Source organism: Molothrus aeneus, chromosome 31, assembly GCF_037042795.1.
Source record: "Molothrus aeneus isolate 106 chromosome 31, BPBGC_Maene_1.0, whole genome shotgun sequence".
NCBI lineage: Eukaryota > Metazoa > Chordata > Aves > Passeriformes > Icteridae > Molothrus > Molothrus aeneus.
In genome coordinates this window covers 2,980,531-3,102,426 of record NC_089676.1, presented here as the reverse complement: position 1 = coordinate 3,102,426, position 121,896 = coordinate 2,980,531, and the positions used below count along the sequence as shown (strand labels likewise).

Here is a 121,896-nt window from a genome sequence, read left to right as displayed (position 1 = left end):
CCAAAAAACCCCCAATCCCAAAAAATCCTTGTTAAAGCCACAAAAATTCCAACTTTCTTCCTTCTCTTCCCGCGGGCTCGAATCCGAAGGATCGGAAGAGGGGGGGAAATTCCGGGGTCTCCCCCCCTTTTTGTGTTTGTTTTTCCTGACGGTTCCGGCACTTGGATTTGGGATCGGCGGCGGGAATTCCGGGAAAGGCCTCCTCGTGTAATTCCTGAGTTCGTCCTTGCGCCCTCTCCGGGGTTTTTTTTGTTTTGTTTTGTTTTTTTTGTGGGTTTTTTTTTGGGATAATCCAGGGGTTTTCCACCCCAAATTCTTTGAGCTCCACATTCCAAGGCTTTGGGAGCCGCTCCCGGGGCTCTTCCTCCGGCGGGGAATTTTCCGCCCCCGGCCCGGAATTCCCGGCGCTTGTGCTCCGAGAGCGAATCCTTGGGAATTCCCGGGGGCTCCTCCTGCTGGGAGCACGATCCAGAGCCCGGGGGGAACGGCGGGATTCGGGATTCCCCCCCAAAATCCGGGAAGGATCCACGGAATCCGAGCGCTCCCAGAAACGAAATTCCCAGAAAAAGTCCAAACGTGGTTTGCTTGTTGTTTTTTTTGTTTGTTTTTTTGTTTTGTTTTGTTTTTTCCTTAAGGCATGAGTCAAACGGGGAGAAAGGGGGAGGGTCCAAAAATCTGGGAATGGCGCCGGGAATTCCGGCGTTCCCGGGACTCACCACAATCATTCCAGCGCTCCTTCCAAGCATTCCCAAAAATTCCACCCACACGGATTCCGCAGCGGGGGAAACAAAAAACACCTCCCGCTCCGGGCACACGAAAACGAGAAAAAAAAAAAACCAAACCCCAACATTTTTAATGCGTTAGGATTAAAGGCATCCGGTTAATTTTGTGTTATTCCCGTTCCCGTTCCCTGAAAAAGTTTGGAGAGTTTTGCTCATGGCTTCTGCGAGAGAGAGAGAGAGAGAGAGAGAGAGAGAGAGAAAAAAAGGCGGGGAAAGGGGAATTTTCCCCGGAAATCCGCCGGGAACGACGCGGCCTCCATCCCGATTTTCCGAGTTTTCCTGAATCCTCTTCCCCCCGCCCCAACCCCGCTCCGTGGACAGTGCAAAATTCCCGATGCAAAATTCCCAAGCTCCTCCTTTTCCCAAAAAAAAAAAAAAAAAATCAAACCGAAAACCAAAAAAAAAACCAACAAAAACCCAAAAAATGAACCAAACCAGCTCCTGGATGGCCGGGGAAACCTCGCATCCGTAAAAAAACCCAAAAAATCCCCCCCTGGATGTGGAGATTCCCGGTGTCCCAAAAAGCCCCGAGCCTGGAATTCCTCCGTGCCAGTCCTGGAGCTCGAGCCGGCTTTTCCCGGGAAAAGCGAGCGGGAATTCCGGGAATTCCGGCTGCGTCTTCGCCTGCAAGTCAACAACAGAAACAACACAAAGGCCGAAGCTGCCCGCCCCCCTCCCTTCTCCCACCCCCGAAATCCCCAAAAACCCCGGCCCTACCCCGCGCCCCCCTCCCCGCCCCCGTCCCGAACTGCTCTGCAACCTTGCTACATAAATACACGGATTTCTCCTCCGGGTGTTTTCCAAGGTTTTGTTTTGTTCTTTTTGTTGTTGTTTGTTTGTTCCAGCCGGGATTAGGTGTCGGAGGCGGCGGCCACGGCTTTGGGCAGGTGCCAGATCCCGTTGGGCCGGGGCTCCTCGGGCATTTCCTGCCGGGAATCTCCGTTCCAGCGCCGCTTCAGCCGCAGCTTGGGGGGCATCAGGGCGTCCTCCCTCCTCTCCTGCCCCGCGGCATCGCCGGGGCAATCCCGGGCTGCTTTCTCCACATTCTCCTCTCCGGAGCCGCCGGGCTGAGCGGGCACCGGGACCCACGCCGGAGCCGCCGGGCGGGCAAAAACCGCGGCCTTCTCCTCCTCTTCCTCCTCCTCCTCCTCTTCCTCCCGCTTCTCCGGCTTCTCCTCCTCGTCCTCCTCCTCCTCCTTGTCGGGCGGCGGCTCCACCTTGACGCGGGGCGGGTCGGGGTTGCTGTTGGCGGTGCCGCCCTCGGGGCTCTCCAGCCGCTCGCGGTTCTTGCGGCCGGCGGGCGGCGGCTGCAGCTTGATGGGGAACTGCGGCTGCTCCTCCAGCGGCACCGGGCACTGCAGCGGCGGCACCACCAGCGGGTAGCGGGGGAAAGTCCGCGGGCTCAGGTGGTAGTTGAACACGGAGCAGGCCTGCGAGTGCAGGTAGTGCTTCATCTCCTCGGGGTTGAAGGAGAAGCAGCTGCTGCCGGCGGCGGCGAAGGGGCTGAGCCCTGGCGAAGGGCTGTAGGAGAAGAGCGTGGGGGTCAGCGACAGCGCCGGCGAGATGGGCACGTTGAGCACGCCGGGGCGGCCCGGCAGCGGCGACACGGCGAAGGGGCTGTGAGGGTGCTCGGGGAACATGCCGGGCCGGGAGAAGAGCGGCAGCACCACCTCGGGCTTGCGCTTGGGCCCCGCTGTGGCCGCGGCAGCGTGTGGCGGGGCCAGCAGGTCCCGGCGCCAGTCCGGGGCGCTCTCCTCCAGCTCGGCGGGCTCCGCTTTGCGGTCGGGGTCCGCCAGCGCCGGCTCGGCGTGAGGCGGCAGCAGCGAGGCCGCGGCGAAGCGGCCCGGGCCCTCCTCGGTGGGAGAGTGCGGCTCCAGAGGGGGGAAATGGAAACGGGAGGAGGCCGTGGGCACGGGCGGGGCGCTCTGCGGAACCACGCCTGCAAAATGGGGAGAAATAAAAAGAGTTAGGGGGCTTGGGGAGTGGGAGGTGGAGGGGAGGTGCCGGGGCGTGAGGTGGTTGGACTCTGTGGGGAGAGGTTGGAAATGTGTGGGAGTATTGGAAATGTCCACCCGAATGGCCGGTCTGAGGAGGGGTGGTGTCTAGCCGTGGAAATGTCTGAAATATCCACGGAAATGTCTGAAATATCCATGGTAATATTTCATCTGAGAGGGGATCTCAGCAGTGCATGGAAATGTCTGAAATACCCAGGGAAATGTCTCAAATATCCAGGGAAATCTCTTCTCTGAGGGGGGATCGCATCAATCCATGGAAATGTCTGAAATATCCATGGAGAAAACTCAAATATCCATGGAAATAGCTCATCTGAGAAGGGATCTCATCAATGCATGGAAATGTCTGAAATATCCACAGAAATGTCTTGAAATATCAACGGAAATGTCTGAAATATCCATGGGAAAAACTCAATCATTGAAATCTCTTCTCTGAGGGGGGATCTCATCAATGCATGGAAATGTCTGAAATATCCACCGTGGAAATATCTCAAATACCTACGGAAAAAGCTCAAATACCTATGGAAATGTCGCATCTGAGAGGGGATCTCAGCAATCCATGGAAATGTCTTCCAGTATCCATAAAAATATCTCAAAAAATCCATGGAAATATCTTCAATGTCCATGGAAACCTCTTCTCTGAGGGGGAATTTCATCAATCCATGCAAACGTTTCAAATACCCATGGAAATATGTCCAATATCAATGGAAATACTCCCAATATCCATAGAAATATCTCAGATATCCATAAAAACCTCTCCTCTGAGGAGTGATCTCATCAATCCATGAAGTATCTCAAAGATCCACAAAAATACCTCAAATTCCCACCCAAACCTTCAAACTCCCACCCAAATCTCTCCTATTTCCACCTCCTTTTCCCACCAAAAATCTCCATGAGGGAGGGGACAATCCTGGAAAAAAACCCCCAAATTCCAGGTTTGCTATCCCAATCCCCGCCCCGCTGGGAATGAAAAGGGCTGGGATTAACTGAGAGCATTCCAAATTCTCCCAAATTCTTTTTTTTCCAAGCGCCCTAGGGACAGGAGGGAGCAGCGAGAGGGAGCTGGGAACTGCCCGGACTCGTTTGCTCCCAGTTAATTACGGAATTACAGCTCCAGACATATCTTCCCACCCCCGTTCCTTGGCTTGGAAAAGACATTCCCTCCTCCCAAAAGAAAAAAAATAAAAAAAAGAAAATAAAACAAACCCCAGCAGGGCCCACACAGGTGAAGGAGACACCAACACCTGGAGGAATTTCTCCCTTTGTTTTTTTGGGTTTTTTTTTGGCCTTCCCGGAGCCTTGGAAAAACAAAACCTCGGAGATTCCCTCAGGGAGGGGAGGCAGCCCCGGAGACGGCGCCGGACGAAAAATCCCTTTTTCCCCACACAGAACTTGCTTTTATCCCTGTTTTCCCTGCTTTTTCCACGCTGGATTGGTGTTCCAGGAAGCTGGATCAGGATCCTCCAAATCAGGACTTTTTTGTGGAGAAAAGTTTGGAATTTTTGGGAACAATGACTTGCAGACAGTTTTCTTAATCTTTATGGATTCAATAATCACCAATTTCCCTCCTTCTCCTGCTCTTTTTCCTGATGGATTGGTGCTCCAGGCTTTCCCCTGGAGCAGCTCATGCTAGGCCCAGCTCCGCTAAATTGAGATTTTTTTGTGGAGAAAAGTTTGGAATTTCTGGGAATAACAACTTCCAGAGGGGTTTTCTGTCTTTATGGATTAAATAATCATCAATTTCCCCACTCTTCCTGCTCTTTTTTCTGATTTTTTTTCCTGTTTTTTTCCCTGCTGGATCAGCCTTCCAGGCTTTGCCCTGCAGCAGCCTGTGCTAGGCCCGGCTGCTCTAAATTGAGATTTTGTGAGGAGAAAAGTTTGGAATTTCTGTGAATATTAACTTTCAGGGGGTTTTTCTATCTTTATGGATTAAATAATCACCAATTTCCCCACTTTTTCTGCTTTTTTCCTGTTTTTTTCCCTGCTGGATCGGCCTTCCAGGCTTTGCCCTGCACCGCAGTGTGCCAGGCCGGGCTCCTCTAAACTGAGATTTTGTGAGGAGAAAAGTTTGGAGTTTCTGGGAATATTGACTTCCAGAGGGATTTCCTGGTTTTGTGGATTCATTTTCCCAGCGTGCCTGATCGGGACAATCCCCCAGCTATAGGAATTTGGCTCTTAGGGGTTTAATTCCATCAAAAATCCCCTGGAAAGACTTTTCCCAAGAAACTGCTGCTGACTCTGGGATAAACCTGGCAAAACTGCTTTAGGGCAAAAAAGGGACATTTATGCTCTGTTCCCAAACTCTTCCTCATTGTCCTCTCTGCTCCAGGGAAAAATGTTTGATTTTTAGTCAAAATCCACGGAATTCCTGGTTTCCTTCAGGACTGCTGCCATCCCTATGGAATTCCTCCCCACTCTGGGGCAGGATTGGGTTGAAAAAGAGCAATTTTTGGTTGAAAAGGAGCAAGAAAAGGGGGAGAGAAGGCAGAAAAAGCCGTGGATTTGTCCAAGGCCCCATAAACTCACCTGAGCCACTCCGGGATTGCATCCCAAGGTTGATCCTCTTATCCCACAAATCCCAACAATCCCCGGGGAAAGATAAACCCTGAGCCCACATCCCCCACAGCAGCCGGGATTTGCTCCCAGGTTTTGGGTTTTTTTATCCAGGCTGGCTGTGGAAAAAAACAAATTCCAAATTCCATTTTTTGGGGGGTTTCTCCCCCTCGTTCCCACTTGGAATTCCTGAATTCCCAAGTTCCCGGGGCTCACCGTTGGGCCGGATGTTGATGAAGGGATAATTGGGCATCACCAGCTTGTTAAAGTTGAATTTGTAGGTGAATCTTTTGCCCTTGGTCTTGTGCAGGATCCTCTTGTTGTAGTAATATCTGGGAATAAATAAAAAAAAAAAAAGGAAAAACACTGATTGAAGCACTCAAAAATCCAGAATTCCTTCCTAATTCCTGAGGGATTCCTTCATAATTTCCTGTTTGTTTAAACCAAAATACGGAATTTTGGAATGGTTGGGGCTGGAATGGAGCTTAAAGATCCTTAAAAATCCAGAATTCCTGAGGGATTCCTTCCTAATTTCCTGTTTAAACCAGAATATGGAATTCTGGGATGGTTTGGGTTGGAAAGAGCTCAAACACCCTTAAAAATCCAGGGCCAGGGGCAGCTCCCACCTTCCCAGGTTGCTCCAACTGGAACTGGGCACTCCCAGGGATGGGAAATCCACGGAATTACCCAGACCAGGGGAGGGTTTATCCCTGAAATCCAACTGAATGGAATCCAGGAACGTTTTTGGGGTGAAAAAAGGACCTTAAACACCACACCAGTCCCACCACCCCAAACCCTGGGGGATGAGAAAACACCAGCATGACATCCTGCTGGAAAAACCCCAAAATTCCATGAAAAGAAAAAGAGAAAAAAACCCAAATTCTGCTGTTCTGAGAGCCCAGCTGAGCTCGTCACAGTTCATGTGGGGCTTGCACCTGCGGCGCCCCCAGAGCTGGGCCAAGCCCAGAGATGAGCGACGAGCCCAAAAACCCCCGGAATTCCAAATTCTGAAGGAGAAATCCCCAAATTTCACCCGAGTGCCCAGCTGAGCTTGTCATAGTTCATGTGGGGTTTGCATTTCTGGTGCCCCCAGAGCTGCGCCACCAAAACTGAAACCCAATCCCAGCACCACGACATCCCACTCAAAAACCTCAAAGTTCCATGGGGTTAAAGCCATGAAAATCCCCAAATTCTGTTCTGAGAGCCCGGCTGGGCTTGTCATAATTCATGTGGGGCTTGCACTTGTGGCACCCCCAAAACCCAGAGCTGTGCCAACCCCACCACCCCAAACCCTGACACAGCCAACACTGCCATCACATCCCACTTAAAAATCCCAAGATTTCATGGGGAAAAAAAAGGGAAAACCCCAAATTTCACCGACCTGAGAGCCCAGCTGAGCTTGTAGCTCATCTGGGGCGCTCCCAGAGCCGCGCCACCAAAACCCAGAGCTGGGCCAACCCCACCACCCCAAACCTGGAGAGATGAGCCCGAAAATGCCCGAAATTCCGAATTTTATTGGGAAATTCCGCCAGCCTGAGAGCCCGGCTGGGCTCGGCGTGGTTCATGTGGGGCTTGCACTCGTGGCGCCCCCAGAGCCGCGCCAACCCCACCACCCCAAACCCTCACATCCCACTTAAAAATCCCAAGATTTCATGGGGAAAAAAAAAGGGAAAGCGCCCAAATTGCACCGACCTGAGCGCCCGGCTGAGCTTGTCGTAGTTCATCTGCGGCTTGCACTTGCGGCGCCCCCAGAGCCGCGCCACCTCGTCGGGGTCCTTGATGACGAACTCGCCGTACTCGCCCTGCTGCCAGGCGATGACGTGCCGGAACTCCTCCTTCTGCAGCAGCTCCAGGATGAAGTGCCACAGCTGGATCTGCCGCGAGCCCGGGCTGGACTCCGTCTTGTACGCCCACTCGGGGAAGTGGTAGCCTTTGGGGGGGAAAATGGGGGAAAAAGGGGAAGTGTTAATTAGGGAATGATGGGAGATCAGTGGGGTTTGGGCAGGAGGTGGGGTTCTGTTCAATGGTTTGGGCAGGAGCTGGGGTTCTGTTCCGTGGTTTGGGCAGGAGGTGGGATTCTGTTCCATGGTTTGTGTGGGATCCAGGCCTCGCATCCTTCTGACTCCTTCCAGCCCCGTTTCCTTGGAAAATCCACCCAAAACACCCCAAAAAACCCCAGAGAAAGCCCCGCTCCGAGGCAGCCCCGGGTGGAATTTGGGGGCTCCTCCTCCTGCAGCAGCTCCAGGATGAAGGTGCCACAGCTGGATCTGTGCCACAGCTGGATCTGAGGGGAACCAGGCCTGGACTCCGTCTTGTACGCCCACTCGGGGAAGTGGTAGCGTTTGGAGGGGGGAAAATGGGGAAAAAATGGGAATAAACGGGAAAAAAATGGGAAGTGTTAATTAGGGAATGATGGGAGATCAGTGGGGTTTGGGCAGGAGGTTCTGTTCAGTGTTTTGTGTGGGAGCAGGGAGATCCAGGTTTCCCATCCTTCTGACTCATTCCAGCCCCATTTCCTTGGAAAATCCACCCAAAAACATCAAAAACCCACCAAAAATTGGGAAAACTTGGCTGGAATCCAATCCAATTAATTACTGGTGCCTGGAATTCCCTTCAGTATTCCATGTGGGAGCAGGGAGATCCAGGTTTCCCATCCTTCTGACTCATTCCAGCCCCATTTCCTTGGAAAATCCACCCAAAACCATCAAAACCCCCCCACTAAAAACCACCAAAACCGGGTAAAATTTGGTTGGAATTCCATTAATCACTGGTGCCTGGAATTCCCTCCAGTATTCCATGAGGGAGCAAGGGAGATCCAGATTCCCATCCAGCTGCTCATTTCTGACTCCTTCCAGCCCCATTTTCCTTGAAAAATGCACCCCAAAATCACCACAATCCTACCAAAAAACCGCTAAAAACCACCCAAAATGGGTAAAACTCAGCTGGGATCCGTGAATTCCTGCTGCCTGGAATCCTGTCCAGGATTCCACGTGGGAGCAGGGAGATCCAGGTTTCCCACCCTTCTGACTCATTTCAGCCCCGTTTCCTTGGAAAATCCACCCAAAACCCACAAAAACCCCACTAAAAAACCCCACTAAAAACCTGTGAAAAGCCACCAAAAACCTGGAAACCTCGGGTGGAATTCAGTGTTCTGTGTGGGAGCAGGGAATTCCAGATTCCCACCCAGCTGCTCACTTCTGACTCCTCTCAGCTCCTTTGCTTTGGAAAATCCACCCAAACGACCCAAAAAAAACCCACTCAAAACCCCCCAAATTGTGAAATAAATTTTGGAATTCCACTCAATATTCCATTCAAAATCCCAGGGATGGAATTCAGGCAGAAAAAAAAAAAATCCTAATTTGGAGTGGGGTTTGTTCTTTTTGGAAAAATCTGATTTGGGGTGGGGTTTATTTTGGAAAAAACTGATTTTGGGTGGTGACTTTTTTGGGGGGGAAAAAATCTGATTTGGGGTGGGATTTATTTTGGGGAAAATCTGATTTGGGGTGGGATTTATTTTGAGAAAAATCTGATCTGGGGTGGTGATTTTTTGTTTTTTAATCTGATTTGGGGTGGGGTTTATTTTGGGGAAAATCTGATTTGAGGTGGGATTTATTTTGGGGAGAATCTGATCTGGGGTGATTTTTTTTGTTTTGTTTTTTAATCTGATTTGGGGTGGGGTTTATTTTGGGGAAAATCTGTTTTTGATTTTTTTTTTTTTTTGGGAAAAATCCCCTTTTTTCCCAGTGCCGCCCACATTCCTGCCAGGACACAAATCCCAGGAGGGAATAATCCCAAATCCACCCCAAACCCATCCCCGGGGAGGGAGGAATAATTTGAATTTTCAAGGCAGCACCTCCACCCTCGTTTCTTTCCCAGCAGGGAATGGTGGGAGAGGCGGGATGAGCATTCCCAGGAAATATTTTTATCCTGGAAAAGCAGCAAAAATGGCATTTTTATCCCGGGAAAGCAGCAGGAAATGGGATTTTTATCCTGGGAAAGCAGCAGGAATTGGGATTTTTATCCTGGGAAAGCAGCAAAAAAAAAAAGGAATTTTATCCTGGAAAAGCAGCAAAAAATGGGATTTTATCCTGGGAAAGAAGCAGATAATGGGACTTTTATCCCAGGAAAGCAGCAGGAATGGGGTTTTTATCCTGGGAAAGCAGCTGAAAATGGGATTGATGGGATTTTCATCCTGGGAAAACAGCAGGAATTGGGGTTTATGGGATTTTTATCCCGGGAAAGCAGCAGGAATTGGGGTTTATGGGATTTTCATCCCAGAAAAGCAGCAGGAATTGGGGTTTATGGGATTTTTATCCCGGGAAAGCAGCAGGAATTGGGGTTTATGGGATTTTTATCCCAGGAAAGCAGCAGGAATTGGGGTTTATGGGATTTTTATCCCGGGAAAGCAGCAGGAATTGGGGTTTATGGGATTTTTATCCCGGGAAAGCAGCAGGAATTGGGGTTTATGGGATTTTTATCCCGGGAAAGCAGCAGGAATTGGGGTTTATGGGATTTTTATCCCGGGAAAGCAGCAGGAATTGGGGTTTATGGGATTTTCATCCCAGAAAAGCAGCAGGAATGGGGCTGGGAGCTCCTCACCCCCTCCTCCCTCGGGCTTGTCCACGATGCTGCAGCCGGCCTTCATCCTCTTCCTCCTGGGGACAGAGGGGTCAGCAGGCCCTGCCCGGGAAACGGGGGAAATAATGGGGAAAAATGGGAAATAATGGGGAGAAAATGGGGGAAATAATGGGGGGGAAATGGGGAGAAAATGGGGGAAATAATGGGGGGAAAATGGGGAGAAAATGGGGGAAATAATGGGGGGAAAATGGGGAAATAATGGGGGGAAAATGGGGGTCAAAAAGGGAGAAAATGGGGGTCAAAAAGGGAGAAAATGGGGGTCAAAAAGGGGGCAGAATAAAGGGGGGGAAAGGGAGGAAGAAATGTGAGAAAAGGAAATAAATAGGGACAAAAAGGGGGAATAAGGGGGGGAAATAAAGGGGGGAAATAAAGGGGGGAAATAAAGGGGGGAAATAAAGGGGGGGAAAGGCAAGCAAAGGGGGAAATGAAGAGAAAGGTGAAAAAAGGGGGGAAAAGAGGAGCAAAAAGGGAAATTTCCCTGGCCGGAGTTGCAGGAAGGAGACAAAACAAACCCTGCTCAGTTCCCAGACGGGCTCGGCTGCCAAAATCCACAGCTGGGAGCTGGCCCAGATGTGCCAGGGCAGGAGGGGAGGGAAAAACCGGGGAAAATGGGAGAAAATGGAGAAAAAGGGGAGGAGGAAATGGGAAAAAGGGAAATCATGGGGGGAAAATGGGAAAAAATAGAGAAAAAGGGGAGGAGGAAGGGAAAAAAAAGGGAAAAAATGGGAATAATAGTGAAAAAAATAGGGAAAAGGGGGAGGGGGAAATAGGGGAAAAAAAGGGAAAAAAAGGGAAAAATAGAGAAAAGGGGGAGGGGGAAATAGGGGGAAAAAAAAGGGAAAAAAAGGGAAAAATAGAGAAAAAAATAGGGAAAAGGGGGAGGGGGAAATAGGGGAAAAAGGGGAAAGAAAAAGGGGAAAAAATAGGGGAAAAAAGAGAGAAAAAGGGGAGGGGAAAACGGGAGAAAAGAGAGAAATAAGGGGGGAATGGGAAAAAAGGGAAAGAGAAGGGGAAAAAATAGAGAAAGGGGAGGGAGAAACGGGGAAAAAAGGGAAGAATGGAAAAAAGAGGAAAAAAACGGGGGAAAGAAGTGGAGCAAAAGGGGGAATTTCCCTGCCTGGGCTCGCGGGCCGGGATTTCACAGCGGAGCCCCGGGGCAGCTCCGGGCAGGCCCCGAGAGCCCCGGGAGCCACCGGAGCCCCCGGGACCCCCGGCCCGGCCCCGCTGCCCCGAAGGCCCCAAATGGCCGCCGGGAGGGGCCGAGCGGCGCCGGGGCCGCGGCTCCCCCGCTCCGCTCCCGCCGCCCCGAGCCTGTCCCGGCCTGCCCGGCCCGCCCCGGCCCCGGGCGGTGCCGCTCCCCGCAGACACCCCCGGAGCCGCGGCCGGGGCCTCCCACGCTCCGCGCCCGGCGCTGCCGCACGGGGGGGGGGGGGGGGGGGGGGGGGGGGGGGGGTCCCGGTCCGCGTTCCCGTTCCCCGGTTCCCCGGTTCCCGTTCCCCTGTACCGGAGCGGGGGGGGGTCGCTCGGTGTTTGCTCGCCCCCGCTCCCCGCGCGGTTCTGGGTAACCCCCGCCCCCCTCCCGGGCTCCGCCTTTTCGGCCGCTCCGCGTTCAGCCCCCAGCCCCCGCTCCCCTCCCCCGGTTACCGGGACCCCCCCCCCCCGCCGTTACCGGGGCTGCGCTCCAGCCCCGCCGCCCCCGGAGAGCGCCGCGGAGCCCCCGTGCCGCCCTCCCCGGCAGCTCCGCGGGGGCTCTCCCTCATCCCGGCCCGCTCCCCCCTCTCCGGTAATTCCGCCCCCCCCCCCCCCCCCCGGTACCCCCCCGGTTCCCCCGGGACGCACCTGCGGGGGCGGCGCGGGCCGGGAGGAGCGAGGCGGGTTCCGGGAGAAGGAGAAGGAGGAGGAGGAGGAGGAGGACGGGAAGGGAGGGGGGAAACGGGGAAGGAGGCGGGCGGGGACCGGGGCGGGGGGGGCGGATCGTTCCCGGTAGTGCGGGGCGGGGGGGGGCGGGGGAGAGGAGGCGGCTCGGCCCTGGCTGCTCGTCCCGCTGTTGCTGCGGTCGGTGGCGCCGCCGCTTCTTCTTCTTCTTTTCCTTTTTCTTGTCGTTGTTCTCCTCCTTCCTCTCCTTCTCCTCCTCCCGGTGCCTCCCCCGCGCCGCCGCCGCCGCCGCCGCCGGAACCGGAACCGCCGCCGCCGCCCACGCGCTTCCGGGCAGCGCGCGCGCCCACGCGCTTCCGCTTCCGGTCCCGGGATATGGGGGGGGGGCAGAGAGACGCGGGAGCGCGCGCGCGGGAAACGCCCCCTGCCCTCAGAAACACGGGCCGGGAAAAACTGGGAAAAACGGGAAAAAAGGGGCAAAACCCGCGATAAATGGAGATAAACGGGGGAAAACAGGGATAAACAGGGCCAGAACGGGGCAAAACCCGCGATAAATGGAGATAAACGGGGCAAAAACCGGGAGAAACGGGGGAAAACAGAGATAAACGGGGCCAGAACGGGGCAAAACCCGCGATAAATGGAGATAAACGGGGGAAAACAGGGCCAGAACGGGGCAAAACCCGCGATAAATGGAGCCAGACAAATAAAAATGGAGAAAAACCCGGTATGAACGGAGCCAAACAGCCCCAAACCAGCCCAAAAACCAGAGCCAAAGCAGAGCCAAAGCCAGGACCAAAACAGGCCCAAATACCCCAAAACCAGCCCAAAACACCCCAAAAGCAGTCCCAGAACCAGCCCCAAAAACCCCCAAACCATCCCCAAAATAGAACCAAACCAGAGGCAAAACCAGGCCCCAGATAGACCAAAACCCACCCCAAAACCGGCCCCAAATTCCCAAACATCCCAAAACCAGTCCCAGAACCAGTCCCAAAATCTCCAAAATCATCCCCAAAATAGAACCAAGCCCAGGGCCAAAAGAAGGCCCCTAATACCCCAAAACCAGCCCCAAATGCCCCAAAACCACGCCCCAAAACCAGTCCCAGAACCAGCCCCAAAACACCCCAAAAAAACCTCAAAAAACGCCAAAATAAAACCAAACCCAGGGCCAAAACCAGGCCCCAAATACCCCAAAATCAGAACCAGCCCCAAATACCCCTCAACCAGCCCCAAAACCAGCCCCAAAACCCCCCAAACCACCCCAAAAACCCCCCAAACCACCCCAAAAAACCCCAAACACCCCAAAAAACCCCAAACACCCCAAAAAACGCAGCCCAAACGTCACCAACATTTATTTGCTGATATTTACACGGTGGGTGTGGGGGGTGTGGGGCGCTGTCCCCTCCCGGGTTTTGGGGTCCCCCGGGTGTCCCCATTGTCCCCTCCCGGGTTTTGGGGTCCCCCGGGTGTCCCCATTGTCCCCTCCCGGGTTTTGGGGTCCCCAAGGTGTCCCCAGTGTCCCCAGGCTCGGTGACAGCCGCGCGTGGGGGGCGAAAATTTGAAAATTCCCGAATTTTCCCCCAGTTCCGGAAAATCCCAAAACAGGCAGGGACCCTCCAGAGACCCCAAAAACCCCCGGGGACCCCCAAAAAACCCCCCGGGACCCCCCAGGGACCCACCCGGGCTTGGAGCCCCCTCCCCAAAACAGCCCCAGGCAGGGAAGTGGGGACAAACCCGAGGGTTTTGGGGTCAGAAACAGGGAAATCTGTCCAGTTGTGGGGCCAGGGGGATCCTCCCACCCCAAAACATGCGGGGACCCCTCATGGACCCCCAAAACCCCCAGGGACCCCCCAAATTCTGGTTCTGCTGCCCCTGATCGGGATCTGCCTCCCCAGAACAGTCTCAGGCAGGGAATTGGGGACAGACCCGAGGGTTTTGGGGTCAGAAACGGGGAAATCTGTCCAGTTGTGGGGTCAAGGGGATCCTCCCACCCCAAAACATGCGGGGACCCCAAAAGCCCCCAGGGACCCACCCAGGCTTGGAGCCCCCTCCCCAAAACAGCCCCAGGCAGGGAACTGGGGACAAACCCGAGGGTTTTGGGGTCAGAAATGGGGAAATCCGTCCCTTTGTGGGGTCAAGGGGATCCTCCCACCCCAAAACATGCGGGGACCCCAAAAGCCCCCGGGGACCCCCCAAAAGCCCCTCTGGGACCTCCACCTTGGGTCCCCCTCCCCAGCACAGCCCCAGGCAGGGAATTGGGGTCAGCCCCGAGGGTTTTGGGGTCAGAAACGGGGAAATCCGTCCGGCTGAGGGGTTCTTTGGGGTCGGGGTTTGGCACACGACGCTCACAGCCCTTCCAGGGGTCCCGGCGCTGCGGGGCCCTGCGGGGACACCCCGGGGCTTGTGGGGTCCCCAAAAGGGAGGAGACCCCGGGATGGGCCCCGGGTTTGGGGGCAGCGCCCTCCCCAGCCCTTTAATGCCCTTTTTGGGGCCGTTCCCCACCCTTTAATGCCCTCTTTGGGATCATCCCCAACCCTTCAATGCCCTTTTTGGGGCCATGCCCCAACCCTTTAATGCCCTTTTTGGGGCCATTCCCAACCCTTTAACCCCACTCTTTTGGGGCCATTCCCCAACCCTTCAATGCCCTTGCTGGGGTTCCCCAAATGTCCCTTTTTGGGGCCATTCCCCTCCCCAGCCCTTTAATGCCTTTTTTGGGGCCATTCCCAACCCTTCAATGCCCTTTTTAGGGTCCCCCCAATGTCCCTCTTTGGGATCATCCCCAACCCTTCAATGCCCTTTTTGGGGCCGTTCCCCACCCTTCAATGCCCTTTTTGGGATCATCCCCAACCCTTCAATGCCCTTTTTGGGGCTGTTCCCCCTCCCCAACCCTTTATCCCTCCCTCTTCCGGGGTCCCCAATGTCCCTTTCTGGGACACCCCAACCCTTCAATGCCCTTTTTAGGGTCCCCCATGTCCCTTTTTGGGATCATCCCCAACCCTTCAATGCCCTTTTTAGGGTCCCCCATGTCCCTTTTTGGGCTCAGCCTCCCCAAAGCCCCTTTCCCCTTTCCCCTTTCCCCCGGCAGTTTGGGGCTGGGGGTGTCCCCGGGGTGCCGTTCTTGGGGTGTTGGTGGTTTCGGGGTGTTTGGGGTCGCTCACCTGGCCCTATGTCACCTCCTCGGCCGTGTCCTCGGGCCCTTTCTGCTCGCCGCCCCCCGGGGGCGATTTCGGGGCCTCGGGCTGGGATTTTTGGGGTTCGCTGGGTTCCTGCGGGGCCTCGGGGGGGCTGGGGCCCTGCGGGGCGACATTGGGGGGCCCCTGAGGTTTCTGGGGTCCCCCCGCGGTTTTTGGGGTCCCCGCTGTTTTTGGGGTCCCCGTGGTTTTGGGGATTCCCGAGGGTTTGGGATTTTTATGGGTTTGGGATTCTCCTGGTTTGGGGATTCCCAAGGGTTTGGGATTTCTATGGGTTTGGGATTCCTGAGGGTTTGGGATTTTTATGGGTTTGGGATTCCCGAGGGTTTGGGATTTTTATGGTTTTTGGGACTCCCACGGTTTTGGGGTTTCACTCCTGGTTTTTTAGGATTCCTGCAGTTTTTTGGGATCCCTGTGTTTCTTTGGGAACTCTCCCTGTTTTTGGGACCCTCCCCATTTTTGGGGACACACTGGGTTTTTGGGGCTCCCGCTGGTTTTGGGATTTCCTGTGGTTTTTTTTTCGGATTTCCCACAGCTTTTTCGGATTCCCGTGGTTTTTAGGGATCTCCCCGTTTTTGGGGACCCCTCTTGGTTTTTGGGGACTCTGGTGGCTTTTGGGATTCCTGTGGTTTTTTAGGATCTCCCACAGTTTTTTGGGATCCCTCCCCGGTTTTGGGATCCCTCCCGGTTTTTTGGGTCCCCTCCCGGTTTTTTGGGTCTCCTCTCGGGTTTTGGGGTCCCCTCCCGTTTTTTTGGGGTCCCTCCCGGGTTTTTGGGATCCCTCCCGGGTTTTTGGGGTCCCTCCCGGGTTTTTGGGATCCCTCCCGTTTTTTTGGGTCCCCTCCCGTTTTTTTTGGGATCCCTCCCGTTTTTTTGGGGTCCCTCCCGGGTTTTGGGGTCCCCTCCCGTTTTTTTTGGGATCCCTCCCGGTTTTTGGGGTCCCTCCCGGGTTTTGGGGTCCCGACCTGGTCGTTGCCCTCGGGGGGGCTCCTGCAGACGATGTCGCTGAACTGCGGCTCCCCGGGGCTCTCCTCGGGCGGCGCCGTGGGCGTGGCGGCTGCGGGAAAATGGGGAAAAATGGGGAAATGGGGAAAAATGGGGGAAAACCACGGGGGAACGGGGAAAGAAACCGGGGAAAGGGGAACAATGGGGGAAATGGGAAAACAAGACAACAAGAAAATGGGGAAATGGGAAAACGAGAAAAATGGGAAAACCAGGCAAGCAGGGAATTGGGGAATTGGGAATTTGGGCAGTTGGGAATTGGGGAATTGGGAATTTGGGGATTGGGAATTGGGGAATTGGGAATTTGGGGAATTGGGAATTTGGGCAGTTGGGAATTGGGGAATTGGGAATTTGGGGATTGGGAATTGGGGAATTGGGAATTTGGGGATTTGGGATTTGGGCAGTTGGGATTTGGGGCAGTTGGGATTTGGGGTTTGGGGCAGTTGGGATTTGGGCAGTTGGGATTTGGGATTCGGGGCAGTTGGGATTTGGGATTCGGGGCAGTTGGGATTCGGGGCAGTTGGGATTCGGGCAGTTGGGATTCGGGCAGTTGGGATTTGGGGCAGTTGGGATTTGGGCAGTTGGGATTTGGGGCAGTTGGGATTTGGGGGATTTGGGATTCGGGGCAGTTGGGATTTGGGATTCGGGGCAGTTGGGATTCGGGGCAGTTGGGATTCGGGCAGTTGGGATTCGGGCAGTTGGGATTTGGGGCAGTTGGGATTTGGGCAGTTGGGATTTGGGGCAGTTGGGATTTGGGGGATTTGGGATTCGGGGCAGTTGGGATTCGGGGTTTTCGCCCACCTGCCTCGGCCGCCTTCTCGCTGTTGACCCTCCAGCACCAGAAGGCGCCGCCCAGGCTCACGGCCACCAGGATGAGAGACAGAACCACATAGCCCGAGGTGGAGAAGGCTGAGGGACCCCCTGGGCATGGGGACAGCCAGCGGGACACCCAATGTGACACCCAGGGTGACACCCAGTGTGGGACACCCAGTGTGTGACACCCAGTGTGGGACACCCAATGTGACACCCAATGTGACACCCAGGGTGACACCCAGTGTGGGACACCCAGTGTGGGACACCCAGTGTGGGACACCCAGTGTGGGACATCCCAACTGTGGCACCCAGTGTGTGACACCCCATCCCTGTCCCTGTCCCCATCCCTGTCCCTGTCCCTGTCCCCGTGTCCCCATCCCTGTCCCTATCCCCATGTCCCTGTCCCCGTGTCCCTGTCCCTGTCCCCTCACCTCCGCCCTGGCACAGGCTCTGCAGATCGAACAGGGCCTGTCCCTGTGTCCCCATCCCTGTCCACCTGTCCCTGTGTCCCTGTCCCTGTCCCTGTGTCCCTGTCCCTGTCCCCCTGTCCCTGTCCCCGTGTCCCCATCCCTGTCCCTATCCCCATGTCCCTGTCCCCGTGTCCCTGTCCCCATCCCTGTCCCTGTCCCTGTGTCCCCATCCCTGTCCCTGTCCCTGTCCCTGTCCCCGTGTCCCTGTCCCCATCCCTGTCCCCGTCCCCTCACCTCCGCCCTGGCACAGGCTCTGCAGGTCGAACAGGGCCTGTCCCTGTGTCCCCATCCCTGTCCACCTGTCCCTGTCCCTATCCCCATGTCCCTGTCCCTGTCCCTGTCCCCATGTCCCTGTCCCTGTCCCTGTGTCCCCATGTCCCTGTCCCCATGTCCCCGTGTCCCTGTCCCTGTCCCTGTCCCTGTCCCTGTCCCCTCACCTCCGCCCTGGCACAGGCTCTGCAGGTCGAACAGGGCGACCTTGTGGTCGGCGGGGTTGCTGACGGTGCAGGCGTAGGTGGCGTTGGTGGCGGCGGGCGGCAGCGCCAGCCTCAGCGTGGTGCCGTCGGGGGACAGCTGGTGGCGCCCGGGCCCCAGCTGGCCCCAGGTGAGGCTGTCGCGCCGCCAGGTGACATTGACGGCGCCGCGCCCGCTGCCCTGGCACTGCAGCGTCAGGTTGCACCACTCCAGGGTGCTGGCCAGGAGCTGGCTGCGCGTCCGGGGGCTGGGCACGGCCTCTGCGAGGGGGCACGGGCATGGCACCGGAAACACCGGAAAATACCCCAAAAAATCCACCCAAAAAACCCCAAAAATCTCCCAAAAAATCCCCAAAAAACCCCCAAAAATCCCCCCCAAAAACCCCCCCAAAAACCCCCCAAAAATCCCCCCCAAAATCCCCCTGAGGCACGGCCTCTGCGAGGGGGCACGGGCATGGCACCGGAAACACCGGAAAATACCCCAAAAAATCCACCCAAAAAACCCCAAAAATCTCCCCCAAAAAAACCCCCAAAAAACCCCCAAAAAACCCCCAAAAAACCCCAAAAAATCCACCCAAAAAATACCCCAAAAATCTCCCCAAAAAACCCCCAAAAATCCCCCCCAAATCCCCCTGAGGCACGGCCTCTGCGAGGGGGCACGGGCATGGCACCAGAAACACCAGAAAAACCCCAAAAATCCACCCCAAAAAACCCAAAAATCTCCCCAAAAAAAACCCCAAAAAATCCCCAAAAAAACCCCAAAAATCCCCCCCAAAAAACCCCCCAAAAAGCCCCCAAAATCCCCCTGAGGCACGGCCTCTGCGAGGGGGCACGGGCATGGCACCGACAAATACCAGAAAAACCCCAAAAAATCCACCCAAAAACCCCCAAAAATCTCCCCCAAAAAAAACCCAAAAATCCCCCCCCCAAAAAAACCCCAAAAATCCCCACAAAAAAAAAAAACCCCAAATCCCCCAAACGCCCCAAGGCACCGACCCCGCCTGGGATGGACGGGGGGAGGCCTGGGCATCCCCCAGCGCTGCCTGAAACCCCAATCCTGCTCCGTGCCTCAGTTTCCCCGCCCAAACCCCACCTTAACTGAGTGAATAATTAAATTTACTAATTAATCAACCAATTAACCGTTCCCCCTCGCCGCAGACGGACAGATTGAGGGTCTGACCATCCATCAGTGTCCCCTAAAACCCCATTGCTGCTCCGTGCCTCAGTTTCCCCACCAACGACCCACCTTAACCGAGTGAATAATTGAATGAATTATTATAAATTATAAATGAATTCTATTATCAATTGATAATTAATGAAAGGATGAATGAATGAACCATTCCCCCCTCGCCGTGGAGGTTGAAGGCCTGGTCTTCCCCCAGCGCCGCCTGAAACCCCATTCCTGCTCCGTGCCTCAGTTTCCCCGCCAATGACCCATCCTAACTGAGTGAATAATTAAATGAATTATTCAATTAACAATTAACGAAAGGATGAATGAATGAACCATTCCTCCCTCGCCGTGCATGGACAGGTTGAAGGCCTGGTCTTCCCCCAGCGCCGCCTGAAGCCCCAGTCGTGCTCCGTGCCTCAGTTTCCCCGCCCGAGCCCCACCCTGACGCACGGAACCATTCCCATTGAGTAGCGGGTTAATGAGCGGGCGCTGCCCTCACCGTAGACGGACAGGTTGAAGGTCTGGTCATCCACCAGGGCCGGCTGCAGTTTGATGCGGGCCCCGAAGACGCCGCTGTCGCCGCTCTGCAGCGCCCGCAGCCGCAGCGCGGTGCCGTTCACCAGCTCCAGGCGCCGCCCGAAGCGGTCGCGCGGGTCCGGGCGCTCCAGGCCCGCCGGGCCCACCTCGGCCACCTGGATGGTGGCGCCGGTGCCGCCCGAGAAGCTCCACTCGATCTCCTTCACCGTCTGGTTGGGCAGCAGCGACGGCGACAGCAGCACGGAGCCGCCCAGGACGCCGTTCACCTGGCGGGGAGGGGCCCGCGACTGCCCGAAGAGCAGCTCTGCGACACAGAAACGGCACCGAGAGGGGCTTTGGGGACAGCTGGGGACAGCTGGGGACATTTAGGGACATTTAGAGACATCTGGGGGCACCTAGGGAACTCCCTGTTGGAGGGGACAGCAGCACAGAGCCAGCCAGGACAGCGATCACCTGCCCGGGACTGCCCGAAGAGCAGCTCTGCGACACAGAAACGGCACCGAGAGGGGCTTTGGGGACAGCTGGGGACAGCTGGGGACAGCTGGGGACATTTAGAGACATCTGGGGGCACCTAGGGAACTCCCTGTTGGAGGGGACAGCAGCACAGAGCCAGCCAGGACAGCGATCACTGCCCGGGACTGCCCGAAGAGCAGCTCTGCGACACAGAAACGGCACCTGAGAGGGGCTTTGGGGACAGCTGGGGACAGCTGGGGACAGCTGGGGACATTTAGGGACATTTAGAGACATCTGGGGGCACCTAGGGACCTCCTTGTTGGGGGGACAGCAGCACGGACCCAGCCAGGACAGTGTTCACCTGCCTGGGACTGCCCAAAGAGCAGCTCTGCGACACAGAAACGGCACCTGAGAGGGTTTGGGGACAGCTGGGGACATTTAGGGACATTTAGGGACATTTAGGGACATCTGGGGGCACCTAGGGACCTCCTTGTTGGGGTGGCAGCAGCACGGAGCCAGCCAGGACAGCGATCACCTGCCCGGGACTGCCCAAAGAGCAGCTCTGCGACACAAACGGCACCACAGCGGGTTTGGGGACACTTGGGGACATTTGGGGACAGCTGGGGACATTTGGGGACGTTTGGGGACGGTGACAGCAGCCCAGAGCCGCCCAGTGCCCCGTTCACAAGCCCAGGATTGGCTGAAGAGCAGCTCTGGGACAGAAAAATGGCACCAGAGAGGGTCTGGGGACAGCTGGGGACAGCTGGGGACGCTTTTAGGATTTTTGAAGAGCATTTTGAGGATGTTTGGGGATGTTTTAGGGACACCTGGGGACATTTTGGGGACATTTTTAGGATGTTTGGGGACATTTGGGGCCATTTGAGGCCATTTTGGGGTCATTTGGGGACATTTGGGGACGTTTTTAGGATGTTTGGTGAAGTTTTGAGGACATTTGGGGACACTTGGGGACATTTGGGGCCATTTGGGGAGGAAGAGGAGGAAGAGGAGGAAGAGGAGGAAGAGGAGGAAGAGGAGGAAGAGGGGGGTCCTGGCAGCGGCCTTGGCTGGGTTTGGAGCCATTGGTGTCACCAAAAAAAAGAGGGAAAAGCAGAAATTTTGGGGGAAAAGCAGCCAAAAAGGTGAATCAATCCCAGGAGAGGAATTTCCTTCAAAAAGAGAAGGAAAAAAAGGAAATTTTGGGGTAAAAGCAGCTGAAAAGGGGAATTATTGCAGGTCTGGAGCGGTGTGCGAGCGGGTGCTGCTGAAAAAAGAGGGAAAAGCAGAAATTTTGGGGGAAAATCAGCGAAAAAGGTGAATGAACAAACGGGGGGGCTCTGAGCCTCCAAAAAAAGAGAGGGAAAGGCAGAGGTTTTGGGGGAAAAATCGGCCAAAAAGGTCAAAAGCTAAAAACTACAGGTTCAGATGCGGCCCCATCTGAACCCGGGGCTCTCACCAGAACAACGCTCCAGGAGAGACTGGGTGGAATTCCCAGCCAGAATTTCCAAAACCTCATTTTCTGCCTCAAAACGCGCCTCCTGCAAGAGTCCTGCAGAAAAGCGAGAGGGGTTTCTCTTTTTGGGCGGAATTTCTGCGAAATTGGGGCTTTTGGGGGCAGAATTTCTGCAAAATTGGGGGTTTTTTTGTAGAATTTCTGCAAAATTGGGGTTTTTTTTTGTAGAATTTCTGCAAAATTGGGTTTTTTTGGGGGGAGAGTAGAATTTCCACAAAAAAATGGAGTTTATTGGGGGTAGAATTCCTGCAAAATTGCGGGTTTTGGGTAGAATTTCTGCAAAATTGGGATTTCTTGGGGTAGAATTTCTGCAAAACCGGGATTTTTTGGGGGGGCAGAATTTCTGCAGAATTGGGGCTTTTTTGGGAGTACAATTTCCACAAAAATGGAGTTTATTTGGGGCAGAATTCCTGTAAATTTGGGTTTTTTTGGGGCAGAATTTCTGCCCAGTTCCAGCTCGCAGGAGCCGCTGGGCAGCCCCAGGCAGGGACAAAACCCCAGAATTTTGGGGTTGGCGATTCCCCCTGACCCCAGCCCCAGGGGAGGTTCTGAGATTCCAGTCGGGATTTTTTGGGGGTTTTTTTTCCCTTTTTTTTTTGGCATTTCCCTGGAAAAATCCCGCCCGGGGCCGGCAGCGCCCCCGCGCCCCCGGCACCGGGAATGTCCCGGGATTTCGGGAATCATCCCGGGATTTCGGGAATCATCCCGGGAGTTCGGGAACTTCGGGAATCATCCCGGGAATTTCGGCTCCACCCGCTGGGGACGGGCCGGGTCCCTCCCGCCTTGGGGACATTCCCGGTGTCCCCTCCCTGTCCCTGTCCCCATTAAACCGGGGTTAAACCCGGGTGGCTGCAAGGCCCGTTTGGCCCGGGGTTGATTCCTGCTTTTCCCGGGTTTAATTCCTGCTTTTCCCGGGGTTGATTCCCGCTTTTCCCCAGGTTTAATTCCCGCTTTTCCCGGGTTTCGTTCCTGCTTTTCCCGGGTTTAATTCCCGCTTTTCCCGGGTTTCGTTCCTGCTTTTCCCGGGTTTAATTCCCGCTTTTCCCGGGTTTAATTCCTGCTTTTCCCAGGAAATTTAATTCCTGCTTTTCCTGAGTTTCATTCCTGCTCATCCCAGGTTTAATTCCCGCTTTTCCAGGATTTGATTCCTGCTCATCCCGGGATTGATTCCTGCTTTTCCCGAGTTTCATTCCCACTTTTCCCGGGTTCGATCCCTGCTCATCCCGGGTTCCATTCCCGCTTTTCCAACCCGGCTTTAAAGCCGAGGGAATTTTCCAGCGCTCGGTGAAGTTTTTTGGGGGGTGAAGCCCCCCCAGAGCCCGGGGGAGGACGCTGAGGGCAAGGAGGGGCCGGGGAGGGGCTTCCCAAAATCCCCCCGGGATTCCAAAATCCCCCCGGGATTCCAAAATCCCCTCCCGAATTCCAAAATCCTCTCCGGGATTCCAAAATCCCCTCCCGAATTCCAAAATCCCCCCGGGATTCCAAAATCCCCTCCCGAATTCCAAAATCCTCTCCGGGATTCCAAAATCCCCCTCCGAATTCCAAAATCCCCCCGGGATTCCAAAATCCCCTCCCGAATTCCAAAATCCTCTCCCGAATTCCAAAATCCTCTCCGGGATTCCAAAATCCCCCCGGGATTCCAAAATCCCCTCCCGAATTCCAAAATCCTCTCCCGAATTCCAAAATCCTCTCCGGGATTCCAAAATCCCCCCGGGATTCCAAAATCCCCTCCCGAATTCCAAATCCCCCCGGGATTCCAGGACCCTCTCCCGATAATTTCCAGGACCCTCTCCCGGTTATTTCCAGGACCCTCTCCCGGTTATTTCCAGGATCCTCTCCCGATAATTTCCAGGACCCTCTCCCGGTTATTTCCAGGACCCTCTCCCGGTTATTTCCAGGACCCTCTCCCGATTATTCCCAAACCCTCTCCCGGTTATTCCCAGGACCCTCTCCCGATAATTTCCAGGATCCTCTCCCGATAATTCCCAGGACCCTCTCCCGGTTATTCCCAGGATCCTCTCCCGGTTATTCCCAAACCCTCTCCCGGTTATTCCCAAACCCTCTCCCGGTTATTCCCAAACCCTCTCCCGGTTATTTCCAGGACCCTCTCCCGGTTATTCCCAAACCCTCTCCCGGTTATTCCCAGGACCCTCTCCCCCTCCGAGCGGTCTCCATCCCCGTCCCCGTTTCCCGCCGGGGTTTGCAGCCCCCCGGGGCTCCCCGAGCTTTTCCCGGGGTTTTTCCCGGTTTTCCCTCCCGGGAGGGCCCGGTTTGGATGCTCGGCCCCTCCCGCGCCAAGCGCCGCCCCGGCTCTGCCTGTTTATCCCAGATTTCGGGTTTTTTTGGGAGCACGCGGCTCTCCCGCAGCGCGGAGAGGAGGGAGAGGGAGGAGCGGGATCCATCCCTGCTCCCGATCCACCCCAAACCTCCGAAATCCCCCGAAATTCCCCCAAAACCCAACTCCAGCCTCGCGTTTAACCCCGCGTCTCTTCCCAGCGCTCCGGATCCCGGGATTTCGGGCTTTTCCCACCTTTCCCGGGCCGGTTTTTTGGGGCATCACCTGGCGGCACCGTCCCCGCCGGGCCAATTAATCACGGAGGCAAATGAGCCCCGTAATTAGAGCTGCCCGTGCGGCCGGGATGCTCCCGGAGGGGATTTACGGGAATTCTGGAATCTTTGGGAATTCCGGGGGGATCCCTCGCTCCCGGCTTTACATAAGGACCCGAGGAGGGGGGGAAAAAAAAAAAATAATTAAAAAAAAATAAAAATCGCAGCCCCCCCCCCCCCCCAAATCCAAATAAAAACCCCAAAAATTCCGCGTGGGGAGGGGGGGGGGGGGAGAGCCCGGGGGTGTCCGGCCCCGCTGGATGCGAAATTCCAGAGCTTTCCATGGACCGGGGAGGGGCGGGGGGTCCTGGCCGAGCCCCCCCGGGGGTCCCGCGGCTCCGGGGCCGCCCCCAACTCACCTGGGCCGAGCCCCAGCAGCGCCAGCAGCAGCGAGGGCAGCCGCGCTTTGCCCCGCGGCCACTCCCGCTCCATCCCTGTGGATCTGGGGTTTTGTTTTCCCGGGAATCGGCTCGGCTCGGCTCGGAGCGGGATCAGCGGCCGGAGCGGCTCCGAGGAGCGGGGGGAGGAGGAGGAGGAGGAGGAGGGGGAGGAAGGAGGAGCGACCACCCCGGCGCCGCAGCCCGAGGGGCGCGGGGCATCGCGGGGCTCAGGGAGACGGGATCGCCATGGGGGAAAACAGCGGGAATGGGGGAAAACAGCGGGAATGGGGAAAATCCGGGAATGGGGGAAAATCCGGGACTGGGGGGGGGAACGGGAATGGAGGGAGTGCGGGAACGGGGGAAATACACCGGGAATGGGGGGGGAAATCACCGGGAATGGGGGGAAAACAAACACCGAGAATGGGGGAAAATCCGGGATTGGGGGGGAAAAACGGGAATGGGGGAAAACCGGGAATGGAGGAAAAACGGGGATGGGGGGGAAAGAGGAATGGGGGAAAATGCGGGAATGGGGAAAACAAATCCGGGAATAGGGGAAAAATGCGGGAACGGGGGGGAAAAAAGGGGAATGGGGGAAAAACGGGAATAGAGGGAGTGCGGGAATGGGGGAAAAATGCGAGAAGGGGGGGAAAAAACACCGGGACTGGGGAGGGGAAAACGGGAATGGGGGAAAACACGGGAATGGGGGGGAAAATCCGGGAATGGGGAGAAATGGAAGCGGGAACGGGGAGAAATGAAAGCGGGAGTGGGGGAGCGCTGCGGGAGCGGGGCTGCGGAGCGGGCGGAGCGCGCAGAATGGCGGGGGCTGCGCTGACCCCCGACCCTGCGGCGGCCGCAGAGCCCGGATCAGGGCCCGGATTAGCGGCGGGCACGGCCCGGGAGGGGCAAAAGCACCGGGAAAGGGGGGAGTCCCCGCAGGGCCGGGGGCGCCCCCGAAATCCCAGAGCCGCTCCCCGAAATTCCAGGGGCGCTCCCCGAAATGCCAGAGGCGCTCCCCGAAATCCCAGAGCCGCTCCCCGAAATTCCAGGGGCGCTCCCCGAAATTCCAGGGGCGCTCCCCGATATTCCAGAGGCGCTCCCCGCAATTCCAGAGGCGCCCCCCGAAATCCCAGAGCCGCTCCCCGCAATTCCAGGGGCGCTCCCCGAAATTCCGGGAGCTCCCCTCGCGATTCCAGAGGCGCTCCCCGATATTCCAGGGGCGCTCCCCGCAATTCCAGAGGCTCTCCCGGCCCCTCCGCGGGTCCTGGAGGGGTTTGGGGTTTTGGGGATTTGGGGTTTGGGGTTTTGGGGATTGGGGTTTGGGGGTTTGGGGTTTTGGGGATTGGGAGTTTGGGGATTTGGGGACTTGGGGTTTGGGGGTTTGGGGTTTGGGGATTTGGGGTTTGGGGATTTGGGGGTTTTGGTGTTTAGGGGATTTGGAGGTTTGGGGTTTGGGGGTTGGAGTTTGGGGGTTGAGGTTTAGAGTTTGGGGGTTTGGGTTTGGGAGTTTGGGGATTTGAGGTTTGGGGGTTCGGGGATTTGGGGTTTGGGGGATTTGGGAATTGGGGGTTGGAGTTTGGGGGTTTGGGGTTTGGCGGTATTGGGCAATTCGGGCTTTGGGGGTTTGGGGATTTGGGGTTTGGGGTTTGGGGAAGGCGATGCCGGAATTTCTCCTTCCCTTCCCTTCCCTCCCTCCCTCCGGCTGATCCCGGTTTTCCAGCCGGGAATTCCAGCGGCAAAAGCTCTGCCAGCCGGGAATTTGGGAATCCAATTTATTGGGGATGGAATTCCCGGTGGGAAAATGGGGAACGTGGGGAGAGGGGACCCGCGGCGGGGTCGGCACCCAAGGGGTTAATCCCAGCTTTTGTTTTTCCAGGATTTTTTTTTTTGAGGAATTCCCCAAACGGACAAGGGAGCAGCCAGGTATCCCAAAAAAATCGAATTTTGGGGGCGCTCGGCGGTTTTTGGGTGCCCCAAATCCCTCCAGGATTCCCCTTTTCCGCCTCTCATCCCAAAAAAACTGGAAGAACGGAACGGAGGGTCCTGGCCTGGGCTAATTAACGGCAATTAAGGGTTAATGAAGGGCTGGAGGGGCGATAAAACCTCTGGAATTCCGCTGGAATCCCTGGGGCAGAGAGGGAAGAGCTTGGAGCAAAGCCCAGCCCGGGAAATTCGGGATGCGGAGAATTCCTGGAAGGAAAATTGAAATTATTCCAAAGCAATTCAGGGATCACAAAGTGAAACAGGACAGGAAACTGGAATGGGGATTTTCTTTTTGGTTTTATTGGGATCAGAGCCAGGAAAACCAAGGGAAAAAAAAAAGGAAGAAAAGCCATTTCCAGGGCCAGGAATATCCTGTATTTTTAGGGAAACCTGGAATAATTTGGCTTGGATAGAGCTGACATGTCCCAATTCCATTGGCAGGGACACTCACATTATCCCACGGCGCTCCAAGCTGGAATTTTGAGGAATTTAAAGGAATTATTTAAAGGAATTTAAAGGAATTCCTGCTTTTTTTTCCAGCCCCATTTCCTTGGATCATCCTGGCGGGCGATCCTTTTATGTGGAAATTAAGGAATTGTAAGAAATTTTCAGGGATTTTCAGGAATTTTCAGGAATTTTAAAGGACTTTCAGGAATTTTCAAGATTTTCAGGAATTTAAAGGATTTTCAGGAATTTTCAAGATTTTCCAGGAATTTTCATGATTTTCAGGAATTTTAAGGCATTTTAAGGAATTTTCAGGGTTTTTTCCCCACATTGATCCCAAAACCCGGAGTTTTCTGGGATGTGGCTGTGGGGAAGGCCTCGATCCACTGGGATCCATCCCAAACCCTGGGAAGGGAGAAATAAATCCAGGGTTTGGGGACCCCAAATCCAGGGATGAAGAACCCCAAATTCAGGAATGGGGAGCCCAAGTTTAGGGATGTGGACCCAAATTCAGGGATGGGGAACCCCGAATCCAGGGAATGAGGGATCCCAAAATCAGGGATGTGGACCCAAATTTAGAGTTTTGCAGCCCAAACCCAGGGGAAGGGGGCAGACACCGCCAAACCCCACAGAACTGAGGGGGGCCCTCAAAACCCCCTTTGGGACCCCTCCAGGCCTGGGGCTGCTCCCCGAGGATCCAGGCGGGGACAAATGGAAGATTTTGGGGATTTGGGGGGTTTTTCCCCTCATGGGGTCCCCAAATCCCCTCAGGACCCCAAAAATCCCCTCAGGACCCCCAAATCCCCTCACGGCACAGCGATGACGTAATGGGGAGACCACGCCCACAACAGTATGGCGGGACGGAAAATCTCGCGAGAGCTCGCGGTGTCCCGAGGTCATAAATAGCCCCGCCTGAGGGACACGACCCCCAGAGCCCGCCCAGACGGGGGCGGGCACGGAGGGGGGGTGGGGTGCTGCGCTGCGGATGCGGCCGGGCCCCGTCATGGCGGGGTTGTGAGGGGAGAGTGGACAAACCGCGGGAATTCGCGTCGGGAATTCCTCCTTGGAATGGCTCCCCAGCCTTGGAATGGCACCGCAGCCGTGCAGTGACAGCGGTGTCCCCCTGTCCCGCTGTCCCTTGGCTGAGGGGCCTGTAAGAGCCGTGAGGGGAAACTGAGGCACGATGGCTCCCGCGTTTCCAAAATTTTTATATTTTTCCACATAAAGTCTGGGAAATACCTCCCGATTCCTTCTTTTCTTCTTCCAACTGCTCGCGGTTAAAGGAGAATTCCAATAAAATTAATTTATTTGACTGTTTTGTCACCAGGCCGGCAAAGGAAAGGGCTGGAAGGTGAAATTCCAGCGGGATGGGGGAAAAAAAAGGGAATTTTCCTTCTAAAAGCCAAATTCCGGATTCCGTGAGGGAATCCTGATTTAATTATTGGATTAAAATCGCTTTTTGTATAAAGGGAAGGATGAGGCGAGGGATTTGTGGTGAAAATTCCCGTGGAATAAATGGGGATAAAGCCAGGAATGAATCAGATAAATCCCTGGAATAAATTCGTCTGGAAGTTTTGTTCTTTTGGAATTGTGGTTGCCACGCAAATCCCTCCAGGGACTTGGGATTCCGGGAATTGTCGGAATTACGGATGGAAAAGGAAAATATTCCTCCCTCCCCCCACCCATTCCTCAATTTTCCCAGAAAAACTATTAAGGAATGACAAAAATCCCCCTTTTTTTTATGTAAAATCCCTCAAAAAATAAAAGAAAAACTCAGAGCCGCCTTAATTTTTTTAACCATTTATATTTATATATATATATATAAAAAAATTAAATATATATAATATATCGTGTTTAAGACTAAAAATATAGTACAGAATATTTAAAAAAAAAAAGGAAAATGCAATGTAAAAAAAAAAAAAATGGGAACGGGGAGAGATCTCGGAATTTCGGGGGGGGGAAGAAAGGAAACGGGGGAGGGTTTCTAAACCAACCTGTGCTAAAAAAAAAAAGGGGGAAATTCCATGTTCCAGCCCCAAAGTGGGGCTGGAATTTTAAAGCTTCCCGGTGGCCGGGGCGGGCTCCCCCTCTTCCCGTGGGATATTGCTCTGGAGTTTGGGGTGCAGCACCTGGAGCGGGAATTCCCTCCCCCTCTGGCGTTTTGGGGTGAATTCAGGCACCTTTGGGATCCCCGGGGGGTTCGGGCCCGTCCTGACGGGACCTTTTTGGGTGGTTTCGGGAATTTCGGGAGGGGGAAACGAGAGGGGAGGGTCCCGCGGCTCGTACCGGGATTGGGAACAGGCGATTTGGGGCATTTGGGGGATTTTGGGAAGTTCCCGACCCCGGGGAGGGCCCTTGAGGGGTGGGGAGGGGTCTCGTACCTAATCCCGGGGTTTTTTTTTGGGAATCAATCGGGAATTCCCTCCAAAATTCATCCCACAAATCCCCCCATCTCAAATTGGGGTCCCTTTGGGAATTGGGGCTGGGAATTCCCTCCAAAACTCATCCCCAAAATCCCAAATTCCAAACTGGGGCTGGGAATTCTCTCCAAAACTCATCCCCAAAATACCCAGTCTCAAATTGGGGTCCCTTTGGGAATTTGGGAGCTGGGGCTGGTAATTCTCTCCAAAACTCATCCCCAAAATCCCCAATCCCAAATTTGGGCTGGGAATCCTGTGGAAATTCCCTCCAAAACTCATCCCACCAAAATCCCCAGTTCCAAATTGGGGCTGGGAATTAACCAGGAATTCCCTCCAAAATTCACTCCCCAAATTCCCCCATCCCAAGTTGGGGTTCCTTTAGGGAATTTGGGAATTGGGGCTGGGGATTCCCTCCCAAACTCATCCCCAAAATCCCAAATTCCACATTGGGGCTGGGAATTCCCTCCCAAACTCATCCCCCCAAATGCCCAGTCCCAAACCGGGGTCCCCAGAGCCCCCCAGGCCCCGGCCGAGCTCCCGATCCCGAAGTTTTGGCCGGTCCCGGCTCCCCGGATTCCCGGGAATGCGACTCCCACTGGGTTTACATTCACAGGAGGGACGGGGATGGGGATCCAGGGGGATCCCGTGGGAACCGTGTGCGTATGGAAACCCCAAACTGCCCCCGCTGCCGCTGCTCCGGGGGGATTTGGGATGGGGGAGAACGGGGGCAGCCGGCCCCGAGGGAGGGGCGGCCCCGAAATCAAGGCACAGGGAATGGGAATGGCTTGGGATGGGGCTTTTTGTGGGATTTGTGTGTCCCTCTGGATTCAGGGAACATGCTGATCCCAGTGGGAATGGCTTGGGATGGGGTTTTTGTGGGATTTGTGTGTCCCCCTGGATTTGGGACACATGGATCCCAATGGAAATGGTTTGGGACGGGGCTGTTTTGGGATTTTTGTGTCCCCTCTGGATTTAGGGACACGTGGATCCCAACTGGAATGGGAATGGTTCAGTATGGGGCTGTTTTGGGATTTGTGTGTCCCCCTGGATTTGGGAACATGCGGATCCCAATGGGAACGGGAATGGTTTGGAGAATGGGAATGGTTTGGGATGGGAATGATTTGGATGGGTTTTTTTTTTGGGATTTGTGTGTCCCTCTGGATTTGGGGACACACAGAACTCCCCTGCTGATCCTGGTGGGATGGGGGAATGGAATGGTTTGGGACAGGGTTTTTTGGGATTTGTGTGTCCCCCCTGGATTTGGGAACACGCGGATCCCAATGGGAATGGTCGGGATGGGGCTGGTTTTGGGATTTACACATTCCCCTGGATTTAGGGACACATGGATCCCAATGGGAATGGTCGGGACGGGGCTGTCTGTGGGATTTACACATCCCCCTGGATTTAGGGACACACGGATCCCAATGGGAATGATTGGGACGGGGCTGTCTGTGGGATTTACACATCCCCCTGGATTTAGGGACACACAGAGCTGCTCCCTGGGGAAGCTCCGGGACCAACCACGGGGCTCAAACCCCGGTGGGCGGTGACACAGAGGGGACAACGCGGCCGCAACCCCTCCCCTCCACCCGCCGGGGGGGCTGGGAAGTACCGGCAAAACCAACGGAATGAACGGAAGCTCCAAGAACCCGCGGGGACGGTCGGGATCGGGCAAAGCCCTGAATATCAGGGAGCCCTGCCCACCCTAGACGTGCGTCTGCATGCGCTGCTGGAAGCGCTGCCCGTAGTCCGAGTGCTGCGAGGTGTACGAGAACCGCGCGGCACCGCCACCAAACTTGCCCACGGCCTCGTAGGGCTCGTAGGCGCCGCCGAAGCCCAGCCGGTAGGGCGGGAAGGCCGTGCTGGGGCCGGGGAAGCCTACGCCCACGCCCACGCCCACGCCCACGCCCACGCCCGCATAGTTCTCGTAGGACAGCTGGCTGCTCGTGTCGCCCGCCGCCGTCACCGCCGTGCCCGGGGGTGCCCCCGCCGCCTCCGCGGGGAACTCGGGAGCGCCCCGCGGGTAGGAGCTGAGCTGGGCGTAGCCGCTGGAGTGGGACAGGCGCGAGGGCGGCCGCGGCTCGAAGCGGGGCCCGCCGGGGCCGGGCGCGCGGTAATCGCCGTAGAGCACCGAGCGCGAGGCCGGGCGCTCCTCGTGGGCGCGCACGTTGTAGTAGCCGTTGGTGGGGTCCTGAGGGGGGGAAAGATAACGGGGGGAATGCAGCGGGTTTGGGAATGCTGGAGGGGCGGGAAGGGCAGGGTTGGGGTTGGGAGGGGCGTGGGAGCAGACCTTGAGCTCGTACTCCTCGCGGGTGTCGATGGTGTCGCAGCGCAGGTCCTGCTTCAAGTCCACGTCCTCCTTGAACGACTGGAAAACCCACGGGAATAATTGTGGGATTATGGGATTATGGAATGACGGAATTGTGGAATTGTGGAATTGTGGAATTACGGAAGGGGATGGGCGGGGAGGAACCTTGAGACCCCTCCCATGGTGGGAAGGGGCAGCTCCCGATAGCCCAGGGGGATCCGAGGAGGAGCTGGGCACTTCCAGGGGTGGGGAATCCATGGAATCCATGGAATCAGGGATGGGGAATCCATGGGATCCATAGGATCACGGATGGGGAATCCATGGGATCATGGATGGGTCCAGGACTGATCCCCAAAATCCCATTGAACCGTCCCAGGGAATGCTGGAATTCTTTGGGATGGAAAAGACCCCAAAGATCATGAACGCCTTGGGACCTTCCACCATCCCAGGTGGCTCCAACCCGGCCTTGGGCTGGGGACCCTCCAAGGGCTGGGGACTCCGCCAGCCCTCCCGGCCATCCCGGGTGACAATCCCTGCCCAGAGCCCGTCCTGGCCGGTGTCCCCGTGGTGTCCCTCACCGAGTAGATGGCCTTCATGACGCGGGTGGCCGTGGACACGCTGGCCGTGTCCTCCTCCCGGTCCGCGTGCAGCGTCAGCGGCTCCCGGTTCACCGTCTCCACCTTGATGTCCAGCTTGCGCAGGGTGACGTCCTTGCGGCCTGATGGGTGACCACAGGGTGACCATGGGGTGACCATGGGGTGACCACAAAGTGAGCACTGAGTGACCCCCATAGAGACACCCTGAGTGACCCCTAAGTGACCACAAAGTGACCACTGAGTGACCATGGAGTAGCCCCCATAGAGAGACCCAGAGTGAGCACAGAGTGAGCACAGAGTGACCACGGAGTGACCACGGAGTGACCCCTCATAGAGACACCCAGAGTGACCCCAGAATGACCATGGAGTGACCCCTCATAGAGACACCCAGAGTGACCCCAGAATGACCCCAGAGTGACCCTGAGTGACCCCTGACCCCACTCACTTCCTTTGCGGCGCCGGTAGAGGAAGCAGGCCAGGGCCAGCAGGCAGCTGATGAGGAGGACGCTGGCCCCGATGGTGGCCCCGGCGATGATGCCCACGGGCAGCACCTCTGTGGGGACACCAGGGGACCGTTGGGGACCGTTGGGGACAAGGACAGCGCCACAGCCACGGCTCTCATCCCAACATCCCCAATAACTCGTCTCGGAGGGGGACTGTGGGGTCACCAAGCCCAGAGCTGCAGGGGTTACTTGGAGAGCCCAACCCCATCCGAGGCCTGGCCCCTTTTCCTGGAGGAATTCCCCCAAATTTCCAGCTTGAGGCCACCCAGAGCTGTCCCCAAGCTCCCTGCAGGTGTCACCTTTACCCAGCCCAGAGTTGTCCCAGCCTGACCCAGCTCAAGGCCGTTCTCTGTCACCCAGATTGTCCCCAAGCCCCCTGCCATTGTCACCTTTCTCCTGGAGCTGGATGATGGCCATGCCCAGCTCAAGGCCACCCCAAACTGTCCCCAGGCTGTCCCCTGGTGTCACCTTTCTCCTCAAGCTGGATGATGGCCATGCCAGTCCCGAAGCTGACCCAGCTCAAGGCCACCCAAAGCTGTCCCCAGGTCCCTGCCATTGTCACCTTTCTCCTGGAGCTGGATGATGGCCGTGCCTGGCCTAACTGGAGGCCATTCCCTGTCACCCAGAGCTGTCCCCAGGCTGTCCCCTGGTGTCACCTTTCTCCTGGAGCTGGATGATGGCCGTGCCGGGCCCGAAGCTGTTCCAGCCCAACCCAACTGGAGGCCATTCCCTGTCACCCCGAGCTGTCCCCAGGCTGTCCCCTGGTGTCACCTTTCTCCTCGAGCTGGATGATGGCCGTGCCCAGCTCAAGGCCACCCCAAGCTGTCCCCAGGCTGTCCCCCGGTGTCACCTTTCTCCTCGAGCTGGATGATGGCCGTGCCGGGCCCGAAGCTGTTCCAGGCCGTGCAGTTGTAGCGCGTCTGGAAGTCGGCGTCCATGACGTTGTTGATGGTCAGCGTGGACAGGACCCCGCTGCCCGTGTTGCTCCTCTCCACCGTGTAGCGCTCCAGCGTCCCCGCTTCCAGAATGTTCTCCTTCCACGCCCAGGCCTGCGGGGAGGGGCCACGTGGACAGAAATGATTGGGTACTCAGATTTTCTCTGTTTTATATTGGGGTTTGTGAATTGTCCTGACATCAATATGGTTATCATGATTTATTTTATATTATTTTATATTACTCATTTGTTTTCTGTATAAATATATATTTATATATTAAAAATATATATTTATATATAATTATATAAACACATATTTGTATATTTTATTATATATCTATATTATTATTATTCTGCTTGTGCATATTTATATATTTTTATTATAACCATATATATTAATATATATTACTTATAATCTTTTCATTGTAAAATAATCTATTTTATACTTATAAATTGTTTTATAAATATAGATATTTATTAATATTATATTATATTTTATACTTATTTATTATATAAAATATATTTATCTATATTTATTTATATTTGTTTGTTATAAATATAAAACCAAAATTTTACATTTTATAGTTATTTATTTAATATTGAATTTGATATTTATAAATTGCATTTAATTATAAACACATATTAACAAATATTAATTGTAAATACATATTAACACATATTAAATGTAATGTATCTTTATAAAATAATTTGTTTTATATGTATAAATAAGTTTATAAATTTCTTAAATATTTATTTACATATTTATTTTATGTTATATTATTTATATATATATATATATAATGTTTTATATTATTTATTTTGTATTTGCAGGTTATACTTAATATATAAATATAACCCTGTGATGTACTTAATTGTAAATATATATTGATATGCATTTATATATTAATACATATTAATATTATATAATATATATAATATATATAACATATATTATAAATATATATTATAAATATCTATTATATATATTATATAGTATTATATATTATATATTATATATATTATTATATTATATTATATTATATTATATTATATTATATTATATTATATTATATTATATTATATTATATATATTATATGAATAATATATATTATATATTATATTAATATAATATATATTAATATCTATAAATAGAAATATATTTAATAGATATTAATATATATAAAATACATGTTAATTCCAATGTGTATGCAATGATAAAATTTAATATTAAATTAGTGAATGACATTAATAACACTAAATAATTAAATATTAACAATTATAAAATTATCAAATAAACGAGTACACCAAATTCGCTACAGAAATGAGGTAATATTTGGAACGAGGCGGTTCCGTTGCCGGGGTCTGGCTGTGGCAGCACTCACGATGCGGTCGGGGGGCGGCGTGCTGCCGATGAAGCACTCGACCTTGCCGCGGTCCCCGCGCACGGCGAACTGCACGGGCTCGCTGGAGATGATCGGGGGGCCTGCGGGAAACAATGGGGATTTGGGGTGGTCTGGGGGGGATAATGGGGGTTTGGGGTGGTCTGGGGGGAATAATGGGGATTTGGGGTGGTCTGGGGGGAATAATGGGGATTTGGGGTGGTCTGGGGGGGGATAATGGGGATTTGGGGTGGTCTGGGGGGAATAATGGGGATTTGGGGTGGTCTGGGAGAATAATGGGGATTTGGGGTGGTCTGGGGGGGGATAATGGGGTTTGGGGTGGTCTGGGGGGGGAAACGGGGATTTGGGGTGTTCCGAGGGGGGGAAACGGGGATTTGGGGTGGTCTGGGGGGAATAATGGGGTTTGGGGTGGTCTGGGGGGGGATAATGGGGATTTGGGGTGGTCTGGGGGGGGAAACGGGGATTTGGGGTGGTCTGGGGGGAATAATGGGGTTTGGGGTGGTCTGGGGGGGAATAATGGGGGTTTGGGGTGGTCTGAGGGGGGAAACGGGGACTTGGGGTGGTCTGAGGGGGAAAATTAGGAATTTGGGATGGTCTGGGGCGGAAATTGGGGATATGGGGTGTTCCGAGGGGGGAATGGGGAATTTGGGGTATTTAGAGGGGGGAATGGGAATTTGGGGTTCTCAAGGGGAGAAATTGGGGGAATTTGGGGTGGTCTGGGAGGGAAATGGGGATTTGGGGTGTTTAGAGGGGGGAAATTGGGACTTTGGTGTCGCACAGGGGGATCCAGGCATTGGAAATTCCCAGAGCTGTGTCCAGGCCAGATCAGGAATGAGGGATTTGGGATAAAATTCCCTGTTTTGGCTGGAACTGGGGGAACAGCTCAGGATCAGGGGTTTAAATGGGATAAAATTCCGTGTTTTATCTGGAACTGGGGAAACCTCCCACAGGAAATTCCAGGTTGAAATTCCTGGAATTCCTGACCCCCATTCCCACCTCCCCATGTGTTGGAAATCTCCTTTCAGGATTTATTCCCTTCCCATCATCCCCCTCTGCCACTTCCCTTAATTTTTTCAGTTCCAAACCCAACCAAAAAAACCCCAAATCCCATTTCCCCCCCCGCATCCGAGCCGCCCCGACCTGCAGAATTTAAAATTCACCAAAACCAAGCAAAACGGAGAATTTTTGGGACGCCCGGATCCGCTCCGCTCCCAGGGAGCCCCGGGAGGTTTTGGGGGGGTTTTTGGGGTTTTTGGGGGGGCTGACCGTTGACGAAGAGCGTGACCTCCCTCTCCCCCACGCCGATGCGGGGCACGATGGCCTTGCAGACGTACTGGCCGGCGTCCGCCTGCGTCACCGCCTTGAGGTACAGCTGGTTGCTGTTGCTCAGCACCTGTGGGGACAGTGGGGACACTGGGGACAGCCGGGGGGCACAAGGGACGTCCCCCAAGGCTCGGCAGCCTGGCCAGGAATCATTCCTGAGGGAATCCCGGCCCCAGACCCCGTTCCTGGGGGGGTTTGGGGTGTGGAGAGGGCAGGAGGAATGGTGGGGGTGCTCAGGGGATGTGTTGGACCCCACTTCCAGCCCCAATCCCAAACCCAATCCCAACCCCAATGCCAATCCTAAACCCAACCCCAAACTCCAAACCCAACCCCAAACCCAAACCCAACCCCAAACCCAACCCCAATCCCAAACCCAACCCCAAACTCCAAACCCAACCCCAACCCCAACCCCAATCCCAACTCCAAACCCAACCCCAAACTCCAAACCCAACCCCAAACCCAATCCCAAACCCAACCCCAACCCCAAACCCAACCCCAATCCCAAACCCAATCCCAAACCCAACCCCAACCCCAAACCCAACCCCAATCCCAAACCCAATCCCAAACCCAACCCCAAACTCCAAACCCAACCCCAAACCCAACCCCAACCCCAATCCCAAACCCAACCCCAAACTCCAAACCCAACCCCAACCCCAACCCCAATCCCAACCCCAACCCCAAACTCCAAACCCAACCCCAATCCCAAACCCAACCCCAAACTCCAAACCCAATCCCAAACCCAACCCCAAACTCCAATCCCAACCCCATTCCCGAATTCCAAACCCAAACCCAACCCCAACCCCAACCCCAAACCCAACCCCAACTCCAAACCCAAACTCCAAACCCAACCCCAAACCCAATCCCAAACCCAAACCCAAACCCAAACCCAAACCCAAACCCAATCCAAATCCCAATCCCAGTTCCCATTTCCAGGGAGTTTTGGGGACACAAAGCCACAATGGGGACGTTCAGGGGTTCTGTTTGACCCCAATTCCAACCTCAATCCCAAACCCAATCCCAATCCCAATCCCAGTTTCCATTTTTTGGGGGATTTTTTTAGGGATTTTTTTGGGGGATTTTTTTGGGATTTTTTTTGGGGATTTCAGAACACATGGAGCCCCCCCCCGACCCCGACGGTGCGGAGAACATTCCGGAACCCCCCTTGAATGGGCTCCTACCATGTTGGATTCCTTCTTGGTCCAGGTGAGGGTCAGGGGGGGGTTCCCCGACCACACGCAGGTCAGGGTGACATCGGAGCCGATGTCGGTCACCGTGGGCTTGGGGTCCACCACGATCCGGGGCGCGACTGGGGGCAGATGGGGAAAGAAACAGGAGGGCAGCGTGGGGAGGGGCTTTGGGGCCGGGTTTGGGGTTTTGGGGCTGTTCTGGGGCGGTTTTGGGGCTGTTCTGGGGCTGGTTTGGGGCGGTTTTGGGGCAGTTTTGGGGCTGTTCTAGGGCCATTTTGGGGCAGTTTTGGGGCAGTTTTGGGGTGGTTTTGGGGCTGTTCTAGGGCCATTTTGGGGCAGTTTCGGGGCTGTTCTAGGGCCATTTTGGGGCAGTTTTGGGGCGGTTTTGGGGCTGTTCTGGGGCAGTTTTGGGGCAGTTTTGGGGTAGTTTCGGGGCAGTTTCGGGACAGTTTTGGGGCGGTTTCGGGGCGGTTTCGGGGCGGTTTTGGGGTCACTCACAGTGCACGTCCACCAGGGTGCTGACGTTGGTGCTGCCGATGTCGTTGTGCACCTCGCAGGACACGGGCTCCGTGAAGAAGGTGTAATCCACCTGCGTGTCGTACCTGTTCTCCTTGGCCTCCTCGATGATCACCCCGCCCTTGGCCCACCTGGGGACAGCGGGGACACCGTGGGACCCCCGCCCCAAATCCCCGTCCTCATCCGAAATCCCAGTCCTCATCCTAATTCCCAATCCCAAACCTAAATCCTAATTCCCATTCTAAATCTCAATCCCCATCCCAAATCCCTGTCCCCATCCCGAATCCTAATTCCCATCCTAAATCCTAATTCCCAATCCCCATCCCCAATCCCCATCCTAATTCCCAATCCCCCATCCCCAATCCCAATCACCATTTCCAAAGGGTTTTGGGGAGGGGACTCAGAGCCAGGGTGGGGATGTTTGACCCCAATCCCAATTTCCAATCCCGGGGTTTTGGGGAGGGGAGGGGACACAGAGCCAGGGTTGGGGACACTCAGTGACCCCATCTGACGCCCCCAGCCCAGTCCCGCGGTTTTGGGGCTCACCTGTAGCCCTTGATCTCGGGGTTGGCCGTGGCCATGCAGGTGAACACGACCCTCTCGCCCTCCTGCACCGTCTGGGGCTGGATGGACAAGGTCACCGTCGGGGGGTCTGCGGGGACAGGGACAGCTCAGGAGGACACACCGAGGGACCCCAAAGCTCTGGGGTGAGGCAGCCCCGTCCCTGTCCTTGTGGGGACCCTAAATCCCACCCCTGTCCTTGTGGGGACCCTCAATCCCCCCCCTGTCCTTGTGGGGACCCTAAATCCCACCCCTGTCCTTGTGGGGACCCTAAATCCCACCCCATCCTTGTGGGGACCCTCAGCTCTGTCCCCATCCTAGTGGGGACCCTAAATCCCACCCCATCCTTGTGGGGACCCTAAATCCCCCCCCTGTCCTTGTGGGGACCCTAAATCCCACCCCATCCTTATGGGGACCCTAAATCCCACCCCTGTCCTTGTGGGGACCCTAAATCCCACCCCTGTCCTGTGGGGACCCTCAGTCCCACCCCTGTCCTGGGGACCCTAAATCCCACCCCATCCTTGTGGGGACCCTAAATCCCACCCCATCCTTGTGGGGACCCTAAATCCCCCCCCTGTCCTTGTGGGGACCCTAAATCCCACCCCATCCTTATGGGGACCCTAAATCCCACCCCTGTCCTTGTGGGGACCCTAAATCCCACCCCATCCTTGTGGGGACCCTAAATCCCCCCCCTGTCCTTGTGGGGACCCTAAATCCCACCCCATCCTTGTGGGGACCCTAAATCCCACCCCTGTCCTTGTGGGGTCCCTCAATCCCACCCCTGTCCTTGTGGGGACCCTCAATCCCCCCCCTGTCCTTTTGGGGTCCCACCCCGGGGCTGTCCCCAGGGCTGTCCCCGCTGTCCCCTCCCGCCGTGGCCGCCCCTTCCCGCAGCAGCCACCGGAGGTCGGTGTTGGCCACCGAGTCCCGGCCCTGCCTCCCCCTCCTCTTCCTCGTCCTCCACCCCCTCCACCCACAGACACCCCAAAAATGCCCCCAAATCCCCATCCACGTCCCCATCTCTCCCGCCCCTGGTGTCCCCAATGTCCCCAGGGTCCCTGTCCCTGTGTCACAGATGGTGCACGTTGAGCCTGATGAAAGTCTCCCTGTCCCTGTCCCTGTGTCCCCGTGTCCCTGTCCCTGTCCCTGTCCCCATGTCCCCAGTGTCCCCCCGGTGTCCCCAGTGCCACCCACGGTGCACGTTGAGGCGCACGGAGCTCTCTTTGCCGCCGGGCACGGCCTCGTTGGAGCTGCGGCAGGAGAAGACGCGGCCGATGTCCAGCTCCGAGGGGGTGATGGGCAGCAGGCTCGTGGTGCTCTCGCGCTTCCCGTCGGCCAAAAGCTCCTGAGGGGACACGGGGACATGGGGACAGGGACATGGGGACATGGGGACACAGGGACACGGGGACACGGGGACATGGGGACATGGGGACACGGGGACAGGGACACGGGGACAGGGACATGGGGACACGGGGACAGGGACATGGGGACATGGGGACATGGGGACACGGGGACAGGGACACAGGGACAGCTCCAGCCAGGCTGGGGACACCACGAGGGGGTGGCCACCACACTGCAGTGTCCCCAGCCCGTGCTGGTGACAGCCCCGTCCTGCTGCAGCCCATTGCGGAACCAGGCCAGGGTGGTGACAGTGGGACAGGGGGCACAGGAGGGACAGGGTGACAGTTCTGGGGACAGTTCTGGTGACAGTTCTGGGGACAATTCTGGGGACAGTTTTGGTGACAGCCATACCGTGCTGGTGACAGCGCCCTCCTGCTGCTGCCCGTCGCGGAACCAGGCCAGCGTGGCCGCGGGTTTGGCGCTGCGCGCCCGGCACGTGAGGTTGTAGGGGGTCCCCGCCCTCAGCAGGATCTCGGGGGCGCCGTCGATCGTGGGGTCCTCGGGGGGGACTGCGGGGGGACAGAGGGGACAGCGGCTCGGGAGGGACACCCTGGGACACAGGGGATGGGGAGGGGACAGCGGGAATGGGGACACAGCAAAATGGGGAGGGGACACCGGGAATGGGGAGGGGACATGAGAGGCCCAGGAGGACACAGGGGTGGGACATGGAGGGACATTGGGTACCGTGTGGGGCACCGGGGACCCCGTGGGACATTGGGTACCGTGTGGGGCACTGGGGACCCCGTGGGACACTGGGGACCATGTGGGGCACCGGGGACCCCGTGGGACACTGGGGACCATGTGGGGCACCGGGGACCCTGTGGGACACTGGGGACCGTGTGGGGCACAGGGCATGGGGAGGGGACCCTGGGGCCGGTTTGTGGGGCCAGCGCTCACTGAGCACGGTGAGGCGGGCGCGGCGCGAGCGCAGCGCGGCCTCGGTGGCCTGGCACTCGTAGACGGCGTCATCGGAGAGCTCGGCGTCGCGGATCTCCAGGTTGTACTGGCCCGAGTCCGCCGTGCCCACGATGCGGTACCGGGGCCAGGCTGGGGAGGGGACAGGGCAGGGTCAGCTGGGGACACCCCAATCCCACAGGGACACCCCCATTCCACTGGGAGACCCCAATCCCACAGGGATACCCCCATCCCATTGGGACAGCCCAATCCTACAGGGACACCCTGATCCCATGATAAGACAGGGACACCTCGATCCCACAGGGACACCCCAGTCCCAGGCTGTGGGGACAGCCCTGGGAAGTCACACAGGGACACCCCCAGAGCCACCCCCCCTTTCCCAGGAACCCTTCAGCCCCTGCCCCATGGGTGACACCCCCAGGGCCACCCCTCCCAACCCGGGGTCACCCCAGTGTCCCCCCGTCCCCAGGGCACCTTTCAGGCCCTGCCCCATGCCCAGGGCCAGCCCGTCCTTGGTCCATTGCACGATGCCGGAGTAGTTGAGCACCACGCAGGACAGGACGATTCTCTGCCCGGCCACCACCGTCTGGTCCTCGGGCTCCTCCACGAAGCGCGTCTGCACCGCTGCGGCCACGGCGCCACGGTCACCGCGGTCACCATGGGACACGGCGCCACGGTCACCGCGGTCACCACGGTCACCACGCAGCGCCCGGCACCGCGGCACGGTGCGCGCTGCCATCCCAGAATACCCCGAGATCCCCCCGAGATCCCCCTGAGATCCCCCAAGATGCCCCAGGATCCTCTTGAGATCCCCTGGGACCCCCCTGAGATGCCCCAGGATCTTCCCGGGACCCCCCCGAGCTGCCCCAGATCCCCTCAGGATCCCCCCGGAGCTCCCGGGGACCCCCAAAATGCCCCCAGCCCGGGCCCCGCCGCTCCCGTTCCCGTTCCCGTTCCCATTCCCGGCTGCCCGGGATCGATCCCGGCGTCACGCGGCCCGCGGGAATCGAGCGGGATGCGACGGTGCCCTGGAGCAGGGACGGGGCAGCGCGACCCCCGCCTCTCCCGGCTCCAATCCCGCGGTTTTTATTCTGGAATGTGGCACGGAACGGAACGGAACGGAACGGCACAGCCCGGGGTCCCCGCCCCGCTCCTCTCCTTCTGAATCCTCAAAACCCACAGGCTCCTGCTTTTGATCCCGAAAATAAAACACCCGGCGGGTCCAAACATCCCCCAAAATCCCCAGAAATGACCCCAAAATTCCCGTGTGGGGTGTCCGCTCCTCCTCCTCCCGGCATCCCAAGGATCCCTGGGAGCCCGGGATCCCCGGGATGGGGAATCCAGGGAACCCCGGGATAAAAAAAACCCCAAATCCCCGGGATGGGGAATCCAGGGAACCCCGGGATGGGGATCCCCGGGATAAAACACCCGGGATAAAACACCCCCAAATCCCCGGGATGGGGAATCCAGGGATCCCCGGGATAAAACACCCCCAAATCCCCGGGATCCCCGGGATCACCCCGGGACGCGGCCCCGCCAGCCCCGCGCTCCTCCCGTGCGGGATTTTGGGGACAGCCCGGGGAGCCCCGGTGCCACCCCCGGTGCCAGCCCCGGTGCCAGCCCCGCCCCGAGGCCGCGGGGATTTTGGGGGAAGATGAAGGAAAAGAGGGATCGGGAGATCAAAGAGGGGAAGGTGCCAGGAGAGGGAGGGGGAGGAGGGAAAATCAGAGCGGGGAACGGGGGAGGGAGCGGCGGGGGGGACCCGCAGCCTCGGGCACCGGGGGGAACCGGGCTGGGACCGGGGTGGAACCGGGATGGAACCGGGCTGGGACCGGGATGGAACCGGGATGGAACCGGGCTGGAACCGGGATGGGACCGGGATGGGACCGGGATGGAACCGGGATGGAACCGGGCTGGGACCGGGCTGGGACCGGGATGGAACCGGGATGGAACCGGGATGGAACCGGGCTGGGGCCGGGCTGGGACCGGGGTGGGGCCGGGATGGAACCGGGCTGGGGCCGGGCTGGGACCGGGGTGGGACCGGGATGGGACCGGGCAGGAACTGGGCCGATGGGGATGGGCTGGATTTTGGGGGAGATCGAGGGGAAAACGGGCACCGGGATGGCGCCGGGATTTTGGGGGAAACGGGCACCGGGATGGCGCCGGGATTTTGGGGGAAACGGGCACCGGGATGGCGCCGGCCCAGCCCGGAATGGTTTGGGATTTGGCTGCCACCATCCCCGTGTCCCCACGCATTGTCCCCAACCCCGAAACACCCGCGCCGGGTCCCTGCAGTGCCAGCGCCACCTCCCCGCAGTGCCAGACCTGTCACCGCCGGCGGGGGCTGGTGGCGATTGTCACAGCCGGAGCCACCTCCCGCCACCTTCCCCGTCCCTCCTCCCCTGGCAGGGACCGGGCTGGGGGGGGAGGCGGCGGTGCCACCCCTGCGGCGGTGACACGGGGGGGGCGACACGGGGGGGGGTGACACGGGGGGGTGGCACTGGGGGGGGTGACACGGGGGGGGCGACACTGGGGGGGGTGACACGGGGGGGTGGCACTGGGGGGGTGACACGGGGGGGGCGACACGGGGGTGGTGGCACTGGGGGTGGTGGCATTGGGGGTGGTGACACGGGGGTGGTGGCACTGGGGGGGTGACACGGGGTGGTGACACGGGGGGGTGGCACTGGGGGGGGTGACACGGGGTGGTGGCACTGGGGGTGGTGGCATTGGGGGGGGTGACACGGGGGGGTGGCACTGGGGTGGTGGCACTGGGGGGCGTGGCACCGGGGTGGTGGCATTGGGGGTGGTGACACGGGGGGGTGACACGGGGGGGTGACACGGGGGGGGTGACACGGGGGGGTGGCACTGGGGGGGGTGACACGGGGGGGGCGACACGGGGGGTGGCATTGGGGGCGGTGACACGGGGGTGGTGACACGGGGGGGGTGGCACTGGGGGTGGTGACACGGGGGGGTGGCACCGGGGTGGTGGCACGGGGGTGGTGGCACTGGGGGGGGTGACACGGGGGGGGTGACACGGGAGTGGTGACACGGGGGGGGTGGCAGGGCCCGGTTCGCTCCGAGGAGCCGCGGCGGGCGCGGGGGTGGCGGGGACAGCGCCCGAGGCCTCTGTCGCGCGGCCGAGGTGACACCGCGCCGAGGTGACAGCGGTGGCCCCGGGCGCAGGCACGAGGTGGCGCCTCGCTCGCTGCTGTGTCCCCTGCGCGTCGCCACCGTCCCCTGGCCGCTCCTCACCGCTGCCCGTGCCACGGGGCCGCCCCTTGTCACCGTGTCCCCTGTGCCGCTGTGACCCCCCCACCCTTGTCACCGTGTCCCCTGTGACCCCCCCGTGTCACCGTGTCCCCTGTGACCCCCCCGTGTCACCGTGTCCCCTGTGCCACTGTGACCCCCCCACCCTTGTCACCGTGTCCCCTGTGACCCCCCCGTGTCACCGTGTCCCCTGTGACCCCCCGTGTCACCGTGTCCCCTGTGCCTCTGTGACCCCCCCATTGTCACCGTGTCCCCTGTGACCCCCCCGTGTCACCGTGTCCCTTGTGCCGCTGTGACCCCCCCACCCTTGTCACCGTGTCCCCTGTGCTGCTGTGACCCCTCCCGTGTCACCGTGTCCCCTGTGACCCCCCCGTGTCACCGTGTCCCCTGTGCTGCTGTGACCCCTCCCGTGTCACCGTGGTGCCCTCCCGTGTGGCAGCACGTGCCTGTGCCCGCGGCAATGTCCCCGTGTCCCCAGGCCCGGCACGGCAATGTCCCCGTGTCCCCACGGCAATGTCCCCAAACCGGGCAGAGCCAGGACCCTGAGAGAGCTCCCCATGTCCTGGGCTGTCCCCCTGTCCCTCTCGCTGTCCCTCTGTCCCCCATTCTTCCTCATTTTTCCATTTTCTCCCCCTTTGTCCCCCTGTTTTTCCAATTTTTCCCATTTTCTTTCCCTTTTTTTTTCCCCCAATTTTCCCCCTTCCCCCCCTTTTTTCACCAATTTCCCCCCATTTTCCCCTTTGCATTTCCCCCCATTTTTCTCCTTCCCCCCATTTTCCCTTTTTTCCCATTTTCCCCTTTTGCCCCCATTCCCCCCCTTTTCTCCCCCATTTCCCCCCTTTTTGCCCCATTTTTATCCTCTTTTCCCCCCTCTCCTTATTTCATCTCTCCCTCCTCCCCTTCCCTCCCTCTCCTCCCAAAGCCTTTCCCCTCTTCCCTTCTCTTGCCGAGTTGCTCGCTGCTATTTTTATGTGAAACAAATTAAAAAAAAAAAAAATTAAATAAATAAAAACCAAACCCAAAACAGGCGAGGAGGGAGGAGAGTTCTAAAAAAAAAATAAAAATGAAATAATAAAAAAAAAAAAAAAAATTAAATAAATAAAAACCAAACCCAAAACAGGCGAGGAGGGAGGAGAGTTCTAAAAAAAAATAAAAATGAAATAATAAATGCAAAGCTCTCGCCCGGGTTGGGATTTTTCTTTCTGCGGGGAAGAAAAGAGGATTTGGGGTTTCTGGAGCGGAAAGGAGCGGCCAGGGCAGGTCCCGGGGTCGCTGCTGTCCCCTCTGTCCCCTCTGTCCCCTCTGTCCCCAGGGCTGGGGTGGCACCAGGGGCTGGGGACAGCGAGGGGACCTGTGGGGTCCATGGGATTTATGGGATCCGTGGGATCCATGGGATGGGATGGGATCCATGGGACCCATGGGATGGGATTGATGGCATTTATGGGATCCATGGGACCCATGGGATGGGATTTATGGGATCAGTGGGATCAGTGGGACCCATGGGAATGGATGGGATGGGATCAGTGGGATGGGATCCATGGGACCCATGGGATGGGATTGATGGCATTTATGGGACCCATGAGATGGGATCAGTGGGATGGGATTTATGGGATGGGATGGGATCAGCAGCACCCATGGGATGGGATTGATGGGGTTTATGGGGTTTATGGGGTTTGTGGGGTTTGTGGGGTTTGTGGGGTTTGTGGGACCCAGGGGATGGGGAGCGGTCCTGAGCTGGAGACCCCAGAAGTGCTGGGAATGTGGGGTCTCATCCCAACGGGATTTGGGATTTGGGATCCCATCCTGCCAGGGATCAATCCCGTTTCCCCGGCAACCCCAGCCCCATTTCCCAGCAATCCCAGCCCCGTTTTCCAGCCCAGCGCCGCTCCCGGCTGAGCCGAGCCGGGCCCTGCCCCATCCCTGCCCTCCCCCGCTCCCGGAGCTATTTTGGGATCGGGAATTTGGGGCTCTGGGCTCCTGGATTGGGAATTTGGGGCTCTGGGATCGGGAATTTGGGGCTCTGGGCTCTGGGATCCGGAATTTGGGGCTCTGGGATCGGGAATTTGGGGCTCCTGGATTGGGAATTTGGGGCTCTGGGATCGGGAATTTGGGGCTCCTGGATTGGGAATTTGGGGCTCCTGGATTGGGAATTTGGGGCTCTGGGCTCGGCCCGGCCCGCAGGGGACGCGGGGACAGCGCTTGGTCCCCAGGGGTGACCCCGAGATTCCCCCGGGATGGGGTTCCCGAACCCCGGGTTTGGGATTCCGGCGCCGTTCGGGATTTGGGGATGCCCGGAGAGCGTTCCCCGCTCCCCTGCCCCCTTCCCAAAGATCCCGGCCCGGGACAATCCCGGGACAATCCCAGGACAATCCCGGGACAATCCTGGGACATTCCCGGGACAATCCCGGGACAATCCTGGGACAATCCCGAGACAATCCCGGGACAATCCCGGGACAATCCCGGGACAATCCCGGGACAATCCCCGCCCTCGGCTCTGGAAAAGCCGGAGCAGCTCCTGGAGGGGGGAATTGTGGGGTCCTGGGGGAATTGTGGGGTCACAGGGGGAGCTGTGGGGGTTTGGGGTTATGGGGGAGCTGTGGGGTCTGTGGGGTCCTGTGGGGTCTGTGGGGTCCTGTGGGGTCTGTGGGGTTATGGGGGAGCTGTGGGGTCACAGGGGGAGCTGTGGGGTCTGTGGGGTTATGGGGGAGCTGTGGGGTCTCCCCAGGTCTCCCCATCCCGGTGTCCCCTCCGGTTCAATGTCCCCCCGTCCCCCCCGGTGCCACCCCGGTCCCTGTGTCCCCCCCCCGATGTCCCCAGCCCCACCCCCGGCCCCAATCCCGCTCTAATCCCGCAGTAATTAAACCCCAGCCCTCGTTAATTCCCCGTTAATTGCGGCCCGGCCCCAAGGCCCGCACGGCGATGGCCCCGCCGAGAGCCGGCACTGCCACCGCTGCCACTGTCCCTGTGCCACTGTCACCGTGTCCCCATGCCACTGTCCCTGTGCCACTGTCCCTGTGCCACTGTCCCTGTGCCACTGTCACTGCCACCACTGCCACTGTCCCCGTGTCCCCATCCCTGTCCTGGTGTCCCCATCCCTGTCCTGGCACTGCCACTGCCACTGTCACCGTGTGTGTCCCCATCCCTGTCCCTGGTATCCCCGTGTCCCCATCCCTGTCCTTGTCCCCGTCCCCATCTCTGTCCCCACCCCTGGGGTGTCCCCAGGGTGGTGGCAGTGGGGCGAGGGATGGGATCCCATGGGCACGGCCTCCCCTGGGACACTGAACGGCCGCTCATGGGGAAACTGAGGCACAGGCGGGGAAACTGAGGCACAGGCGGGGAAACTGAGGCACAGGCAGGGGTTATTGCATGGGGAAACTGAGGCACGGGTGGGTCATTCCATAGGGAAACTGAGGCACAGATGGGTTGTTCAATGGGGAAACTGAGGCACGGATGGGTTATTCCGTGGGGAAACTGAGGCACGGCCGCTCCTGCTCCTCCCCCGCGGGGCCGGGGCTGGGGCGCCTCTCCCGGGGCCGTTCATTCCATTAATTAGCGATGTCTCATTAAGACATCTGCTAACGAGGCCGGAGCTCGGGGCGGGGAGGGGGGGGGAACCATTCCAGCGCTTTCTTCCCATTTTTGAACGTTTTTCCCCCATTTTTGAACGTTTTCTCCCCATTTTGAACATTTTCCCCCATTTTTGAACGTTTTCCCCCATTTTTGAACGTTTTCTCCCCATTTTTGAACGTTTTTTCCCCATTTTTGAACGTTTTTCCCCATTTTTGAACGTTTTCCCCCCATTTTTGAACGTTTTCTCCCCATTTCCCTCTCGTTAAATTCGGGATTTTTATTCCTTTTTTTCCCCCCCCCGAATTTTCCCAAAAAAAATCCCCCCCCCCCCCCCCGCGGGCCCGAGCAAACAAACAAAAGTCCTAATTAGACATTAATTAGACATTGTTCCTGCGCTGATTAATTAACGCCGCGCCAATCGGGGGGGGGGGGAGGGGCGGATTGGGGGGGTCAGGGGGGGATTTTGGGGGGGTCAGGGGGGGTTTGGGGGCTCTGATTTGGGGAGGGGTCCCTGGAGCCTTTGGGGGGCTCAATTTGGGGGTTCGGAGCCGTTTTTGGGGGGTCAGGGGGGTTTTGGGGGGGGTCAGGTCCGAGTTTTGTGGGGTTTGGGGGCTCTGATTTGGGGAGGGGTCCCTGAAACCTTTGGGGGCTCAATCTGGGGGGGTCAGGGGGGATTTTGGGGAGGTTTTGGGGAGCTCAAGGGGGGTTTGGGGGCTCTGATTTGGGGAGGGGTCACTGGGTCTATGGGGGGCTCAATTTGGGGGGGGTCAGGGGGGTTTTGGGGGGTCAGGGGGGGTCTGACCTGGGGAGGGGTCCCTGAAGCCTTTGGGGGGCTCAATTTGGGGGTTCAGAGCCGTTTTTGGGGGCTCAGGGGGGTTTTGGGGTTTCTGATTTGGGGAGGGGTCCCTGGGGCCTTTGGGGGGCTCAGTTTGGGGGCTCGGAGCCGTTTTTGGGGGGGTCAGGGCGGTTTTGGGGTTTCTGATTTGGGGAGGGGTCCCTGGGTCTATGGGGGGCTCAGTTTGGGGGTTCAGAGCCGTTTTTGGGGGGCTTTGATCCACCCGGGTCATCCCAGGAGTGAAATTCAGGAAGTTTGGGATTTTTCTGGGTTTTGGGGTTTTTTTTTTTGGGGTAATGGGGATTTTCTTGGGGACATTCAGGGGTTGGTTTTGGGGGGGGATTTTGGATTTTTTGGGGAGGTTTGGGATTTCCTTGGCGGGGCAGATTCCGGATTTTTTAGGGATGAGATTCCGGATTTTTTTTTAGGGTGGAATTTTTTTTTTTTTAGGGATTTCTTTAGGGTGGAATTCAGGATTTTTTTTAGGGAGGATTCTGGACTTTTTTTGGGGAGATTCAGGGTTTTTTGTGGGGGGAGATTCTGGATTTTTTTAGGATGAGATTCTGGATTTTTGAGGGGTGGGAATTCTGGATTTTTTTGGGGGAAGATTCGGGTCTTTTTTAGGGTGGGACTCAGGATTTTTTAGGGAGAATTATGGACTTTTTTGGGATGAGGCCCTGGAATTTTTTTTGGGGGGTGGGAATTCTGGATTTTTGGGGGAGATTCGGGGTTTTTTTGGGGGAGATTCGGGGTTTTTTTGGGGGGAGTTTCGGGTTTTTTTGGGGGGAGTTTTGGGGTTTTTTGGGGGAGATTTGGGGTTTTTTTGGGGTGATTCGGGATTTTTTTGGGGGGGAGATTCAGGGTTTTTTTGGGGAGATTCGGGGTTTTTTTGGGGGAGATTTGGGCGTTTTTTTGGGGGGAGATTTGGGGTTTTTTGGGGGGAGATTCGGGGTTTTTTGGGGGGAGATTCGGGGCGTTTTGGGGGAGTTTTGGGGTTTTTTTGGGGGGGAGATTCGGGGTTTTTTTGGGGTGTCCCGAGCGCTCCCGCTCCCGCTCGCCCCTGGCTGCGGTCGATGATCCCACACTCCTGGAATTTGAGGAATTTCCTGCCAAGGCTCCCTCTGGAAAGGCGAGGAAAGGCAAAAACGCCGAGGTTTTAACCCTCTGCTCCCCGGCCCGCCCGGGGTTCTGGGGATCGTTTCTGATTTCTGGATAATTTCTGATTTTTTGGGATCATTTCTGATTTTTTTGGGATCATTTCTGATTTTTTGGGATCATTTCTGATTTTTTGGGATCATTTCTGATTTTTTGGGATCATTTCTGATTTTTCCCTGGTTTTTTCCCGGGGCGGGAATCGCTGCTTTCCACGGAACAAACCGAATTTCCGTGCCTCAGTTTCCCTCCCCGCTCCTCTCCTTGACCCCGAGGGTTCCATCCCTGCCCTAAATCCCCCTGAAAACCCCGAAACTGCCCCAAAAATCCCCCCAAAGCCGCCCGTCCCGAATTCCCTTTTTTTTTCCATCTTGATGAAATCAAATCCGCCCGGAAATTTCTTTTCTTAAATAAAATTTCACCAAAGGAGGGAAAGGAGGAGGAAAAAGGGGCCGGGAATTGTCCCCCCGAAAGTGGCCCCAGATCCGGGATGTTCCCAACTCCAGCCCCAAGGAGGGGAAAAAAGGGGGAAAAAATGGGAATTTCGGGCAAAATCCACGTTGGGAAGGGAGGGAAAAAGTGAAAATGGGGGAAAATCCAACTGGGGAAGGGGAAAATGTGGAATTTGGGGGAAAATCCACCTGAAGAAAGGGGGGGAAATGGGAATTTTGGGGAAAGTTCACGTGAAGAAAGGAGGAAAAAGGGAAATTTGGGAAAAATCCACGTGGGGAAAGGAGGAAAATGTGGATTTGGGGGAAAATCCACCTGAAAAAAAGGGGGAAATGTGGATTTGGGGGAAAATCCACCTGAAAAAAGGGGGAAATGTGGATTTTGGGGAAAATCTACTTGAAAAAAAGGGGGAAATGTGGATTTGGGTAAAACCCCACGTGGCTAAAGGGGGAAAATGTGAATTTTGGGGGGAAAATGTGAATTTTGGGGGGAAAATGTAGATTTTGAGGGAAAAATGTAGATTTTGGGGGGGAAGTGTGGATTTGGGTAAAACCCCACGTGGCTAAAGGGGGAAAATGTGAATTTTTGGGGTAAAATGTGGATTTTGACGGAAAAAACGTGGGTTTTGAGGGGAAAATGTGGGTTTTGAGGGGAAAATGTGGATTTTGAGGGGAAAATGTGGATTTGGGTAAAACCCCATGTGGCTAAAGGGGGGAAATGTGAATTCTGGGGGGAAAAATGTGAATTTTGGGGGGAAAACCGCCCTGGGCACGGCTCCCGCGGGACACCCCGAGGGTTTGGGGTGCTCCCGGTGCCGGAGCCTTCATCCCGCTCCTCCTCCTCCCCCTCCCCGATTCCTCTTTAATTAAAAAAAAAAAAAAAAAAAAAAAAGAAAGAAAAGAAAAAAAATTTCAATTTCCCCCCCCCCGTTCCCATGGCAACGCCTCCAGCCGCTCTCGCCTTGGAAATAAAAGTTGTTTTTTCCTTCCCCCTCCTCCTCCTCCTCCTTTTCCTCCTTCCCTTCCCATTCCCATCCCAAACCCCCCCCCCGGATTTTGATTTCCATTTGGATCATAATCCGCCCGTTGCCATGGCAACGCTGCCAGCCCTTTATGTCCCAGCCCTTGCAGCAAAGGCCTCCTTCCCCTTTCCCCCTTTCTCTTCCCTTTCCCCCCTTTCCTCCCCGCTTTTCCCCCCATTTCCCCCCATTTTTTCCTTTCCCCCCCCTTTTTTATCCTTTTTCCCATTTTCCCCCTTTTTCCCCCCATTTTTCCCGCTCTTTCCTCCCATCCCAGGGGTCCCGGTGTCACTTCTGGGGTGGGGGGACAGGAGGGGCTGTGCCAGATCCTGGCGCCTCTGGGTGCACCCCGAGACCCCAAATCCCAAAATCCCGAACCCCAATCCCCGATCCCAAATCCCCGATCCCAAATCCCTGATCCCAAATCCTCGCTCCGAAATCTAAAATCTCAAATCCCAGATGCCAAATCCCAAACCCTAAATCTCAGATCCAAATCCCAAAATCCCAAACACCAAAATCCCAAACCCCAAAATCCCAAAACCCCAGATCTCAAATCCCCGATCCCAGATCCCAAATCTCAAACCTCAAATCCCAAATCTGAGATCTAAAATCCCAAATCCAAAATCCCTGATCCCAAATCCCAACCCCAAACCCCTGATTCCAAATGCCAGATCCCAAACCCCAAAATCCCAAATCCCAAAAATCCCAAATCTCACATCCCTGATCCCAAAATCCCAAATCCCCGATCCTAAATCTGAAATCTAAAATCCCAGATCCCAAATCCCCAATCCCAAATCTCAAACCCCAAATCCCCGATCCCAGATCCCCAATCCCCAGATCCCAGATCCCCAAAATCCCCAAATCCCAAACCCCAAATCCCGACCCTTTTCCCGCTGTTCCCCCTGGATCTGCCCCGGCTCCCGTGGGGTCTCTGTGGGGCTGGGGGGGATTTTGGGGTTCTGTCCCCATGGGCGGATTTTGGGGAAGTTTTGGGGGGATTTTGGGGGGGATTTTGGGGTTTCTGTCCCCCCCCCGTCCCCCCTTTCCCCGAGCCGGGTCTATGCAAATGAGCCGCGTGCCCGGGAGAGCGCAATTAGCGCCGAGCGAGAGCCGGAGCGATTAATGAGGAGATAATGAAGGGAAGAGGAGCCGGGGGGGGGAGAACGGCCGGGGGGAACGGCGGGAAATGGTGGGGAGGGGGCGGAACTGCCGAGAAAGCCCAAAATTACCGAGAAACCCCCGAGAATCCCCGAGAATCGCCGAGAATTGCCGAAAACTACCAAGAATTGGCGAGAATTGCCGAAAATCCCCGAGAATTGCCGAAAATCGCCGAGAATTGCCGATAACTCCCGAGAATTGCCGAAAACTACCAAGAATTGGCGAGAATTGCCGAAAATCCCCGAGAATTGCCGAAAATCCCCGAGAATTCCCGATAACTCCCGAGAATTGCCGAAAATTGCCGAAAATCCCCGAGAATTGCCGAAAATCGCCGAGAATTGCCGAGAATCGCCGAGAATTACCGAAAATCGCCGAGAATTGCCGAAAATCGCCGAGAATTACCGAAAATGGCCGAGAATTGCCGAAAATCTCCGAGAATTGCCGAAAATCGCCGAGAATTGCCGAAAATGGCCGAGAATTGCCGAAAATGGCCGAGAATTGCCGAAAATCGCCGAGAGTTCCCGATAATTCCCGAGAAGTGCCGAAAATCACCGAAAATCCCCGAGAATCGCCGATAATCCCCGATAGTTCTCAAAAATTCCCCAAAATACCCCCAAATCCACGAAAATTCCCAATAATTCCCCATAATTCAGGATACTAATTCCCAAAAATTCCCCAAAATTCCCAATAATTCCTGATAATTCCCAAAAATCCATGATAATTCCTGAAAGTTCCCCAAAATCCATGATAATTCCTGAGAATTCCCAATAATTCCTGATAATTCCTAAAACCTCGGATATCAATTCCCGATAATTCCCGTAAATTCCCAATAATTCTCAAAAATTCCCAAAAAATTCCCGAAAATTCCCCCAAACTGCTGAAAGTCCCCGAGAATTCCCGAAGCCCAACCCGAGCTGGGCATTCCCAGGGTCTGCCCAGGTGGGCAAAACTCGGGATTAAATCAAGCCTGGATTAAAGCAGGGGGATTAAAGGAATAAATCATTAATGAATGAATAAATGAATGAATCAATGAATAAATTAATGAATTAATGAGCTGGGGCAGAGGCGCCATCCCCGAGGTCGCCTCAGGGACACAAAGGGAACCAGGAGAAGGTTCTGGGGCCTCGGGGTTGGGGTTTCCCACCCCAAATCACAAAAAATCACCCAAAATCAGCTCAAATCGCCCCCAAATCACCACAAAATCGCCCCCAAATCACCTGAAATCACCCCAAATCCCATTCCCAGGGACTGGGGACACCCAGGGCGCTCCTGGCCCTGGCCCTGTCCCCGCCACAAAATTTGGGGTCAAGGGGTCACATCCCATGGGATCCCAAATCTTGTGGGATCCCAAATCCCAGGAGATCCCAACCCCCCCAGGATCCCAGATCCCGTGGGGATCCCAAATCCTCCAGAACCCCAAATCCCCCAGGATCCCAAATCCCTCGGGGTCAGGTCCCTGCTGTCACCTCTCCCATGTGAGGGAAGGGAAGGAAGGGAATAAAATAAAATAAAAAATAAAATATAAATATAAAATATATAAAAGAAAATTAAATTAAAATATAAACCAAATATATATATATATTTAAAATATACACAATAAAAGAAAAAAAATTAAAATATAGTATAAAATTAAAAAATAAAATGAAATAAAGAATAAAATAAAATAAATAAAAAACCCTGCGGAGAGAAGAAGAAGGGCCCAGAAAATGAATAAATATTTCAATTTGAGGCGCAATCACGGCGAGTGATTGAAACGGGGAAGAATAATGGCTTTCATTTAGATAAGATACAGAAAATTATTTAGTGAGAAATGAAGAGTGATGAGCCCCATTCAGCGCCAGGCCCGAGCGCCCCCCATGGCGGGAGGGACCCCAAAACCGCCCAGAATTCCCCCAAATTCCAGCCTGCTGCAGGGTGAAACCCCACGTTCTACAGAGAAAACCCCACATTTTACAGAAACCCCACATTTTACAGAAAACCCCCCATTTTCCAACCCCCCCCCCCATTTTACAGAAAAAAACCCAAAAATCTCCAGGAAAAACCCCAAATTTTCCAGGGAAACTCCACATTTTCCCAAAATCCCCCACATTTTACAGAAAAAACCCCAAAATTTTCCATAAAAGCCCCAAATTTTGACCGGGCATTGGGGCAAGGCTCCTGTGGGAGGTGACGGTGGAGGGAGAGGGGTGGGATTGGGATGGGATTGAAAGGATGGGATTGAAAGGATGGGATTGAAAGGATGGGATTGAAAGGATGGGATGGGTTTGGGATGGGTTTGGGATGGGTTTGGGATGGGTTTGGGATGGGTTTGGGGGTCGCTGGGATTGTCACACAGGGATGTGACCCCTGATCCCAAACCGGAGCCATTGATCCCAAAATGGAACCATCCCAAAACGGACCTGTCCCATTCCAAACTGGAGCCATCGATCCCAAACCGGAGCCATTGATCCCAAAATGGAACCATCCCAGAATGGACCTGTCCCATCCCAAACAGAGCCATCCCAAACTGGAGCTGCCCCCATCCCAAACCAGAGCCATCAATGCCAAACTGGAGCCATCGATCCCAAACAGAGCCATCCCAAACTGGAGCTGCCCCATCCCAAAACGGAGCCACCAATGCCAAACCAGATCCCTCCCATCCTAAACTGGAACTGTCCCGCCCCAAACCGGAGCCGTTCCTCCCCAAACCGGGAACACCCCATCCCAGACCGGGAACATCCCATCCCAAACCGGAGCCGTCCCTCCCCGTTGCCCCGGGTCCCTCCCCGTTAAACCGGAGCCGTCCCTCCCCGTTGTCCCGGGTCCCTCCCCGTTAAACCGGAGCCGTCCCTCCCCGCTGCCCCGGGTCCCTCCCGGGTCCCTCCCGCCGCTCCCCGCGTGCCCCGGGCGGGAGCGCGGCCGCTTTTGTTCGCGGGGGCCGCGGAGCCCCCGGCGCTGCCCCGGAGCTGCCCCGGCCCCGCGGGGGTCCCGGCGCTGCCCCGGGGGTCGCGGCCCCACCGGCGCCTTCCTCCCGCTCCTCCCCAAAGCCCCGCGGTCCAGGCGGCTTTTTTGGGGTTTTTTGGGGGTTTTTTTTTGGGTTGTGGTTTTTTTTTGGTTTTTCCTTTTTTTCTCCCTTTTTTTTTTCCCTTTCCCTTCCCCTCTCTCCTCTCGGCATCTTAGCAACGCCGCCCCCTTAATTAAAAATTAGATTGGATTTTGCAGCTGGGAAGCGCCGGAGGCCGCGCTGGGGCAGAGCCCGGCCCCGGCCCCGCGCACAGGGGGGGACCCCTCCCCAAAATCCTCCCCGCGGGGATGGGGGCGCCCCCCCCGCGCCCCCCGAGGGTTTCTGGGGGGTTTTGGGGACCCCCGGCCCCCCCCAGCCCCGCGGCTTTTCCTCAGCGTGACCTTGGCAGAGCAGCTCCCCCCGTGCCTCAGTTTCCCCCGGGGAGGATTTTGGGGGTCCTGGGGGGGGGGGGGTCGGGTTGTTCCCCACCCCCACCCCGGGAGGCGGCTCTGGGGGGTGGGGGTGGGGATGGGAAAGGGGGGGGTCCGGGCTCCCCCAGACCCTTCCCCAAGCAATGCCCGGATTGGGGTCCTGGGGTCCCCCCGGAGGCGGCCCCTGCGCTCGCCACGGACGGACGGACGGACGGACGGACACACGGACAGACCCCCCCGGCCCGGTCGAGTCCCCCCATCACCCTCAGCCCTGTCCCCCCCCCCAACCCCTCCCGGGGGTCCCGTTTGACCCCAGGGTCCCCGAACCGGCCCCGGGACCCACATCAGGGGGGGCCCAAACCCCGGTCCCGGCCCGGGGGCTCCAACAGGACCGGAACCGGGGGAACGGAGCGGCCCCGGGGAGGGAGGACCGGGCCCGGTTCCGTCGGGACCCCCCGGTACCGAGAGGCGGTCCAGGAGAACCGGGCCCGCTTCCATCGGGAGCGAGGGGGGCTCCACGAGGAGCAGTCCCGGGACCGCGGAGAACTGGGCCCGGTCCCACCGGGATCCCCCGGTACCGAAGGGGGGGTCCACGAGAACCATCCCTGGGGTTCGGGAGAACCGGGCCCGGTCCCACCGCGATCCCCCGGTACCGGGAATCCACGAGACCCCACGGCGGGAATTGGCAAAACCGGGCCCGGCATTGAGCAGCACCGGCCGCGATTCCATCCGAACCCTCCGGTACCGCCAGCGGCGGCCGCGGGCCCGCCGGCACCGCCAGAACCCCCGGGACCGCTCCGAACCCCCGGGACCGGCCGGGGCCGGGCTCTCGTTCCTCCCTCCGGGAACGGGCGGGAGCGGCGGCGAGCGGGGCTGGAGCGCTGCCCGCGGAGTTGGGAACGGCGCTCCCGGTCCCGCTCCCGGTCCCGCTCCCGGCGCCCCCCGGTGCCCCCGGTGCCCCCGGTGCCCCCGGCCCCGTGCCCACCTTGCCCGCGGGTCCCGGCGAGAGTCAGCAGGCACAGGAGGAGGATCCGCATCTCCCGTCCCGTGGCGGCGGCCGCGCTCCGGGGCCGGGCCCGCCGGGGGCTCCGGTTGGGGGCTCCGGTTGGGGGCTCCGCTTCGGGATCGCCGCCCCGCTCGGCCCCGCGCCGCCCCCGGTACCGGCGGCGCTCTGGGCGAGCCGAGCCTGGCCCGGCCGGGCCGGGGCCGGGCAGGGGCCGGGAAGGGCCACGGAGCTCCGGCGGCTCCGCTGCGAGCCCCGAGCGAGCGGCGGCGGCGGGGGCGGGGCGGGGGGCGGAGGGGGCGCCGGGAGGGGGAGCGGGAGCGGCGGGAGCGGGGGGGAGGAGGAGGAGGAGGAGGAGGAGAGGGAGGGAGGAAGGAAGGGGGAGAGCGGGGACGTGCGCGCGTGTCACGCGTGGGGCTGCGCGGGGAGCGCGCGGTGGGGCGGGAGAGCGGGATTGGGGCGGGAGAGGGGGATTTGGGGCGAGAGAAGGGGGATTTGGGGTGTGCGAGGGGAATTTGGGGTGTGCGAGAGGGGTTTGGGGCGAGAGAGGGGGATTTGGGGCGGGAGAGGGGGATTTGGGGCGAGAGAGGGGGATTTGGGGTGGGAGAGGGGATTTGGGGCAGGAGAGGGAGATTTGGGGCAGGAGAAGGGGGATTTGGGGCGGGAGAGGGGGATTTGGGGCGAGAGAAGGGGGATTTGGGGTGTGCGAGGGGGATTTGGGGTGTGCGAGAGGGGAATTTGGGGTGGGAGAAGGGGGATTTGGGGTGTGCGAGAGGGGTTTGGGGTGTGCGAGAGGGATTTGGGGCAGGAGAGAGGAATTCGGGGCAGGAGAGGGGAATTTGGGGTGTGCGAGGGGGGTTCGAAGGGGATTTGGGGTGTACGATCTGGACTTGGGGCAGGAGAGCGGGGTTTGGGGTGGGACAGGGGGGTTTGGGCTGGAAGAGCCGGATTTTGGAGCGGGTTTTGGGGTGTAAATGTGTGGTTTGGGCTGCGCACGTGTGTATTGGGATGTAAACGTGCGGTGTCTCAGGGCGTGCACTCGTGTTTTGGGGTGTCAATGGGTCTGCTGGGGTTCACACACCCGTGTTTGGGGTGTGGATCTGTGTTAGGGCCTGTGCGCACACACGCTGGGGTGTGGATCGGTGTTTTGGGGTGTAACTGTGCGTTTTGAGGTGTAGATCTGTGTTTTGGGGTGTAACTGTGCGTTTTGAGGTGTAGATCGGTGTTTTGGGGTGTAATTGTGTGGTTTGAGGTGTAGATCTGTGTTTTGGGGTGTAATTGTGCGTTTTGGGGTGTTCGTGCACCCCTGTTCCCACATGTCGCCCATGTTTGCACTCGTGTTGGGCGCACATCTGCCCTTCGGGGCTCACATCTGCATTTTGGGGCTCACATCTGCCCTTCGGGGCTCACATCTGCATTTTGGGGCTCACATCTGCCCTTTAGGTCTCACATCTGCATTTCGGGGCTCACATCTGCATTTCGGGGCTCACATCTGCCCTTTAGGGCTCACATCTGCATTTGGGGGCTCACATCTGCATTTGGGGGCGCACATCTGCCTTTCGGGGCGGTGCTGCTGTGCGCGCACATCTGCCCACGGCTCGGGAGGCCCGGGCACACCTGGCCGTGCCCACCTGGGGGTGCGGGCGCGCACATCTGGCCCCTCCTGGCCCCTGCTGCGCACATCTGGCCCCGTGCGCGTCCCCGTGCGCGCCCGCGTGCGTGGGAGCTCCTCCATCTTCCCGGGATTTTTCTTTTCTTCAGGGCTGGAATTTTTTTTTTTTTTCCCTTTTCGGTTCCTCTTTTTGGAGCTTTTTTCTTTTTTATCCCTCTCTCTCTTTTTTTTTTTTTTTTTCCCTCTTTAATCTTAAATAGAATTTTCTTTTTTTTTTTTTCTTTTTTTTTTCTTTTTTCCCTCCCGCCTGGAGGGATTTGGAGGAAACTTGGGAAAAACGGAGCTGGGCCAAGGGGGTCGGGGAGCACCGCGACCAGAGGCCGCCCAGCCCCTCCTTCCCAGAGTTTTTTTCCATGGAAAAGTCCATTTTCTCCCATTTTTTCCCTTTCTCCCGGGGATTTCCAAGCATTTTTTTCCCTTTCTTGGCAGCGCTCCCGGGCCTTGTCCCGTTCGGGACGCACCGAGGGCTCCCTCTCGTTTTTCCACGGCTCCCCCAGCCCCAGGAATTCCCAAATTCCCGGGGGGGCGGCACCAGAAGATTCCAGTTCCAAAGCGCCCGAGCTGGGCCGCAGCGAAACGGGGTGAAAAGATCGGGTTTTTGTAAAAGCCAACCCCGCGGGGGAGCCGGGCTGGGACGGCGCTCCCGGCCACCGCCGGGCCCGTGGGGCTCTTTGGGGTTTTCTCCCAAATCCTCCGAAATCTCCGCTCGGTGCCGGAGGGTCCCGGGAGCGGGAGAGGCCCCGGAGTGGCGGGAATGTGGGGAGGAGGAGGAGGAGGAGGAGGAGGAGGAGGAGGAGGAGGAGCCGGGAATTCGCTGACGGGTCGGGAAAAGCCGCTGTGTCCGCACTCGGGAGCCGGGCAGGGGCACCGGGGGCACGGGAGAGGCAGCGGGGACCCCAAAACCTGGGAGGGACAGGAGGAGGAGGAGGAGGAGGAGGAGGAGGAGGCGTCACGGCCTGGGCAGCTCGGCTGCAGCTTTAACCCGGGGTTTGATCCCTTATCCCGGGTTTGGTCCCTTATCCCAGGTTTGGTCCATTATCCCGGGTTTGGTCCGTTATCCCAGAGTTTGGTCCGTTATCCCGGAAATGTTTGACCCATAATCCCAGTTTTGGGCCCATTATCCTGGTGTTTGGTCAATTATCCCAGAGTTTGGTCCGTTATCCCAGAGTTTGACCCATAACCCCAATGTTTGGCTCGTTATCCCAGTGTTTGGTCCATAATCCCAGTTTTGGGCCCACTTTCCCAATGTTTGGTCCATTATCCTGGAGTTTGGTCTGTAATCCCAATATTTGAGCCATTATCCCAGAGTTTGGCCCATAATACCCAATGCTTGCTCCATTATCCTGGGGCTGGATCCCGAATCCCCACACTGGATCCCAAATCCCCACACTGGGAAATGTCGAATCCCCCAGCCCACGGGACCCCAGTTTTGGGATTGCTCCCCAGTCCCAAAATTCCACATCCAATCACGGAGCAGCCGGGGGGAAACGGGCCCAGAAGGGACAGACCTGGGACTGGCACCCCGAATCCTGGGATCGGCACCCCAAGTTCCGGGATTGGCACCCCGAATCCTGGGATTTGCACCTGGAATTCCGAGACTGGCACCCCAAATTCTGGCATTGGCACCCGGGGTTCTGGGATTGGCACCTGGAATTCCAGGACTGGCACTCCCAGTTCAGGAATTGGCACCCGGAGTTCTGGGACTGGCACCCCAAATCCTGGGATTGGCACCTCAAATTCCAGGTTTGGCATCCTAAATTCCGGGAATGGCACCCCACATTCTGGGATCAGCGCTCACAATTCCAGGATTGTCACCCGGAGCTCCGGGTCTGGCACTGGGCCCGCGTTCCTCGCTCTGCAGCGCCGGGGGCGGGCGGGGTCTGCACTGAGCCGTGAAATCCCAATCTGTGCCGGAATTCCTGGGATATCCACCCCGAGCCCCTGAAATCCCAATCTGTGCCGGGATTCCCGGGATATCCACCCGGAGCCCGTGAAATCCCAATCTGTGCCGGAATTCCTGGGATATCCACCCGGATCCCGTGGAATCCCAATCTGTGCCGGAATTCCCGGGATATCCACCCGGAGCCCGCGGCTCCCGGCAGATCCCAGAGCCGGCTTCACCCATCCCCGAGGGAAAATGTTTGGGGTGGACCAGGAAGATCTTTGGGGTGGCCAAGGAGAATCTTTGGGGTGGCCAAGAGGATCTTTGGGGTGGACCGGGAAAACATTTGGGATGGACGAGGGAAATGTTTGGGATGGATGAGGAAGATCCTTGGGGTGGCCAAGGAAAACCCTCCTGGTCGGCCCCAGGATCTCCATCGGGATTCTCTGGGGAGCTGGGGCCCTGGAATTGGGATGAAAGGCAGGAATTCCACGATTTCCATGGGTTTTTAGATTTTGGGAAGCGTTTCCACAGGGGAAGGAGCAGCCAGGCCGGAGCCTCCAGCCCTTCCCATCCAAATGTGTCTCTTTATGACTCTTTTTGAATATTTTTTCCTTTTTTTTTTTCCCCCAGAAATCAACTCCCAAATCCCTGCCCTCCATCCCGAGGGAATTATCTCCCTGCCGGGGATTTGCAGGAATTCCATTTCCCCAGGAAAAGCCTCTCCAGCCCCAAAATAACTCCTGAGCTCCTCGGGGGATTTCGGCCAAATCCCGGCACAGCGGGAACGGCTGGGGGGCACTGGGGGGGACTGGGGGGAACTGGTGGACACTGGTCACTGTGGGTGCTGCATACGGGTGGACACTGGTGGTCATTTGTGGTCATTGGTGGGTGCTGGGCACTGGTGGACACTGGTGGGCACTGGTCACTCTGTGTGCTGGGCACTGGTTGTCACTGTGGGTGCTGGTCACTGGTGGGACCTGGACATTGGTGGGCACTGGGGGGGTGCTGGACACAGGTGGTCACCGGTCACTGTGGATGCTGGACACTGGTGGACACTGGTGGGCACTGGTGGATACTGGTGGATACTGGTGGACACTGGTGGTCACTGGTCACTGTGGGTGCTGCATATGGGTGGACGGACACTGGTGGTCACTGGTGGTCATTGGTGGGTGCTGGGGACTGGTGGACACTGGTGGGCACTGGTGGACACTGGTGGTCACTGGTCACTGTGGGTGCTGTGTACGGGTGGTCATTGGGGGACACTGGTGGGTGATGGACACTGCTGGACACAGGTGGTCACTGGTCACTGTGGGTGCTGGTCACTGGTGGGAGCTGGATACAGGTGGACACTGGGGGGGTGCTGGTCACTGGTGGACACTGGTGAATACTGGTGGTCACTGGTCACTGTGGGTGCTGTGTACAGGTGGTCATTGTTGGACACTGGTGGGTGCTGGACACTGGTGGTCACTGGTGGTCACTGGTGGTCATTGGTCACTGTGGGTGCTGTGTAGGGGTGGTCACTGGTGGTCACTGGTGGACACTGGCGGATACTGGTGGTCACTGGTCACTGTGGATGCTGGACACTGGTGGGCACTGGTGGGCACTGGTGGATACTGATGGTCACTGGTCACTGGTGGGCACTGGTGGTCACTGGTCACTGGTGGGCACTGGTGGTCACTGGTCACTGTGGGTGCTGCGTAGGGGTGGTCATTGGGGGACACTGGTGGGTGATGGACACTGCTGGACACAGGTGGACAGTGGTCACTGTGGGTGCTGCATACAGGTGGACACTGGTGGTCACTGTGGGTGCTGGTCACTGGTGGTCACTGGTGGATACTGGTGGTCACTGGTGGTCACTGGTGGATGTTGGTGGTCACTGGTGGTCACTGATGGTCACTGGTGGTCACTGGTGGTCACTGGTGGTCACTGGCAGTCACTGGTGGTCACTGGTGGTCACTGGTGGATGTTGGTGGTCACTGGTGGTCACTGGTGGATACTGGTGGGCACTGGCGGTCACTGGTGGTCACTGGTGGTCACTGGCGGTCACTGGTGGTCACTGGTGGTCACTGGTGGTCACTGGTGGTCACTGGTCACTGGTGGATACTGGTGGTCACTGGCGGTCACTGGTGGTCACTGGTGGTCACTGGTCACTGGTGGGCACTGGTGGTCACTGGCGGTCACCGGTGGTCACTGGTGGTCACTGGTCACTGGCGGTCACTGGTGGTCACTGGTGGTCACTGGCGGTCACTGGTGGATGTTGGTGGTCACTGGTGGTCACTGGTGGATACTGGTGGTCACTGGTGGTCACTGGCGGTCACTGGTGGTCACTGGTCACTGGCGGTCACTGGTGGCTGCCGGGTGACCCATTCCCACCCCATCCCCCCCAGCCCAGAGCTCCTCCTCGGCCCAATCCCGAGCCAGGGTGAAATCCCCAAATCCCCAATCCCCAAATCCCAAATCCCAAATCCCAGATCCCCAATCCCCTCTTCCCTCTCCTCAGACGGCTCCCGGCCCCAATCCCGGCCCCAATCCAGGCCCCAATCCCAGCCCTGCAGAGCTCCCCGGGTGCGGCCAGCGGGGCCCCCCGTGCCTCAGTTTCCCCAGCTCCTAAATCCTGCTGCTCTGTGGCCACGGGCTCTCTGAATCCCAGAATCCCAGAACCCCAGAATTCCAGAATCCTGGAAACCCAGAACTCCTGAATTCTGGAACCCCAAAATCCCAGAATCCCAGGATCCAAGGATCCAAAGATGCCAGGATCCCAGACTCCTGGAATCTCAGAATCCCAGAATTCCAGAGCCTCAGGAACCTCAGGAACCCAGAATCATGGAATCCCAGGATCCCAGAACTCCTGAATTCCAGAGGCCCAAAATCCCAGAATTCCAAAACCCCGGGATCCAAGGATCCCAGGACCCCGGAACCCCAGGATCCCATAATTACAGAATCCCAGAACTCCTGAATTCCGGAACCCCCAAATCCCAGAATCCCAGGATCCCAGGACCCCAGAACCCCAGGATCCTCTAACTCAGATTCCCAGGATTTACGAGGTTGGAAAAGCCCCTCAAGCCCAAGCATTCCAGGAATTCCTGGGACCCCTCCAGCCCTCCCCGAGCCCCTTCCAGGCGGGAATTTTGTGCCACAATTCCCAAATTTGCTCTCCAGAGTCAGGGATTCCTCCCGAAATCCCCGGTTCTGGAGAGGAAATTTGGGAATCGCGGCATAAAAAAAAGGAACAAAGCTCCTTTGGGGAGCAGCTCCAGGGTGTGGCTGTGCCTCGGGATGTTCCTCCCCTCCAGTCCATAATTAATCCCCTAATTAATCCCCCAATTAATTCCCTAATTCCCCAAATCTCCTGCTTTTGTCTGGCGCTTTGTTCTGGGGACAGAGGGGGGGACATCTGCCACCGCCCCCGGGATTAGGGCGGGACCTCGGCACTCCCTCATCACCGATTAATCGATCCGAATTCATTCATTAATTAACCGAACCGCATTAATGGATCCCCGGATCGACAGTCGGCTGTTAACCCGAACATCTCCGGCGGGGTGCGTGGAGCCGTTCCCAGCCTGGAAAAATCCGGATTTTCCCCCTTTTTTCCCCCCCAATCAAACCCCCCCCGAGTTTGGAATGTGCGTTTTCCAAATTCCCTTCCCAAAATCCCGTCCCGGGGTTGTGGAATCCTGGGATTTTGGGGGGGTTCCAAAATTCAGGAGTTCTGGGATTTTGGGGTTCTGGAACCCTGAGATTCTGGGATTTTGGGGTTCTGGGCTCCTGGGATCTTTGGGTTCTTGGATCTTGAGATTCTGGAATTCTGGGGTTTTTGGGGTTCCGGAATTCTGGAATTCTGGCATTCAGGGATTTTGGGATTTTGAGGTTCTGGGGTCCTGGGATCTTTGGATTCTTGGATCCTGGGATTCTGGGATTCTGGGATTCTGGGATTCTGGGATTCTGGAATTCTGGGATCTTTGAGTTCTGGAATTCAGGAATCCAGGAATTCGGGGATTCTGGGATTCTGGAGTTCCAGAATTCTGGAATTCTGGGATTTTGGGGTTCTGGGATTCTGGGGTGCTGGAACACTGGGATTTTGGGGTCCCATCCCACCCCGATCCTTCTCCCAGCTCGGACACGGCTCCAGGATTTCATTTGGGGCTGGGGGAGGCGCAGCCGCGTCCCGGTTCCTCCTTTCCCGGAGGGATTTGGGATTCTGGGGGGGAGTTCGGGGACCCCCCGGCCGCTCGCGGTCTCCTGCTGCCACCTCCCGGCCTCGGGACCGAACAGAATTCCCGGGAATTTCGCTCCCTGCCGGCTCGGGAGTGCGCGATGGGGCTGCAGCAAATCCCATAAAAACCCCGGGAACTCGGGGAGCGTTTGGGGCTGGAACGGGGATTTTGGGGCTGGAACGAGGAGGATTTGGGGGCTGGAAGGATGAGAATTTTGGGGCTGGAACGAGATAGATTTTTGAGGTGGAACGGGATGGATTTTGGGGTTGGAACGGGAAGGATTTTGGGGTTGGAACGAGGAGGATTTTGGGGTTGGAATGGGAAGGATTTTGGTGTTGGAACCGGGAGGATTTTGGGGTTGGAACCGGGAGGATTTTGGTGTTGGAACGAGGACGATTTTGGTGTTGGAACGACGAGGATTTTGGTGTTGGAACGAGGAGGATTTTGGTGTTGGAATGGGAAGGATTTTGGGGTTGGAACGAGGAGGATTTTGGGGTTGGAACGAGGAGGATTTTGGGGTTGGAATGGGAAGGATTTTGGTGTTGGAACCGGGAGGATCTTGGGGTTGGAACCGGGAGGATTTTGGGGTTGGAACCGGGAGGATTTTGGGGTTGGAACGAGGACGATTTTGGTGTTGGAACGAGGAGGATTTTGGTGTTGGAATGGGAAGGATTTTGGGGTTGGAACCAGGACGATTTTGGGGTTGGAACGAGGAGGATTTTTGGGGTTGGAACGGGGATTTTGGGGTTGGAAAGTGCATTTTGGGGTTGGACATTCCTCCCCAAAGCTCCCGGTCCTGCTGCTGGGCTGCCCGAGCTGGGCACAGCGGAGCCATCGCGGTGTCCCCAAGTGCCCCCGGCGCTCGCTGCAAAGGGAAAGCAAAACCCCCCAAAAACCCCAGAATTGCCCTCCCGGGGCGATCCAAAGGAATTCCCTCCGAGCTTTGGGGCTGCGAGCGCCGCAGCCCCGACGTGTCCTTGTCCCCTCTGCCACAGGGGCGGCCGGGGGTGCCAGCTCCCCCCGGAGGAGGAGGAGGAGGAGGAGGAGGAGGAAGGAGCCGGGGCAGAGGAAGTCCCCGGCGGGCGCTCGCAGCCCCGAGGGGTCCCCGCTCCGCTCCGAGATGTCCCCGCGCGGGGGTCGCCGCTGTCCCCCCGCGCTGCTGGCGCTGCTGCTGGGCCTGGCCGGGAGCCGAGGTGAGGAGGGGGCGCGGGGGGCCCGGGGGCGCCGCGGGGAATTGGGGAATGGCGGGGAATTGGGGAATGGCGGGGAATTGGGGAATCGCGGGGAATTGGGGAATCGCGGGGAGCAGCCGGAGCGGCGCTGGCCAGAGGGGCCCGGGGGGTGGAGAGGGGCTGCGGCTGCGGCTTTGGGGGATTCTCCTCGCTTCTCTCAGCCCCCCCTTGGCCAGCGAGAGCCGAGCCGGGCCGGGCCCTGACGCGGGGCCGGTTCCCCTTCCTGGGCAGCGTTTCGGATGTGGAGTTTGCCTGAAAGTCGCGACTTCCCTGTCCCGACAGTTTCTGAAGCCCAGAGCTGCGACTTTTCCCTGCTCCCAAGCTCAGATCCCTCTGCCGAACCAGCCCCGTTCGTTCTCCCGGGATTTTGGGGCAGCTGGTGGTGACCCAAGGTCTTTTTTCCCCTAAGAGCAGCGATTTTGGGCTGTGGGGAGCAGAAAACCAGCGGGATTTGGGGGCTGGATTGATCCTGGAGCATCTCCAGGCGCCTGGAGCAGCCTCTGGCCCCACCTTGGCGGGTTTGGCGTCGTTGTTTTCCTGCCAGCTCCAGCATTCGCAGAATCCCAGGACCTCTGAGGCTGGGAAAGAGCCCCGGGGTCACCGGGCCGGTGCCCCAGAATTCCAGAGATTCCCCGGACACCTCCAGGGGTGCGGATCCCACCCTCCCCGAGCCCCTTGCGCCGCCTTTTCTCTGTTGCGGGAGGAATTTTCCCCAATTTCCAGCCCTGGTCCTGTCCCGTTCCCTGGGATCAGATCCCAGATCCCCCCTGGCCGATCCCAAATCCCCCCTGGGCCCCCCTTTATCTCCAGGCTGAGTCCCCCCGGCCCCCTCAGAAGAGCTGGGGACCCCCTCAGCTCCCGGAGCAGCAGGGAAGGGCAATTCCCGCCTCCTGCGGGAGTTCTGGCACCTGGAGCGGGGGAAATCCCTTCCCGATCAACGATCCCGGCTCCCGCTGCCCCAGGGAAGGATTCTCCTGCATTTCCCGAATTTCCCGAGCCCCCGGGGGTGTCCCCACACCTGCAGCTCTGCCCTGGAGCCGCTGCAGCTCCCGGACAAACTCTGGATGCAGAGAAACCCCCGGGATGGGTGGGATCGGCTCCGGGGGCATTTCGGGGGCATTTCGGGGGCATTTGGGGGGGCTGGGCCGTGCAAAGGAGCCCCCAGAGCCGCCCTGACCACACGGGGCCGCAGGAAGCGGCGTCGGCCCTCCGGATGTTCCGCGGGTTTTATTTTGGGGGCCTTCGACATCCGGGGCTGCTCTGAGGAGAGAAAACCGAAAATGGACGGGAAAAGGGGCAGGGGGGGAGATTCCACGGGACTGGGAGGGCGTGGGGTGGTGTGGGGAGAGGGGAACCCCTGGGAGGGGGAACGGACCTTGAGCAGCCCGGGATAATGGAAATTTGGGATGGGGATGGGGAATGGACACAGAACCGGTCTGGGATAATGGGGAGAGAGAGAGGAACCCCTGGAAAGGGGGAAGGGACCTGGACCAGTCTGGGAAACTGAGAAAAGAGGGGAAATTTGGGATAAGAAATGGACCTTGACCAGTTTGGGATAATGGGGAGAAAAACTGAACTTTTGGGGTGGGGAATGGACACAGAACCAGTGTGGAATAATTGGGAGAGGGGGGAAATTTGGGAATGGGGAATGGACACAGAACCAGTGTGGAATAATTGGGAGAGAGGGGAGATTTGGGAATGGGATGGGGAATGGACACAGAACCAGTTTGGGATAATGGGGAGAGAAGGGAAATTTTGGGAATGGGGACCAGACCTTGACTAGTCTGGGATAATGGAGAGGGAGGGGAAATTTGGGAATGGGATGGGGCATAGATGCAGAACCAGTTTGGGATGGTGTGGAGAGAGCGGAATTTTGGGGATGGGGATGGGAAATGGGCCCCGGGGCCAGGAGCGGCCTTGGTGGACGCTGCAGGTGCAGCCCAGGGGTGGCCCCAGCAGTGCCCGTGTCCCCTCTGGGGCCGTGGAGCCGCTCCTGGGGTCACAGCCTCACCCAGGGCTGCCCTGGCTCTGGTTCAGCACTCCCGGAATGCCAACATCGAGATGTGACCCTGGGAGGATCGCTGTGCCTGGTGCCGGAGCAAACCCCGCGGAACTGGACAGAGATCCACTGGAAATGGGAAATTAATTCAGGATCGTTCCAGAGGATCCTGACAGCCCCCAGGGATGGAGATGCCTCCTATCCCAAAGGTCCTTTCCATGGGAGGGTGAAATTCCATCGGGGAAACCTCTCCCTGTGCATCTCCCCGGCTCGCAGGGATGATAACGGGCTCTATTGGGCCGAGTTTGAGAGCAGCCCAGGGATTTCAGCCCGGTGCTTCCGAGTGTCCGTGTGGGGTGAGTGGATGGGTCCTTCTGTCCCCTGTCCCTCTGTCCGGAGCTGAAATCCCAAACCCTGGAGCGGGATCGGGGCTGGTGCCGCCTGGCCCTCTGTCCCCCGTGTCCCTCTGTCCCCTGTCCCTCTGTGTCCCTGTCCCTCTGTCCCCCGTGTCCCTCTGTCCCCGTGTCCCTCTGTCCCCTGTCCCCGTGTCCCTGTGTCCCCGTGTCCCCTCTCAGCCCCGCTGTCCCCGCAGACCCCGTCCCGCAGCCGGAGCTGAGATCCCAAATCCTGGAGCGGGAGCGGGGCTGGTGCCGCCTGGCCCTGCTCTGCTCCAGCCCCGGGAACGTCTCCTACAGCTGGGCCTGTGCCGGGGCTGGCCCGGGGCCGATCCCGGGGCCGATCCCGGGGCCGATCCCGGGGCCGATCCCGGGGAGCCCCTCCCGGCTGCTCCGGAGCCTCCCCGAGGGCGCGGAACCCCAAATCTGCCTCTGCAACGTCAGCAACCCCGCGGGGTGGAGCGCGGCCCGCGCCGCCCTCACCTGCCCAGGTGAGCTCCCCGCGGGGCCCGGGGCCGGCAGGGACCCGCCGCGGTGGGGCTGAGCAGTCCAGGCCAGAAATGGGGGAAAAGTCGTGGAAAATATTTGGTAAAAATCGAAAATATGGAAAATGTTAGCCGGAAAATATTGGGTAAAAATCTGCTGGAAAATATTAGGTAAAAATCTAAAATATGGAAAATATTAGGTAAAGGTCTGTTGGAAAATATTAGGTCAAAATCGAAAATTTGGAAAATATCTGGTAAAAATCTGCTGGAAAATATCAGGTAAAAATCATGTATATAGACGTAAATGGTATAATTTCTAATTTAATTTTTGTGTGTAATATACATAATTTTTCTGTATGTGTTCTGTGTAAAATCTATACTTATGTACGTAAAATCAATTCATATATAAAAGATATACTTACATATATAACATATACCAATTTATATAGTACATTTATTTATAGAAATAATTTATACTTATTTTTGTATATAAATATACTTTATATAGATATAAAATGTACTTATTTGTATATATAAATCCATATTTATTCTCCTGTAACATATTTATCTGTAAAAAATGGACATTCATCTGTATAAAATCTACAGGTATTTTTACATAAAATATGTTCTTATCTATATATATATAATTGTACTTATTTATTATTATTTATTATTTATACTCATTGAATATTATTTTTAAAGCTGTATTCGTTTACATAGAAAACATAAAGGTATTTTTATACCTTTAATCCATAATTTTCTTATACATTTTTAATTCCTTATAAGGCAAAAATATCAATTTAAAAATTCGGGGAATCCTGGGGCGTTTCGGGTGGGAAGAGGCCCCAAATCCCAGCTCAGTTCCAGGATTCTGGGGTTCTTTTCCAGTCATTCCAGAGAATTTCAGCCACTGGACCCTGCTGGCCGTGGCCGTGGCCGTGGCCGTGGGGCTGGCCCTGCTCCTCGTGGGCTTCTGCTGCTGCTGGAGGAAGAGGAGGAACAATTCCCGGGAAGGTTTGTCCGGAATGTGGGGGCACGATCCCAAATTTGGGGGGTCCGACCCCAAACCGACCCTTGGAACCCCAGTTTGGGAATTCTGACCCCAAACTGACCCTTGGAACCCAAATTTGGGAATTCTGACCCCAAACCGACCCTTGGAACCCCCAATTTGGGGATTCTGACCCCAAACCGACCCTTGGAACCCCCAATTTGGGGATTCTGACCCCAAACCAACCCTTGGAACCCCAATTTGGGAATTCTGACCCCAAACCGACCCTTGGAACCCCAATTTGGGAATTCTGACCCCAAACCGACCCTTGGAACCCCAATTTGGGAATTCTGACCCCAAACCGACCCTTGGAACCCCAATTTGGGAATTCTGGCCCCGCAGGGACCCCCGGAATGCCCCCGGAGCAGGCGCTGACCCTCTACGCCGAGGTGGGAGAGAAGAAACCCCGCCAGGACCCCGTGAGTGCCGGGATTGACCCTTCCCGCCCCAAATCCGGGAATTTTGGGGTCGGGAAACGCCCCCGAGGTCACCGAGGCCGCCCTGGGGCTGAGCCCAGCCTGGTCACTCAGCGTCCGGTCACTCCTCGGACACCCCCAGGACCGGGAACCCAAACCTTGGGCAGTTCCACGGCCGGACCGCGCTCCCCATGGGGAAATCCCCTCCGGGTGGGAATTTTGGGAACCCCAGGTTGATCCTTTTAACCATTCCTGGCTTTTTTTGTGTCCCCAGGCCAGGATGGGCGAGGCCACCCAGGATGGAGCCACCATCTACGCCGTGGTCACTCCCAGGACACTGGTAGGGTCATCCCCGCGGGGTCCCAGGGATCCCCAGGCCGGATCCATTTTTAATTCCAAATTTCCCATTTATTATCCCCAAAATTTCCCACTTTTATCCCCAAATTTCCCACTTTTTATCCCCAAATTTCCCATTTTTAATCCCCAAAATTTCCCATTTTTTATCCCCAAATTTCCCATTTTTTATCCCCAAATTTTCCCATTTTTTATCTCCAAAATTTCCCATTTTTTATCCCCAAAATTTCCCATTTTTTATCCCCCAAAATTTCCCATTTGTTTATCCCCAAAATTTCCCATTTTTTTATCCCAAATTTTTCCCATTTTTATCCCCAAAATTTCCCATTTGTTATCCCCAAAATTTCCCATTTGTTTATCCCCCAACTTTCCCATTTTTTGCACATTCTGACCCTTTTTCCCCCCAGGAGCACCCCAGGCACCAGGAGGAACCCGGGAATTTCACCATTTACTCCACGGTCCAGTTCGACCGGAGGGTGAGGCTGTCCTGGAGCGTCCCCAAGCCCTGGGGACACCAAATCCGTGTCCCCCCGAGCGTTTTGGGATCCCAATTTTCCCAACGGGAATTTTCCCCCCCTTTTTCCCCACAGCCTTCATCCATCAAGAGGAAGAGGCTGAACCGATCTTTGGTCTCCACCGCCTACTTGGAGGTAATGGAAAATCCATCAGGGTTTTTGGGATCCCAAAAATGCCCCAAAATGCCCCAAATCCCGCCCGTTTCCTTGCAGGATAACGGGGGTTACAGGCGCTTGGGCTTCCCAAACCCCGCCGGCCGCCAGCGCCCCTGAAACCCCGGAATTCCCATTCCCCGTGGAATTCTCCTCCTGGAGACTCCAGCGGCCACTGGGATCCATGGAACTGGAATATCCAGAAATTTGGGGTTTTCCCCCCCCCAAGATTCAACCCCCAGCTGCGCCTTGGAGCGAAGATTTGGGGATGGAAAACTCCGGAAGGGATGGATTTGGGATTGGGCGGGCGGGGAATTCTGTGGGGTTTTTAAGGGTTTGGAAATTTGGGAATTTGGGATTTTTTTTTTTTTTTTTTCATTTTCTTGGTGAAGAGCTTGAAGAGGTTTGGGTTCACCAATCTCAGTTTTTGGCCAACGCACCAATTTTGGGGTGGGTTTGGTGCTGGTGATCCCGGGAGTTGTTTGCTCATTTCCTGCTCAGAGATCTGGACTAGGAGGAGGAGGAGGGCAAAAAAAGGCTCTAAAAGGTATTAAAAAAAAATATTTACTGAGCTAAAAATAAAATAATAGGAAAATCAGAATAGACCTTTGGATTGCTTATTCCCCACGCCCTCACCACCGTTTTTCCTTGCCCACTGGCAACATAAAGAGACAAAACCTGAGACTTTCAGTCAGTTTATAAACTCAAAAAAATCTTTCTTCATCTCTCTTGGGTAGAGGAGTCTCTCCTGCCGTGACATGGAAACTTCTCCACAAGAAGCAGCTCTTTCCTGGCTTTTAATTTTAATTTAATTTCCATGAAACAAACAAAGTCCATTGCGAGATAGCTGTGGTTGCGAGGTCCGGCCGTGAGGATTTTGGCCGGACGGTCTCGGCGTTGTGGTCACTCTGGATTTTGGACTGGCCCCATGGTCAGTCCTGGTGGCCCTGGGCCAACCTGGCCACGTGGGGCCGTCCCCAGGCCAGAGGAAAATGGGCTTTTCTTGGGCTTCCTTGGTTTCTCTAAAATCTGCTTTTCCACAGAGGCGTGTCCAGCTCCGCTCAGCGGTGTCAATCACAAACCCAGCCCGGTGATTGGCTCCTCAGACCCTGCCAGCGGGTTGGCTCCGCCCCCACAGAGAACCAACCCCGCAGCTCTCCCCCAGCTAAAAACCTGTCAAAGCAGAGTCAGGAGAACCCCAAATCCACCCCAATTCAGCCCCAAATCCACCCCAAATCCGTCCCAACTCTGCCCCAAATCTGCCCCAACTCTGCCCCAAATCTGCCCCAAAATCCACCCAAGTCTGCCCCAAATCAGCCCCAAATCTGCCAAATCCACCCCACCCTGGCTCTGTCCCCCTCCCGGGTCCCACCTCCTGCTCCCCAGGGCTCCAGGGATGGTTTTCCACGCTCACCTCTGGATTTGCAGTAGTACACGAGGAAAATCGATAACAGCGATGCAATTTCAACCCCGGCTACGGCGCCGATCCTGATCCAGCTGCCGGAGTGGGCACCTGGAAATGGAAGAAGATCCCCCCAAAAAATCTGTCTCTTTCTGGCATTGGGGCAGAGGGAATTCGGCCTCAAATCCCGCCCTGATCCCTCATTCCAGGGGATCTCACTCCAAGCCAGGGCAGAGGCGGCGCTGGACGAGGACGAGCGGCTTGGGAGAGGCAGCGGCAGGAGAACCCCAGAATCCCCAAATCCCCAAATCTCCAAATCCCCAAATCCCCAAACCCCCAAACCCCCAAATTCCCAAATCCCCAAATCCCCAAATCCCCAAACCCCCAAATCCCCAAATTCCTAAATCCCACAGTTGTTGGGTGAGAAAGGAACTCTGGAGATCTCCCAGCTCTGCCAGGACAGGGTGACCCAGAGCCGGGGACATGGGGACAGGGCCAGGTGGGTTTGGGGTGGCTCCAGAGGGTGACACTCCGTGGGAAGAGGTCCTCAAATGGAGGTGGAACTTCTTGGGGTTGGGTTTGTGGCCACCACGCCTTGTCCTGTCCCTGGCACAGACATGGAAAAGCCGCCCCGGGCACTTGGGGACACTCAGGGACACTCGGGAGCACGGCTGGACATGGGCAGGGCTGGACATGGGCAGGGCTGGACATGGGCAGGGCTGGCAGCTTACCTGGGCTGGGAGGGCGCGTGGAGTTTCCTGGTGAGGGGAGAGAACAGGACAGGGGTCAGAGCTTCCCTCTGCATCCCAGGGAGAGCCAGAGCCCCGGACAGAGGGATCAGCCCAGCCCATCCCCAAATCCCAGCTTTTCCTGCTCTCAGGGATCAGGATCAGCCCATCCCCAAATCCCAGCTTTTCCTGCTCTCAGGGATCAAGATCAGCCCATCCCCAAATCCCAGCTTTTCCTGCTCTCAGGGATCAGGATCAGCCCATCCCCAAATCCCAGCTTTTCCTGCTCTCAGGGATCAGGATCAGCCCACCCCACCTTTCCCCGCCTGTCCCCGGCTCTCACCTGTGCAGAGCACCCCGGGGTTGGTGATGGTGACGCTCCTGCTGCTGACGGGGTTCCGTGCCGTGCACGTCAGCGACTCCAGCTTGTCCCAGGATGATTTGTTCAGCGGCAGCAGGGGCCCCTCAGCCCATGGCTGATCCCAGGTGTAGGAGACGTTCCCGAAGCCGGCGCCGGGCGCGGAGCAGCGCAGGGAGGAGCTGCAGCTCCTGCCCGAGCAGTTCCGGGCCTCGCAGGTCACCGTGGGCTCTGCCAGCTCCTCTGGGGGCACAGGGGGGTCACAAACCTCTCCTTTAGTGTGAAACCCCCCAAAACAGCACCGAAAGCACCCCCAAAACAGCACCAAAAGCACCCCCAAACCAGCACTGAAAGCACCCCCAAAACAGCACTTACTGAACACCTGCAGGGTGAAGGTGGATCTTTTTTTCCCAATGGTTACAGAGTAGGTCCCGGCATCCTCCATCCTCAGCTGGGAGATGGTGAGCGCGAGGCCGTTCTCAGAAACAGCAAAACGGGTTTTGAATTTGTCTTTGAAAAATATGACGTGAAGAGGATCCTTAAATGCCACAGTCACTATGGGTTCATTCCCAAAAAACCAGAGTGCTGTCTTTCCATCTGGGTTGTGGGTGCGGAAGGTCATGGACCTGCCCATGACCCCGATCACCTCCTTGGGGTGACTGGCGCTCACTGGGGAGAGAAAATGGGGAGGGAACATGAGATGGGGGTGGGATGGAGGTGGGATGAAATGGGATGAAGCTGGGATCAAGTTGGGATGAAGCGGCTGAACCCAGAGGATGAAGCGGCTGAACCCAGAGGATGAAGCGGCTGAGCCCAGAGGATGAAGCCCATCCGGGCTGGGGCTGTTTGGGGGCTCATGGGGGGCTCATGGAAGGGTCCCTGGGTGAAGGAAGAGCACGAGGCCACCCCCAGGCCGAGCCCCCGCAGCCTCGTGAGCAGCCTCGCGCCAGGGAGGCTGGAGAGGAACTGAGAGGGAAAGGAGAATGAGGAGGAGCTGGAGACAGCCTGGCCCTGGGCACTGCCAGGGCTGCGTGGGGCAGCTCCACCACGGCTCCTCCAGGCTGAGCACTGCCCGTGGCCCCGCGGAAGGGAACCTGGAAACCGCGGACTCGCCCCAACAGCTCCATGAACTTCTCACGTTGGGGGCACCAGACCTGGTGGGATCTCAGCATTCCAGGTGGGATCTCAGCATTCCAGGTGGGATCTCACCACTCCAGAGATGAGAACCCTCCCACGCTCCTTTGGATGCAGCCCAGGAGAAGGTCCAGGATCCCTCTGGACCCATCCCTTCCCTCCAGTGACCACAGCACGGCCTTGGCTCACCAATTCAAGGAGGAAGGAGTTGTTTTTGCTATTTTCGTGACTTCCCATTTCCAATTCACCATGTTATACAGTTTATACTGGGAATGGGGTTCTCCTTCTCAGTTTTTCTAACAGGGAACTGATCCTGGCCCAGCCCTGAGGTCGGGGTCTGGCTCCCTCAGCCTCAGCCGCCTCCAGGACACGGACAGAGGCGTCTCTCTGAGCACGTGGCAAGAAAAAGCTGCAGGTGAAGACAAACTAGCAGGAAATTTACTGAATAATGCAGCCACCAGGTGGTTCATGTGCTAAACCCCCCAGAGGCTGTGGGGAAGGGCTGGGGCTGAACCTTGCCCAATTCCCTTCATTTAAGCCAAAAAACACCCCAGGATGAGACCTCCAAAAACCGGGAGGCAACGTGGAGAGGAGCAGGAGCTGAAGGCAGAGCAGGATGTCCGGAGAACATCTGGAGCAGAGGCTGGACCAGAGGTGGACACCAGAGATGGACATCAGAGATGGACCCAGAGATGGACATTAGAGATGGACACAGAAATGGACACAGAGATGGACCCCAGAGATGGACACAGAGATGGACACAGAAATGGACACAGAGATGGACCCCAGAGATGGACACAGAGATGGACACAGAGATGGACCCCAGAGACGGACCCCAGCCCTCTCCCAGCAGGTTTCCATGGCATCAGGAGCTCCACGGCAGCCCTGGATCCCAACGTTGGGCACAAATCCACCCCATGGAGCTGCTCTGCTGGTCCCAACCATCCCTCGACTCCAAAAACCCCAAAACCACCCCAAGATCTCCTTCCCAGGGGACCCGGCACTCACCGGTTTGGTGGAGGAGCACGAGGATGGCGAGATGAGGGATCCAAAACACGTCCATGGGTGTCCAGAAACGGAGAGGACTTGAGGGCATCAGCACCCAAAAATGGGCACCACAAAGAGGAAGAGGAAAAGTGCCTGGGTGGTTTTTTCAGTGGCTGGGTGGAGGGGAGGGCTTTGGATGTGGTTTGTGACAAAAATGACGCATCAAGAAAAGGCAATTAGCACTTCAACGCGAATTTCAGGTGTTTAAACAAAAAACCCACTCCGTTCCCAAGGAGAGGTGAGGGTGGGACGAAGAGTGTCACCGTGGCCGTGTGTGACAAATGGCTCGGGTGCTCGGACCAGCCTGGAGAGCGTTATCCCAGGGAATGTCACGGCTCAGGAACCGGCGCCCATGGACTGAGGCCTTCAGTCCTCCCTGAGGAGCGAGGCTGAGCCCAAATCGTGGAATGGTTTGGGTGGGAAGGGACCTTGAAGCTCATCCTGTGGGCAGGGACAGCTCCCACCACCCCCAGGCTGCCCCAAGCCCTGTCCAGCCTGGCCTCGGGCACTCCCAGGGATGGGGAATCCATGGAACCACCCGGGCCAAGGAAGGACCGATCCCTAAAATCCCGTCTAAAACCCCCATGGAACGGGCTGAAAACGCCTGCAGGCACAGGGTGGGATTTTGGGGTGTCTGTGCAGGGGCTGGATATTTGCGGATGTTTGGACATTTGCTAATATTTTCAAATATTTGATTTTTGGGCTCTTTGTCACACTCGTGGCTCAGGATATTAATATCGCGTGCAGGATATTTCAAAATTCCACAATTTTTGCATCCCTCGTGGCATTACTCCCCCCTGACAGCCTCAGCACAAGGAGCTCTGTCCTTACTTTGGGGACACCTGGGATGGGGACACGGCTTCAGGTCACCCTCAGCCTTTTGTCACCTGTCACCTGATTCTGGGGCTGATTTCCATCACTTTGTCCCCTGATTTTGGGGCGGATTTTTGTCACCACTGGACCCTGATTTTGGGTCCGAATTTTGTCACTTCGTACCTGATTCAGCGGCTGATTTTGTCACCTCTGTCACCTGATTTGGGGTTGATTTGAACAGGAAGCAAAGGGCAGGAAATGGCTCTGGGTTCTCTTTATTTGCCTTATTTGAGCTAAAAACCCTCTGGAGGCTGGATGTGGGATCAGAAAAAACCCTAAAATCCCCCTGGTGGCTTTAAGGGGGCTTGAGGGACAGAAATATCTTGAATATCCATAGAAATATCTCCAATATCCGTGAAAATCTCTCATCTAAAGGGGGATCCCATTAATCCATAGAAGCACCTCCAATTGTAGTGGTTTTGATTCGTGACCAGGCAGAAACACCAATTCAGTGAAGAGCTTTGGGTTCACCAAACTGAGTCTGGCCTGGCTGCTGAGTCTGGCCTGGTTTAGTCTGGCCTGGCTGCTGAGTCTGGCCCTCCCCAGCCCAGCCAGGCTCAGGTGAGCATCTGCAGAGCCCGGGCTGTCACGGCTGAGATGGACACACACTTGTGCAAAGACAGGAACGGTACCTCCTTTATTATTACAAACTGTTGTTACAAAATTGTTATTACAAATTATTACAAATTGTTCCTGAGTCTTAGACAGGAACGGTACCTCCTTTATTACCAAAAACTGTTTTCAAGTTTTTTACCCCTAAACCAAAGGGGTGATATAAATATTTAGCTACACCAAAACAGGCGATTGCACTCCCTTGAGAAATCAAGACCTTATTGCATTGTACTTGTGCAAAGATGTGAATGTCAAGTACTGAAACGGTGGCGTTTAAACACTGCTGTTCCCTGAGGCACGCATCCTCTCCCTGCAGACATCCCTGGTTTTGTCTGTTCTATCGGTTTCCATGCTAATGGCCTTGCCTTCTTCATCGCTGTGGGTAAACTTGTGTTTTATCAATTTGTGCTCCTGCGGGCTCAGTTGTTTGTAAACCAGCGGCTGAGCCCGTCCATGCTCTCAGTGTTTCCATCCTCCTCTAGTGAGAGAAGAGGGACAAAATGGTGGCGGGTAGAGGGGCAACATGAAGGCACAAAATGGTGGCGGGTAGAGGGGCAACATGAAGGCACAAAATGGTGGCGGGTAGAGGGGCAACATGAAGGCACAAAATGGTGGCGGGTAGAGGGGCAACATGAAGGCACAAAATGGTGGCGGGTAGAGGGGCAACATGAAGGCACAAAATGGTGGCGGGTAGAGGGGCAACATGAAGGCACAAAATGGTGGCGGGTAGAGGGGCAACATGAAGGCACAAAATGGTGGCGGGTAGAGGGGCAACATGAAGGCACAAAATGGTGGCGGGTAGAGGGGCAACATGAAGGCACAAAATGGTGGCGGGTAGAGGGGCAACATGAAGGCACAAAATGCTGGCATGTAGAGGGGCAACATGAAGGCACCGAGGTCAGTGAAGAGGAAGCTGGCACCCAGATGAGAGGGGTGAGGAGATGCCTTTAATTTTGGGCTGAAATCCTGAGAAAAAGAGAGCCTTGGACAGCTCATCTTTCTGACAGTGCCCCATAAACTGACACGGCCCACGAACACAGCTCGGGAAAAACTTGTGGAAAATGGGAGGAACTTCCTGATTGCAGATTTCCTTGGGTGGCTGCTGTTCCTGGAGGGAGCCACGAGAGAACGGTTTCCTTGTGGAGAAGTTGCCACAACATTAACCAGAGGGACTTCTCTCCCAAAGTGAAACGGAGAAAGGCAGTTCTAGAGGTAAAAAACTGACTGAAATTTTAGGTTTTGTCTCTTTGCATTAGCAGTAGGAAAAGAAAAGTTGTAGGGGGAAGAGGAATTTTAATTGTTAGTGTTCCTTCATTTTAGTCGCCGTTAAATAAATATAAAAACAAACTATAAAAATAAATAGAAAAGTAAAGAATAATAGGAAAAAGAATAAATAAATAAATAAATAAATAAATAAATAAATAAATAAATATTTTTTCTTAATAGTGTTTTCAAGTTCTGGCCCTGCTTTGCCGTTCCCTAATCCTACCTCCCGAGAAGAAAAGGGCAATTACATTCCAGTGAGTGGTATTGAAATTCTCTCAACAGAGAGAGACGTAATTCTCTCTGCCAGGATTTTTCCTGGGGAAGGGAGTGACAAAGCTCAGAGAGAGAGAAGAGAAAACAGTTCCTGTCTCTGCTTGCTGCCTCTGTTGTTTGGCACATGGGAAATGTGTGATGGGGATTGTTTACCAAGAGTAACAGAGCTGTTAGCTGGACTCTGGTGATGGTTTTTTGGGTGGGTTGGCCAATTAAGTCAAAGCTGTGTCGTGACTGTCCGGTAATGGTCACGGGTTTTTCTAGTTAGTGTATAGTACTGGTAATACAGTACAGTATAGATTAATAGTAATAATATAGAATGACTTAATAATAATAACAAAGTATGGCTTAATAACAATAATATAGTATCGATTATTAATACTATAGTATATCTTAATAATAATTATTAAGCTATACTGTATTATTATTATAGCTCAATAATAATAAAAATATAGTATAGCATACTAAAGCATTTTACTCAGCCTTCTGAAATCAGGGAGTCAGGGCACATTATTCCCACGACGGGGCTCGTGCTGCCGCTAGTGATTAGGGGCAGCTAATCACTAAGCCCATTACACCAATTTCAGTGCATTAACCGAGAAATCTCAAATTAGTGAACCAAAACCGCTACACAAGATCGGCGTTTCTGTCCAGTTTCAAACTGAAGCTGGCACAACAAGGAAGTCTGAATATCCATTGGCCAAAAACACAGCATCCCAAAAAACACATTTCCTGTCAAACCACCACACGTTCTCTCGTGGCTGCCTGGAAATCTGCAATTGTGAAGCGCTCCCATCGTTCACAGCCTCCCCGCAGCTGCCTTCAGGGGCCATGTCAGCTTCCTGGGCTGATATTTTTCAGGTTGAGCTATTCCAGCATAAAAACAAAAGTTCTTTTAATCCGTCTCCGGGAACAGAGGGCAAGGTTTTTCACCTTTCTCATCCCTCTCTGTTCAAACTTCTCATTGGATCACAGCTACTGCAACATCTGCTCATTCCAATGCTGATGCTTTTGCTCATGGCTGTGGTTGAATGCCTCATCCTCCCATGAATTACAGGGAAAAAACAAAGTCTGATGTATCAAATATATCTTCACCATAGCCTTACAAAAGCATTTCAGCCCAAGACCAAGGCATCTCCTCAATCCCCTCCCATCTAAAATTTGATTCCCTCCTCACTGACCTCAGTGTCCCATGTTGTTTTCTTTATGCGCTTTCACCTTGTCCTTTCCTCATCTGGGAGAGAATTAGTGTTTGTAGGTCTGTTTGTTCTCAAGCTTTGTCAACTGAATCAGTTTTCGTAGTGTTGTACAGCACCAAAGGGTTGATCTGCTTCAGGCTCAGATTCCTCGGCCTGCCCCTCGCCGTCCGTCAGGCGGTCCCCAGTGACACCGTGTGAGTGGCCAGCGCTGCTCCTGCGCCTTTCCTTCATCCAGAGCACCGCTAAAAAGGAAAAAAGACCCAACCTGCTGTGGCTGCTTTTGCCCTTCTGTCTGCAGCACCCCTGGCTGAAAGCGGCCAAGCACAGATCGCTGCAGGTGTGCTGAGAGAGCGGCGGCTGCGCGGCGCTGCCCCGGCCGTGAGGATTTTGGAGCTGCCCCCAGTGCTGGCCCCGAGGCTGCTCCTGGTGCTGGTCCTGGCCCTGAGGCTGCTCCTGGTGCTGGGACAGTCCTGGTAGCTGCTCCTGGTGCTGGTCCTGGCCCTGAGGCTGCTCCTGGTGCTGGGACAGTCCCGGTGGCTGCTCCTGGTGCTGGTCCTGGCCCTGAGGCTGCTCCTGGCACTGGGACAGTCCCGGTGGCTGCTCCTGGTGCTGGTCCTGGCCCTGAGGCTGCTCCTGGTGCTGGGACAGTCCCGGTGGCAGAAACCTCAGCCCAACCCCGCGCCAACCTGGCCGCGTGGGGCCAGCCAGGAACCCGTCCCCAGGCCAGAGGAAAAAGGGCTTTCCTTGGGCTTTGTTGGTTTTTAAAAAATCTGCTTTTCCACAGAGGTGTGTCCAGCTCCTCTCAGCGCTGTAGCCGGGTGTCAATCATCGGAGCCAGCCAGGTGATTGGCTCTTCAGGCCCTGCCAGCGGATTGGCTCCTCCCCACAGGGAACCAACCCCGCAGCCCCTGGGCTCTCCCCCAGCCAAAAACCCAAGAATCTGTTAAACCACGAGGGGAGACGAGACAGAGTCAGGAGAACCAAAATCAGCCCCAAATCCACCCCAAATCAGCCCCACCCTGGCTCTGTCCCCCTCCCAGGTCCCACCTCCTGCTCCCCAGGGCTCCAGGGATGGTTTTCCATGCTCACCTCTTTTATAGCAGATCATGAGGAAAATCACTAAAAGCGATAAAAGCGCTGGAGCTCCAATCGCGAAACAGATCGAAACCAAGCTGCTGGAGTGGGCACCTACAAAAGAAAGAAGATCCAGGGGCAACAACCCAAAATAAATCTGCTCTTTCTGGCATTGGGGCAGAGGGGATTTGGCCTCAAATCCCGCCCTGATCCCTCATTCCAGGGGATCTCACTCCAAGCCAGGGCAGAGGCGGCGCTGGACGAGGACGAGCGGCTTGGGAGAGGCAGCGGCGGGAGAATCCCAGAATCCCCAAATCCCCAAATCTCCAAATCCCACAGTTGTTGGGTGAGAAAGGAACTCTGGAGATCTCCCAGCTCTGCCAGGACAGGGTGACCCAGAGCCGGGGACACGGGGACAGGGCCAGGTGGGTTTGGGGTGGCTCCAGAGGGTGACACTCCGTGGGAAGAGGTCCTCAAACGGAGGTGGAACTTCTTGGGGTTGGGTTTGTGGCCACCACGCCTTGTCCTGTCCCTGGCACAGACATGGAAAAGCCGCCCCGGGCACTTGGGGACACTCAGGGACACTCGGGAGCACGGCTGGACATGGGCAGGGCTGGACATGGGCAGGGCTGGACATGGGCAGGGCTGGCAGCTTACCTGGGCTGGGAGGGCGCGTGGAGTTTCCTGGTGAGGGGAGAGAACAGGACAGGGGTCAGAGCTTCCCTCGGCATCCCAGGGAGAGCCAGAGCCCCGGACAGAGGGATCAGCCCAGCCCATCCCCAAATCCCAGCTTTTCCTGCTCTCAGGGATCAGCCCAGCCCATCCCCAAATCCCAGCTTTTCCTGCTCTCAGGGATCAGCCCAGCCCATCCCCAAATCCCAGCTTTTCCTGCTCTCAGGGATCAGGATCAGCCCATCCCCAAATCCCAGCTTTTCCTGCTCTCAGGGATCAGCCCAGCCCATCCCCAAATCCCAGCTTTTCCTGCTCTCAGGGATCAGGATCAGCCCACCCCACCTTTCCCCGCCTGTCCCCGGCTCTCACCTGTGCAGAGCACCCCGGGGTTGGTGATGGTGACGTTCCTGCTGCTGACGGGGTTCCGGGCCGTGCACGTCAGCGGCTCCAGCTTGTCCCAGGATGATTTGTTCAGCGGCAGCAGGGGTCCCTCAGCCCATGGCTGATCCCAGGTGTAGGAGACGTTCCCGAAGCCGGCGCCGGGCGCGGAGCAGCGCAGGGAGGAGCTGCAGCTCCCGCCCGAGCAGTTCTGGGCCTCGCAGGTCACCGTGGGCTCTGCCAGCTCCTCTGGGGGCACAGGGGGGTCACAAACCTCTCCTTTAGTGTGAAACCCCCCAAAACAGCACCGAAAGCACCCCCAAAACAGCACTGAAAGCACCCCCAAAACAGCACCGAAAGCACCCCCAAAACAGCACTGAAAGCATCCCCAAACCAGCACTGAAAGCACCCCCAAAACAGCACCAAAAGCATCCCCAAAACAGCACTAAAACCACCCCCAAAACAGCACTTACTGAACACCTGCAGGGTGAAGGTGGATTTTTTATCGCCAGCGGTTACAGAGTAGGTCCCGGCATCCTCCATCCTCAGCTGGGAGATGGTGAGCGCGCGGCCGTTCTCAGAGACGGCAAAACGGGTTTCGAATTTGTCTTTATGAAATTCAGGGTTAGACGGGTCCTCAAATTCCACAGTCACTATGGCTTCATTCCCAAACTCCCAGAGTGCTGCGTTTCCATCTGTGTTTCCATCTGTGCTGTGGCTGTGGAAGGTCACGGAGCCACCCACGGTCTTCACCACCTCCGTGGTGTTGCTGGCTGTCATGGTTTGAGACTGGGACAATGCCAGTGCCCCCATGGAGATACCCTCTCCCTGGTAGCTGCTGTGAGATGCGACCAGGAATAAGAAAAGCAGGCTCCAGCTTAGGAAAGAAAAGAAAACAGAACTTTATTAACTACTCTACAACTATAGATAAAAGGAACATACACACACAGGAAAATGAAAACTTCACAAATGCATTTCCTCCTCCCCCCACCAAATTTCCAACACAATACATCTATTCCTCAAATCACCAACTCTCGGTCCAGCACCGCCCTTCAGACAATCAATCCTCAGTTCATCAAGAGGAGAGGAGTCCTTCTTGTGCCATGGGCTTCCCCTGGAAACACAGCTGAAGCCTCGTGTGTTTCTGTGTCACTCGTGGCACTGCCCAGAGTACATCTGCCATCGTGACTTCTTCCTTTCCATGTCCAGTGCTCTCACCACTGAACACGGACCAGAGCTGCTTCTAGGGTTGTCTTTTAAGGATGCTCTGTCCCGATCCAAAAAAGGCACAGTCTCTCCTTTGGGACACCTGTCCCCACAATCTCTCCTTTGGGACACCTGTCCCCCCTATATTTTCACCCCCTGGGGCCGAGGGGCACCAACACTGAGCAGTCTCTGTATCACAAGGAACATGGGTCTGTCCATCTCTCCTTTGGGACACCTGTCCTCACAATCTCTCCTTTGGGACACCTGTCCCCCCCATATTTTTCCACCCCCTGGGGCCGAGGGGCATCAACACTGAGCAGTCTCTGTATCACAAGGAACATGGGTCTGTCCATCTCTCCTTTGGGACACCTGTCCCCACAATCTCTCCTTTGGGACACCTGTCCCCACAATCTCTCCTTTGGGACACTTGTCCCCCCCATATTTTTTCACCCCCTGGGGCCGAGGGGCACCAACACTGAACCCTCTTGGTTCTGAGGCATTGCCTCCCCCTAGATGCAGTCTCTGTGTCACAAGGAACATGGTTCTGTCCATGGCTGTACAAAAAGAGTCCAGGAAAAGCCACTCCATCATCTCTTCCCACTAGGATTCTTCTCTTCCACTACTTCTCACTCGCCCAGACCTCTCTCACACTTGCACATTCCTTCCTCATCTTCCACTCTATCTTCTAGGAAAGGTCAATGTTCTGTAAAGTTCTCATTCTCCAAAAAGGGGTTAAAAGCTCCTACAAGCGGCCGGCTGCACCCCCCCTCCATCTCCGTCCCAGCCGTGCTGCCGGCACAGGCCCATGTTTATCCAGGTTCAAGGTTACAGTCCCAGGCAGCGGCTCTCTTTCTCTCTCTCTCTTTCTCTCTCTCTCTCTCTCTCTCTCTCTCTCTCTGTCTCTCAGGGCGGGCTGCCCGGTGCCTCCCGGTGTCTCTCTCTCTCTCTTCCACCCTTCCACCCCCGGGCTGAGGCCTACCTCTCCCGGCCACATGGGTGACCCAGCCCTGCCCAGCCTGGCCCCGGGCACTGCCAGGGCTGCGTGGGGCAGCTCCACCACGGCTCCTCCAGGCTGAGCACTGCCCGTGGCCGCAGGGAAGGGAACCTGGAAACCGCGGACTCACCCCAACAGCTCCATGAACTTCTCACGTTGGGGACACCAGACCTGGTGGGATCTGACCACTCCAGGTGGAATCTCACCATTCCAGTTTGGAATCTCAGCATTCCAGTTTGGAATCTCACCATTCCAGTTTGCATCTCACCATTCCAGGCGGGATCTCGCGATGGGATGCAGGGAGGGGAGGAATAAGGGGATGGCGGCGAGGAGGAGGAGGAGGAGGAGGAGGAGGAGGAGGAGGAGCGGGGGGGGGCTGAGAAAGCGGAGAGGGGGGAAGGGAGCCACAGGGCAGCCCCGCAGGACGGGAGGAAGGCGGGAAGGAGAAGGGAGGGAGGGAAGGAGGGGGAAAATGGGGAGGAGAGGGGGGGAAATAGGGGAGGGGGTGGCGGGAGAAGGAGAGGAAAAAGAGGAAGGCGCCAAGGAGCCGCGGGGAGCCGGAGCAGGGGAAGCCCCCGCCGGGCACTCGCCAGCCCCGAGCGGAGCCCGCGCCTCAGCGGCCGCTCCGGGGCCGCCGCTCCGAGCTTCGCCCGCCCGGGGGGATGGAGAGGGGCCGGCTGCGGGTTTGGGGGACTCCGGACTCCCCGGTTCTCTCACCTCTTGCCGGCCAGCGGGGCCATGCCTGCCCTGCCTCCTCCGCTGCTCTCCTCGTCCGCGCCTGGCAGTGACGAGATCCGTGAGCCTCCTGTGAGAAACCACACCCACTTTCCAAACTTCTGGAAGTTTGGTAAACTTTGACAAAATACAGCAAAGCGATGAGAAAGGGACGAGTGGGCGACAAGCCCAGTCAATGAATAATTGGCCGCGCCCAGCCGCTTCCTTTCCGCTTACCTGGCCGCTCTCCAAACCCGCAAATTCTTACTCAGCGGTGCAGGAATCTTCTTTACCAAGAAGATTCTGTTCGCTTGCCAAGATCAGGTGCTTTTACCTCAGTCCGCGCCCCCTGGATGGCAGGATTGACTGATAAAGGCTACAGGGCAAACTCTGCCTTCTCCCCGCACGCCCCGGGCAACCCGGGCTGTCCCGGGGCAGCAGTGCCGGGGCAGGGAACGGAGCTATGGGGGTGCCATGGATACGAATTAAATATCTGTGCATAATGTTATCGATACACAATATTGGCTTTTAATGTTATAGATACACAATATCGGCTTTTAATGTTATAGATACAAATATTGGCTTTTAATGTTATAGATACACAATATCGGCTTTTAATGTTACCAATACAAATATTGGCTTTTAATGTTATCGATACACAATATTGGCTTTTAATGTTACAGATACACAATATTGGCTTTTAATGTTATCGATACACAATATCGGCTTTTAATGTTACCGATACAAATATTGGCTTTTAATGTTATAGATACAAATATTGGCTTTTAATGTAATAGATACACAATATCGGCTTTTAATGTTATCGATACAAATATTGGCTTTTAATGTTATAGATACAAATATTGGCTTTTAATGTTATCGATACACAATACTGGCTTTTAATGTTATCGATACAAATATTGTTTTTTTGCAAATGTTAAAATGGATTCTTTATGTGTGATGTTAAACAGTGCCAGGGCAGGGGAAGGGAACTATGGAGATGTCATAGATACAAATTATATATGTAAATATAATAGATTTATATAATAATTTAAATAATTATAATATAATTTATATATCTAATTTATATAATTTATAATTTAAATAATTATAGATATATAATATTGGCTTTTAATGTTATAGATGCATAATATTGGCTTTTTGCAAATGTTAAAATGGATTCTTTATGTGTGATGTTAAACAGTGCCAGGGCAGGGGAAGGGAGCTATGGGGATGTCATAGATACAAATTATATATGTAAATATAATGTTATAGATATATAATATTGGCTTTTAATGTTATAGATATATAATATTGGCTGTTAATGTTATAGATACACAATATTGGCTTTTAATGTTACAGATACATAATATTGGCTTTTTGCAAATGTTAAAATGGGTTCTATATGTGTGATGTTAAACAATGATGGGGTGGGGTAAGGGAGCTATGGGGATGTTATAGATACAAATTACATATGTAAATATAATGTTATAGATACATAATATTGGCTTTTAATGTTACAGATATATAATATTGGCTTTTAATGTTATAGATACATAATATTGGCTTTTAATGTTACAGATATATAATATTGGCTTTTAATGTTACAGATACACAATATTGGCTTTTCGCAAATGTTAAAACGGATTCTTTATGTGTGATGTTAATGTAACTTTGTTATAAAGATGTATACGTATTTGTATAAAGATATATACAAAACAAAAAAGGTGTTTTTGTTTCTGCTGTTAATTAAGCTCAGGGAAATAGCTGATACAAGTGTGCTTGCGTTAAAGTGCCTGCTTGGGCGGGATAACAGCCAGTGCACGCGGGACGAGCACACCTGGACAGATGCGCCGACCATCGGGACGAGCACACCTGGACAGATGTGCCAACCATCGGGACGAGCACACCTGGACAGATGCGCCAACCATCGGGACGAGCACACCTGGACAGATGTGCCAACCATCGGGACGAGCACACCTGGACAGATGCGCCAACCATCGGGATGAGCACACCTGGACAGATGTGCCAACCATCGGGACGAGCACACCTGGACAGATGCGCCAACCATCGGCCCTCACCCTCTGAAGGCAGAGCGGGCCAGGGCCCAGGAACTGGAGGGGATAAGAATGGACTAAAGAGCCAAGAAAATGCACGCTCTAAAAAGGGAGACCCCAGGAGAGGCCACGTAAAGCAGCTCCTGGAAAATGTAAACTAATTTATGGGTATGCATCGGGGTCTATGAATATGCAACAGGCTGGTGTAATCAAAAGGTATTTGCGGGGTATCCCGGAGGATAACAGTGTGCTCTTGGCTGATGCCGTAACAGCCTTCGCTCTGTGGTCCCTGTCTCCCATTGTCCTTTATTAAACTTCTTAAACTTTCACCGGGGAGTGGGCGTGTTTCGCACAGGGAGAACAGAGGCCACCTAAACAAGAAACCACCATAAACCTCCCACCGCCATCAGGCACCAGGCAGGGAGGGCATTGCCACGGGGCCGTGATTTCTGACATCTGGCTGCTCCCAAACCCTGCCCTGCCACCAGCCCGGGCCTGAAAAATGCACGTATTGTATGGTTGGCTTTTCGCAAATATGAAAATGAATATTATATGTGTTGTGTTAGAAAGTGACGCTGTATTAATTCTCTTAAGGAGTGTGTTAAATGTAGTTTTAGGTTATAAAAAATTGTTAAAATAGAAACGATGCTATGTAGGATTCTTTTTTTAAAGAAAGGACTCGCACTGAGATAGCGGCCACAGGACACCTGGATCTTTCAGAGAACAAGAATTTATTGCTCCATTATCAGGAGAAATGAACTTCTTCCTGCCTCGAAGGTGCTGTCAGGATTCGGAGGTAGAAATTGGCAGTGACCAGACAGAATCCTGTGTTTGAATGGAATTTATGCATCCTGCATGAGGTGTATGAATATGCAACAGGCCATTGCTTTTAAGGGTTAAGCCTCTGTTAATCTGTGTCCTTTTTTTGGGCTTATTTTGCCCAGAAAGAGGTACCTGGACTGTCCCTAACTCTTTGTTTTTGTTGTCTCGTATTGTCCTAATCCAAATTGTCCAAATTATTATTCCTCCAATCGTATTACTATTTTTATAACCATTTTATTACTATTAAACTTTTACAACGTTGAAAACAACCGGCTGGCGTTTTTCACAGCGGGCTGGGCTGGGGCTGGACAAGATTCTGCCACGGCTGGGATTCACCTCAACCAGCGGAGCCGTCGGTGACCATCCGGGCCAGACACGAGCCCTTTCCGTGCTTTTATCCTCCCTCAAGTGAGAGAAAAGAACAAACTCCAGGCACTGCAGAGCAGCACGTGGAGGCTCCTTGCCTGCGTCCAGCCCTTGTTTGACCGCCCCACACCGCTCCGGCCACGCCGGACACGCCGCTCGCCGCGGAGAGCTCCCTCTGATTGCTCTGGGGGTGCTCAGGGGCTTCCCAAAGGATCCCCCGGGATCAGCGGTGATTCCAGCATGGAACGGATCCCAGGGAGGCTCTGGGGATGCTCAGGGGGTTCCCAAAGGATCCTCAGGGGCTTCCCAAAGGATTCCCCCAGGATCAGCCGTGATTCCAGACGGGAACAGATCCCAGGGAGGCTCTGGGGCTGCTCAGGGATCCCCGAAGGATCCCCCCAGGATCCCCAAAGGATTCCCCCAGGATCAGCAGTGATTCCAGACGGGAACAGATCCCAGGGAGGCTCTGGAGTTGGTCAGGGATCCCCAAAGGATCCCCCCAGGATCCCCGAAGGATTCCCCCAGGATCAGCGGCAATTCCAGTCAGGAACGGATCCCGTGGAGGCTCTGGGGCTGCTCAGGGATCCCCAAAGGATTCCCCCGAGATTCCCAAAGGATTCCCCCAGGATCAGCGGTGATTCCAGCATGGAACGGATCCCGTGGAGGCTCTGGGGCTGCTCAGGGATCCCCGAAGGATTCCCTGGGATCCCCAAAGGATTCCCCCAGGATCAGCGGCAATTCCAGTCAGGAACAGATCCTGTGGAGGCTCTGGGGCTGCTCAGGGATCCCCGAAGGATTCCCCCGAGATTCCCAAAGGATCCCCCAGGATTCCCAAAGGATCCCTCAGGGGATCAGCGGCGATTCCAGCCAGGAAGGGATCCCAGGGAGGCTCAGGCCACGGGAAGGGTCACGCTGGCATAAACCGTCGTGGGCTCCTTGGAGGGGACAAAAGCGGGGACACAAAGGGGTCGGCGAGGTGGCTGGGCCGGGGGTGCCCCGCGGGGGGGGCGTTGGGGACAGTCCCCCTTACCTGGGACAGCGGGGAGCGTCCCCGCAGGGTTGGGGACCGGGCTGGGGACCGGGGGGCTCCGTCGGGGGCCGGGGGTGGCCCGGTGGCCGCGGCGTAGATGGTGGTGCAGGACGGGGGGGCGGCGCTGGGGGCGGCCCCTTTGGGCTTCTGAGGGAGGGGACAAAGGGTGGGCAGCGACCCCCGGCTCCCCACGGGGCCGCCTCGGCCCTGCCGCCCCCTTTGCCTGCCGGGGCTGTGCCCAGCAGGGGCTCGGAAAAGGGGGAAAATCCCGGAGTTTGTCCCCAAAGCCACCGTGGGACGCGGGGGACTCGGCAAGTTGCGTCACTCGGCTTTATCCCCGAGATTCCCAAATTCCCGCTGGGCTGGGCAGCAGGGATGGATGACCCCCCCGCAATGGCGCCCTTTCCTTTTCCCCCCTTTTCCCCCTTTCTCCCCCTTTTCCTCCCTTAATCCCCTTTTTGCCCTTCCTCCCTTTTTTATATTTTCCTCCCCTTTTCCCTTTCTTCCCCTTTTCTTTGCCCTTTCCCCCATACTTTCTCTCCCCTTTTTCCCCCCTTTTCCCCATTTCCCCCCCTTTTTCCCCCTTTTCCCCATTTCCCCCTTTTTCCCCATTTCCCCCCATTTTTCCCCTCTTTTGCTCATTTTCCCCTCTTTTCCCCATTTCCCCCCGTTTTTCCCCCATTTTCCCCATTTTTTCCCCATTTCCCCCTCACCTGCACACGCTGCACCTGGGCGTAGATGGTGGCGCTGGCCGGGGTGACCTGGGCGGGGTCTGGGGTGACCTGGGCGGGGTCCGGGGTGACCTGGGAGAGGCCTGAGCCACCTGTGGGGTGGGGAGGGGTCACACAATCCTGGGATCAGCCAGGTTGGAAAAGAATTCCAAGGCCTCCGAGTGCGAGCGGTGTCCGGCTCCCCCTTGGTCATCCCAAGGAATCTCCAGGAATTCCTCGGACACTCCGAAGCTCCATGAGCCCCTTCCAAGCCCTTTTCCCTTTTCCAGGGGGAATCTTCCCAAATTTCCAGCCCTGGCATGGCTCGAGGCCGTTCCCTCTTGTCCTGCTCCCGTTCCCTGGGATCAGATCCCAAATCCCCCCTGGCTGATCCCAAATGGCCCCTGGATCCCCCTTTTCTCCAGGATGAGCGCCCCCAGCTCCCACAGGAATTCTCCTTCCAGGATTTTCTCTGCCAGGAGCTCGTCCTGGGTCCCTCGGGGCTGAGCTGGGAGAGGATCCCAGTGATCCCAGCGATCCCAGCGATCCCAGCGATCCCAGCGATCCCAGTCCCATCTCCTGTCCCTCAGGTGGCCGCACGGAGACTGGTCACAGCCTGGGCTCGATGACCTCGGAATTCTTTCCCAACCTCTGGAATTTTGGGGGTCCCCACCCGGTCCAGGACCCCCCAAACTCACATTTGGCCGAGCGGGTGGCCCTGCAGGTGACAATGACCATGATGGCGAGGATGATGACGATGGCACTGAGCACCAGAGGGACCAGGAGCTCTCTCCTCACCCCACGGACATCTGGGACAGGAGGGGACACTCAGGGGAGGTGGCCCCGGGTCACGCAGAGCCTTTTGTCACCTCTGTCACCTGATTTGGGCACTGATTTTTGTCACTTTCTCCCCTGACTTTGGGGTGGATTTTCTCACCACTGTACCCTAATTTTGGGTCTGAATTTTGTCACTTTGTCACCGGATTTGGAGGCTGATTTTGTCACCTCTGTCACCTGATTTGGGGTTGATTTGAACAGGAAGCAAAGGGCAGGAAATGGCTCTGAGCTCTCTTTATTTGCCTTATTTGAGCTAAAAACCCTCTGAAGGCTGGATGTGGGATCAGAAAAAACCCTAAAATCTCCCTGGTGGCTTTAAGGGGGCTTGAGGGACAGAAATATCTTGAATGTTCATAGAAATATCTCCAATATCCGTAAAAATCTCCTGTCTAAAGGGGGGATCCCATTACTCCATAGGAATATTTCAAATATCCATAGAAATCTCTCAATTTCCCCCACAAATATCGCAAATTTCTGCCCAAATCCACCAAGTTCCCACCATCTGGATACCTCCAGAGCTTCCTTCCCACCCCACAACCCTGGGATTCTGAGGTTCTGGAATTCTGGGATTCTGGGGTTCCAGGATTACGGGATTCCAGGATTCTGGGCTTCTGGGGTTCCAGAATTCTGGGATTCTGGGGTACTGGGGTTCTGGAATTCCAGGATTCCAGGGTTCTATGATCCTGGGATTGCAGAATTCCAGGATTACAGGGTTCTGAGGATTCTAGGACTCCATGGTTCTGGGATTCTGGCGTTCTGGAATTCCCGGCTTCTGGGATTCCATGATTCTGGAATTCCAAGATTCAGGGATTCTGGGATTCCAGGGTTCCAGAAGAATCCCAGGATTCTAGTGTTCCAAGATTCTGGGATTCCAGAATTCTGGGATTCTGGGGTTCCAGGATTCTAGTGTACCAAGGTTCTGGGATTCCAGAATTCCAGGATTCCGGGGTTCCGGGATTCTAGGGTTCCATGATTCTGGGATTCTGGCGTTCTGGAATTCCGGGCTTCCGGGATTCCAGGATTCCAGGATTCCGGGATCCCAGGACCTACCCCTGTGCTGGGATCCGCACTGGGCGGCGTCGAAGGCGGCGCGGCCGCGGCTGACGCGGTTCTGGGCGGTGCAGACGCAGCCGAAGGCCGCGCTCCGCAGCGGGAACGAGAGCGCCAGGACGCTGCTGTTGGCCTGGCAGAGCCCCCCGGTGCCGTTGTCCCGGCTGTCCCGGCTGTCCCAGCTGTAGGAAACCTCGTCCCCCCGCTCCGAGGAGCAGCTCAGCTCCAGCCGGCAGCTCCCGTTGGACAATTCCCGTGCGAGGATCTGGATACTGGGATCGGCCACCCGCTCTGGGGAGAGACGAGAATGCCGGGATTTGCAATTGGAGGTCGCTGGTTTCCACCTCCTGCATCCCAGACCTGCTCCCAAAAGGCTGAGAACACCCAGGAAAAACAACCAGGAACATCCAGGAAAACAGCAGGAAATTCCAGGAAAAGGCTGGGAATGTCCAACAAAAAAAGCCAGGAGATTCCGGCAAAAAAGCTGGGATTGAGCTCCAGCTCTGGAAAAAGGAGAAATGGAAATTCCAGGATTTTTTGGACATCAAAGTGAGTGTTTCCCACCCCCTTGATCACCACCCACCTCCCAGACCTGCTCCCAAAATGTCAGAATCATCCAGGAAAGGCCTGAAGCATCCAGGAAAGGCCTGGAACATCCAGAAAAGGCCTGGAACATGCAGGAAAGGCCTGGAACACTCAGGAAAAGGCCTGGAACATGCAGGAAAAGGCCTGGAACACTCAGGAAAAGGCCTGGAACATGCAGGAAAGGCCTGGAACACTCAGGAAAGGCCTGGAACATGCAGGAAAGGCCTGGAACATGCAGGAAAAGGCCTGGAACATGCAGGAAAGGCCTAGAGCACTCAGGAAAGGCCTGGAACACGCAGGAAAGGCCTGGAACACTCAGGAAAAGGCCTGGAAAATGCAGGAAAGGCCTAGAGCACTCAGGAAAGGCCTAGAGCACTCAGGAAAGGCCTGGAACATGCAGGAAAGGCCTGGAACACTCAGGAAAAGGCCTGGAACATGCAGGAAAGGCCTGGAAAATGCAGGAAAGGCCTAGAGCACTCAGGAAAGGCCTGGAACATGCAGGAAAGGCCTGGAACACGCAGGAAAGGCCTGGAACATGCAGGAAAAGGCCTGGAACATGCAGGAAAGGTCTGGAACATGCAGGAAAAGTCTGGAACACCCAGGAAAAAGCTGGGATCACCATCTTGGCAATTCCCAGGGGATTTTTTTACCAAGCACTTCCAGCTGGATCTGCCAGACCTCCTCCTCCGAGCCCTTGTAGACGCTGTACTCATAGAGCCGTCCGTCGTCCCGGCTGGTGTTGAGGATTTCCAGGGAAAAGTTCTGCTTGTGGAAGCGCAGCCGCCCCGGCTCAAACTCCATGGGCTTCCCGCCCGAAACCCTCAGCAGGAGTTTCTTCTTGAGCGGCTTCCCGGTGATTTTTTTCCAGGAGGCTTCCCCGAATTTCTTCGTGCGGTTCTGCAGCTCGCGGGGCACCCGCAGCTGCGTCGCCTCCCCCAGAACCCCCAGCTGCGTTTCCCTGGCGCCGATCCCTGGGAAGAGGGGAGGGAGAAGGGTTGAGGCTCCCGGGGATCGTCCTCATCCCAGTCCTGGAGGAATCCTCTGGGATCGGGTCAGGGGTGGCGCTGGATCCAGCCTGGTGAGCCACAGGACCCCAGATCCACGGGAGAAACCTCCAGGTCCAAGGGAGAGACCTCAAATCCAAAGGGAAAGACCCCAAATCCAAGGGAAAGACCCCAAATCCAAAGGAGAGACCCTAAATCCAAAGGGAAAGACCCCAAATCAAAGGTGAGAACCCAAATCCAAAGGAGAGACCCCAAATCCAAAGGGAAAGACCCCAAATCCAAAGGAGAGACCCTAAACCAATTGTGAGACCCCAAATCCAAAGGTGAGACCCCAAATCCAAGGGAAAGACCCCAAATCCAAAGGAGAGACCCTAAACCAAAGGTGAGACCCCAAATTCAAAGGTGAGACCCTAAATCGAAAGGTGAGACCCTAAATCCAAAGGAATCTCTTTCCCAACTTCAAACATCCTGGAATTTTGGGAATTGCAGCCGCCTGGGAGCGGGCTCGGGTACAAATCCCGCATTTCCTTCTGGCTGAGGTGGTCCCAGGTTGGGTTTTTTTGAGAAAAAATTTGAGGGGTTTCATCTCCCACAGCCCGGAACTCCTGTGGGAGAATTCTTCCCCCCAAACCCCTTTGTTGTTTTTTATTCCAAGCCAATGATTCAGAATTTCCTTGATTTAGATTTTTCTTGACTCAGATTTTCCCTCATTTCTGGGTAAACAAATTTTGTTTTTGCAGGAAATTGTGAGAGGAGGAGGAGGAGGAGGAGGAGGAGGAGGAGCCAAATCTGGAGCTCCCAAAAGCAGAGAAGGGCCCCCATTGTGCCACCCTCACTTTTCCCAAAGCCTTTTTTCCATGGGTTTTGGCCCAGAAAGGAGAGAAAAAAGGAAAGGAAGAAAAAAGGAAGAAAAAAGGAAGAAAAAAGGAAGAAAAAAGGAAGAAAAAAGGAAGAAAAAAGAAAGAAAAAAGGAAGAAAAAAGGAAGAAAAAGGAAAAGGGAAACGGCCTCCTGCTAGTGGAACCTGGAATTTCAGCTGGAAGTCTGGGGCTCTCCAGACCCCCCCAAAACCAGGGATTGGCCCCATTTTCATGGAAGTTGTCCCATGGGAAAGGGTTGGGAGCCGGCGATCGTCAAGGTCCTTCCAGCCCAAACCATTCCATGATTTTATTCCTTGGGAATCTCCCAGCCCAGAGATCTGAGCCAATCCTCCAGGAATCTTCCTCTGGAACATCCCAACTCCCTCTGGCACTGAAATAATCCCTCAGGGCTCTCAGAACCCCGTTAAAATTCACCCAAATCCTTCACTTTTCCAGCTGATTTTTTCCCACCACATTCGAATCCCCTCTTCCCTTCGGGAGACTTCTGGGGACGCTCCTCACATCCCACCCGGAGCACCTCCACCCCAAAGCCCCAAACCCCTTCAGACCCACCCCAAAAAACCACCCCCAAAATCCAGAAAAAGCCACCCAAACCCCCCCCAAAAAATCCGTGAGGAAACCCCACGTACCCCAAAGAGCTGCGAGGGTGAGGAGCAGCCGGAGCCAGGCCCCGGAGCCCATCCCGGGATCACGGAGCCTCCGCTGCTCCGGGGCTCGGAGCAGGTGCTGACAGGAAGAACTTCACCCCAAGGCCTCTCATTTCCTGTTCTGTGAGGCTGATTGAGTCAAAACTTTGCCTTTTATCCCCTTTGCTCGGAAATTATTCAAAGCGTGGGGTTATGCTCCCATGCCCCAGAGATGAAATAGGGAAAAAGCAGAAGAAAGCAGAAAATGGGTTTGGTTTTTCCGCCAGAATTCCATCATCCCGCTGAGGGGTCCTCAGGCTGCTCTGAAAAAAAGAGGAAAAATCCGGTTTTGGAGGAATTTAATGGATTTTTCCAGCTCTGGAGGGGTGGAAGTTTCAAAGCGATCCCACTAAGGGATGTGGGCGATTCCTCGGAGCATCCCAAAATCTGCTCCATCCCCCCAGGGGTGGGACCACCCAGAAAGGTGAGAAATCCCCAAATTTCCCGGGAAAATCCCAGCTTGGCGCTCCATGGGAGCCACAGAAGGAGGAGAAGGACGGGAGATCCCCAGAAACTCACCTGGGAGAAGCCAAATCCTCGTTCCAGGTGAATTTGGGTGGATTTGGGATCAGCTGGGGATGGGGATGGTCCTTCCTGGTGGAATGGATGGGAAAGGCCGGAAAAAACCCAGTCATGGATCTGCTGCTGGAAAATCTCCACTGTTTTTGGTGGAACAGCTTTGAAATCCGAGGTTTTTGCCTTTTTCTTTCTCCAAATTTCACCGCTTGTCCCGGTTTTCAGGGTGTGGATGGAGAGGGAATTCCAGGAGCCCTGAGGCTGGAGAAGAGCTCCAGGATCCAACAATCCAAGATGCCACCAGCTCCCACCTTGCTGTTCCACGGACACCTCCAGGGATGAAAATTCCAGGATTTTAACCCAAATCCAATCCCAGGATTGGGTCACATCCCGCTGCTTTCCAGGGAAGCCCAGCTCAGAGTTTCCCCCGAGGTTTTGCTGCCGGGAAATGATTTTTGAATGACAAAAAAACCCCAAAACCACCCAGAAAAACCCACCCGGAACCTCCTGGGAGGCTCCTCCTCCTTCCTTGCTCAGAAAGCACCTGATAGGTAAAACCCCAAAGCCACCATTTCTCAAAAATCAGACTTTTACAGAAAAAATACAGATGGGGAATCGCAGGATGAATTAATCCAGGACAAACAGCGGTGGTTCTCCTGGAAACTTCTGGAATGGGAGCGTGGGAGGATTTTGGGGTGGCAGAGTCATTGGTTATGGGGTGTTTGGGGCTACTTTGGGGTTTTTGAGGGTGTTTTGGGGTGTTTTGGGGTGTTTTTAGAGGCACAAATCCCACCTGGAATTCCCATGGCCAGGCTGGATTTCTCCATGGATTTCTCCACCAGTTCAACCCCCAGGTCCCAAAAGGAAAATTTTCAACCTGGAAATGGCCAAGAAAAGCCAAAAAATCCCCCCCAAAACCCCGATTTTCCCCCTCTGGGCTTGGCTGGCGTTGGGCAGGGAAAAATTAATGAAGTGAAATCATCCAGAGGAAAATTCCTTTCAGGAAACATTTTTGGGAACAAGGAACTAAAAATGGCGGGAAAAACCTCTTTTAAGTGGAAACGATGATCGCAAATCCTCTCTTCTCCCCATCAGCTCATCCTGGAATTTTCTGGCTGGAAACTCAGCAGCAGGATCAATGTTTATTAATTTCCAGAGGTTTTTTTTGGATATGCTGGATTTTATTAGTGGAATAAAAGCTCGAAATCTCCAGAAGGGAATGGACCAAGACCCCAGAAAAATATTTCCAAGGGGCTAAAATCACTGGAAAAATCAACTTTGGTGTTAAAATCATCACCCAAAGAGCAGGAATTGTCCCGAGCTGCTCCTCAGGTGGGGCTGGAATCGCTCGGAATTTTCCAAGGAGGTCCCCGTTGACCCTTGGATGATTCCAAGGAATCTTTGGGAATCTTTGCCCGAAGCGGAACTTTTTGGGATTTATGGAGGTGAAACCCCGGATTTTCCCCTTTTCTGGGCTGGGTTGGTGGAGCTGGAAGTGTCCCAAACTTTCCCAGGGTTTTTGTTTTTTTGGAGGCTGAGGGATCATCTCAGTCATTCCCGAGATTTCTTCCCACCCCGCTGGATCCGTGTCCCACCCTCCGGTGCCAGATCCTCCTCTGGGGGACAGAGGACGGGATTTTGTCCCCAAAAATGGGGCTGGGGGGGAAACATCTCCAAGCTTCTTCCATCACCCCCCGATCCCTGTGCCGTGGGATGTCCCAGCCCAGACAAAAGTCCAGAAAAATCCCAAAGATGTGGGATTTTAGAGGCACAAATCCCACCTGGAATTCCCATGGCCAGGCTGGATTTCTCCATGGATTTCTCCACCAGTTCAACCCCCACGTCCCAAAAGGAAAATTTTCAACCTGGAAATGGCCAAGAAAAGCCAAAAAATCCCCCCCAAAACCCCAATTTTCCAGCCCAGACAAAAACCCAGAAAAATCCCAAAGATGTGGTCTCCAGGACATAGAATTTAATGTGCAATGAAGCATTTGGGAAATCCAAAACCAACCCCAAACCCTCCCTCCCAGAGAGTACCAAATGCCATGACAACAAGAAAATGATCCCCCAGAATTCCAGGGAAGCCCGGGAAGGGCTCGGATTGGGTCTCCCCACAGGTTTTGGGACGAGGGGGAGGAGGATTTCCAGAGTGACCCCAAACTGAACCGTCCCGGTGACTCCGTTCCCTCGCGCGCCCGCGGTTTTCCCGCGCCCGGAGGATTTCGGGATCCCCGTCTGGATCTTGGTCCCGTGGCGGTGGAAGGTGAGGACGTGACCGGAGGCGCCACCCGCGGGCTCCTCAAGCCACGGTGAGCAGGAGGAAGAGGAGGACGAGGTGTCCCAGGGCCACCAGGGCGCTGGGCGTGGCGCAGGCCGCGGGTGAGGAGGATGAGGAGGATTCATCTGGAGGCAGATCCAGGAGCTCCAGGATGGTCCCCAAATCCACCGCCCAAACCCACGGGAGGAGGGAAAAGGGATCCCCCACCCCTCGGACCCACTTGGGATCTGTTCCCAGGGATCATTAAGGGGGCGCGGGGACCCCCTGAGCCCTCCCAGACTGATTTTTGGGGTTCAGAGACCCCCCAATACACCATGGGGTCATTTTTGGAGTTCAGGGACCTCCAGAGCCCCTCTGGGCTCAGTTTTGGGGTTCAGGGATCTTCCAACACCACAGTGGAGTTAATTCTGGGGTGGAATCCAAAACCAGGACAAAGGAACGGCCTCGAGCTGTGCCAGGGGAGGCTCGGGGTAGGAAATTTGGGGAAATTCCTCCTGGAAATGGGGAAAAGGCCTTGGAAGGGGCTCAGGGAGGTTTGGGGTGTCCATCCCTGGAGGTGCCCGAGGAACCCCTGGAGATCCCCCCAGGTGGTCAGGAGGGGTCAGTCCCACATTGGACCGACGACCTCGGAGCTCCTTCCCAACCCCAACAATTCTACGGGATCGCTCTGAAAGTCCCCCCAAAGATCCCCCCCAGACCCCTCTGGGGACACCCCAAAGCCCAGGCCCGCCCTGGCCGTACCTGTCCAGGTGCAGGGCCGCCGGAAGGTCAGCGAGGCGGTGCTGGAGGACACGGGGTTGCTGACCTTGCACACGTAGGTTTCCACCGCGGGGTTGATGGAGACCTCCAGGACGGGGCCCTCCTTCGCCAGGGGCTTCTGGGGCGGGATCCACTCGTAGGTGACCCCTTGGAGGGCCACGGAGCAGCTCAGGGTGGTGTTGCACACCTGGGGGTCACCGCTGGTGGTGGCCGTCACGCGCGGCTTCGGGACCAGGCCTGCAGGAGAGGCCAGGGTGGCACAAAGTCCCCCCGGAGCTCTGGGATGGTGTCCAGGACGTCACGATGCCCCCATGAGGTCTCTGGGACAATCCCCAGGACACCACAACGTCCCCAATCCCCCCCGTGGGGCTCTGGGACAATCCCCAGGATGTCATAACGTCCTCCTGGGGCTCTGGGACAAAGCCCAGGCCATCACAACGTCCCCAACGCCCCCCGGGACAATCCCCTGTCCCCAGACTCACCGTAGACGCTCAGCAGGACCCTCTGGACGCTCTCCCTGCCCGTGTCGTCCTCCAGGTACAGCTGGTACTCGCCGCTGTCCTCGAGGCTCAGGTTGCTCATTCTGAGGGCTCCGTCCTCCTGGAGCTCCAGGCGCCCCTCGAAGCGCCTCTGGGGGTACCTGGGCTGCTCCCCCCTCTTCTGGATGGCGATCCTCAGCTGGTTTTGCCAGCGCCAGTGGATTTGGGAGTATTTTGAGGGATTTTGGGGCCTTTGGGGGTTCAGAAACGCCACCCCGCCCACGGCTCCGGTCACCTCCAAGCGTTGGGGCTCTTGTGCCTGGGCTGCCAAAAAAAAACCGGAGACGGTGGAGCTGGGTTGCTCATCCTTCCCCAGGTCTCATCCCACCTGGAATTCCAGACACGTTCAAAAAGCAAATAAATATTAAAAATTAAATTCAAACAGCTCCTCCCTTTCTGGAGCCCTTTGCATGCAGAGGGGGCAGGACCAGCATTTTGAATTTTCCCACCCCAAATTCCCAAAAATTTCTGGTTTTTTGTGACTCCACGTGGGACAGTCCATCCCCCCCAGGGCGCGGTGGCTCCCATGGGGAGGGACCCGGTGGTGGCACCTTGTGGGGACAGGACGGGTTCAGGCCAGAGTCCCCAAAGCCACTCAGTGCCCAGCCCAGCCCCTCATCCGGCCCCCCCGTACCTGGCACGGCGAAGAGGAGGGAGCGGAGGAAGAGGAGGAGGAGGAGGTTCAGCGCCAGCCCCGGCGCCATCTTCTGTCACCAGCGTCACCTCAGCGAGGGTGGGACACGGCTGCACCCAGGGTGGGACCCTCCTCAAGGTGGGACCCCCCTGCTCCCCAAGGAACCCCAAGGCTGGAACCCCGCCAGGACCCCCCCGGAACCCAGGGCTTGAAGGGGAATGGGGAGATCACGTCATGGAGCTTCCTCTTCCTCTTCTCGACCCGAAACCACACTCTGCATGGTGACAGGATGTCACAAGGGTGTCACACACAGCCCCTGAGATGCCAGGGACACAGCGCCCCGTGGATCCCCCAAAGCCCCTCCAATCCTCAACAAAACCTACCCAGATCCCCCCCAGAATCCATCAAATCCTCAACAAAAAACATCTGGGACCCCTCAAAATCCCTCAAATCTCCTCCAGAACCCACCCAGACTCCCCAAACCCCTCAAATCTCCTCCAAAACCCGACCCAGACTCCCCAAACCCCTCAAATCACCCTAAAAGATACCTAGACTCCCCCAAATGCCTCAAGTCTCCCCAGATCCATCCAGGACCCCCCCATTGTCCCGATGGCCAGTGGGACACCGACCCCAAGGGTCACTGTGAGTGACCAGAGTGACCCCAAGGCCTGGGGGCAGCCAGGAGGGGATTTGGGATCTGGGCCCAGAGGGGGATTTGGGATCTGAGCCCAGGGAATGGGGCAGGACAAGAGGGAACGGCCTCGAGCTGTGCCAGGGCTGGAAATTTGGGATGATTTTTCCATGGAAAAAGGATTGGGAAGGCTGGACCCCATCCCTGGAGATGTCTGAGGAATTCCTGGACATTCCACTGGCTGATCACTGGATGGACACCGGATGGACACCGGATGGACACTGGATGGACACCGACTGACCCCTGTCTGGCCAGGCGGGCTCGACCCCAGCTCCCTGCCGGGATCCTCCCCCATCCCCAAACCATCCCCGCGGGATCTCCCGGGGCCGCCGCGGAGGGGCCGGAATCCCAGAATCCCAGAATCCCAGAATCCCGGGATTCCAGAATCCCAGGATCCCAGAATCCCAGAATCCCAGGATCCCAGAATCCCAGAATCCCAGAATCTCAGTATTCCAGAATCCCAGAATCCCAGAATCCCAGAATCCTGGGATTCCAGAATCCCAGAATCCCAGAATCCCAGGATCCCAGAATCTCAGTATTCCAGAATCCCAGAATCCCAGAATCCCAGAATCCCGGGATTCCAGAATCCCAGAATCCCAGAATCTCAGAATCCCAGGATCCCAGAATCCCAGGATCCCAGAATCTCAGAATCCCGGGATTCCAGAATCCCAGGATCCCAGAATCCCAGAATCCCAGAATCCCAGGATCCCAGAATCCCAGAATCCCAGGATCTCAGAATCCCAGGATCCCAGAATCCCAGAATCCCGGGATTCCAGAATCCCGGGATTCCAGAATCCCAGAATCCCAGAATCTCAGAATCCCAGGATCCCAGAATCCCAGGATCCCAGAATCTCAGAATCCCGGGATTCCAGAATCCCAGGATCCCAGAATCCCAGAATCCCAGGATCCCAGAATCCCAGAATCCCAGGATCTCAGAATCCCAGGATCCCAGAATCCCAGAATCCCGGGATTCCAGAATCCCGGGATTCCAGAATCCCAGAATCCCAGAATCTCAGAATCCCAGGATCCCAGAATCCCAGGATCCCAGAATCCCAGAATCCCGGGATTCCAGAATCCCAGCCCGGCTTCCTCCCTTCCTCCCCCCCGGCCACACTCGGCGCCTTTGTCCCCTCGCTGTCCCCTCGCTGTCCCCCGGCTGGGGACAAACGGCCCTCGGCGCCTTCCCACGGGCGGGGGGCGGCGACCAAAGGGGGAACAAAGCGGAACAAAGGGGGACAAAGGGGGACAAAGGGGGACAAAGGGGGACAAAGGGACCCCCGCTGCGCCCTGACCCACTTGGGGCCGGCCCGGGGCTGTCCCCGTCCCCGCCGGTGTCGCCTCGCCAAAAGCGAGAGAGGAGGAACGGGGACGGCGATTGGAGGGCTGCAAATTAACGCCGGTATGCAAATGAGGGTCATTAGAATGAATTAGTGCGCCCCGACGGAGGCATCAGCGCTCGTCCTTTGGGATGAGGAGGGGCTGGAGCTGCTCCAGGGGGGGATTTTGGGATGGATTTCAGGGAAAATTCTCCTCCTAGGGGGAATTTTGGGATGGATTTCAGGGAAAATTCTGGATTTTGGGGTGGCTCGGATGCTCTTTTCCAACCGGGATTTTCCACGATTCCAGGAGATGTCACCCAGGCATTCCCAGCGCCTTTTCCAAAGGGTTTTTCACGCTTTTCATCAATCCTGAGCTTTTCCCGCCCAATCCCGCACCCACCCGTCCATCAGCGCCGGCTTCCACCAGCAGGGGAAGCGTTGGGATCACCCCAAAACGCCGGGGAAAAACCGGGAATGCCGCAATTCCCTAAATTCCCTCCCGGTGGATGATCCCAATTAACGCCCGGTAAATGATCCCAATTAACGCCCGGGAGCGGTCACGAGGGTTTTTGGAATGACGGAGGGGAGGCGCCACCCCTTTGGATCGCGATCCCAAGGAAAATCGCGATCCCGGGGTCACTTCTCCCACTCCATCCCCACACGGAATTCCAGCCCAGAATTCCAGTTCCCGAAAAAATTCCCGCTCCCTCCCTGCGCCCGAGGTGTAATTCAGGCTCTAATCAGCCAATTAATTAATTAAACGAGTTCATTGCGCAGCTCAGCTGTATTTGCACCAATAAAAAAAAAATAATAAAAGAAAAGAATTCCCAAATTTCCAAACCCTTAAAAACCCCACAGAATTCCCACTCTCACCCATCCCACCGGCCCAATCCCAAATCCATCCCTTCTGGAGTTTTCCATCCCCGAATCTTCGCTCCAAGGCGCAGCTGGGGGTCGAATCTTGGGGAGAAAAACCCGAATTTCTGGATATTCCAATTCCATGGATCCCAGTGGCCGCTGGAGTTTCCAGGAGGAGAATTCCACGGGGATGGGAATTCCGGGGTTTCGGGGGCGCTGGTGGCCGGCGGGGTTTGGGAAGCGCCCGTATAACCCCCGTTATCCTGCAAGGAAACGGGCGGGATTTGGGGCATTCTGGGGCATTTTTTGGATTCCAGAACTCCCAGATTTTGGGGTTCCGAGGGCTGGTTTGGCGTCAGAGCCCCCAGATTTGGGATCGTGCCCCGACATTGCTGACAAACCTTCCCGGGAATTCTCCCTCCACCAGCAGCCGAAGCCCACGAGGAGCAGGGTCAGCCCCTCGGCCACGGCCACGGCCAGCGGCCTCCAGTGGCTGCAATTCCCTGGAATGACTGGAAAAGAATCCCAGAATCCTGGAACTGGGCTGGCGTTTGTGGTTCCCTTCCCACTCAAACCAGCCCAGGATTCCGTGAGTCCCTAAATTGATATTTTTGCCTTATATAGAATAAAAAATTTATAAATAATTATGGATTAGGGATATAAAAATAAGTTTATATTATATATATATTATGTATATTATATATAATGCATTTAATACATAAAACAAGCATATTTATATATAAAAATAACTATCCATTATATATAAAAATAACTATCCATTATATATAAAATAACTATCCATTATATATAAAAAATAGGTATACATTTTATATAAAAGTGTATTATATAAATATCTATTATATATACTTACATCTTTTATAGATATAAATGGATTTTATGTACATAACTATAGATTTTACACAGAATGCATACAAAAATTATGTATATTACATGCAAAATGTATGTAATATACAAAATAAAAGACACAAAATAAAATAAATTTAAAATTATATAATTTACCCCTCCATAAACGATTTCTACCTAATATTTTTCAGCACTAAAACCACTGTTTGTGTCCCTGCCGGCCCCGGGACCCGCGGGGAGCTCACCTGGGCAGGTGAGGGCGGCGCGGGCCGCGCTCCACCCCGCGGGGTTGCTGACGTTGCAGAGGCAGATTTGGGGTTCCGCGCCCTCGGGGAGGCTCCGGAGCAGCCGGGAGGGGCTCCCCGGGATCTGCCCCGGGATCGGCCCCGGGATCGGCCCCGGGATCGGCCCCGGGCCAGCCCCGGCACAGGCCCAGCTGTAGGAGACGTTCCCGGGGCTGGAGCAGAGCAGGGCCAGGCGGCACCAGCCCCGCTCCCGCTCCAGGATTTGGGATCTCAGCTCCGGCTGCGGGACGGGGTCTGCGGGGACAGCGGGGCTGAGAGGGGACACGGGGACAAGGGGACAGGGGACAGGGGACAGGGGACAGGGGACAGGGGGACACGGGGACAGAGGGACACGGGGACAGGGGGACAGAGGGACACAGGGACAGAGGGACACGGGGACAGGGGGACACGGGGACACAGAGGGACAGGGGGACACAGGGATAGAGGGACACGGGGACAGGGGGACAGAGGGACACAGGGACAGAGGGACACAGGGATAGAGGGACACGGGGACAGGGGGACAGAGGGACACAGGGACACGGGGACACAGAGGGACAGGGGACAGGGGGACACAGGGATAGAGGGACACAGGGACAGAGGGACACAGGGACAGAGGGACACGGGGACACAGGGACAGAGGGACACAGGGATAGAGGGACACGGGGACAGGGGGACAGAGGGACACAGGGACACGGGGACACAGAGGGACAGGGGACAGAAGGACCCATCCACTCACCCCACACGGACACTCGGAAGCACCGGGCTGAAATCACTGGCCTTCTCTCAAACTCGGCCCAATAGACCCGGTTATCATCCCTGCGAACCGGGGAGATGCACAGGGAGAGGTTTCCCCGATGGAATTTCACTCTCCCGTGGAAAGGACCTTCGGCATAGGAGGCATCTCCATCCCTGGGGGCTGTCAGGATCCGCTGCCGCATTCCTGGGTCCATTCTCACCCCCCAGTGGATCTCTGTCCACTCCCACTGGGGTTCCCTCTCCGGCGCCAGGCACAGCGATCCTCCCACGGTCACGGCGTGGGACACAGGCGCATTTTCGCATTCCGGGAATCCTGAACCAGAGCCCGGGAAGTCGCGACTTTCAGGCAAACTCCACATCCCAGGAAGGGGAACCGGCCCCGCGTCAGGGCCCGGCCCGGCTCGGCTCTCGCTGGCCAAGGGGGGGGCTGAGAGAAGCGAGGAGAATCCCCCAAAGCCGCAGCCGCAGCCCCTCTCCACCCCCCGGGCCCCTCTGGCCAGCGCCGCTCCGGCTGCTCCCCGCGATTCCCCAATTCCCCGCCATTCCCCAATTCCCCGCCATTCCCCAATTCCCCGCCATTCCCCAATTCCCCGCCATTCCCCAATTCCCCGCGGCGCCCCCGGGCCCCCCGCGCCCCCTCCTCACCTCGGCTCCCGGCCAGGCCCAGCAGCAGCGCCAGCAGCGCGGGGGGACAGCGGCGACCCCCGCGCGGGGACATCTCGGAGCGGAGCGGGGACCCCTCGGGGCTGCGAGCGCCCGCCGGGGACTTCCTCTGCCCCGGCTCCTTCCTCCTCCTCCTCCTCCTCCTCCTCCTCCGGGGGGAGCTGGCACCCCCGGCCGCCCCTGTGGCAGAGGGGACAAGGACACGTCGGGGCTGCGGCGCTCGCAGCCCCAAAGCTCGGAGGGAATTCCTTTGGATCGCCCCGGGAGGGCAATTCTGGGGTTTTTGGGGGGTTTTGCTTTCCCTTTGCAGCGAGCGCCGGGGGCACTTGGGGACACCGCGATGGCTCCGCTGTGCCCAGCTCGGGCAGCCCAGCAGCAGGACGGGGAGCTTTGGGGAGGAATGTCCAACCCCAAAATGCACTTTCCAGCCCCAAAATCCCGGCTCTAGCCCCAAAAATCCTCCTCGTTCCAGCCCCAAAATCCTCCCGGTTCCCGCCCCTAAATCCTTCCCATTCCAGCCCCCAAATCCCCTTTCCAGCCCCAAAATCTTGTCCTTAAGGTCCCTTCCACCCCAGACCAGTCTGGGTCAGCAGCTCCCAGTTCCTTGCTGTGGCAGAGGAACCAGGCTGGTTTTTAGGATTTCAAATCCATTTTTAAAGAACGTTTTAGAACATTTTTTAATCTGCTCCAGCTCACTTCCCTCTCACCCCAAAATTTCGCCACGACCGTCTTCATGTGACCTTCCCTGAATAATCCTGACTGGGGAAGCGATGTTTCCCAAAATTGTCATTGTCCCATGTTTGGGGGTGGCTTTTGGGGGGGACAGAGGGGACTGGAGCGGCTCCTTTATGGCCAAGGCTGAGGGAACCGGCGCCGGTCCCTCGGGGCACCTGAGCCATTTGTCCCACACGGACTCTTGGTCCACCATTATCTTTCCATGGAAAACTCAGCGGTTTTTGGTTTTCTCAACACCTGAAGTTTCCATTTTTGAAGCGTGAATTGCTTCTCCTTGATGTGCCACTGTCGCCACAGTCACTTCCTCCCAGCAAGCACTGAAAAGTCGCGCAGGCGCTCTTCCTCTTTCTCTTCAGGGTGCGCAGTTTTGGGTGCTGGAGCCCCAAAATCTGCTCCGTTTCCGGACACCCATGGAGGTGTTTTGGATCCCTCATCTCGCCATCCTCGTGCTCCTCCACCAAACCGGTGAGTGCCGGGTCCCCTGGGAAGGAGATCTTGGGGTGGTTTTGGGGTTTTTGGAGTCGAGGGATGGTTGGGACCAGCAGAGCAGCTCCATGGGGTGGATTTGTGCCCAACGTTGGGATCCAGGGCTGCCGTGGAGCTCCTGATGCCATGGAAACCTGCTGGGAGAGGGCTGGGGTCCGTCTCTGGGGTCCATCTCTGGGGTCCATATCTGGGGTCCATCTCTGGGGTCCATCTCTGGGGTCCATATCTGGGGTCCATCTCTGGGGTCTATCTCTGGTGCCCATCTCTGGGGTCTATCTCTGGTGCCCATCTCTGGTGTCCATCTCTAATGTCCATCTCTGGGTCCATCTCTGGGGTCCATATCTGGGGTCCATATCTGGTGTCCATCTCTGGGGTCCATCTCTGGTGCCCATCTCTGGTGTCCATCTCTGGGGTTTATCTCTGTGTCCATCTCTGGGGTTTATCTCTGATGCCCATCTCTGGCGTCCATATCTGGGGTCCATATCTGGTGTCCATCTCTGGGGTCCATATCTGGGGTCCATATCTGGTGTCCATCTCTGGGGTCCATCTCTGGGGTCCATCTCTGGTGCCCATCTCTGGGGTCCATCTCTGGGGTTTATCTCTGTGTCCATCTCTGGGGTTTATCTCTGGTGTCCATCTCTGGGGTTTATCTCTGGGGTCCATCTCTGGTGCCCATCTCTGGCCAGCTGCTGCCCAGGAGCTCCTGGCAGAGGTTATTCCATGGATTCACCATCCCTGGAGTGACCAAGGCCAGGATGGAGCCAGCTGGGATGTTGGAAGGTTCTGGGAGGTGGAACGGGATCATTTTAAGTTCCCACACAGCCCAAACCTCTCCAGAATTCCAGGATTCTCCTCCAAGGAGCAGCTCCAGGAGCTCCCTGTCCTGCTGGAGTCCCTGAGCTGGGAGTTTGGTGCTCAGAGCGAACCTTCCCAACCTTTCCAAGCCCTCTCCAACCTTCTCCCTTCCATTTTCACCTCCAGGCTCCGTCCTCGCTCCCCTTTACACGTGCCCGGCACTCCTTGTCCCTTGGGAAGGAGCTCATGGGGGCTTTGGGGTGAATTTGGGGACCCCACGAGGGTGGGGATGTGTGGGGTCGGCTCCAGAGGGGTGGAGGATTGGGCAACCATGGGGAAAAATGGGGCAACCATGGGGAAAAATGGGGCAACCATGGGGAAAAATGGGGCAACCAGGGGAAAAGACTCCCTGGCCTCTCTCCTGGCCATGGGAACCCTCTGAAGAGAGGTGATGATATCCATATCTGTGTCCACCTCTGGTCCAGCCTCTGCTCCAGATGTTCTCCGGACATCCTGCTCTGCCTTCAGCTCCTGCTCCTCTCCACGTTGCCTCCCGGTTTTTGGAGGTCTCATCCTGGGGTGTTTTTTGGCTTAAATGAAGGGAATTGGGCAAGGTTCAGCCCCAGCCCTTCCCCACAGCCTCTGGGGGGTTTATCATGTGAACCATTCCTGTGGTTTTGTTTTTCCTGCCAGTTTATCTTCACCTGCAGCTTTTTCCTGCCATGTGCTCCTCTGTCCGTGTCCCGGGGAAGCCTGAGGCTGAGGGAGACAGAAATTCCGAGCCTGACCTCGGGGCTGGGGCAGGATCAGTTCCCTGTTAGAAAAACTGGGAAGGAGAACTCCATTCCCAGTATAAATGGGGTGACACAGTTAATTGGAAATGGGAAGTTGCGAAAATAACAAAAACAACTCCTTCCTCCTTGAATTGGTGAGCCAAGGCCGTGCTGTGGTCACTGGAGGGAAGGGATGGGTCCAGAGGGATCCTGGACCTTCTCCTGGGCTGCATCCAAAGGAGCGTGGGAGGGTTCTCATCTCTGGAGTGGTGAGATCCCACCTGGAATGCTGAGATCCCACCTGGAATGCTGAGATCCCACCAGGTCTGGTGCCCCCAACGTGAGAAGTTCATGGAGCTGTTGGGGCGAGCCCGCGGTTTCCAGGTTCCCTTCCCCGGGGCCACGGGCAGTGCTCAGCCTGGAGGAGCCGTGGTGGAGCTGCCCCACGCAGCCCTGGCAGTGCCCAGGGCCAGGCTGTCTCCAGCTCCTCCTCATTCTCCTTTCCCTCTCAGTTCCTCTCCAGCCTCCCTGGCGCGAGGCTGCTCACGAGGCTGCGGGGGCTCGGCCTGGGGGTGGCCTCGTGCTCTTCCTTCACCCAGGGACCCTTCCATGAGCCCCCCATGAGCCCCCAAACAGCCCCAGCCCGGATGGGCTTCATCCTCTGGGTTCAACCGCTTCGTCCTCTGGGTTCAGCCGCTTCGTCCTCTGGGTTCAGCCACTTCATCCTCTGGGTTCAGCCACTTCATCCTCTGGGTTCAGCCACTTCATCCTCTGGGCTCAGCCGCTTCATCCTCTGGGTTTAGCCGCTTCATCCCAACTTGATCCCAACTTCACCCCAGCTTTTCATCCCACTTTCATTTCCCCTTTTCTTCCCATCTTCAGCCCATCTTCATCCCGTCTCCAGCCCATGCTCAGCACTCCTTCACCCCAGTTTCATCCTGCCTCCATCCAACCTTAATCTCAGCTTTTCATCCCAGCTTCATCCCATTTCATCCCACCTCCATCCCACCCCCATCTCATGTTCCCTCCCCATTTTCTCTCCCCAGTGAGCGCCAGTGACCCCAAGGAGGTGATCGGGGTCCTGGGCGGGTCCGTGACCTTCCGCACCCAAAGTGCAGATGGAAATGCAGCGCTCTGGTTTTTTGACACTGAACCCATAGTGACTGTGGCATTTAAGGATCCTCGCCAAGTCATATTTTATAAAGACAAATTCAAAACCCATTTTGCTGTTTCTGAGAACGGCCTCGCGCTCACCATCTCCCAGCTGAGGATGGAGGATGCCGGGACCTACTCTGTAACCATTGAGGATAAAAAATCCACCTTCACCCTGCAGGTGTTCAGTAAGTGCTGTTTTGGGGGTGCTTTCAGTGATGTTTTGGGGGTGCTTTTGGTGCTGTTTTGGGGGTGCTTTCAGTGCTGTTTTGGGGTGCTTTTAGTGATGTTTTGGGGGTGCTTTCAGTGCTGTTTTGGGCGTGCTTTTGGTGCTGTTTTGGGGGTGCTTTCAGTGCTGTTTTGGGGTGCTTTTAGTGATGTTTTGGGGGTGCTTTCAGTGCTGTTTTGGGTGTGCTTTTGGTGCTGTTTTGGGGGTGCTTTTGGTGCTGTTTTGGGGGTGCTTTAGTGCTGTTTTGGGGTGCTTTTAGTGCTGTTTTGGGGGTGCTTTTGGTGCTGTTTTGGGGGTGCTTTTAGTGATGTTTTGGGGGTGCTTTCAGTGCTGTTTTGGGGGTGCTTTCAGTGCTGGTTTGGGGGTGCTTTCAGTGCTGTTTTGGGGATGCTTTTGGTGCTGGTTTGGGGATGCTTTCAGTGCAGTTTTGGGGGTGCTTTCGGTGCTGTTTTGGGGGGTTTCACACTAAAGGAGAGGTTTGTGACCCCCCTGTGCCCCCAGAGGAGCTGGCAGAGCCCACGGTGACCTGCGAGGCCCAGAACTGCTCGGGCGGGAGCTGCAGCTCCTCCCTGCGCTGCTCCGCGCCCGGCGCCGGCTTCGGGAACGTCTCCTACACCTGGAGGGTGGGGGATCGCACGTGGGACGGGAGCTCCGTGGTGCTGCTGGTGAACAAAACAGCCCAGGAGGAGCCGGAGCCGCTGACGTGCACGGCCCGGAACCCCGTCAGCAGCAGGAACGTCACCGTCACCAGCCCCGGGGTGCTCTGCACAGGTGAGAGCCGGGGACAGGCGGGGAAAGGTGGGGTGGGCTGATCCTGATCCCTGAGAGCAGGAAAAGCTGGGATTTGGGGATGGGCTGATCCTGATCCCTGAGAGCAGGAAAAGCTGGGATTTGGGGATGGGCTGATCCTGATCCCTGAGAGCAGGAAAAGCTGGGATTTGGGGATGGGCTGGGCTGATCCCTGAGAGCAGGAAAAGCTGGGATTTGGGGTTGGGCTGATCCTGATCCCTGAGAGCAGGAAAAGCTGGGATTTGGGGATGGGCTGATCCTGATCCCTGAGAGCAGGAAAAGCTGGGATTTGGGGATGGGCTGATCTTGATCCCTGAGAGCAGGAAAAGCTGGGATTTGGGGATGGGCTGATCCTGATCCCTGAGAGCAGGAAAAGCTGGGATTTGGGGATGGGCTGATCCTGATCCCTGAGAGCAGGAAAAGCTGGGATTTGGGGATGGGCTGGGCTGATCCTGATCCCTGAGAGCCATGGGAACATTGGGATTTGGGGTTGGGATGGGATGGAAGTGTTGGGGTTGGGATGGGCTGATCCTGAGAGCAGGAAAAGCTGGGATTTGGGGATGGGATGGGATGGGATGGGATGGGATGGGATGGGATGGGATAGGAATGGGAATGTTGAGGTTGGGATGGGCTGATCCCAATCCTCTGACAGCCATGGGAACATTGGGATTTGGAGATGGGATGGGATGGAACACTGAGGTTGGGATGGGAATGTTGAAGTTGGGATGGGATGGGAATGTTGAGTTTGGGGTGGGCTGATCCTGCTCCCCTGAGAGCCATGGAAAGGTTGGATTTGGGGATTGGGATGGGAATGTTGAGGCTGGGATGGGCTGATCCCCCTCCCCTGAGATCTTCTGCATCTCCTCCCTTTTCCAGGCGCCCTCTCCAGCAGCCAGGTCGGGCTCAGGAGCGGGTTCTTTGTCTTGGCCGGAATTTTAGCTGCGGCGTTTTTGTTGATTTTCTTCATGCTCTTGTGGAAATCCAAAGGTGAGCGTGGAAAACCATCCCTGGAGCCTGGGGAGCAGGAGGTGGGACCTGGGATGGGGGACGGAGCCAGGATAGGGCTGATTTGGGGCAGATTTGGGGCAGATTTGGGGCGGATTTGGGGCAGATTTGGGGTGGATTTGGGGCAGATTTGGGCCAGATTTGGGGTGGATTTGGGGTGGATTTGGGGCAGATTTGGGGCAGATTTGGGGCGGATTTGGGGCAGATTTGGGGCAGATTTGGGGTGGATTTGGGGCGGATTTGGGCCAGATTTGGGGTGGATTTGGGGTGGATTTGTGGTTCTGATTCTGTCACATCTCCCCCAGGCTGGGAGAAATTCCGCCTCCCCCAGCTGAAGCCTGCGGACACAGGTGGGGTTTTGGGGCAGTTTCCTGCCCTTTTTCCTGGCGGGAATATCCAGGGAATTGCATTCAGGGTCAGGGGAACCACCCCCGGCGCTGTGGTTTGGGATCGGAGCTGAAGGACCCCGACCCCTCCGTCCTGGTGGGGAGTGGGAAGGGCTGGTCCCAGGGGATGATCCCAGATTCCCGAAATCCCACTTTCCTTCCATTTTTTTGCCGGAAAACTTCATCCCAGACCACCAAGGGGGAGCTGGGAGCGCAGCCGTGGGATCATGGAAAAAAAGAGGGAATTTGGGGAAAAATAAAATACAATAAGAGACATTTTGGGGGGGGAAAGCCAGGAATTCCACTTGGGAACTCAATCCAGACAAGAATTCCAGAATCCCCAAGGTTGGAAAATCCCTCCAGGACCACCGAGTCCAAGCTGTGTCCAATCCCCACCTCCTCACCCAGGAATTCCAATGGGAAGTTTATCCCAAAAATTGGATTTTGAGGGGTTTAAATCCCCCTTTCCCCGCTCTGTTCCATGAGCAATGAGGGGACCACATGGAGGAGAAACAAACGGAATTTGTCCTCCAAAAAAGCAGCCGGGAATTTGGGATTTAAACCAAATTTAAAGGCGGATTTTCCCTGTCCTTGGTGCTGGAAGCTCATCCCGACCCCACGGCGCCAGGGAGGGTGGGATGAGGAGCAATTCCCACCTCCAGCACCCCCGAGGGGCTTCGGGGTCGAGGTTTTGCCCAAGACCGGACTCCTGAGGTTGGGATTCCCGCATTCCCTGCATCCCAAATCCCCAAATTCCCGCTTTCTTTCCCGAGTCGCAGGGGCCGCAAACGACCACTCAACCGTGTACGCCGAGGTGGGGCCTTCCCAGCAGGTGAGTCCAGGGTTGGGGACACCCTGGGGACACCCTGGGGACACCTTGGGGACACCTTGGGGACACTGTGGGGACACCCTGGGGACACCCTGGGGACAGCTGGGCAATCCTTGGCTCCTTTTGAGAATTCCCAGTGGGAAGCGCCACAGCTGGAGGTGGCCCAAGGGCACCCGAACTTGCCCAAAACTCCGTGCCCAGCCCCAGAATCTCGGTTTTGGAGGGATCAGAGAAAAACGCGGGTTCTAGGGCTTAAAATCGTCCCATTCTGTGGGTGGGGACGCTTCCCACGGTCCCAGGATGGTCCAACCTGGCCTTGGGATGGGAAACACCTCCAGAGGCGGCTCTTTGTGGGGTTTCTGGATTTGGGATCATTTTTCCAGCTTTTAAAATTTAATTTTTTTTTTTTTTTTAAATTTTAAAACTTTTAAAAGCCTCTCCCCCGGTGCGTCCCTGATGGAGCCAAAGCCAAACCAGCGGAAGGGGGACCCTCCTCAACCATTTATTCCCTGGTCAAGCGTCCAGACCAGGTGAGCCCGGGCTGGGGGATGGAACCCCTGGAGCGGGGACGGGCACAGAGGGGTCCAGAGCCTTAAACCAAACCCTGGATCTCCCCCCAAGGCTGGGATCAGCCCCCAGGACCCCAAACCAAGCTTGTGTCCGTCTGTCCTTGCAGGTGGGTGGTGGGACAGCAGAAAATGCCACCATGACCGGCCTGGAGCTGGTCTAGAAGGACCCAGAACTGGTCTAAAGAACAAGAGACTGATTTAAAGGACTGGAAAAGGTTAAAGAACATGAAACTGGTTTAAAGAACATGAAACTGGTTTAAAGGATCTGGAACTGGTTTAAGAACATGAAACAGGTTTAAAAAACCTGGAAGTAATTTTAAGATTTATTTTAGTGAGTATAGACCTGGTTTACATTAAATAGAACTGATTTAGAATAAGCTGGAACTGGTTTAAAAACCCTGGAACTGGTTTAAAAGACCTGGAGCTGGTTTAAGAACATGAAACTGGTTTAAAAAACCTGGAAGTGGTTTAAAGTTTTATTTTAGTGTGTATAGACCTGGTTTACAAGAAACAGAACTGATTTAGAATTAGCTGGAACTGGTTTAAAAACCCTGGAACTGGTTTAAGAGACCTGGAGCTGGTTTAAGAACATGAAACTGGTTTAAAAAACCTGGAACTGGTTTAAAGGACCTGGAAGTGGTTTAATAACATGAAACTGGTTTAAAAAACCTGGAAGTGGTTTAAAGTTTTATTTTACTGAATCTAGACCTGGTTTACAAGAATCAGAACTGATTTAGAATGAGCTGGAACTGGTTTAAAAACCCTGGAACTGGTTTAAAGGACCTGGAACTGGTTTAAAAACCCTGGAACTGGTTTAAAAGACCTGGAACTGGTTTAAAAGACCTGGAGCTGGTTTAAAGGACCTGGAACTGGTTTAAGTGGTCTCCACTCCCTGGTCAGACAGAGGACCCCACAAGGTGGCCCCAGAACAGCTCCAACATCCCCGATCCCGCTCCAGAGCTGGATCTCATGGATCTCCCCCTCCTGGAATCTCCCCTTCCCCTTCCCCATCCCTGCTGCCTCAGTTTCCCTCTCTTTGGGATTTCAGGGAGGATTTTGGGGACTTTCTCCGTGGTTTTGGCAGCTCTGTGGGATTCAGGCTCCTTTTCCCACCCTCTCCCACTGGAATTCAGGACCAAAACCCTGCCAAAGCTGCCGGGACTCCCAGGCAGGCTGGAGGAGACTCTTCAGAGGGTTTTTCCATGGGATCCCAGAATTCCTGAGGGTGGAAAAGCCCTCCAGGACCGTCAATCCCAATCCTGGAAACCCGGACCCACGTCCTGGAGGTTCTTTGGAGACCTCCAGGGATGGCTCCAAACCAGCGTCCTTTTTTTGCACAGAAAACCCATTTGTTAAAACAGCTAGCTCAGCGAACCTTTGCAAATTACTGTTTTTCAAATGGTTAATTTTATAAATAAAAAGTTGCTTTTTGGTAATTTCATTTTCTCTCTCTCTCTCTGTCCTGCGGTATTTTGAGCCTTGCAAAAACTTCAACTTCTCGCAGGGCCGAAAACCACCAAAAATAAACCCCAGGAAGTTAAAAGAGAACAAGAAGCGATGTCCCCCCCGTCAGAGCTCGTGTGGTTTCGGCACCTGCTCCCTTTCTCCACCTCCGGAACGTTCTAAATTTCACAGCCCCCAGCCCCCAAGAGAACCTCGGCCCCACCAATCCCTGCAGGGCCAGGGTTCGGGATCTGGGATCTGGGGTTTGGGGTGGATCTGAGTGCCTTGGTTTGGAACGACAGGAGGCTGCTAAGGAAGGCAGGAGCCTCCCCTGGGATGGAGAATGTGAACCCTGCCCACCCCTCTGAATTGCTGTAAATGTTAAATTAAGGGGATCTCAGGCAAAAATATGGGAGCAGGAAATAAGTGTTCTTTGATAGGGAAAAAAAAAAAAAGGATAAAATAAAGAATGCAGCGAACCAAACCAACAGTGCCAGAGTCAGCACCCAGGCTGACACCCTGTGGGTCAGGGTGTGGACAGCAGAACCATTGGAACTGTGGCTCAGCCCTCCTGCAGTGCCAGGGGTGGCTCTGCTGGAGCAGGGATCCTGGAGAGAAGGATGGATTCATTCTTCCTCTGAAGATCCAGGGGAAGGAGAGGCAGCTGCTGCTCCTCTGGGCAATCCCGTGCAGAAGCCGTGCTGGTGTTCCAGAATCTCCAGATTATATCCGGGCAGGAATGCTTGGCTCCTCCCTCTGGGCTCCCATCTGCCAATGGGATGCTGCAGTTCTTATCAGCCATGCAGGGACATTCCATGGCTGTTATCAGCAGGTGTCCCCTCCCAGGGAGGTGTGAGTGTGGTCACTCAGAGAGAGAGATAAGGAAAACTGCCCGCTTGACAAAGGTGATCTGCCATGCAGATGGGAATGGAAAACATCTCGCGTTGCGGCCCGGAACACAAATCCATTGGATTTCTCCATGGAATGGAGAAATGGTTCTATGGGATGGAAGAGCAATCCCACGGCAAGGAGAAACGGATCCGTGGATCGGAGAGATGATCCATGGGATGGAGAAATGATCCATGGATTGGAGAGATGATCCATGGATTGGAGAGATGATCCATGGATTGGAGCAATGATCCATGGTGTGGAGAGATGATCCATGGATTGGAGAAATGATCCATGGATAGAGAAATGATCCATGGGATGGAGAGATGATCCATGGATTGGAGCAATGATCCATGGATTGGAGAGATGATCCATGGATTGGAGAGATGATCCATGGGTTGGAGAGATGATCCATGGATCAGAGAGATGATCCATGGATTGGAGAGATGATCCATGGATTGGAGCAATGATCCATGGATTGGAGAGATGATCCATGGATGGAGAGATGATCCATGGATTGGAGAGATGATCCATGGATGGAGAGATGATCCATGGATTGGAGAGATGATCCATGGATGGAGAGATGATCCATGGGATGGAGAGATGATCCATGGATTGGAGAGATGATCCATGGGATGGAGAGATGATCCATGGATCGGAGCAATGATCCATGGATTAGAGCAATGATCCATGGATGGAGAGATGATCCATGGATTGGAGAGATGATCCATGGATTGGAGCAATGATCCATGGATTGGAGCAATGATCCATGGATGGAGAGATGATCCATGGATCGGAGAAATGATCCATGGATTGGAGAAATGATCCATGGATTGGAGCAATGATCCATGGATTGGAGCAATGATCCATGGATTGGAGAGATGATCCATGGGTTGGAGCAATGATCCATGGATTGGAGAGATGATCCATGGTTTGGAGCAATGATCCATGGATGGAGGGATGATCCATGGGATGGAGAGATGATCCATGGATGGAGAGATGATCCATGGATGGAGCAATGATCCATGGATGGAGGGATGATCCATGGTGTGGAGGAAGGACCTCAGGGATGTTTTTTGCCCGTTCCTCCCCCGATTTCACCACCTTTTCTCAGCAACCGCCGCTTCCTCTCCTGAAAGGGGAAGGGAGGCGGCTCCGAGGGGCCGGGCAGGGCAGGATGGGCCCGAGAGGCTTTGGGGGGCTCTGCCTCGCCCTGCTCTGCTCCGGGGCCGGTGAGTGGGGCCGGGGGGCTCGGGGCGCGGGGCCGCAGCGAGGATGAGGAGGACGAGGAAGAGGAAGGGGCTGAAGGCAGCAGGTGCAGCTCAGGGAGGTCTCTGGAGGGCTTTTCCTGGGGGTTAAGCTCAGGTTTGGGTTGAGCCAGGCTTTGCTGAGCCCAGGCTGTGTTCCCAAGAGGGTTTTGGGGTCTTCTGAGCTGTCCCAGCTCCCCAGATCCATCCCAGCCCACCCCAGCAGAGCATCAGGAGAGGCTTTTGGACCGTTTTGGGTTGGTTTTGTTGGTTTTAATCTCGTCAGGGCCACAAATGGGACTTGGATGATCCTGGTGGGTCCTTCCACCTCACATCCCCCAATTCCATGCCCCAAACGGGGATATTTTGGGATATTTTGGGGTATTTTATAATTCCCTGCAGGTGGCAGAACCCCAAAACCTCCTGGGTTTCAGAACAGCCTCGGCTTAGCCCCAGCCCCCATTTTCCATTGTGAAAGCCTGACAGATTTGGGGTTTTGGTTGTCGGGGGCGAGGTGTGAACCCCACAGGATGTGGGGCCGCTGCTCCGCTCGAGCTCAGCCCCCTTGGAGACTTGTGGGACCTCCTGAGCCGGAAAAACCCACCCGGATCATCCAACCCAGCCCCAAAATCCAAAAATCCCCAAATCCCCAAATCCCAAAAAAACCCCAAAATCCTGCCCATTGTCTGGGAGTGTTTTCCACACCCTCCTGGAGGTTTTGGGGTTCGGATCATTCCCTGGGGAGCTGTTCCAGGGCCCAAAAACCTTCTGGGGGCAGAATTTCCGGGATCTCCATCCCGAATCCTACCTGGAACGTTCCCGGCTGCTCCTGGGATCCCGTTCCCTCTCCCTCAGAATTCCCGGGATTTCCCTCCCTCTCCTCTTTCCCAAAATTTCCTTTTGGGGCCCCTCCTGACCTTTCACCCTCTGGTGCTGTCCCCAGACCCTGTCCCACGTCCCTGAGGGGACTTTGGGGCGGACATTCCCGTTCCTGACCCCCGGATTTTGGGGGAGAACGGGACAAATCCCAAATCCCACAAATCCCCAGCTCTCGGCTTCCAGGAAGAGGAGTCGGGGAACGGGAACAGCACCGAGGAGACCCCGGAGGGGACACGGGACCCCCTGGAGCCACCAGGACACCCCAGCACGGCCGCCGGGGTCGGGGACACGGCGACAACGTGGCCGAGGGTCACCACGAGCCCTCCCGGGAGCCTCGGGGACCTGGCGGTGACACCGGCGGGGAACCAAAGCCGTGAGTTCCAGGGAAAGGGAGGAGGTGGCGTTGTCCCCAGGGAGGTGACATTGTCCCCAGGGATGTGGCACTGTCGCCGGGGAGGTGGCACTGTCCCCAGGGGTTTGTCACCATTGTGGGGAGGTGGCATTGTCCCCAGGGAGGTGGCATTGTACCCAGGGACATGGCACTGTCCCCAGAGACGTGGCACTGTCCCCAGGGGTTTGTCATTGTCACCAGGATCTGTCACCGTCATGGGCAGGTGGCACTGTCATTGTCATTGTCATTGTCACCAGGATTTGTCACCATCGTGGGCACATGGCACTGTCCCCAGGGGTTTGTCATTGTCCCCAGGGATTTGTCACCATCGTGGGGACGTGGCATTGTCATTGTCATTGTCATTGTCATTGTCCCCAGGGGTCTGTCACCATTCTGGGGACGTGGCACTGTCCCAATGAGTTTTGTCATTGTCACCAGGATCTGTCACCGTCATGGGCAGGTGGCACTGTCATTGTCATTGTCATTGTCACCAGGGGTCTGTCACCACGGTGGGGAGGTGACGCCACCCCTGGAGGACCTGTCACTCTCCTGGGGGACGCGTCACCCTCTCAGAGGACCTGCCACCCTCCCGAGGGGACCCTGGAATGTCCCAGGCTGTCCCCCCCGGTCACCTCTGTCCCCACAGGAGCCTCCTCGGGCGTCTCAGCCCGGTACTGGTCCCCCGTCATCTTCGTGGTGCTGGCCCTGCTCGTGCTCTTTGTCACCTACCAGAGGACCAAGGACAAAGGTCAGACCCAAAACCCCAAAACGCCCAGAGGCCACCACCCCAAAATAATCAGAAATGCCCCAAAAGATCCAGAAGCCAAAACCTCAAAACCCCAAAAGATCCAAAGGCCACAAACCCCAAAATAATCAGAAATGCCCCAAAAGATCCAGAAGCCAAAACCCCAAAAGATCCAAAGGCCACAACCCCAAAACCTCAAAAGATCCAGAAACCACAACCCCAAAATAATCAGAACTGCCCCAAAAAGATCCAGAAGCCACGACCCCAAAACCCCAAAATATCCAGAAGTCAAAATCTCAAAAGATCCAGAAACCACAACCCCAAAATAATCAGAAATGCCCCAAAAGATCCAGAAGTCAAAACCTCAAAACCCCAAAAGATCCAGAGGCCACAATCCCAAAATAATCAGAAGTGCCCCAAAAAGACCCAGAAGTCACCACCCCAAAACCTCCAAAAGTGCCCCAAAATGTCCCTTTTTGGGGTGCAGCACCACCAGGGGGATCCTGATCCCAAAACCCTCCCATGGCCACAGTTCAGGGCTGGGGGCTCCCCCGTGCTCACATCCGGCTCCAAAATTCCCCAAATTCATCCCAAATTTCCCATCTGACCTCAAATTTGCCTCTTTTGGGGTCAGCTCTGCCCTTTGCTCCTCCAGTTCACACAAATTTTTGGGGTTTTGAGGTTTTTTCCCCGCTCCAAACCCAAACTGAGGCTCGGCTGGTTTTGGGGTTTTCCAAAGGGGATTTGGGGTGGAAAATCCAAGTTTTGGGTCTGTTCTGGTCACAGGGATCCGGGACAGGGCCACGGGCGGCAGCGACTCCTCAGGTGAGCCCTGTGGGGCTGGGGTAACTGGGGTAACTGGTTTTACTGGGATGTTTGGGTTTATTGGGGTATTTTATTTTATTGGGGTATTTTTTTTAATTGGGTGTTTGATTTTACTTTTATATTTTATTTTATTGGGATTTTTTTTGTATTGGGGTGGTTTTTTAATGGGTGTTTAATTTTATTGGGATGTTTAATTTTTTCTGGGATTTTCAATTTTATTGGGATATTTTTTCTGGGATAGTCAAAATTATTGGGATGTTTAATTTTTTCTGGGATATTCAATTTTATTGGGATATTTTGATTTTACCGGGATACTTTCTATTTTATTTTATTGGGATTTTTTTTGTATTGGGGTGTTTTTTATTGTTTTTTTCTGAGATATTTAATTTTATTGGGATATTTTATTTTTTCTGGGATATTCAATCTTATTGAGATATTTTGATTTTACAGGGATATTTTCTTTTATATTTTATTTTATTGGGATATTTTGTTGTATTGGGGTGTTTTTTATTTTTTATTTTTTTTTTTTTTTACTGGGATATTTAATTTTATGGAGACATTTTATTTTTTCCGGGATATTCGATTTTATTGGGGTATTTTATTTTTTTCTGGGATGTTCAATCTTATTGGGATATTTGGTTATCCCATCCCTGGAAGCGCCCAATTCCACTTTGGGACGGTGGGAATGTCCCTTCCCATGGGATTGGGGTGATCCTAAAGCTCCTCCCACCCCAAACCACTCCGGAATTCCCAAATCCCGGCGGTTCCCAGATCTCATCCCAACCCTTCCCTTGCAGATCTGGGGGCTCTGGTCCAGCCCCACGTCCACGACCCCATCCCAAAAATCCCGGAGCTCACTGAGACCCCCTTGGACCAGCCAGACCCTCCCCAGCCCCCGGTACTGCTGGGAAAAAGGGGAAAATTCCTGGGAAAAAGGGAAAATTCCTGGGAAAAAATTGAATTCCTGGGAAAAAGGGACAATTCTTGGGAAAAAGAGAATTTCTGGGGAAAAGGGAAAATTCCTGGGGAAATGGGAAAATTCCTGGGAAAAAACTGAATTCCTGGGAAAAAGGGACAATTCTTGGGAAAAAGAGAATTTCTGGGGAAAAGGGAAAATTCCTGGGGAAATGGGAAAAATTCCTGGGGAAAAAGGGAAAATTCCTGGGGAAATGGGATTTCCTGGGGAAAAAGGACAATTCCTGGGATAAAGGGAAAATTTCTGAGATAAAGGGACAATTCCCAGGTTAAAGGGAAAATTCCTGGGGAAAAGGGACAATTACAGGGATAAAGGGACAATTCCAGGGATAAAGGGACAATTCCAGGGATAAAGGGAAAATTCCTGGGGAAAAGGGACAATTCCGGGGATAAAGGGACAATTCCTGGGATAAAGGGACGATTCCAGGGATAAAGGGAAAATTCCTGGGGAAAAGGGACAATTCCAGGGATAAAGGGACAATTCCGGGGATAAAGGGACAATTCCAGGGATAAAGGGAAAATTCCTGGGGAAAAGGGACAATTCCGGGGATAAAGGGACAATTCCAGGGATAAAGGGACAATTCCAGGGATAAAGGGAAAATTCCTGGGGAAAAGGGACAATTCCGGGGATAAAGGGACAATTCCTGGGATAAAGGGACAATTCCGGGGATAAAGGGACAATTCCTGGGATAAAGGGACAATTCCGGGGATAAAGGGACAATTCCTGGGATAAAGGGAAAATTCCTGGGGAAAAGGGACAATTCCAGGGATAAAGGGACAATTCCAGGGATAAAGGGACAATTCCGGGGATAAAGGGACAATTCCAGGGATAAAGGGAAAATTCCTGGGGAAAAGGGACAATTCCAGGGATAAAGGGACAATTCCAGGGATAAAGGGACAATTCCGGGGATAAAGGGACAATTCCTGGGATAAAGGGACAATTCCAGCCTCTCCCAATTCCCGGTTTTCTCCTCCCCAGCCGGACTCGCCCCCGGGCGGCTCCTGAGGGTCCCAGGGTGGCCCCAGGGGCTCCCAGGCCCCCCCTGGGGACACGAGGCCACCCCGAGGCCCCTCCGGCGTCCCCTGCACGAGGAACAGCACAAAAAGTGGGATTTTATCCCAAAAATCCCCGGAATTTCTCTGCCGGGACACGCAGCCCCCTCTGGTGTTTTCCTCCGCGTGTTTTGGGGCGGTTCTGGGGGATTTGGGGGTGGGATGAGCACAGGAGGGGCTGGACATTGACCCCAAACCCTCAGCCCCAAAATCCCAAGTTTTTGGCCCCATGGATCCCAAAATTTTGGCCCCGTAGATTCCTAAAATTTAGTGGCAAACACCCCAAATCCCCGGCCTAATAAATCCCAAATCCTTGACCCCAGGGACCCCAAATCCTTGGCCACATATCCCCCAAATTCTTTGCCCCATAAATCCCAAATCCTTGGCCCCACAACC

At 55.6% G+C, this 121,896-nt stretch overlaps 10 protein-coding genes and 1 long non-coding RNA gene across 19 annotated transcripts; 3 read left to right on the top strand and 8 right to left on the bottom strand.

Moving 5' to 3' along the window:
- Nucleotides 1-1,525: 1,525 nt before the first annotated feature.
- ETV3 (ETS variant transcription factor 3) lies at nucleotides 1,526-11,906 on the bottom strand. Of its 3 annotated transcripts, none has more exons than XM_066568028.1 (5): nucleotides 11,825-11,906; nucleotides 9,947-10,027; nucleotides 7,040-7,277; nucleotides 5,564-5,679; nucleotides 1,526-2,721 (listed from the first exon to the last, which is right to left on the bottom strand). In XM_066568028.1, the coding sequence occupies exons 2-5, from the start codon at nucleotides 9,990-9,992 to the stop codon at nucleotides 1,634-1,636; spliced, it is 1,488 nt and encodes a 495-aa protein (XP_066424125.1). In that variant the 5' UTR covers nucleotides 9,993-10,027; nucleotides 11,825-11,906; the 3' UTR covers nucleotides 1,526-1,633. The 3 variants fall into 3 exon arrangements, with proteins under 3 accessions (XP_066424125.1, XP_066424126.1, XP_066424124.1); XM_066568029.1 differs by having other exon boundaries at nucleotides 9,947-10,002; nucleotides 11,825-11,868; XM_066568027.1 differs by lacking the exons at nucleotides 9,947-10,027; nucleotides 11,825-11,906 and having other exon boundaries at nucleotides 7,040-7,506.
- A 1,287-nt stretch (nucleotides 11,907-13,193) lies between these two features.
- On the bottom strand, nucleotides 13,194-25,317 carry LOC136568165 (SLAM family member 8-like). Of its 2 annotated transcripts, none has more exons than XM_066568033.1 (7): nucleotides 24,444-25,317; nucleotides 19,477-19,818; nucleotides 17,771-18,067; nucleotides 16,852-16,971; nucleotides 16,014-16,105; nucleotides 15,016-15,183; nucleotides 13,194-14,238 (listed from the first exon to the last, which is right to left on the bottom strand). In XM_066568033.1, the coding sequence occupies exons 1-6, from the start codon at nucleotides 24,514-24,516 to the stop codon at nucleotides 15,022-15,024; spliced, it is 1,086 nt and encodes a 361-aa protein (XP_066424130.1). In that variant the 5' UTR covers nucleotides 24,517-25,317; the 3' UTR covers nucleotides 13,194-14,238; nucleotides 15,016-15,021. The 2 variants fall into 2 exon arrangements, with proteins under 2 accessions (XP_066424130.1, XP_066424131.1); XM_066568034.1 differs by having other exon boundaries at nucleotides 15,016-15,150; nucleotides 24,444-25,310.
- An 838-nt stretch (nucleotides 25,318-26,155) lies between these two features.
- Nucleotides 26,156-28,200, top strand: LOC136568177 (uncharacterized). 2 transcript variants are annotated; one of them, XR_010785188.1, is made up of 2 exons: nucleotides 26,156-26,384; nucleotides 27,680-28,200. It is a non-coding gene; the product is annotated as an uncharacterized lncRNA (long non-coding RNA). The 2 variants fall into 2 exon arrangements; XR_010785187.1 differs by having other exon boundaries at nucleotides 26,156-27,041.
- Nucleotides 28,201-28,772: 572 nt separating this feature from the next.
- On the bottom strand, nucleotides 28,773-56,908 carry KIRREL1 (kirre like nephrin family adhesion molecule 1). 2 transcript variants are annotated; one of them, XM_066568017.1, is made up of 15 exons: nucleotides 56,803-56,908; nucleotides 41,428-41,577; nucleotides 40,936-41,085; nucleotides 40,390-40,547; nucleotides 39,832-39,982; nucleotides 38,623-38,699; nucleotides 38,059-38,207; nucleotides 37,552-37,679; nucleotides 36,317-36,443; nucleotides 35,033-35,133; nucleotides 33,566-33,764; nucleotides 32,658-32,765; nucleotides 32,195-32,334; nucleotides 31,599-31,676; nucleotides 28,773-31,499 (listed from the first exon to the last, which is right to left on the bottom strand). In XM_066568017.1, exons 1-15 carry the CDS (start codon nucleotides 56,852-56,854, stop codon nucleotides 30,838-30,840), a joined length of 2,430 nt encoding a protein of 809 aa, XP_066424114.1. In that variant the 5' UTR covers nucleotides 56,855-56,908; the 3' UTR covers nucleotides 28,773-30,837. The 2 variants fall into 2 exon arrangements, with proteins under 2 accessions (XP_066424114.1, XP_066424115.1); XM_066568018.1 differs by having other exon boundaries at nucleotides 30,899-31,499; nucleotides 38,623-38,728.
- A 7,889-nt stretch (nucleotides 56,909-64,797) lies between these two features.
- CD244 (CD244 molecule) lies at nucleotides 64,798-71,438 on the top strand. 2 transcript variants are annotated; one of them, XM_066568025.1, is made up of 9 exons: nucleotides 64,798-65,784; nucleotides 67,861-68,178; nucleotides 68,415-68,708; nucleotides 69,591-69,716; nucleotides 70,093-70,169; nucleotides 70,441-70,506; nucleotides 70,928-70,996; nucleotides 71,111-71,170; nucleotides 71,249-71,438. In XM_066568025.1, exons 1-9 carry the CDS (start codon nucleotides 64,845-64,847, stop codon nucleotides 71,306-71,308), a joined length of 2,010 nt encoding a protein of 669 aa, XP_066424122.1. In that variant the 5' UTR covers nucleotides 64,798-64,844; the 3' UTR covers nucleotides 71,309-71,438. The 2 variants fall into 2 exon arrangements, with proteins under 2 accessions (XP_066424122.1, XP_066424123.1); XM_066568026.1 differs by lacking the exon at nucleotides 64,798-65,784 and having other exon boundaries at nucleotides 67,603-68,178.
- An 839-nt stretch (nucleotides 71,439-72,277) lies between these two features.
- Nucleotides 72,278-75,890, bottom strand: LOC136568173 (T-lymphocyte surface antigen Ly-9-like). The gene is made up of 5 exons (XM_066568044.1): nucleotides 75,819-75,890; nucleotides 74,052-74,345; nucleotides 73,662-73,919; nucleotides 72,603-72,701; nucleotides 72,278-72,361 (listed from the first exon to the last, which is right to left on the bottom strand). The coding sequence occupies exons 1-5, from the start codon at nucleotides 75,871-75,873 to the stop codon at nucleotides 72,354-72,356; spliced, it is 714 nt and encodes a 237-aa protein (XP_066424141.1). The 5' UTR covers nucleotides 75,874-75,890; the 3' UTR covers nucleotides 72,278-72,353.
- A 4,280-nt stretch (nucleotides 75,891-80,170) lies between these two features.
- On the bottom strand, nucleotides 80,171-82,984 carry LOC136568137 (SLAM family member 7-like). The gene is made up of 4 exons (XM_066567987.1): nucleotides 82,678-82,984; nucleotides 82,196-82,453; nucleotides 81,812-81,838; nucleotides 80,171-80,322 (listed from the first exon to the last, which is right to left on the bottom strand). Exons 1-4 carry the CDS (start codon nucleotides 82,982-82,984, stop codon nucleotides 80,171-80,173), a joined length of 744 nt encoding a protein of 247 aa, XP_066424084.1.
- Nucleotides 82,985-89,253: 6,269 nt separating this feature from the next.
- Nucleotides 89,254-95,140, bottom strand: SLAMF1 (signaling lymphocytic activation molecule family member 1). The gene is made up of 7 exons (XM_066567986.1): nucleotides 95,089-95,140; nucleotides 93,226-93,546; nucleotides 91,991-92,281; nucleotides 90,802-90,912; nucleotides 90,107-90,216; nucleotides 89,394-89,540; nucleotides 89,254-89,298 (listed from the first exon to the last, which is right to left on the bottom strand). The coding sequence occupies exons 1-7, from the start codon at nucleotides 95,138-95,140 to the stop codon at nucleotides 89,254-89,256; spliced, it is 1,077 nt and encodes a 358-aa protein (XP_066424083.1).
- A 2,473-nt stretch (nucleotides 95,141-97,613) lies between these two features.
- On the bottom strand, nucleotides 97,614-100,036 carry LOC136568172 (CD48 antigen-like). Its single transcript, XM_066568043.1, has 4 exons — nucleotides 99,872-100,036; nucleotides 99,181-99,501; nucleotides 98,681-98,935; nucleotides 97,614-98,064 (listed from the first exon to the last, which is right to left on the bottom strand). The coding sequence occupies exons 1-4, from the start codon at nucleotides 99,939-99,941 to the stop codon at nucleotides 97,961-97,963; spliced, it is 750 nt and encodes a 249-aa protein (XP_066424140.1). The 5' UTR covers nucleotides 99,942-100,036; the 3' UTR covers nucleotides 97,614-97,960.
- Nucleotides 100,037-102,652: 2,616 nt separating this feature from the next.
- LOC136568170 (CD48 antigen-like) lies at nucleotides 102,653-105,507 on the bottom strand. The gene is made up of 5 exons (XM_066568041.1): nucleotides 105,289-105,507; nucleotides 104,624-104,956; nucleotides 103,849-104,142; nucleotides 103,141-103,251; nucleotides 102,653-103,002 (listed from the first exon to the last, which is right to left on the bottom strand). Exons 1-5 carry the CDS (start codon nucleotides 105,359-105,361, stop codon nucleotides 102,998-103,000), a joined length of 816 nt encoding a protein of 271 aa, XP_066424138.1. The 5' UTR covers nucleotides 105,362-105,507; the 3' UTR covers nucleotides 102,653-102,997.
- Nucleotides 105,508-106,408: 901 nt separating this feature from the next.
- Nucleotides 106,409-114,490, top strand: LOC136568167 (SLAM family member 7-like). 3 transcript variants are annotated; one of them, XM_066568036.1, is made up of 8 exons: nucleotides 106,409-106,506; nucleotides 109,142-109,435; nucleotides 109,978-110,247; nucleotides 111,142-111,252; nucleotides 111,576-111,620; nucleotides 112,436-112,488; nucleotides 112,920-113,015; nucleotides 114,188-114,490. In XM_066568036.1, exons 1-8 carry the CDS (start codon nucleotides 106,452-106,454, stop codon nucleotides 114,275-114,277), a joined length of 1,014 nt encoding a protein of 337 aa, XP_066424133.1. In that variant the 5' UTR covers nucleotides 106,409-106,451; the 3' UTR covers nucleotides 114,278-114,490. The 3 variants fall into 3 exon arrangements, with proteins under 3 accessions (XP_066424133.1, XP_066424132.1, XP_066424134.1); XM_066568035.1 differs by having other exon boundaries at nucleotides 114,103-114,490; XM_066568037.1 differs by having other exon boundaries at nucleotides 113,162-114,220.
- Nucleotides 114,491-121,896: the final 7,406 nt, after the last annotated feature.

What these genes read in the sequence shown, in the direction of transcription:
- KIRREL1 (XM_066568017.1), bottom strand. Translation starts at nt 56,854, where the DNA reads ATGCGGATCCTCCTCCTGTGCCTGCTGACTCTCGCCGGGACCCGCGGG. An exon ending in CGCCCGCCTCACCGTGCTCA is followed by an intron (nt 40,548 to 40,935) that starts GTGAGCGCTGGC and finishes GTCCCCCCGCAG; the next exon opens with TCCCCCCCGAGGACCCCACG. An exon ending in CGTGCGCCTCAACGTGCACC is followed by an intron (nt 38,700 to 39,831) that starts GTGGGTGGCACT and finishes TTGTCCATCCAG; the next exon opens with CCCCAGACGGTGCAGGAGGG.
- ETV3 (XM_066568027.1), bottom strand. Translation starts at nt 7,461, where the DNA reads ATGCGAGGCCTGGATCCCACACAAACCATGGAACAGAATCCCACCTCC. An exon ending in AAGCTCAGCCGGGCGCTCAG is followed by an intron (nt 5,680 to 7,039) that starts GTCGGTGCAATT and finishes ATTTATTCCCAG; the next exon opens with ATATTACTACAACAAGAGGA. An exon ending in CATCAACATCCGGCCCAACG is followed by an intron (nt 2,722 to 5,563) that starts GTGAGCCCCGGG and finishes CCCATTTTGCAG; the next exon opens with GCGTGGTTCCGCAGAGCGCC.
- LOC136568165 (XM_066568033.1), bottom strand. Translation starts at nt 24,516, where the DNA reads ATGGAGCGGGAGTGGCCGCGGGGCAAAGCGCGGCTGCCCTCGCTGCTG. An exon ending in GAGCCTGTGCCAGGGCGGAG is followed by an intron (nt 16,972 to 17,770) that starts GTGAGGGGACAG and finishes CCCCATGCCCAG; the next exon opens with GGGGTCCCTCAGCCTTCTCC. An exon ending in CCCCCGAGGGCAACGACCAG is followed by an intron (nt 15,184 to 16,013) that starts GTCGGGACCCCA and finishes GGGGGACCCCAG; the next exon opens with AAACCTCAGGGGCCCCCCAA.
- LOC136568167 (XM_066568035.1), top strand. Translation starts at nt 106,452, where the DNA reads ATGGAGGTGTTTTGGATCCCTCATCTCGCCATCCTCGTGCTCCTCCAC. An exon ending in CCCCGGGGTGCTCTGCACAG is followed by an intron (nt 110,248 to 111,141) that starts GTGAGAGCCGGG and finishes TCCCTTTTCCAG; the next exon opens with GCGCCCTCTCCAGCAGCCAG. An exon ending in AGGTGGGGCCTTCCCAGCAG is followed by an intron (nt 112,489 to 112,919) that starts GTGAGTCCAGGG and finishes AACTTTTAAAAG; the next exon opens with CCTCTCCCCCGGTGCGTCCC.
- CD244 (XM_066568025.1), top strand. Translation starts at nt 64,845, where the DNA reads ATGGATTTTGGGGTTGGAACGGGAAGGATTTTGGGGTTGGAACGAGGA. An exon ending in TGGTCACTCCCAGGACACTG is followed by an intron (nt 70,507 to 70,927) that starts GTAGGGTCATCC and finishes TTTTCCCCCCAG; the next exon opens with GAGCACCCCAGGCACCAGGA. An exon ending in TCTCCACCGCCTACTTGGAG is followed by an intron (nt 71,171 to 71,248) that starts GTAATGGAAAAT and finishes GTTTCCTTGCAG; the next exon opens with GATAACGGGGGTTACAGGCG.
- SLAMF1 (XM_066567986.1), bottom strand. Translation starts at nt 95,140, where the DNA reads ATGGGCTCCGGGGCCTGGCTCCGGCTGCTCCTCACCCTCGCAGCTCTT. An exon ending in CACCCTCGCAGCTCTTTGGG is followed by an intron (nt 93,547 to 95,088) that starts GTACGTGGGGTT and finishes CCCTCTTCCCAG; the next exon opens with GGATCGGCGCCAGGGAAACG. An exon ending in GTGCGGATCCCAGCACAGGG is followed by an intron (nt 90,913 to 91,990) that starts GTAGGTCCTGGG and finishes CTCCTGTCCCAG; the next exon opens with ATGTCCGTGGGGTGAGGAGA.
- LOC136568172 (XM_066568043.1), bottom strand. Translation starts at nt 99,941, where the DNA reads ATGGCGCCGGGGCTGGCGCTGAACCTCCTCCTCCTCCTCTTCCTCCGC. An exon ending in GGTCCTGCTGAGCGTCTACG is followed by an intron (nt 98,936 to 99,180) that starts GTGAGTCTGGGG and finishes CCTCTCCTGCAG; the next exon opens with GCCTGGTCCCGAAGCCGCGC. An exon ending in GCGGCCCTGCACCTGGACAG is followed by an intron (nt 98,065 to 98,680) that starts GTACGGCCAGGG and finishes ATCTGCCTCCAG; the next exon opens with ATGAATCCTCCTCATCCTCC.
- LOC136568137 (XM_066567987.1), bottom strand. Translation starts at nt 82,984, where the DNA reads ATGACAGCCAGCAACACCACGGAGGTGGTGAAGACCGTGGGTGGCTCC. An exon ending in CTTCACCCTGCAGGTGTTCA is followed by an intron (nt 82,454 to 82,677) that starts GTAAGTGCTGTT and finishes CTGTGCCCCCAG; the next exon opens with AGGAGCTGGCAGAGCCCACG. An exon ending in CACGCGCCCTCCCAGCCCAG is followed by an intron (nt 80,323 to 81,811) that starts GTAAGCTGCCAG and finishes TTTCCTTTTTAG; the next exon opens with CGGTGCTCTGGATGAAGGAA.
- LOC136568170 (XM_066568041.1), bottom strand. Translation starts at nt 105,361, where the DNA reads ATGTCCCCGCGCGGGGGTCGCCGCTGTCCCCCCGCGCTGCTGGCGCTG. An exon ending in GGGCCTGGCCGGGAGCCGAG is followed by an intron (nt 104,957 to 105,288) that starts GTGAGGAGGGGG and finishes GCTCTGGTTCAG; the next exon opens with GATTCCCGGAATGCGAAAAT. An exon ending in CTTCCGAGTGTCCGTGTGGG is followed by an intron (nt 104,143 to 104,623) that starts GTGAGTGGATGG and finishes CTGTCCCCGCAG; the next exon opens with ACCCCGTCCCGCAGCCGGAG.
- LOC136568173 (XM_066568044.1), bottom strand. Translation starts at nt 75,873, where the DNA reads ATGGACGTGTTTTGGATCCCTCATCTCGCCATCCTCGTGCTCCTCCAC. An exon ending in CGTGCTCCTCCACCAAACCG is followed by an intron (nt 74,346 to 75,818) that starts GTGAGTGCCGGG and finishes TTCTCTCCCCAG; the next exon opens with TGAGCGCCAGTCACCCCAAG. An exon ending in CCCCGGGGTGCTCTGCACAG is followed by an intron (nt 72,702 to 73,661) that starts GTGAGAGCCGGG and finishes TTCCATTTCCAG; the next exon opens with GTGCCCACTCCGGCAGCTGG.